This window comes from Martes martes (assembly GCF_963455335.1).
Source record: "Martes martes genome assembly, chromosome: 4".
In the NCBI taxonomy this organism is placed as follows: domain Eukaryota; kingdom Metazoa; phylum Chordata; class Mammalia; order Carnivora; family Mustelidae; genus Martes; species Martes martes.
This window is the reverse complement of record NC_137891.1, coordinates 186,979,872-187,101,767: the sequence shown is the minus strand read 5'-3', so window position 1 is coordinate 187,101,767 and position 121,896 is coordinate 186,979,872. Positions and strand designations below refer to the sequence as shown.

General features: G+C 59.7%; 6 protein-coding genes across 16 annotated transcripts in view; 3 read left to right on the top strand and 3 right to left on the bottom strand.

The window, feature by feature from the left end:
• Positions 1 to 4,990: 4,990 nt before the first annotated feature.
• On the top strand, positions 4,991 to 36,005 carry ESPN (espin; the record flags this gene model as incomplete). 3 transcript variants are annotated; one of them, XM_080801323.1, is made up of 15 exons in its annotated part: positions 4,991 to 5,284; positions 8,113 to 8,306; positions 17,523 to 17,709; positions 17,839 to 18,021; positions 18,180 to 18,311; positions 21,404 to 21,605; positions 22,639 to 22,910; positions 25,525 to 25,686; positions 25,777 to 25,999; positions 27,404 to 27,430; positions 28,554 to 28,699; positions 28,783 to 29,046; positions 33,523 to 33,602; positions 33,701 to 33,712; positions 35,198 to 36,005. In XM_080801323.1, 15 exons carry the CDS (start codon positions 4,991 to 4,993, stop codon positions 35,343 to 35,345), a joined length of 2,526 nt encoding a protein of 841 aa, XP_080657449.1. In that variant the 3' UTR covers positions 35,346 to 36,005. The 3 variants fall into 3 exon arrangements, with proteins under 3 accessions (XP_080657449.1, XP_080657450.1, XP_080657448.1); XM_080801324.1 differs by lacking the exon at positions 27,404 to 27,430; XM_080801322.1 differs by lacking the exon at positions 27,404 to 27,430 and having other exon boundaries at positions 25,525 to 25,999.
• Positions 36,006 to 36,283: 278 nt separating this feature from the next.
• On the bottom strand, positions 36,284 to 41,204 carry TNFRSF25 (TNF receptor superfamily member 25). Its single transcript, XM_080800667.1, has 10 exons — positions 40,671 to 41,204; positions 40,002 to 40,122; positions 39,687 to 39,821; positions 39,155 to 39,322; positions 38,988 to 39,066; positions 38,232 to 38,287; positions 38,027 to 38,134; positions 37,799 to 37,833; positions 37,120 to 37,300; positions 36,284 to 36,883 (listed from the first exon to the last, which is right to left on the bottom strand). The coding sequence occupies exons 1-10, from the start codon at positions 40,710 to 40,712 to the stop codon at positions 36,543 to 36,545; spliced, it is 1,266 nt and encodes a 421-aa protein (XP_080656793.1). The 5' UTR covers positions 40,713 to 41,204; the 3' UTR covers positions 36,284 to 36,542.
• A 261-nt stretch (positions 41,205 to 41,465) lies between these two features.
• On the bottom strand, positions 41,466 to 67,969 carry PLEKHG5 (pleckstrin homology and RhoGEF domain containing G5). 6 transcript variants are annotated; one of them, XM_080800665.1, is made up of 22 exons: positions 67,428 to 67,515; positions 66,491 to 66,567; positions 51,627 to 51,756; positions 50,605 to 50,707; positions 50,192 to 50,249; positions 49,736 to 49,827; positions 49,138 to 49,274; positions 48,717 to 48,862; positions 48,054 to 48,248; positions 47,788 to 47,976; positions 47,363 to 47,458; positions 46,632 to 46,682; positions 46,382 to 46,531; positions 45,927 to 46,037; positions 45,682 to 45,831; positions 45,450 to 45,587; positions 45,175 to 45,294; positions 43,957 to 44,089; positions 43,752 to 43,867; positions 43,454 to 43,653; positions 42,240 to 43,001; positions 41,466 to 41,973 (listed from the first exon to the last, which is right to left on the bottom strand). In XM_080800665.1, the coding sequence occupies exons 1-22, from the start codon at positions 67,429 to 67,431 to the stop codon at positions 41,964 to 41,966; spliced, it is 3,168 nt and encodes a 1,055-aa protein (XP_080656791.1). In that variant the 5' UTR covers positions 67,432 to 67,515; the 3' UTR covers positions 41,466 to 41,963. The 6 variants fall into 6 exon arrangements, with proteins under 6 accessions (XP_080656791.1, XP_080656788.1, XP_080656792.1 ...); XM_080800662.1 differs by lacking the exon at positions 67,428 to 67,515 and adding an exon at positions 67,916 to 67,969 and having other exon boundaries at positions 41,477 to 41,862; XM_080800666.1 differs by lacking the exon at positions 67,428 to 67,515 and adding an exon at positions 67,810 to 67,828 and having other exon boundaries at positions 41,477 to 41,862.
• A 20,782-nt stretch (positions 67,970 to 88,751) lies between these two features.
• NOL9 (nucleolar protein 9) lies at positions 88,752 to 110,828 on the bottom strand. 2 transcript variants are annotated; one of them, XM_080800148.1, is made up of 12 exons: positions 110,439 to 110,828; positions 109,348 to 109,567; positions 108,837 to 108,964; positions 105,525 to 105,660; positions 105,308 to 105,404; positions 104,656 to 104,753; positions 98,502 to 98,663; positions 98,004 to 98,301; positions 96,717 to 96,828; positions 93,963 to 94,140; positions 92,540 to 92,673; positions 88,752 to 91,937 (listed from the first exon to the last, which is right to left on the bottom strand). In XM_080800148.1, exons 1-12 carry the CDS (start codon positions 110,793 to 110,795, stop codon positions 91,788 to 91,790), a joined length of 2,070 nt encoding a protein of 689 aa, XP_080656274.1. In that variant the 5' UTR covers positions 110,796 to 110,828; the 3' UTR covers positions 88,752 to 91,787. The 2 variants fall into 2 exon arrangements, with proteins under 2 accessions (XP_080656274.1, XP_080656273.1); XM_080800147.1 differs by having other exon boundaries at positions 105,308 to 105,401; positions 110,439 to 110,811.
• Positions 110,829 to 112,315: 1,487 nt separating this feature from the next.
• Positions 112,316 to 121,396, top strand: TAS1R1 (taste 1 receptor member 1; the record flags this gene model as incomplete). Of its 2 annotated transcripts, XM_080802398.1 has the most annotated exons (6): positions 112,316 to 112,506; positions 114,732 to 115,038; positions 117,365 to 118,126; positions 118,552 to 118,764; positions 119,078 to 119,198; positions 120,182 to 121,396. In XM_080802398.1, 6 exons carry the CDS (start codon positions 112,316 to 112,318, stop codon positions 121,111 to 121,113), a joined length of 2,526 nt encoding a protein of 841 aa, XP_080658524.1. In that variant the 3' UTR covers positions 121,114 to 121,396. The 2 variants fall into 2 exon arrangements, with proteins under 2 accessions (XP_080658524.1, XP_080658525.1); XM_080802399.1 differs by lacking the exon at positions 117,365 to 118,126.
• Positions 121,397 to 121,599: 203 nt separating this feature from the next.
• Positions 121,600 to 121,896, top strand: part of ZBTB48 (zinc finger and BTB domain containing 48) — an 8,135-nt gene continuing 7,838 nt past the window's right edge. The window contains exon 1 of one of the 2 annotated variants that reach the window (XM_080800494.1): positions 121,600 to 121,662. The gene's annotated coding sequence lies outside the window, so the exon portion shown is untranslated. Of the gene's footprint in view, positions 121,749 to 121,896 lie in introns of both variants that reach the window. The other variant, XM_080800493.1, reaches the window with a different exon arrangement.

The window sequence follows — 121,896 nt, the reverse complement described above, 5'->3', positions numbered from 1 at the left end:
TGCGGTGCCGCCCCTGGCCTTCGCATCCCATCTGCAGCGGGGTGGCGGGCCGAGGCCGCCCCCCAGCACCTGCACGGGTGTGTGTGGGCGGTGGCGGGCCGAGGGCGCCCCGCAGCACCTGCACGGGTGTGTGTGGGCGCCATCAAAGCCTTGACTGCCCTGAGCTCGCTCAGCCTGCGGTCCCTCCTCGACCAGCGCCGCCCTTCGAGCTCACCTCCTCCTCTGAGCCCCGCCCTAGGCCGGGCCGGGGGACCAAGCAGCGGCCGAGCCGCCGAGGCCCGGGCCTCAGTGAGCTCCCACCTAGGTTTCTAGCCAAGGGAAGGGACTCCCCCGCGAGCTGCTTGCGGACTGAGGGGCCGAGCTGGAAGAGGACACGGGAGGGAAGAGTCGACTCGCTCGGGCCTAGCCCCTGGGAACTGGCTGGTCGCCGAACTGCCTGCCCTGGCTCTAGTCACTCGGGAGAACCTTCCAGCGGCTCACCGAGTTAGGAATCATTGGGTTCTCCCGTGCTCAGTTTTGGATGGGTAAACTGAGGCCCAGAGAAGACGAGGCAATCCAGGAGCCCTGGGCTCATTTCATTTCCGCGGGCTCCGGCCGCGGGTTCCTACCGCGGGACGGTCGGAGCGCACGTGACGAGCGGGGCGGAGCGTTCCCGGGCGCCGGTTCCTCGCTGCCCGCCTCCGCCCCAGCGGTCCGCCGGACCCGCCTCCGCGCCGCGTGGCCGTTGCTGTACCAAACTGGCTGGGCGTCCCCCGCGCATATGCTCGGGGCTGCCCTCCCCCAACCGGCTGGCGGGGCAACGGACAGCCCGGCGGCGGGCACTGGGGACTGCGGGGCCGACCCGTGGGCGGATGGTGGGCGGGACCCACCGAGACTGGCCGGGAGGAGGTACCCTGGCTCGCAGCCGACAGGCGCTGTCCAGGGTGCTGGACGGGTCCCCCTACTCGTGCCGCCCAAACCCTGCCTCCGAGCCACACACCCGCCGCTCGCTCCAAGTGCCCCTACCCCATGCCCCCCAGCAGGGCCTGAGACGACCAGCATGGCAATCAGGAAGGGGCCCGGAGCAGTCGAGGTGACTGGGAGCTCAGGCCATCCATCCCCGTCTGTGGCACTTAAAGGACAAACTGGCCACCATTTATGGAGCACGTACTGTATGTCATGCCCTTTTTAGCCCTCACCTCCATTATCCCCCCTAACAGCCCTAATTATGAGAGTAAAACATTCAACACATTTGGCCCAGCAACGCCTGGGAATGCCCGAGCCCCTGTCCCCGTTGGCATCAATGAGCCCAGAGTACCTATAGGCCAGCCTCCTCCAAGGCAATGAATTGCTCTTTAAGGGCTCAGAAAAGGGCTCTGTGGATTACTTAGCGGATCACTAATGCCTCACATGTTCCCCCTCAGCACACACACTGGCGGACTCAACTCTGTGCCCGCGAGACCACCCTACACCAATGTCTGCATCTTTGTTGAGAGACTGTGATGCGAGCCCCTGGGGGAATGGTCTGGGAGGAAGACTCCTCCTAGAACATCCCCCTCCGTGCCTATGGACCACTGGAGAGTGAGATTGGGGGAGCAAACTCCCTTTTCAGTGCCGGTTACTCCAAATTTGAAGTTTCTTCTCCATTTTCCCTTTGCTGTGAAGGGCTTTGACCAGATGGTCCCACCTTTCCCTGCCACCAAAGGATTCTGGAGGTTTTGTTGGTTACCTGGAGGAAGCAGTTCCTTATAACCAAGGAAACAGGTAAGGCAGCTGAGTGGGCAGAGTGTGGGGGTGCAGGCTTTAGGGAAGGGTACAGTGAGGACACACTCCACCCCTGGTCCCTGCCCTTGAGTGGCGGGGAGAGATCTGAATGGGGTGTGAATGGCCTGAGCCCAGGAGAAGGATGAGAGGAGGCCTCCTGTGGGGACGGAGCGGACACCCCGGGGACACCGTGGAGGTGCTCTAAGCATTTGTGTCTCCTCAGGCAATATACATTAAAAAATAGAAACAAACAAATCTCTTGGTGCCTCAGTTTCCCCAGCTGCAAAATGGGGATAATGGTTGTACGTCTCTCATCGTCTCACTGTGTAGATTCATATGTAGGCAAAGACAAAATTGTTGTGTCTCGCCGTGGCCATTTGTATCACTCATTCCGTCTGCTGCGTGAAGGGTGCGTCACAGAAACTGAGGCAGCCTGGGTGGGCAGGCTACAGATAACAACCCACGGAAATACACCTCCCTCTCATCTGTCCAAAGCAGAGCCTGCGGCTAAGAAGGCAGCCTCAGACCCTGTCCCGGACCCATAGCCTCAAATCCAAGCATTTGATCGGCTTTGCCATCTCTTCCAGGCTGGTTCTCCCCACAGAACTCTCCTAGAATCACAACTACATGCCAGGTCAGCGGCTCGCAGGGTGACCTTGCTTTTAACAGCATCTCCCAGAATGAGACCTTCCAGCGGCAGCGTGTCCCGCCACCTGTGACCGAGGACTGAGTCCTCTCTGGGGTCTGGCACTGGGGACCAGAGACAATCCTGAGACAACTGGGGAGGGAGGGCCTCTCTGAGTGGCTTGGCCCCTCTGCCTCCCCAGCTTCTGAGCAGAGGTTCTGACCTGGGCTTCTGTGCCTGAGGCTTTCTCCCTGCCCACCACTCTCCAGGGGGCTCCCTGCTTCTTCCAAGATCCTGCGGGTAGCACCAATTCACCAAACCGGTTGATTCCGTTTTGCTTGTTGAGCAAAGGAATGTCACGTACCTCCCTCCAGCTTTTGCAGAAAATGCACTTTGACTGTTGGGAATGTTTCCTGTTTCCCTGAAGCTTAGAGAAGTTTAGAGAAGGTGGGGATCTGGCAGGTGACATTCCAGAGTCTGTCATACACTGTCCCTTCCAGCTGCTGGGTAATAGGGACAGACTTGAACGGTCGCTGCTGGGACGAGGGAACAGTGGTCAAGCTGGTAATGGTAGAACTGAGCCCTGCACTGGAGGGAGCCAAAGACCTGTGAAGGCCAGGGCATCTCTGTTCTCATGCCTTGATGTTAAAACCCAGTCGAGGGGCACCTGGGTGGCTTAGAGGGTTAAGCCTTTACCTTCAGCTCAGGTCATGATCTCAGGGTCCTGGGATCAAGCCCTGTGTCGGGCTCTCTGCTCAGCAGGGAGCCTGCTCCCCGCGGCCCCTCCCCCCCCCGCCTCTCTGCCTGCCTCTCTGCCTACTTGTGATCTCTGTCTATCAAATAAATAAATAAAATCATTAAAAAAAACAGTTGAGTGTAAGATTGGCTCTTTGTGGCAATAAATACCTCTGTGTTTAGGTTCAAATATATATATATACATATGCAGGTGAAGCTTAGCCTAGTGTCTGGGAAGCAGTAGGGTTTCCATAAATGTGTTCTTGTTGGCCTGGGCTCTCTAGAGGCTTCCTGGCAGAACCTGGTGGACCCAGGGGCACCCAGAAGGCCTGGGTCTCAGCCTGAGTGTAGGCAGTGTTCTCAGAGGAGTCTGAGAGGACAGTCAGCAAGGACAGCTGCTCACAAGTAACCTATCCATGGTAGAAGAGTCTCGGGCGTCTCCTCTGGGTTTGATCCCACATCGGCAACCAGCTCTGGTTTACAGAGGCACCTTGGAGCCCTGGAGGTAATCGTACACAGTGCCACCAGGTGGCAGCCCCCTGAGGCCCACACTAGGACCCCCACTGTTCCTGGAACCCTAGGTGCTGGGTGAAACAGCCCATGGCCAGACCCTCCCAGGGCTCCAGTGGGGAGGTGGGAGAAGGGAGGAACAGGAAAAGAAGGACACGGGCTGTTGCAACTTCGTGAGACATGCTGACTGTGCGCCCACAGCTACGCAGCCCCCGCCTTCTGGCAGCTCTCCCTCCTGTCCGGGGACTGTGCCTCCCTCCAGCTCCCATGAAAGGCTTCCGGCTATGCAGGTAGGCTGGTTTGGCGACTGCCTGTTCTCCCGACCCTCTGCTCTCCTGGAACCTTCCTGAGCCCTCAGAGGACGGTCCTGGCCCTGCTCCCTGGATGACTGCTCTGGTGCATCTCCCCACTGCCCCCAGCCTTTGCATTCCTACTTTCCCTTCTCCCCATTTGCCAGCCCCAGGCCCTCCAGCTCACCGTTGACTCCCCCCACCCCAGACAGAGGCTCTGGGTGCTCTCTGAGCCCCACAGCCTCTGGATCCAGAGACCTGAACCTCAAGCATCCCAGGCATTCCTGCCTTTTCCTCCTCTTTCTCCTGCCTCCAGGAGGCTCTGAGGACAATTCCTGGGGCCTGAAGGAACCCCAGAAGGCTGAGGGCCCAGCACCTGTCGCCCCACTTTGGCACAGACCCAGAGCCCCTCAGGGACTTGCGTGGCCTGTTCCTGCCCCAGGGTCTTTGCCTTTGCAGTCTGGCCTGCCTGGAATGCCCCTTCCTACCTTTCAGAACCCAGCCCACCGCACCTCCTCAGATGGACCTTTCCCTGACCACCCACGTAGTCCCCACACTCCCTCTCCAACCCCATAGTCCCGTTCTGGTGACACTCTTCACTCTCTGAAACGGCAGTAATTGTTTGCTGGCTCGCGCCCCCAGGGGCTGGAACTGCACGTCGTGGGCACTGGGTTGATGAATTAATTCGCTCGGGGGATCCGCGTGCCAGCGCCTGGATCTCAGATTCGAACCGTGCGGCCTCCCGGGGCGGTCTCTATTTATACGTGAGCTAAAGCCGGAGCGGAGTCCCGGGCGGGCGCAGTGGCCGCCTGCAGCCCGGAGTCCGGCCCTCGGCGCGGCGGGGGCGGGGCTGAGGCGGCGCGAGGGGCGGGGCCCAGGCTTAAGCCCGGCGCCCGCGGGGGCCCCCAGGCCCAGAGCGCCGCGGAGGCGGAGCGGATCCGGCGCGGCGGTGCGGGCCACAGACCCGGCGGGCAGGCGCTCCGCCTCCCCGAGCCGCAGGGCCCCGACGGCTCTCCCGCTGCCCCAGGACAGGTGCATGGCGCCCGGGGGAACGCGCTGAGCGGGTCGCGGCGCCGCGGACGGCACCATGGCCCTGGAGCGGGCGCTGCAGGCGGCGCGGCAGGGCGACCTGGACGTGCTGAAGTCCCTGCACGCCGCCGGCCTGCTCAAGCCCTCGCTGCGGGACCCGCTGGACGCGCTGCCGGTGCACCACGCCGCCCGCGCGGGCAAGCTGCACTGTCTGCGCTTCCTGGTGGAGGAGGCCGCCCTGCCCGCCACGGCCCGCGCGCGCAACGGCGCCACGCCGGCCCACGACGCCGCCGCCACTGGCCACCTCGCCTGCCTGCAGTGGCTGCTCTCGCAGGGCGGCTGTGGAGTGCAGGTGGGTCTGCGCCCCTCGCTGGGCGCCCTGAGGCTTCCTCCCCAGGGGGGGGGCCTCCAGCCTAGAGCCCCCGTGGCTCAAGGGTGGGTGAGAGCGGGCACCTCCCTACTGAGCTTGCTTTTGAGCTCCTTCCGGAGGGCTTGGGATGGGGTGGGCTCCCCAGGTCGACGGTGACGGGGGAAGACGTCCTGGCCAAGCTTTGGCCACTGCCTAGAAGAGCACTGGGTAATGGGGAGCCAGAGGGAATTGGGCTTACCTGCGCCAGTATTTAAGCCGGGATGGGGGTAGGGGGGAGAAAAGCACAGATCCAGGGGAGTCCTGGAGAGTGGGCGGGGCGCAGAATCAGAAGCCCAGGTCTTCTGGGATCAGGTCTGGAAGAACCACCCCAGGCCCAGACCCAGGTGTCCCCGGGCCAGGACATGGGGCAGGGGTGATGGGCGTGGTAAATGGGGCCTCCCTGGAACCTTAGCTGACCCTGGGACATCAACACCTTCCTGCCTTCCAGCTGTGAGTTGCTTCTGCAGCCCAGCCTGAGTCCTCCTGCCCTGAAACCCCACCTGGTCTCACACAGTGTCCCCCAGGCTGATCTAAACCTGGTCCCTCCTGAGCTAGAGGCGGGGGCAGCTCAGGCCCTGATGTGTAGCTCTCCTGCTCGCTCCCTCGGCCAATAGAGCAGCCAACAGGCACTAGGCCTGGAATTCGGGAGTGCCCCGATCTCCCGGAGCTGCCAGTCTGTGGGGGCAATGGGCAGCCACCGCCGGTACCATCAGGTCTTGCCGGGCCTTGTGGTGGGGGGTGTCGGGGAGCTAGCTGCTTGGGCAAGGTGGCAAGGAGTGACCTCTGAGGGGAGTCCTGGATGATGAGAAGGACGTGGCCAGGTGTGCTGGTCAGAGCGTTCTAAGCACAAGGAACAAGAAGTGCAAAGCCCTGAGGCGCACACATTCTTGTCCTGTGGCAGGATCAGCACGGAAGAGGCAGGTGTGGCGTGGGGGGAGGGCAGAGAAGCCACCATAGGCTGGGGTTAGGAATTTGGATGATATCCTAGTTGCGGGGAAAAGCCACTGGAGGAAGGAACCAGAACTGGTTTCCCACTTGGGAAAGACCACTGGGCTAATTGGATGAAGGAGAGGAAACAGGGGTGACTCCGAGGTGGCTGGTTGTACGTTAAGGATGACCAGACCCTATTCCCCCACTGCGCCCTCAGGATGACAAGGTCCCCCTTCCGACGCTTCCTGGGAGATGGCCGGACCCCTTATCTCCTGGCCCGCTCTGTTATCAAGACTTCCTGGCACATGGTCCCTGCCCACTCATTCGGGAGGTGGCGTGCCTTCCTGTCCCGATGTCCAGCCTTGGCCGGAAGCCTCCCTAGCCCCTGCAGAGGAGGTGGGGGAACAAGTGGCCTTGTGCCCAGCTTATCAAGTCTCCCTCCCAGCAAGCTTGGGTGCTGGGGACGGAAGTGTGTGTGTGGGGAGGATGACCTCGATCCCCAGCCCCGCTCAGCCCAGAGATAAGCAGCTTTATGGTGTGGACCACAGCACGGGAGGGCCTGCATAGCTGTTGGAGCCTTGGGGACGGGCCAGAGCCCAAAGGCCCAAGTCCTCTCCGTATTGCCCCCTCCCCCTCCCCAGAGATCTGGGCTCGGGTGGGGGGGGGGACAGACTGGGCATCCCAGCACACAAAGGGGTCCCAGTGTGGTCCTCAGGTGCCTGTGCGCCGCTCACTCTGCCTCACCTTCTGGCTGCCCCCTTCCTAGCCCCACAGCCACCCCCGAAGCCTGAAAGATGACTTACTAGTCCTGGCCCCAGGCCCCTGCCCCTCTTTCCTCTCACCTGTTTTTCAAGAGCCTCTGAGATTCACTTCCTCCAGCCGCCTTGGCCACACCTGTCCCCGCAGGGCCTCTCTCTGTGGGGAGAGGGGCTTCCTTCCCCGATCCTAGGAAACCAAGCCCCCCCTCACGGCTGCCCCATCCGTGGGCCCCTGCCCACCTCTCTGCCCACCTCTCCATTATCCCACCTGCTTGGCGCTGGGAGTTCGTGCTGTTCCCGCACTGTTGCCCGCTCACCTACACCCGCCAACCTTTGAGTCCCGACTTGTGGGTTCTCTGGGATTCCCCTCCTTGCCCAGGTAACATAAGCGGCACCTGCCAGCCCCTCCTGCAACAGACACACACACCTGGAAGGTCATGGATGACATATTTGGTACTTCTGGGCCCAGACTATCAGCCAGCCCTCTCTGGGGTGCCTGGGGGGGGGTCTAGCCCAAACCCCTCCCAGGGGCCACCTCTAGCCCACACCTGACTGTCCAGACCCTGTGACCAGTACCCAGAAGCTTCCTCTTCCACAGAGCGAGAACACAGCCTGTTTCCTGGGCCAGGAGCAGGGAGTCTGCCACGTGCCTGGGCAGGGGCCTTTCCCCACACAGATGTTGGGTTATTGGAGGTCCATCAACCTGGAGGCCTCTTTTCATGTGACACCTGGGGAGGGGGAGAGGGAGAGGAAGGGGCCAAGGGTTAGATGCCGGGGGTGCCCCCCAAAGTCCTGAAGCTAGCCTGGGATGGCCAGAACCGCCCAGCCCCAGCCACCCTTGCTCTCTCCTTCGGGCGTTCCCTGAGCATCTGGGTGACCGTTGCTCCGGCGGGGAGCCCAGGAGTGCCGTGTCCTAAAAGCCTCCTATATGTGAGCTGTTCACAGTCATGGCCCGCAGGCCTCAGGAAGCCCAGCATAGGTGGCACAGGTGTGGTTCAAAGAGGGCCAGTTAGGGGCCCAAGGACAGAAGGGCCTCTGTGGCTGGGGGAAGGCAAGAAGGATTAACAGGTGCTTCTCCCACAGGACAAAGACAATTCTGGTGCCACAGTCCTGCACCTGGCTGCCCGCTTTGGCCACCCTGAGTTGGTGGACTGGTTGCTGCATCATGGCGGTGGGGATCCCACCGTGGCCACGGAAACAGGCGCCCTGCCTGTCCACTACGCTGCCGCCAAAGGAGACTTCCCCTCCCTGAGGCTTCTCGTCAGGCACCATCCCGAGTAAGGCCGCCCCTCCTCACCTGTCTTCTGGGTGGTACGGGCCGGGGGCCCTGCCCTCCTCCGGCATCCTGGGGGACTCGCTGCTTCTGGGCCGTCCCAGTGGCCGGAGGGCCAGGGCAGAGATGCTTCCCACCCAGGCTGAAGTTGTCCCCTTCCTGGAAGGCTGCCCACAGCCGCGTGCCCCAGAGCTTTGCAAGCAGACGCTCCCATGCAGAGCGCGCGGCTGCACCTGGGAGGCTGGCACGCGGGCCCAGGTCACCTGCTGCTCTCCGGGAAGCTTACCAGCCTGCAGCAGGTGGCTGTCTTGAGCTCTGGCCTGTGCCCATTCGCAGGACTGTTCGAAAGGGGGTGGGTGATTAAATGGCTGGTGGCTCAGTCGGTTAAGCGTCTGCCTTCAGCTCAGGTCATGATCCTGGAGTCCCGGGGTCGAGCCCCGCATCGGGCTCCCTGCTCGGTGGGGAGCCTGCTTCCCCCTCTGCCCCTCCCCCCCCCGCTCGTGTTCTTGCTCTCTCACGCTCTCGCGCTCTCTCAAATAAATAGATAAATAAAAATCTTTAAAATGGGGGTAGAAATGAAGATATGGGAGAATTTCCTAGAGGCCCTAGTCAGGAAGGAGGCGGAGGAGTGAAGGGAGAGGCTGCCTGTGCAGACCCCCACCGCACCTCCTAGCCCCACGGCCCCCTGACAGCGGCTTGTCATTTTCCGTGGCCCGTCAGCCCGCCCCCACTAGCAAGGGAGTGCGGCCCCCAAACCTCCCAGGGTCCTCAGCCTGAGTGGCAGTTCTGAGAAAGCCGCTGAGCAGTGGGCTGGGAGCTGCCCAGGGTGGGGTGGGAGCATGGAGGGGGTGCAGAGAATGGGGCTCCATGCAGAGCAGGGAAGTCCTGGGGGTTCCGGGGGGAGGGAAGGAGCCAGGTCTTAGGTGCACCTGAGAAGAAGCAGGGGTCCTGGGGGAGTGTCTGAGGGAGTGGGACAACAGTGGCCCAAGGGACCTGACAAATGGGGGCCCTGAGCGGTGACTTTCATCAGTCCAAGTGGGTGCCCAGGACATTATTAAGTGGTGACAGAAGACCGAGCCTCGGGAGGGGGGCAGCCCCAAGATGAAGGGTCAGCCCTCACCAGTGGCTCCACGCTGTGGGAGCCTGCAGGGCGCAAGCTCCCAGGGATTAAGCAGGAGGCCCGCCTGGCCCCATGGCCCTTGGGGTAGGTGGCAGCAGCTGGCAGCCTATGGGGCCCAGGTGCACCGGGGTGGCGTAGGGCAGCCCTGAGAGCCCCCGGGCCCGCCTGCAATCCCCTTGCTGAAGGGAGTTCCCTGGTTTGGTTAGTGGGAGCCCGCAGACCTGCGTCCCGGACCACAGGTTCTCCCAGCCACCCTGCCAGAGGCCACTTGGTCGTTCTTTGCTCTCGACGAGCTCAGGCTTGGGTCACGTCAAAGGCGGTGATTTAGAGTAGGAGGCCCCCCATGAGGCAGGCTCCCGACGTGGCACCAGCAACAGCACCCTGGCGGGCTCGGTCCCAGATTCCCAGCCAGGTAGTGGCCCCTGAGACAGGCCTGCAGCCCCCCTGTGGCGACTCCAATGCCCCTGCCCCACCCCCTCACTTCACACGGAGGACACTGAGGTCCTGAGAGGAGAGGAATGGACTGTGGTCCCCTTTCTGCACCCATAAGCCCCCCATCACACATAACGGGCCTCCAACAAGCCAGGCTAATGGCGATGCCAACTTAGCCCAAATCATGTAAACTGAGAGAGGACCCCCAGCCCGCCTCTGGAAGTGCTGATGGGGACTTGGGCCTGGAGGGGGAGGGGCAAAGCCCCAGGTTGCCCCTGAGCCCCTCCTGACCGAAAAGCCTGGGGCCTAGGATGCGCTAGAGCCCTCCACAGGCTGGGTTCCCAGCCTTAGTGCCCCTTCTCGGCTTCAGGGCCTTGGGAACCCTGACCCCACCCAGGCCGTGCCAGGTGCCGGCTGTGATTGGGCCCTGGTGCCAACCCTGAGGTCAGATGGCCTGGGCTGATGAGCCGTCAGCCCCTCAGAGGCCTCTATGAGTCTCACAGGCGTGGTCAGAAGACTTGGACCCGTTCCCGCTGCAGCGAGCGACCTGGCTGATCAGAAGGTGCTTTTCTGAGGTTGCCAGGCTGGGCTCGGGCAGGAGGGGGCAGATGGGAACTGGGGTGGGGCCTGCTGGGAGCTGGAGGCCAATGTCCCCGTAGCCTCCTGTCTCGGGGATGGAGACTCCTGCTCCCCGGGGCTGCACACGGAGAGGGCAGTGGCTCAGGCGGCCCCAGGCCACAGGGCTCAGTGCGGGGACCCAGGCATCCTGGCTGTGGAATGCCGTGGCTCCAAGCTTTCACTCTCGTGAGCCTCCCAGAGCTGCTGTGAACCGTGGTGAATTATTCACAAGGGCTCAGCTCCACCGACCGTGGTCGGGGAGGGAGGAAGGGCTCCCGGACCTACGGGTGAGAAACTCGATCCCTCCCCGGGAGGCTGTGGGCGAGGCAATGACAAGCTGCAGAGGGGCAGGAGGGCAGGACCACCCGCAGGGGTGGGCTGCCTCGGGCCAGGCTGCACCTTGGGGTGTGAGAAAAGGCTTGATTGCGGGAACACCCTGCGCCCACCGACCCCTCGTCCAGTCTATCCCAGTCCACCAGGCACTTCCTTCCCGAGGTGGGAGCGTCGCCACGGGGACCTCCGACGCCCTTGCCCCATGACGAGCCTCCCTGCAGAAGGGGGTCCCGAAGCAGGCTGCGTGGAGGCTGGTGGGAACCGGGCCGAGGCTGTTTCAGGCCCTGGGTCTCGGGAGATAGAGTCGGGGGGGCGGCCCTGCTGGCCAGTCGCACGAGTGGTTGGCGGAGGGGAGCCGGGTATCCAGGCCTCCAGTCAGGGCCGACAGAGAAAGGGCCAGGCGCAGGGAGCGTCGGAGTCCGGCTTGCTTGGCCACTACCATGTGCTTCCCTGGGCTCTGTGCTGCTGGAGGGAGCCCCAGGCTCAGCACAGACCCCTGGGCTGGGAGAATGGGCTGAGGAGCTCCAGGCTCTTCCTTTCTCTGGGGCCCCTGTGCTCTGCCGTTCAAAGCAAGCTGGAGAATCAGTCTGCCCAAAGGTTTGTACCAGCTGCACCTCTCTGCAAGGTCTTCTCTGCCTGAGGCCAGCCCCGCCCTTGGACAGAGATTAGAAAACGCCCTGGCCAGGGGTCAGGATGAACTCGGATGAGCCCCAACCTGCAGAGGGCTTACTGAGTGCCCAGCACCACGTGGCCATCCGTACCTTATAACCACCCCAGGCGGCAGCTCTGTACGCAGCCCAGGTTACAGACTGATTCATTCAGCTAGTGTTTATGGAGCATCCGCTCTGCCCCAGGCAATATTCTAAGGGCCGAGTATACATCAGTGAGCCAGACAGATATCCCTACGGTGCGGTGCTGACCAAGGGAGAAACAGCATCTCAGAGAGGCTCACTGAGCAGCTGAGGTCCCCCAGTCCCCTGTGTGGCCTTGATCAAACCGTACCTCCTCTCCAGCCCTGTCTCCCACTCCTGCTCCAGTCCCTAATCTCTCAAACCTCCCCTGGCCCTGGCCTTCATCCCATCCAGCTCTGCCCACCTTTAAGAATGCAGGTCAGACTGCTGGACTGCCCACAGGCTGCCTGCTCACCCATAGGAGAGGCCGTTTCCTTCTAAGGACCCAGGGGCCCTCCTGCCTCTGCCCTGCCCCCACGCCTCACCTTCACAGCTCTCACACCTGTGAGGCTCCCCCATTCCCCCATCGCCCCCCCACCCCGTTCTGCCTCCTTGCAGCTCCTCCCAAGGGCCGGAGCCCTCCAACCTCCCACAGGCTCTTGCTGCTGCCTAGAACTCCCCCGAGAGCCTTCAGGGACTCTCTCCTTCCCTCCAGGCTTTGGTGCCCGACCCCTTCTCAGCAAGTTCTGCCCAGAGCCTCCTTCAGACTCCCCCTGGCCCGGCAGCGCGCCCACCCTCCAGCTCCTCCTTGCCTTATCACCACCTGCCCTTGCGCTCCGTGCGCCCTGGGGTATCCTCATACGGTGTCTCCCCAACTAGTGAGGGCGGACGTCGTCAGCCGCCCAGTGCCTGACACGCCGTGAGTGTTGGTTGAGTGAATGAGGAGTCTGGGAGCCCTGGGACTTGCCTAGCCCCGCGTGCAGCTCACTGCGGGTGACCTCAGATGGAGCTCCCCACTGGGTCTCCCGGGCCCATCTGGCAAATGGACCAGCCGAGGCCAAGAGCGAGCAGACGGCACAGAGTTCCTAGCCTCACTGCCCATGTCACTCGTCCCCATAGTTTCTCACTCAACAACTAGCAACCGGGCGGGCCTCTGGTGCTTGGGAGGTAGTGAGCCCTCCCAGCTTCTTGGAGCCAGCTCTCGGGGAGGCTCCCAAGGCAAACAAGGGGACAGATGGAGAGCACGAGCGGTTGGTGTTCAGAGACGTTCTTGCTTATGTGCCCGTGTGTTGGTTCGCCAGCTGGTGCCCCAGTGGAACCGAGCTCTGGGACGGCAGGGGTCTGCTCCTTTCACGGCTCTGCCCCGTCCTGGCTTGTGGCAGCCCTGTGACATGTGTCCCTGGAACGAACCAGACAACTCCAGTGACAAGTGCCATAATGCAAAACGGGCTACCTTGGTAGAAACCAGTGAGGTTTTCTTTAAATTGAGGGAGTCAAGGAAGGCCTCCTAGGGCAGGAACGAGCTCATCTGAGACCTGGCTAAAAAGCGGGGCCAGTCCTGCAAAAATCTGGCCTGGCCGCATGGCAGGTAGAAGGACCCCCAGAGGCAGAGGCTGAGGTGGGATCAAGCTTGGGTTCACTGAGGACCAGAGGAAGGCCTGGAAGTCTGGGAGAGTTGCAGGGAACGGTAAGCTTGCAGGTGGGTTGCGTATAAAGGTGACTATTCTAGAACCTTCCTCAAGTAAGGACTGCTTTCTTCCCTGAGCCAGGCCTAATTTGGGATCTTTTCAAATAAGCCAGGAGGCGCGGTGAGAGGACAAGAGAGGTAGAGCCACCGCAGGACCCGTGACGTGACTCTTCCAGGTAGCCTTGCCCTACGACGACAAGACCTGATCCTTGAGACCTTCCTTCGAGCCGAAATTTTTGCCGAAGGGGAGGGCCGCTGGCAATGCTGCTCTTTGATCCGAGTCTGGTTCCGTGGGCTGGTAACTCTTAGCTCCTGGCAGCAAAGGACGGAGATCTCCAGCAAGCATTCCGGGTCTGTTTCAAATCATCACGCGGCGACTTGCTTACCCTTTGAAGTTCATTCATGTCACCTATTTCCCAGAGGGGAAGAAAAATATGATTCATGTGATTGTTGCTAGGGAGCTGAGACCGATAAAACGTCAAGAGTTGAGGGTCTCCAAAGATTCCTAGAGCTTGGGCTCAGGCTGCCCTCAGGGAAAGGGAGCGTGGTGTCCTTTACCAGAATGGAGTTGGCGGCTGGGGAGGGTTTGAGGGAGAAAGGCGAGAGATCCGCTCCAGGCACATAAAGTTGCAGAGGCCTGGGCAGTGCACACACGGACAGTGGGTGGACGTGGGGACAAGATGTAGACTCCAGGTCTAAGCCGGAGAGAGGAAGAGTGTCAGGTGCAGGTGACCTTTGACCCCAGAAAGTGGATGACCTCACCAGCAGGGAGAGTGTGTTCAGAAAGAAGATTCTGGGGCATCTCCTCCTTCGCAGGGCAGGTGCAGGCCAGGGCCCAGCAAAGAAGGCTTAGGAGACTTGGCCAAGAAGAGCGGAAGAGGCACCTGTTAGGGAGTGGCCAAGTCAGGTGGGAATGGGAAACCCCTGGCGTTGGTCATGGGGAGTGACGCTGAAGCCCCAGTGGCTGGGGGAGGTCAGGATGTGGCCGCAGCACCAGGAAGCAAGGAGCAGCCTTCCCTCCAGGGAAATGTGCGACCTTCCAGAACTTCCTCTTTTGTTCTCTTATAAGAGCCAAGGAGATGCTAGACAATTATGATGCCCGATTGCCATGTATGGAAACTGAGGCTCAGGAAGTTAAGAGCTCACTAGGGCCCTGCCCAGTGGGTGAAGAGCCAGGGTGGTGGGTGGTGGCCAGGGCCAAGGGCAGGGGCTGGGGTTGGAATGGTCACCCTTAGTGTCACTTGGGCTACTATTCGATGGGCTAGTGGGATGCTGAGGCCAGAAGGACCCCCGGGCCCTGCCTCTCTCCTCTGGGTGACGCTCCACAGCAGAAGCAATGTCTCACCTGACCTGTGGTTGGCTGGGTCTGGACACCCCAGGCCCGCAGTGCCCCCACCGAGGTACAGGGAGGAGGATCCCAAAATATAACAGTGGCTCCAGGCTCGTGCCAGGTGCTGAGGGCTCTCTAAGCACATCTCATGGATGCTTACTGCTCCTGCTCCGTGGGTGACTTTGAGACAGAGACAAGAGGCAGGACTGTGATGCAGCTGGGCGGGGCTCACGCCCCAGGTCCTTCTCTGCCTCTCTCTCCTGGAGGGAGTTGAGACTTCTGTGCACAGCACCTCCCCCGTCAGGTCCCTGAGCAGACTGGATGAGACAGCATGTCCGTCTGCACATCACAGGGCCTGGAACAGATCGATCGTCCCATGAACGGCACCTGCTGTCGCTGTCATCGATCATTGTGACTACTACTATAAATTTATCTCTCTCCCCATCTAAATTAATTGATTTTGTTCCATGTGCTCATCCATAGTTTTATAATTCCCCCCCCCAGTGAGCACTGGGGGGCCCCTGCCCTTCTTGCCTCCAGGCCAGAGTACAACAGGGTAACAAGGCATCTCACTCTTGCGCATCTGCATATCTGACTGCCCCACGGTGCTGGGGCCTCCTGGGCTGGGGACTGTGGCTCCAAGGATGCAGAGACGGAAATACTAGTAGGAACGGTATAAGCTGGAGCATTTGGGGAGCGCTTCCTCTGTCCCAGAGACTCCAGCTGAGGGTGGCAGCCACTGGCCCGGCAGGAGGTTGTGGCCATGACTGCCCCCTCCTGCTCAGGTCCTGCTCTGCGTCAGCTTCTCAGACCTTCTCAGACCTTCCCAGACTGACCGGACCCCTCTGGATCATGGACACCTACCAAGCAGGGGGTGCAAGGAGGGGCCGAGCTCCTGGCAGATCTGGTACCCCAAGTTTTGTACATTGCCTTAGGCTTCCCCAGAGAGATCGCAGTGCTGAGTGGTGGACCCCTCGGCCTCTGATCCCCAGACCCCAGCACTCCCTGTGTCTTGGTTACGGGGTGAATAATTCAGGCCGCTGAGTGTTGGTCATGAAACATTAAGCAGGCTGTTACTGTCACATCAGTATGTGAATGTGTGTGGAGGGGGGGACGATGGTACTGGGGCGTAGAGGCTGGTGGCTGCAAGCCAGAGTGTTCCTGGGAAGAGGCGTGTGGGCGAGTCTCTGTCGCCAGGTGCCGTGTCAGCTCGTGAGCACCACTGCCCCGACTCAGGTGGGGAAACGGAGGGCAGCCAGGCATGGTCCCTGTTCCACCCCAAGTACGTGAATTGTCACACTGGGCATCAGGCCCAGAAAAATGGCAGCTCTGTGCCTGGGGTGGTGGTGCCCGTGTCAGGAGTAAGGAGAGAGCAGGGAGGTGCCCAGTGAAGGCTGCAGGTGGCCTGAGGGGCGGGGTCAGGGAAGAGGGCAGGGAGGAGGGACTGAGGAGTGTGTGAGGGGACGGGACCAAGCCATGTCGGGAGTGGCAAGACGGTGGGCGAGTGGGCAGCTGGCAGAGGACTGGGTGGCCCCGTGCCCATGTTAATGGACAGCTGGGCTGGCACTTGGATGAAGGAGGGAGGACATGCATGGACATTAGTGGAGAGTGTGAGACTGATGTCACCAGTGGATAGATCGGGGGGCAGACGGATGGGACGACATTTAGTCAGGCGAAGAGGTGCGTTTCCCCGGGCACGGAGGGCTGGTCCTGCTTGCTGGGACTCAGCCCAGGCCCAGAGCTTCCCTGTGAGCGGAGGCTGCTGCTCCCGCGTCTGGGCCTAGATTGTGGCTCCACCTAGTGTCCAACTATGGTAACGGCGCCTTAGGCTGTCCACCCTATTACGAAGTCAGAAAACCGGGGGCCCCTTCAGTGGCCGGGGCAACTTCCCTGCTTCCCACAGCACTCCACCTCATGGGTTTGGTTCCCAGCTCCCCAGGTAGGACTCCTCCTCAGCAGGTGAGGAACAGGGATGAGGGACAGAGACAGCTGCAAGCTGGACCTTAGGAAAGCCCCAGGAGTGAAGACAGGGAACGGCCTTTCCTGTGTGCCTATTGTATGCACCGGGCCCTGCATCACAAACATACACTCAAGTGCCATTTACCAGTTGTGTTACCTTTAGGAGGTCACAGCCCCTGAGCCTCGATTGCCCACCTGCAAAAATGGAAAAGACAATAAGACCTAAGTTAGGGCATCCGATGAGAACCTGTCCATCAATATCACGGCACTGCAGGAGTGCTCCGTGAATGGTGGCCGCCTGTAGAGCTGTCAGATTGACAACAAGATATCCAATTGAATTTTAATTTGGATAAGCCACAAATAATATTTTAGTATAAGTATATTCCATGCCTTGTTTGGGATATACTTATACTAGAAAATGATTTCTTATTTCCCTGAGTTTCCGAATTAACTGGGCATCTTGTATTCTATCTGGCAACCCTACTACTCTGCCCCCTGGGAATTCAGTCACCTGGGGGAGGCAGAAGCCAAAATCGCTTAAGTTCAATCAAGTGTGACAGGCAGTCCTTGGAGTGAGCCCAGGGATATATGGGGCACAGAAGTAGGAAAGGCCTGCTCTGCCTGGGGAAATCAGGGCACGCCTCATGGAGGAGGAGATCTGGACTGAGTCTTAGGGAGAAGGAAGGAAGGGCATTCCAGATAGAGGGGGACCCAATCAAAGGCATACAGGTAAGACAGAAAGTTTGGGGATTCACAGTGACAATGGGTTAGTGTGGCTGAAAAGGTAAAGAGGCCAGATCTCCATATCCTTGTAGACCTGGGTGAAAAGGGGGCCTATTTACTGAGGACAGGGACTAGCTGGAGGGGGGTGACCGCGCCAAAGGGGACCCCCTGGAGGAGACTGGCATAGGACCAAGTGTCCAGAGGCAGTCAGGGACAGCGGGACCCGGTGACTAGACTTCAACACACTCTCCCAGCCCCCCAGAGCTCCCCCAAAGAGCTCCAGGGGCATCAGAAGGCTTTGGAGGGAGGTGGGCGCTGAGAGCCCACGGTGGGTGCTGTCTCCGCAGGGGAGTGACTGCCCAAACCAAGACCGGTGCCACGCCCCTGTACCTGGCGTGCCAGGAGGGCCACCTGGAGGTGACGCAGTACCTGGTGCAGGAGTGCGGCGCGGACCCGCACGCGAGGGCCCAGGACGGCATGACCCCGCTGCACGCCGCGGCGCAGATGGGCCACAGCCCGGTCATCGTGTGGCTGGTGAGCTCGCGGTCAGGGCGGGGCGGGGCCCGGGCAGGGGCGGGGTTTGCCTGCGCGGACGGGGGGCGGGGCCTGGCGGGGCCTGGCGCCCAGCCCCCGCCCCTCTTCCCCGCGCCCCCTCCCGCCCAGGTGAGCTGCACCGACGTGAGCCTGTCGGAGCGGGACAAGGACGGCGCCACGGCCATGCACTTCGCGGCGAGCCGCGGCCACGCCAAAGTGCTCAGCTGGCTCCTGCTGCACGGCGGCGAGATCTCCACCGACCTGTGGGGCGGGACCCCGCTGCACGACGCCGCGGAAAACGGGGAGCTGGAGGTGGGGGCGGGGAGCTGAAGGTGGGGGCGGGGCGGGGCGGGCGGGGCGGGGCGAGCGCCCTCTGCTGGCGCCGAGCCCTCAGCACAGCCCTGCCGCGGCGCGAGGGGTGGGGGGTCCCGGCGAGGGGGCGGGGGTCCTCAGTACAAGGCGCCTCGCAGTGCTGCCAGATCCTGGTAGTGAACGGCGCGGAGCTGGACGTCCGCGACCGCGACGGATATACGGCCGCCGAGCTCTCGGACTACAATGGCCACAGCCGTTGCACCCGCTACCTGCGCACCGTGGAGAACCTGGTATGACCCCGAGACCCTGGGCAACTCGTCCCCCTCCCCATCGCCGCCTCCCCCCAGGGGTAGGTGTTCTCACCCCTTTACCACGGAGGAAGCTGAGTTTCGGAGACATGAAGGTCACACAATGAGGAAGTGCCCTAGACCATCACCCTCTCTCGGCCCACAACCACTGACCATGGAGGAGTGAGGGGTGAAGGAGAAAGGGTCGGGGGGAGGAGGACCAGCATCATCCTGGTAAGGGGGATGGCGCCGAGAAAGCACGAGACACACCTACCGCTGGGAAGAGTCCAGTTCATTCACCTGCCCACAACCCACACTAGTAGCTCATTTAACTGTCCGCTGCCTCTGAGGTAGGTGGTGGTAATGCCCCCGTTTCATCCAAGGTCACACAGCTACGTTGTATGTGGCCTCGCTTCATGGCTACCTCATAACTGGAAACTTGTGTGACCTTTTTAAATTATTTTATCATGGCTGCACAGCGTGCAGTCGCCTCCTGGGACTTGAGCTCAGGTGTGGTTGGCTCCAAGTCCAGGGCCCTGCCTTTTCTGGTGTAATGCCCGCTTTGGGGCAGGAGGGAGGACAGAGGGCGGGTCTCACAGGGGTCTTCCAGAGAACCCGCTCCAGGGGGCAGCCTGGCCGGAAGAGGGGCTGGGAGATGGGAAGGGCAGGGGAGAAGGTGGGATGGTCTCTTGCCCACAGCACTGTGTCTGCCCTTTCTACAAGCACCGGGAGGGGGGCACCCTGGTTCTGGGTGCCTCGGAGCACAGCAAGGCCCAGGCGTCAGAGATGGCGGCTGGACCCGAGGAAGAATTTCCCCCCCAAAAGGCCACCCAGAGAGAGTAACGGTCCAGCAGATAACGAGTGCCCCGTCAGCAGGGTATACCAACACGGGTGGATGCTGTGAAGGGCATTTCTGCACCACAGGTCGTTCTTTCCCACTGAGAGAGCAGTCTGAGGGCGGGATGGGGGGGGGGCGGCACAACGCCCCAGCCCCTCCAGCCCCTCTTTTTTTTTTTTTAAGATTTTATTTATTTATTGGACAGACAGAGATGACAAGCAGGCAGAGAGGCAGGCAGAGGCAGAGGGAGAAGCAGGCTCCCCGCTGAGCAGAGAGCCCGATGCGGGGCTCGATCCCAGGACCCTGAGATCATGACCTGAGCTGAAGGCAGAGGCTTTAACCCACTGAGCCACCCAGGCGCCCCCCCCTCCAGCCCCTCTTTTTTTTTTTTTTTAAAGATTTTATTTATGTATTTGACAGACAGAAATCACAAGTAGGCAGAGAGGCAGGCAGAGAGAGAGAGAGATGGGAAGCAGGCTCCCTGCTGGGCAGAGAGCCCGATGCGGGGCCCGATCCCAGGACCCTGGGATCATGACCCGAGCTGAAGGCAGAGGCTTTAGCCCACTGAGCCACCCAGGCGCCCCCCCTCCAGCCCCTCTTAACAGCAGCTCCAGTGGCGACAAACACGACTGCCTGAATTCTGACTCTGGCAGGCACCCTGCCCAGTGCTTAATGGTCTGATCTCAGTCGCTGCCGGAAATTAATACTACTAGTTCACACTTACTGGCTACCATACCCTGGCACTTCACCAACTCTGAAAATCTTTGTTTATACCCTCACAAGGCAAAAAGTACTGTTATCGCCATTTACAGATAAAGAAGCTCAGGGGCGCCTGAGTGGCTCAGTCAGTGAAGCATCTGACTCTTGATTTCGGCTCAGGTCATGATCTCAGGGTCATGAGATCGAGTCCTTCGTGGGGCTCTGCACTGGGTGTGGAGCTTCTTGAAATTCTCCCTCTCCTTCTGCCCCTCCCCCCCATCCCACACCCCCACAGGCTCTCTCTCTTTAGGTACAGCAAGGATAAGTGACTTGCCCAAGGTCATGTAGCTAGTAAGTGGGAGAAGTGAAATTTGAAGCCGACATTCCAGGCCGCAGAGCCTGTGCCCCTAACCTCTGCTATCCATGGGGTCAGGGCTGGGTACCCCCAGTGCCCACTGCTGTCATTCACAGGGAGAGGCTTTTCAGCTGCCCACCCCCACCCCGTCCAGCCCAGCCCCTGTGCTTTCCCTTGGCTCCTGGAACCGCAGCAGGGCCTGCCCCGCCCCTCTGACCTGGGTGGGGGATGGGAGCCCTTGGTCCCCTCACCCAGACAGGCCCAGCTACAGCAGTGGAGGATCCAAACTGTGCAGGATGTTGGCCCAGAAAAGGCAAACACTCCCACAGAGCCCCTAATTACAGGGCCAATGAGCATGGCTGCCGAGCTGTTACCTGGTGCTAGGCTTGCCTCCCATTCCCCGGGGGCCTGTGACACTTCTCGGGCAGGGAGGGGGCCCCAGGCAGGGAGGAGCAGGCTTGGGCAGGAGGCAGCCAACGGAGCCAGCGAGCGGGCTTGCCGGCAGCAAGGCCAGCATGGGCAACGTAAGCAGGACCCCCACCCCAGCCCGCTCCCAGGCAGGGAGGGTCAAGCCTGTGGGTAGGGACACAGACAGTGGTGGGGACAGCAGGCTTCCAGCCTGAGCTTGGGCTGCCCACCAGACTCAGCTGGGCCCCCCCAGGTTCCCCCTTTCTCCAAGGGCTCCATCCGGGGATCTGGGCTGGGCTGGTGTTGGGATTTGCCCCAGTAGAACAAGGAGAGACAAGGGCTGCTGGCCGGGTAATGGGGAATTAGTCTTTCCTGCAAATTGTGGGGGCCCTGCATGCCTCCCCTGCCCCCGGCAGCTGTGGCACCTGAACCCCTTCCCACAGATACACTGGAGCCCAGTTCCTCTAATGAGGAAGGAGGAGGTGCCATGGCAGTCTTCCCCTTGGGGTCCAGACCAAGGCCCCCTCTTCTGACAGTCTCTCAACCCCCCTGAGCAAGGAATGGCTGCGGTGGGCGTTTCCCAGAAACCTGTGGTCCTGCTGCCAGGGGGCTGGGCTTGGGCCTGAATCTTCCCCTGGGAAGAACCCAAGAGACATTCTCAGAAAGGGGAGGAAGCCCAGAAAGGGAAGAGGCCGGGCCCAGGTCACACCGCCAGGACAAGCCCGAGTAGGACCCTGGCCTGGAGCGCACTGGTCTCCAGGTCAGGCTGTCCTCGCTGCCTCCCTTCCCGTTCAGAGTGTGGAGCACCGTGTCCTGTCCCGGGATCCGTCTGCTGAGCTGGAGGCCAAACAGCCCGACTCTGGCATGTCTTCACCCAATACCACCATGTCCGTCCAGCCGCTGAACCTTGACCTCAGCTCGCCCACCAGCACCCTCTCCAACTACGACTCCTGCTCCTCCAGCCACTCCAGCATCAAGGACCAGCGCCCCCCACGCCGTGAGTGGGCCTGGCTGGGATGAGGGAGGAGGGAGCAGAGACTGGGACTGGCCTCTGGGCGCTGAGGGCCGGCCTCAGGCCCACTCTGCCCCCCGCAGACGCTGGAGGCTGCCCAGGTCTCTGGGAGGGGGGCTGCTGGTTGTGGTGAGAGGCAGGGGACATCTGTGCTTGTGTGTGCCCATCACAAACACACCTGTATCTCCACACGGACTCTCCCCCAGACGAACCCCCATGCACCCAACAGATGCTTCGTTATCCTCACTCATACGCACAGTGTTCCCCAGACTTTACATACACCTGGTCACACTCAAGTGTGCACACTTGTACGTGTGTACGCACAATATACAGATGGGAACACACAAGCACACATAACGGCCCCGTGCAGATAGATGCACGTGCATACCTGTGCTACGGCCCAGACACACAGCCTCCATCTCTATACTCCAGACGTGCGCACCCATGCAGACACACACACAGACACACCCCATGTCCACAGACCGATGCAAACCCATTTGTACAACGAGGAAACACCTGCGTGGACTCACAGACATACACAGTTGCCCAGACTGACGCGACACGGACCACACCCTGAGCCTGGGTGGCCATCTGCCTGTGAGAGCTGCCCCAAGCCACCGGGTGGTCACCTGCAGATCTGGTGGGGTGCCTGGCAATCTGGGCCTGGCCATCCATGCTGCCGCCACCCCACCCTGCCGGGTCTGACCCCAGGAACTGCCCCTTCACCCTCCAGGTGGCTGTGCCCCACTGGCATGCTCTGGCATTGAAAGCCCTCTGAGGCCTCCCCTCCAAACTTGAGTGCATGGTCTCTTCCCAACACATGCATCGCCAGAGGAGGGGAGGGGAGGGGAGGGCAAGGTGGGCCGTGCCCTGCCCAGGCCCACAGTGGAGCCATACCGATCTGCATCCCTAAGCCCACCTCGCCCCTTGGTGAGTTGCTTCTGGGTGGAAGAGGGTCTCGGTCCTGGAGAACAGCCTCCCTGCAAACTCCCACACCCGGCCTTCCCTCCCTCCCCAGGGCTTCCCAGCTCAAGAGCTGCAGACATACAAAAGTACATAGACAAGCTGAGCCCGCAGCTGGGCCGGCCCCGGGGCAAGACGGAGAGAACCACACCACTGCCACCACCGCCCAGCTTCCCTCCGCCACCCCCGCCCCCGAACACCCAACTGCCCCCACCCCCACCAGGCTACCCAGCTCCCCAGCCCCCCGCGGGACCACAGGCTGCTGACATCTACCTGCAGACCAAGAGCAAACTCCGCCACGTGGAGACCGAGGCCCTCAAGAAGGAGGTAGTGAACCTTCCCCCACCTGCCTGCCTCCTAGCCCTGAGACTGGGTGGATAGGCCCCCCCCCCCCGAGACCAGGGGACCAGCTCTTGGGCACAGGGTCGGGGCGGGGGGCCCCTGGGCCAGTGTGGCCGATTCAAGAGTCAAAGCTCCTGGCCAGCCCCATGGGGCACTAGGGCTGGGTACTGGGGACAGCCAGATGAGTAAGACAGAGCCACTCCCCTCTCAGGAGCTGGGGCTGGGTGAAGGAAGGTATCCTCAGACGGTAGGGCCTCTCAGGGAGCTGGAGTGCAGAGTGCAGAGAACTGGCAGAGAATATGGACAGACTGCCTCCTCACAGCCCTACCCATGCCCATAGCCTCAGGCTCGGGTGGAGAATGGCTCCCGAGGGGGTGTCCCCCGGGGGGTGGGGGAGACGCACGCAGGTGGCATGGCTGTGAAGGGCCCCAGAGGCAGGGACAGAGAGCACTAGCAGGACTCCGCCCTCGCGGGGGGCTGAGGGAGGGGAAACTGCAGTCGGCTCCCCAGTTTGGGGCTTGGAGCTCCCAGGTTGGTGGAAAGGCCAGTCCTGGGATGGGGGCCATGGGGGCATGTCCAGTGCGGGCGCACTGAATGTGAGGTGTCCTGGATGTCAGGGCCTCTGGGGCCCTGGCTGAGGCTCTGGAACCAGAGGGCTGGTCAGGGTAGCTGAGAGTCCCGGGCTGGGAGCCCCATAGGGAGTGCTGGGGTCCTGGCTAGTTTGGGAGGTGGGGGACAACTGAGACTCCAGGTGGCTGAGTATGGGGTAGAGGTCCCTGAGGGTCCTGTGGGAGCCCTGACCTGCAGTTCTCGCTCAAGCCCAAGGCAAGCCATTCCAGAGGCAAGCTGAGGAACCAATTTGCCCACAGGTGACCCAGGTCACAAGGCCACTGGGTTGGGGAGGGGAAGGACAGCCTCCACAGAGACTCCACCCTGCCCTCACTGCCATCCTGGACTAAGCTCCCAGTTGGGTCCCCTTTCATCTCTATGAGGTGGAGAGAGCCCAGGAGAGGACTGCAGGGGCCTAAGGGCCAGCCGACTGTACCTGCTGGCGGCTTTGTGAGCCCTGCCCAAAGCCACAGGACAGTGGCCCAGCCTGCGCCCCCTCCACTCCCTTGAGCCACAGGATTTCGAGGTCCCGTGTTCCTACCCGGTGTGTGCGTGCGGGGCCGCAGGCGACTGGCAGCTCCACAAAGGGCCCTTTGTGTGCCCGCTGCGCCTCGCCCCCCGCCTCCGCCCCCTGGGCCTGGCCGTTGCCTGACCGCATCCAGAGCGGGGTCGTGGCATCCGCGCCTTGGGGCTGCAGGGGGCGCCGAGGGGGGCAGACTGGCCCAGAAAACAAATCCTGTGGTATCGGGTTTCCTGCAACAAGAGCCGGTTTGGGTGGGGCGTGGAGGTCCGGGGCCACCAAGGGGACGCATGGGCGGGGGCGTGGAACAGGGGACACCCCCCACACGGTGACTCGGCCTTTGGCCCTGCCGGCTCATGTCCTTCTCCCTGGGCTGGGCTTAGTGGGGGGCCAGCTGCGACGGGGCGGGCCACCGCGCGGTCATCCGAGCCCGCCTTGCCGCCCCTGAAACCCGAGGCTTAGGCGCGGGTGTCGGTGTCGCTTACGCGGATGTCGATGGTTTCCAGATGCGGGAGGGGAAGAGCGGGGGCGTGACCCGGAACCCAGGGGTACCAAACGTGGGGGGCTCCGCTGCTCGTGGTCAGGCCTGCATTCTGTCCACGGGGTTTGGAAGGGACTGGTTGGGAGAGGAGGAGGGAGGCTGGGGTGCCCAGCGCCTCGCGGAGGGAGAAAGGCACAGGGGGCGGGGCCACATCTGGCTCGCGGGACGGGTAAGGAGCAGGGACGGGTTGCTGCGAGGCAGCTGGAGCCCCCGTGGCGTCCCCTATTTCTGGGAGTGGGTAGGCCCGGGATTGGCGGGCCCTGGGTGATGTCAGGCCGGCGGCGCTCATAGGCGCTCTTGGGCGCGGGCGGGCAAGGGCTGGGCTGTAACCTGAGAGGAGGGATCAGGTAGCGCAGGTGTCGGGTCCATGCCGCCCCCGCCGCCAGGTGCACAGCGGGGGCCACCGGCACAGGCGCAGGTAGGAGCAGCCCCGGGGCCGGGCGGCTGAGAGCCCTGGGCAAGCAGGAGCCTAACGGGACAAGGGATCTGAGGCGGGCTCCCTCGCTGGGGTCCCCGAAAGAGCGTCCGGCAGAGCCGTGGGGACGCGCGGGACGGTCGGGTGGCCGGGAGTCGGGTGAGGCTGAGGCCTTAGCGCGGGCTAAACCGCGAGCTGCCCCTTCTCCGGCTCCCCCTGGCGACTGGGCTGGGTCAACCCGCCCCTGGTCCCGCCCCTTCTAGCCTCCGTGGGGGCCCTGGGGGCCCTTGGCCCGCGCCCAGAACCCCTCCCCCTAGGCCCGACCGAGCCTGCCCTTCCCCGGGACCCTCGCCCCATCTCCGCTCGGAGAACAGGCGGGTGTGGGAAGCCGGCTGGCTGCACCCTTGGACGGCCGCTGGCCGGGAGCCCCGGGAATGGGAAGAGCTGGGGGGGCGGGGCGTGGGAGGCCGCGGACCCCGGAGCCTGAAGCCCCCGCGCCGCTGTCTTCCCGCAGCTGGGCTCCCGCGACGGCCGCGACGGGCTGAGGAGGCAGGACTCCGGCCGCAAGCCCCGCGCCTTCAGCAAGCAGCCCAGCACGGGGGACTACTACCGGCAGCTGGGCCGCTGTCCCGGGGAGCCGCCGGCCGCGGGCCCGGGCATGGCGCACAGCGAGGAGGTGCGTGCCTGCCAGCCCGCGCCCGCCGGCCGCCCGGGCCCCGGCCCGGCCTCCCGCTCCTCACTCGCGGGCCCCTCCGCTCCCCCGCAGGCGGCGCTGCTCCCCGGGAGCCACGTGCACAACGGCTGCGCCGCGGACCCCAAGGCGCCCCGGGAGCTGCCCCCGCCGCCGCCGCCGCCACCGCCACCTCCGCCGCCGCCGCCGCCGCCGCCCCTGCCGGAGGCCCTGAGCTCGCCGCCGCCGGCTCCGCCTCTGCCCTTCGAGGGCGCTGGCCCTGGCTGCGGGCAGCGTCGCTCCTCCTCGTCCACTGGCAGTGAGTAGGGGCGGGTTGAGGGGTGGGGGCGGCGCTAGCCCTGAAAAGGAGGGAAGCCTAGACGCCGCTGCCGTCCGGTCCCGGCTGCCACCGTCCGGTCGGCGGCCACTGCCCGAGCGCTCACTCCCGTTCTGCTTGTTCTGCCTGCGGCAGCCCCTGGCCCAAGGAGGTCCCTGAGGGAAGGCTCTGAGCGACCTTAGTGTGAGCCCAGCCAAGTCCCCTTCCCTCTCTGGGCCCACGTCCCATCCAGCAGCGAAGGCCTCCAGCTCTGGTGGCTGGTGTTTCCAAGGAGCAGGTGTTCATGGGAAACTCCGAGAAGAGCTAGTTTCCAGGAGGCCGGGCTGCCGGCCACGCTCCTTCCTGCCCCACGTCTATCCACGTCTCTCTTCTGCTCGCCTCTGTCTTGTTCTTCCGAGCTAGCTACGGCGGCGCTCTCCCCAGATGCTTCAGGGACACTTCCCAGTCAGACACCCCCAGAGGCCGCAAGCCCGCTAGGACCTGCTCTGGGGACAAGGCCAGTGACCCATCACGCCCTGCCCTTTCCCTCCTGATGACCACTCCCCCACTCCACCCGGCAGCCCCGCATCCTTTGTAAGGTCTAGGCTGGTGACCAGGATTCCTGAGCTTCTCTTCTGTAAGGAGGGCCAGACTCCTGCCTGCCAAGGCTCCTGTAAGGCCTAGGAGGTGGTGCCCGGGGTGGGGGGGGCGCATGCTCCCACCCGAGCCTGAGGGGAGGGGGTTTGCCCAGCCACTCACTGCAGGGACCATGTTTAGTGACACCAACCAAAGTTTCATCTCCCTAACGAAAAGTGCAAGGGTATGACAGGGTCCAGAGTAGGACAAACCTGGGCTCCCTAGGGCACCTGTGGAGCCTCAGCCCCTGCAGCCCAGAGCCCATGGTAACATGGTCACCCCCACCAGAGCCTCCAGAATGGCCCCCCAGCTCTGGGGTGAGCTTGTTCCATCTGGAGCAAGGCTGAAGCTAGGAACAGAAGCAAAATGGACACTGGGCTTCTCCAGACACCGCTTCTCAGCAGAACCTGGGCTGGGTGCCCTATCCCAACCCAATGCCAGGATTGAGGCCCTTGCTAGGGGGGCCAGGGCCAGTGGCAGCCCTACCCAATCCCCAGGGACCAGTAAGAGCCGGAACTGGGTGGACCACCCTTGTGGAGCCCCAGAGCAGCCTGAGCCAAGTCAGATGAGCTGGAAAATTCCTTCTGTCCTTTCCCCCCTCCTCTGTGCATCTCTCTTCCCTGTTCCTGCCCTCCCCTCTCTTGCTGTCCTGTCCCCCCCTGTTCTCCCCCCCCCCCCGCTGTCCTAGCCTCACCCGGCCCCTTCCCCCTCCCTCTCCTAACTTCACTGTCACTTCTCTCCTCTCCTCTCTCTTCTCCTCTCGGTCCCTAGAAGTGAGAATCCTGAGGCTCAGGAAGAGTGAGTAGCTGTGTTGCATGTGTGGCTCCTGGCTGAGGTGTGGGGTGGGGAACGAGGCATGCTCAGGGAAATCAAGGCCGAATGACAGGGCAGGGCCAGGGGCCAGCAGGCCAGGGGTCCTCCGCACTACAACCACTCTCCTACCTGCACCACACCCGCGTGCACACCTACGAATTCTGCCCGGGGCTTTCAGTTTTGCCTAAATAAATGGGCCTGTTGCCGGCGCCCGCCTGACACCTTTTCCCTTTACTCCTGCTACTCAGTCAGGGATCCCCAGCCCCGGGGGAACCTAAGAGTCCCCTGTTGGCTTGTTTTGTTGCCCTCACCCAGCCCTCACCCCTCCTGGGTCTCTAAAGACAGCCCTTCCCAAACCCCAGTCACCTCCGCTAGCCCTGTCAGAAAATGCAAACTCCGTGCACTGGATATTTGCATGTTTTTCACCTGGCTCTTCTTCCTGGGTGTTTTCACCCCATATCCTTAGTAACGGCTCCGCTTTACTAGGTGCCCCTGAGCTGAGCAGCGCTTTGCCATAAGTGCGCTACGGGCTTGCAACCAGGGTGTCTGTGCATGTGTCTGTCTGTGGGTATGGGGGGTGGGGAGGGGACCGGTTGGGTTCTGGCATTCAGAGTTCCGAGTCTATATGGCCGTGGAGGCCCCGGGCGATTCAGTCCAAGGGTCACTGAGCTTCGCTGATTCAGAGAGGGCTGGAGGGAGACTCCACCCCGGCAGGGCCGAGCCAGGGAACCCAGGACAAAGGTCGGGTGGCTTGGCCCCCAGGTAGTGTCTTGGAGCTGGTCAGTCAGTGTCCTGGGCGGAGACATTCGCTGGAGTCCCCGGGGCAGTCCAAGAGCCAGCATGTACTCCCGGGGGCCTCCGGGCGGGGCCCCCATGCCCTGTGAGTAGGGCCGGGAGGATGGTGGGGCCCTCTGAGCTGGGAGCAGGGAACCCCCTCCCTGGGGGTCTGCGGGAGCCTCCCAGGGGCCCAGGACCTGGAGAGCTGCCATCTGGGGGCCCGGCCCTTCCTGATTAGGGAAGAGGGCAGCAGAGGGGGAGATGGGGGGCATTGGGGATGCAAGCCCTGGCCTCAGCCCCAGCCAGCACCTCCTCTCCTGCCTTCGCGTAGGCACCAAGTCTTTCAACATGATGTCCCCGACGGGTGACAACTCCGAGCTACTGGCTGAGATCAAGGCGGGCAAGAGTCTGAAGCCAACGCCGCAGAGCAAGGGACTGACCACGGTGTTCTCGGGCAGCGGGCAGCCGATCTCCCAGGTAGACGGCCCGCCTGGCCCTCCCACCCCGGCTCCCCTCGTCCCTGCCCGCCAGGCCCTCAGTGTCACCGCTTCTCCCTGCAGTCCGACTCGCCGCTGCCTCCGGCGTCGCCGGCGCCTTCTCGGGCCCGCAGCCCCACCCCGCCCGCCGCGGGGCCCCAGCCTCTGCTCAACGGCAGCGTGGCGCCGGCACCGCCCGCCACCCCAGCGCCCGGCGTGCAGCTCGATGTGGAGGCGCTCATCCCCACGCACGACGAGCAGGGCCGGCCCATCCCGGAGTGGAAGCGGCAGGTGATGGTGCGGAAACTGCAGCTGAAGATGCAGGAGGAGGAGGAGCAGCGGCGGAAGGTGGGCGGGCGGGGCTGCCCCTGGGCCTCGGCCCATCCCCCACATCACCCCGCGGCAGGCCGGTCCCTTCCACCCCAGGCGGCTCCCACTACCTTTGGGGGAAAAGCAGGGTTGGACGACCTCCCTGACCTGGGGCTGTTTCCAGTCTCCACCCCTACCCACATCTCCAGCAGCCCTTCTAGTGAGATGGCAAAGTTCACCAAATTCTAACGTGCTTCAGGCTGCCTGGGATCACGTAAAAACGCTGATTCTGGCTCAGGAACTCTGGGTGGGGCTGAGCTTCTGTGCTTCTGGGAAGCTCCTGGGGGAGGCTGAGCACCCTGATCCTGGGACCACACTCGGAGCAGCCCGCAGGGACTTTGGTTGCCGTCAGCCTGGCCTGGGCCCTTTCCCTGCACTGCCACTTTCTGGGCACCGGTACTGAGCCTCATCTAGCCCAAGATATTTTCTTCTCTGTCAGATGATTGATCATTACTGGCTGGTAGGGTGATTTGCCATCGACCCGCTCAACACACGTTTCCTGGATGCTGTGTATATGACACACACTGTGGTAGCCTCTAGGGGTTCACGATGAACATATCAGGGCCTTTTTGAGGCGGCTTCGAGGGCAGCAGGGGTGGCAGGGGGTCAACCAGCAAGCAAACACAGCACCTTAATAGGGCCATAAGCGCCCCCAAGAATAAGAAACAAGGTCATGTGAGAGCCTGAGTGAGCAGGGAGGCCAGTCGCTGGGCTGTTACAGTGGCACTGTGATGGGGCGTGCAGAGGACTGAGACGGCCCTAAACCGACCATCCTATTTGGGCTGGAGGCAGGGTTAGGGAAGAAGGAAGTGATGTCCATGGTGGACTTGGGAGATGAGCAAGCAGTTGACTGGGAACAGAGGGGGGCCAAGAGCAAGCAGGCTCTGAGCCTGTCCTAGGAGAGGGCTGGAACTGGAGAGGCTGGTGGGGATCAGATCACCAAGGCCTGGCCTTGAAGAAAATGGACTTTCTCCTCCAGCAGTCGGGAACCTGGGAGAGGATTCACGTGGGGAAGTGGCCTCATCCTATTTGTCTGTGGGGAAGGGATTGTAGTGAGCCAGGATGAACCGGGAGGACAGCCCCCCCCCCGCCCCCAGGGCTGGAGAAGCCCTCACTCAAGTGAGGAATGAACGAAACTGTTGGAAGCTCCTGGCGCGCCTAACCCCATAAATTTATTGTTATTCCTGGTGCGGGGACTAGGAGCTGAAGCCGCAGCCTGGCCGCGGGCTCAGCAAACACACGCGCGGCGCGCACAGGGAGGGCTTGGGCTGCAGGGGGCGCTGAGAAGGGGTCCTCGGTCTGGGTGAGGCCTCGCCGGGACGCAGACCTGAGACGGGGTGGGGGAGGGCCGCCTGGCGTCGCGGCTTCAACGCCTTTTGCATGTTCCTTCGGTGGTGTAATGAGCAACCCAGCCGAGTGTGGAGACGCCGTCTGCGTGCCCTGTCTCTGCAGCAGCGCCCAGCGACCCCGCCAGCGACCAAAGAGGACACTGCCCGCGCCCGGAGTAGCGGCCTGGGCCGAAGCCTCGACCCAGTGTAGTCACCTGCCTGGCGGCCGGCCGGGCTCGGCCCATCCCCGCCAGCACAGCCCCGCGGAGCCATTACACCACCCGGGACATGCAAACGGCGCCCCCGGCGGCCGCTGCGGGAACGGGGCCAGAGGGAGACGCGCCTCCCTCCCCTCTCTTGTCTTCCCCGCCTTAGCTGACCGCCGCCAGCTCGTGCTGCTACCCCCGCGAGGGCTGGAGGTACTCCAGCGCGCACAACGCCATCCTCGGGCCCTTCGGCGAGCTCATGACCGAAGCCGACATCCTCCGCATCGAGCAGCAAATCGAGAACCTGCAGGTGCTGCACAAGGCGCAGAAGCTGGAGGCGCGCCTGGAGCAGCTGGAGCTGGAGCTGGAGCAGCTGCTGCCCATCTCGGCCGCCCTTTCGGCGCCGCGCTTCACCGTCGACCCGCGCCGCATGCACGGCCGCGCCGCCAGCCTGCCCGCCTGGTGCAGCAAGATCTCCACGCTGCTCAAGAGCATGGCCACGCTGCTGGCCGCGCTGGGCGGCCGGCCCGCGCACCTGGCCGAGCTGCTGGCCGCCGACACGGGCCAGCCGCTGGCCCCGCTGCCCGACGCGCCCTGGCGGCCGGGCCCGCTCTGCCTGGGCCGCTCGCACTCGCTGAGCTGGTGCCGCGAGGCCGTGGCGCGCGAGATCCTGGAGTGCGGCGTCTCGGTGCAGCACCTCCGCGCCGTCTACGAGCTGCGCGCCCAGGGCTCGGCGCCCGCGCGCGACTCGCGCCGCAAGCCCTCGCTCCCCGCCGGCGCCTCCGGCCGAGAGCCCATCCTCGAGGAGGACTACGTGGCGGCCGGCGCCGGGGAGCCGGGCGCCTCCGCCGCCAACGGCTTGCCGGCCGCGGGGGACTCCCTGGGCGCCCTGGGCCCGCCCGACGCTCCCGGCCACCAGGCGGCGCTACCCGAGCCCGAGCCCAAGCCCGAGCCGCCCGCGCGCCGGCCGCCGCTGCCCCCCGAGCTGCGCGGCGTCCAGGACTACATAGATATGCGCAAGGAGCGCATCGTCTACCTCTTCCTGGAGCACTGGCGCAAGTGGACCTTCCGCGGCCCCCGGCGCCACGCCCAGGCGCGCCTACGCAGACTGCTGCCCCGCGTGGTGGCCGCCGGCGCGCGCCCGGCCCCGGACGCCGCCGACGCCCCCCAGCCACCGGCCGCCGACGGCCCCGACGGACGGCTGCTGCGCCTGCTCAAGCAGCGGCAGGTGGTGGGCAAGCTGCTGGGCCACTGGCGGAGCCTGCTGCGGCAGGTGCCCGCCCGCCCGCCGGGCTCGGGCCTGGCGCACGGCCTGTACTGGCCCGAGCACTTCCTGCCGCCCCTCGACGGCGGCGCGCCCCGGCGCTACGACAGCCTCACGCTCGACCTCTTCATGCTCGGCTACTTCCAGCTGCTCGAGATGGGCCTGAGCCGTGAGGAGCGCAAGTTCCGCCACCTGCTGTGCTACGAGATGTTTGACCGGCTGGGCAGCCACCCGTGGGAGCTCATCCGCCTCTTCCACCGCGTGGTGCTCGAGGAGGTGGAGGCCGGCCGGCGCAGCTGGAGCGACGGCTTTGAGGACCTCAGGCGCCGGTTCTTTGGAGACAGCCCGGAGGCCGAGCCAGCCCGGGAAGATGAGGAGGCCGAGAAGGAGCAAGAGGAGGAGAAAAGAGAAGAGGAGGAGGAGAGGGAGCCGGCAGAAAAGATCAATTCGGCTCAGACAGTGGACTGGCCAGAGGGGCAGCCCGAAGCCCCAGCTCCTGCGCCGCAGCCCCCCACCCCACCCCCGCCGGCTGCGCCGCCCCCGACATGGGACCCTCCTAGTGCCGAAGCCCCCGCCGAAGATCCCCTGGAGCTGGTGTCTGAGATGGGCGAGTTCAGCAACGAGGACATCTGCCGCTACATCGATCGCAGCTTCTCCTTCTGGAAAGAGAAGGAGGCAGAGCTCTTTGACATCTGAGCAGAATTTGGAATTTCCCCTCAAGCACCTTAACCAGGGCCTGGGTGCCTGTGTGATGCCCTCTGGAGGCCAAAAGCCAGCAGGAAGAACCCAGAAGCCAGCATGGTGGCCTTGGAGAACCCAGAGTGCCCAGGAGGACCAGGCTGCTGCAGCCTTTGAAACCCCGGCATGGCCAGATGTGGGGCCGTGGCCAGAACGGGCAGGGCGGGGCACAGGGCAAACCCGGTGTTCACCTCTGGCCCCACAGTCTTGCCTGGCTCTGTGTTGGAGCCAGGTGGAAGAAGCCGCCCCCCGAGGGACCGTGGGTCCCCTTGGGGCAGTGGGGCTCTCCTCTCTCTGGTTTTTCACTGAATTCACAGCTACTTCTTTGAGGTCATGGAGCGACGTGTGTAGTGTTCCGTGTGACATGTTCTCCTGTGTAAACACCCAAGTAATAAAACTCTTTGCTGTGAGCCGCCTGTGTTGGATGCCCACCCCTGCTCCTGCCAGGTCACTGCAACCACACAGTTGTAGAGTAGTGTCTGCTAACTTGGGAATAGGACACATATGGGGCAGAAGGTTCTTCACGATGGAGGCCAGCCTGAGCCTCTCTGAGCTGGCTGGATCTGTGGGGGCCCAACTCGGGGTCTGCCCAGAGAGTCTGGGTCAGGGTCCTGGGGCCATCTGTCAGCCTGCCCCAGTGGGGAGGAAGCTCATTCTCTGCTCCTCTCCCACACCTTAGCTCTGACCTCTCTGGTGCCACCTCTAGGATACGGGACCTGAGTTACAAGGAGGCAGAGCCTGGGAGGTTCCCTTTAAGGGGACTGTGGCCAGGCACCTTCATCTATGTGCCCTGTAGGAGGACATCTCTAGCCCACTGTCCCTGACTGGTGCACGTGCCCCCCGGGTTGGGGGTGCACCCCCCTCTGACCTCCTACCTCCTCACCCATGCTGGTCCTAAAGCTCTGTGCTTGTGTTTCAGGAGGAAGAGGAGGAGGCCCGGCTGGCCGGCATGCCTGCCTGGAGGCGAGACCTTCTGCGGAAGAAGCTAGAAGAAGAGAGGTGAGCTGGGGAACTGGAAGCATCAGGGCTTAGTAGGATGTCTTGATCGCGTCCCTGACATGGTGGCACCAAATGATGCTGTCTCTTTTTCCTTCTAGGGAGCAGAAGCGGTGAGTGTGGGACTGGGCCCAGCCTGCCACCCCTCCCCAGTCTGGGCACCGTGCTTTTGCCCCTTCGTCCAGCCTCATCTTGAGCACACCCCCTTTTCACTCTGGTCTGTAGCGCAACCTCTCTGCTCCCAGTGATGCCACCAGACTCCTCTCCCCCAGTAACTGAGCCCCTGCCCCAAAGTCTACATCTTATGCCCTACCGGCCTAGTTCCCAATTACCCAGGCTCTGTCTTCCATTAACTGGGCCTTCAGTTAACCCAACCTCACTGCCAATAATCTTGATCTCTGTCCCTCAAAACATAGTTTCCGCCCTGGTAATCTAGCCCAGTGCTGATGGAAGTATAATGCGAGCCACTCTGTAATGTTAAAATCTCTAGTAGCCACCTTGAAAAAATAAAAAGATATAGGTGGCTTAACATATATATTTTATTTAACCCCACATATAAAAATATTATTTCAATATGTACTCAGTGTAAAAGTTATTAATGAGATCTTTTACACTTTTTTTTTTAAGATTTTACTTATTTATTTGACAGAGATCACAAGTAGGCAGAGAGGCAGGTAGAGAGAGAGGAAGGGAAGCAGGCTCCCTGCTGAGCAGAGAGCCCAACGTGGGGCTCCATCCCAGGACCCTGGGATCATGACCTGAGCCGAAGACAGAGGCTTTAACCCACTGAGCCACCCAGGCGCCCCTCACTTTTTTTTTTTTTTTTTTTGTAAGAACATAGTCTTCGAGATGCCATGTGCATCTCGACACAATGTGTCTCATTCTGACATTTCATACGCTCAATGGCCACATCTATTTAGTGGCTGTCTTGTGAACAGTGTGCATCTAGCCCTTATTTTTTTTTTTTTAAGATTTTATTTATTTGACAGAGAGAGATACGTGAGAGAGGAAATACAAGTAGGGGGAGTGGAAGAAGGAGAAGCAGGCTTCCTGCTGAGCAGGGAGCCAGATGTGGGGCTCTATCCCAGGACCCTGGGATCATGACCTCGGCCAAACGCAGATGCTTAATGACTGAGCCACCCAGGTGCCCCTAGCCCCTGTTTTATAATAACTGTCCCTAATTACCCACCACTGCCTCTCAGTAATGTGGTCCTGCTGTCCAGCGGCCCAACCCCAGTACCCCAGAACTCACTCCCCCTTAACCTCTGCCACACCCCTGACCCAGCACCACTGTTGCCAGTAATACCCCAGCCAGCAATAAGTCAGCCACAGCCTCTCACTCACCCCCCAGCTCGTGTGTGTGCCCTGGTGACTCTAGTCTGCCCTCAACCAAGCCCCCCTGTACCCACCAACCCTGCCCTGTGCCTCCTGACCCAATCCCCGCCCCCTAGCCCTTCTGCCCCTGGAACTCATTGCCCTGGCCACCAACAACTAGGCCCTGTGTCCTCAGCAACTCAGCCCCCACCCTCCGGGAGCCCCTCACGGTGCCTGGCCCACCCTCACCCTTGCCCGCCCTTCTGCCCCCACACCACGCCTAGGAAAGAAGAGGAGCGACAGAAGCAGGAGAGGATGCAGCGAGAGAAAGAGCAGTCGGAGAAGCTGCGGACGCTGGGCTACGACGAGACCAAGCTGGCGCCCTGGCAGCGACAGATCATCCTGAAGAAGGGGGACATCAATAAGTACTAGATGCCGCCCTCCTGCTCGCAGCCGCGTGAGCTCGAGGGGCCCCAGCCTCCGCCCCGGCCTGCCCGGCCCGGGGCGGAAGGGCTGGGAGCCGCGCTGCCTTCCCCCTCCCGCGCTGGAACCCCTCCCTGACCCCCCTCCGGCCTCCGCACCCCCAGCCCGGGGCGACGCTGGAGCGCGCCCGCCGCCGCAGCCGCCCAGAAAAAGTGCCCAAGCAAGCTGCTGACGCAAAAGATGCTGCTTATTTGCATGCCTATTTACATATATTTGCATGCGCGTGGAAGGTCGCGCAGAGATCTCCCCGGCCCCGTGGGTGGCGACTTTGTTTCCCCGCGGGGCGCGCGCGACCGGCCGCAGCCCCCTCCCCCGCACCCCGGAACCCGCGTGGCTGGCGCATCCTGGGCGGAGGCAGGCCCCGCGCTCGGGGAAGGGGTTTTCCTCCGGTCCTGACCCAGATCCGCGCCCTGCCCGCCCGGGCCGCATTTCCCATCCGCGAGAGGGCTTCCTCTCAGTCACTTGTTTACCAGAAGCGGTGACAGCAACCTGCCCGTCGGGACGGAGCTGCCGCTCCGGGGCCCGTCCTCTGCCCGCCCGCCCCCGCCGTGAAGTCTGCGCTCCCGGACCCTCCCGCGGCGCGGGTGGAGAGTGGGGGGCGGGGGCCCCCCGCACTCGTGTCCCCCCCCCGCTGCCTGCCGTCCCGCTCCCCCATTAAAGCTCTCTCAGCCGCCGGGGCTGACGTTCACTCTCTCGCGCCGTCGCCGCGACTTCCTCTGCCTTTCGGGGTAACTGGGGCACGGCCGAGGGGGCGGGGTGCGGCCTGCGAGCCGAAGGCCGCACCGGCCTCCTACGTGGGTCCCCGACCCCGGGGTGACGAGACTTCCGGCTCCCTTCCGACGCCCCCAGGAAGCCAGGCCCGGGCCACGTAACGCCCCAGCCCCGCGGAAACGCCACGCAGTAGATGTGTTCACAGATTTAATAGCGAGGCCTCCCGCGCTCGGGCGCAGACGGTGCGAGCCGCCGCCGTGCGTCTCAGCCGCGGGCGGGAGCCGGGCGCGCGGCGGGGAGGGCGGCCGGCGCAAGGCGAGGCCGGGCTCAATAAGTGACATAAGATGTCTACACGCATAAGTAACCGTACTTAGGGCTCTGCCAGGGCCGCCGAGCTCCGGGGCGGCGGGGTTGGGGGGGGGGGCACGCCCTGGGTCACGGGCAGCGCTGCAGGCGGCTGCGTAGGTCCTCGGCGCAGCCGTCCAGCCCCATGCGCTCCAGCGCCGCGTAGACGGCGCCCAAGCCCGCGGGCTGCTGCTGGCGCCAGCGCTTGAGCATCTCGTACTGCTGGTCGCGGAAGCGGCCGACCTCCACCTCCACGGCCTCGATCTCCGCCTCCCGCAGCCCCAGGGTGCGCACGAACTCCTTCCAGCGCCGCGCGGGCACCGCGTCCATCACGTCGTAGAGCTGCGGGCCGGGCTGGAGCGTGGCGGCCGCCGAGCCTGCAGGGGGCGCTGGCGAGGGCGTGGGCGGCGGCGGCAGCGGCGGCGGTGGGTCTGGGGGCGGGGCGGAGAGGGCCGGTGGAGAGAGCGAACCCGGCCCGGAGCGCGCGGGGGCCGGGGGTAGAGCAGGGATGGCGGCAGGGGAGGGCGCGGGCGGGAACCCCGGTTAGGGCGGGCCAGGGACGGCCACCTGATCAGCTCGGGATGGGAAGGGGGCAGGTGGTGCCTCAGGAACGGAGTCCGCGTCTTGGAGGATGGGGTCTAGGCCTCAGGCCAGCGAGGTCCCTTACCAGGAGCTCCGCCGTGCAGCGGGTCCCAGGACCATGCCACCTGCGGGCAGGGCGCCTCCTGGGTCTGGGGGGAGCCAGGGCTCCAGCCGTTGCCAACCAGCTGGACGGTGTGGACCTTCTCACTACTGCCGAGTGGCACTAGGAGGGCGTGGCTGCTGTCCCTGGGTGAGAGGTGGGTGGCCTGGAAGCCAAGAGAAGCCCCAGGTCAACCCAACTTGCCTAAGTTAAGGCCCCTTGTCTGGGGTTCCTGGCCTGGAGTGGCCAGTCCCTGGCTCCTTCAGCAAACATTCCCCAAGGCTGCCTCCCCCCGTTGGCCATAACCTTGCGCTGTGGCCCAGAACGACTATTTCCTCTGCCTGGAATACCCTGCCCTTGCTGGCCTGCTTTTGTTCCCCCAGCCAGGTCTGAGGCCGGGCCTGAGGCCGGGCCTGCGGCACTCATCCCACAGAACCCGTCTGGACCCCAGCCCTTTGAGAGCCACTTAGGGACAGGTGCTATGCTGTTCTCAGTCGCTCAGAACTCGGTGAACTCACAGGCATTCATTAGGTCTACTCTGTGCCAGGCCCCGTGCCACACCCTGGGGATCACGGGTTATCATAAGGCCCAACCTCTCAGCTCCAGAACGCTGCAGCCTGGGTGCCGGCTCATCCTCTTCCCAGAATATTACTTCTGTGCTTACCTGTACGGGAGTCAGGGCCTCCGTCCCAGTTTCATCTGCCGAGGGACAAAGAGCATCTCATCAGCAACCAGGTGAGACTTCTAGACCCGGGTGCTGGTCCACGTCCTCTTGTGTTCCCCTGTACCACCCCTGCCCCAGCTCTCTGCATCAGGGCTGAGCGGGCTCGGGGCTACCCATGCTGACCACGTGCCCCTAGAAACGTGTGCACACCCGCGCCCCTGTACTTACTGGCAACACCGGGCTTGCAAGGCTGGCAGCGGTGGTAGGTGTAGGTCAGCACAGCACCAAGCAGGAGTGGGACCACCAGGCCAGCCAGGAGCACCTGGACCCAGAACACTGAGAGAAGAGCTGGTGAGCGGTGGGGTCTCGGCCTCCCCCAGTCTCCCCCGGGCCTGTCCCAGCAGTCCTGCTCTAATCCCCAGCACCCACGTACTCTGCCTCCAGCCACAAACAGTCACACAGGGCTCAGGGCAGCTCCCGAGGGTGCTCCTGCAAGGAGAGGGGAGGGGGTGGGAGGTGAGGGAGAACACACCCAAGAGAGGCTACCCGTCTTCTCCAACCCGGAGGCCCTTTCCTCCCTAGGCCTCTTCCCTGGGAGCCACACTACCAGGAATGTTCCCAAAGTAGTGTCCCCAGGAATAGCAGTGACAACCACTGCTTAAGAAGCTTCTTGTAGACTAGATTGAGGGTCACGAGAATGTCAGCCCCGTGAGGACCGGATTTGCCTCCTTTGTTCCCTGTTGTGTCCCCAGCACCTAGAGCATCTCTGGAAGATGGCAGGTGCTTAATACACCCGGGGCTGAGGAGACGCTCGGACAAAGTGCTTTACCCCTTACTCTCAGCCCTGGGGAGAACCTTCACCTGGGGAAGCCATGGATCAGAGAGGCGAAGTAACTTGCCCAAGATCTCCCAGAGGACAAGCGGCAGATCTTGAATCTCAGCCCAAGTTTTGAAAGCGTATCAACGTGGCTCTCTCTATAAACTGACAAAGCCTATACTTCTTTAATGTGCAGCTGGAAAGACCACAGGAAAGGCTGACGAAGGGTGAAGATACGCCCCCTGTTTATCCGTCCTAAGGGGAATGCAGATTTCCCTCTAGCATCCAAGGACCAAGCTCCCTCCCCTTCCCTGAGATCCACACTCTGCTCCCAGTCTCCCTTTCCCTGCCCCGGGGCAGCCAGGAAGTTACGTGGGGCAGGGTGCGCAGCTGTTGCCATATTCATAGAAGCCAGGCAGGCAGGTCCCGCAGTCCGAATCTCTGGCAGAACCTGCAGTCCAGGAGATGTCTTGTGGGTCAGGAAGGGAGAGAGGGAGTTGGGGGGGGTGGGGGAGGTAGCCCAGAATGGGGGTACTCACACGGCACCCGTGTGTGGCGGTGCAGGGCCCTGCAGTCTGAGCACGGGTGGCAGCGGAAGGGCGAGCCGACCTTGCAGGGCTTGACCAAGCACTCTGGGAACCAGCCTGGCTCACAGCCACAGTGGGTGTCCGCCACTGTTGAGCAGTTCGTCACGGCCACCTGGGACACTGGCCAGAGTGTTCAGGACATGGGGGAAATGGAGGCCATCAGGGCCAGAGCCTCCCCCCCTCCCGGGGACTGGGGGCAGATCCCCTGGAAAATGGAGATGGGGACAGACCAGAGACAGCGCCACCCTAAAAGGGAGAGAAGCATGGAGATCGCCACAGATCACAGGCTGAGGCATATGCAGGGAGAGGAGGAGCATCAGGGAGAAAGGGGGCAAAGGCATCTCAGGGCAGGATCAGGGCGGAGGCCTGGCATGGGTGGACACAGGCCTGCACACCCAGAGGTGAAGCCCAAGCCTGCCCCTCCTTCAGAAATACCTGGCCATGGACTGCTCAAGAGCCCCCCACTGAGCACTAGGCCCCTCACCCTCCTCATCACAGGCCTGGCAGCGGGTACAGCGGGTCTCATGGTGGTTCTCCCTGGCCAGGAAGGTGCCCCGGGGGCACGGAAGGCAGGTGGCCGTTCCGCAAGGCTTTGGGCAGGGGGCCTTTAGGTAGTGCCCTGTGGAAATCAAACCTGGGTCAGACATTCACCAGGGGTTCCCACGTTCCCCGCTCTTCCTTGCTCTCTCTGGCTCCCTACTTCCCCACCTCCCCTGTCTCCTTGACCCTGCCTGACCCCCATCCCCCTTTGTTTGCCCTCACTTTCCCCCACAGCCCTCGCACCCCTTCAACGGCTCACCTGCTGGACAGCCCTTGCAACAGAACAGACCGTTCCTCTTCTGGACATTGTAGGCACAGTCACACGGAGGACCGGGAGTGCTGTGCTGGCCCCGGGCGCCCGGCGGCACAAGGAGTAGGACCTGGAGGATGGGCGCTGCTGGCTCCAGCAGGGCTCGCCACACCGGGCCCCTCCCTGCTCCGTCTGGTCTACTTCGGGGGGGCACCCCTGCTTGCCCTCAGAGCAGCCCACTTCTCGGGTTCTTGAGTAGAAGAGGTGCCCCTGGCTATGGGGTAAGCAAGCTTCCGTCCCACCCGTCGAGGACCAGACTTGGGGGAAGCAGAGCAGACGTCCCCAGCCAGCTCCCCTGGCACGTACTGCCTCCGCGAGGGCGCTGGCATAGGCGGGCAGCCCCATCCCCCTGATGCTCTCTGTAAGGTGGGGGACCCAGATCTTTCCCCACCTGGAGCCCCTAGACCCCTCTGGCCCCTGGGCGCCGGTTTCCTCTGAGCGGAAGGGCCCCGCCCGGCTGAGCCTCTAACTAGCTGAGTCTCTAAGTAAGTTGAAAGGTGGGGGGTGGGGCTGCCACACTTCCCAAGGAAGTTGGGCCCCTTCATTCACAGCGCGGGGACCGGGCCTGAGGTCAGGCTCCAGGCTGTCCACCCCCCTCTGCCATGCTCCCCCACTCACCGCAGCCACCGCTGCCATGTAGCCCGCCAGCCGCAACTCCATGGCTCTTGGCGCCTTGCTGGGCCCTCCGACAGCAGGCGACAGGCGTGCGCCAGCCCGGGGGCTTCCCCGCTCTGCCCGCTCTGCCTGCCTGCTCTGCCCCAAGCCGCCCAGAGAAGCCCGCCTCGGGGGTGGGGGTCAGGGCGGGGCCCCCAGCCCACGCAGCCTGCCCCTGGGCACCTGCGCTCACCTGAGGCAGTCCAGGGGCAGGAAGGTGTACACAGGTCAGGGCTGCATCGTGGTCCCCAAGCCTGGGTTCTAGCCTCAACCCCGACACTACCACTTCCAGGTGCAGTGACTTCCCTCCTTTGGCCTTACCCCTCCCTCAGCCACAAGGGGCTGGGCCAGAACTACACAGGACTGAGATCCACCCCACCCCGATCCTGCTGGGCTGTGGGTACAGGGACCCCACCCCTGGAGGGGGGATTCTAGGGGGCATTCTTCGTGAAGCCTGAGACACATCGCCCACCCTGGCATAAACTTATGAGGACCCCCAGGGTGGGGCCCTCCAGGGCACCTCCTGGGAGGGAGCACTTCATGGGGGCTCTAGGGTGGACCTCGTGGCTGAGGCGGGGGTGGGGCTGATTTTGGGGTGCTGCTGTGTTAATTCACTAGTGCTCATTCACGGTCTCCTCCAGTGGTGCCCTACCACACGTGGAGGGGGACAGGAGTGACAGGTACCTGCGCCAGGGCTCCAGCGCACCTGAGTCAGGAAAGGGGTGGGTTCCAAAAGCAAAGGACTCCTTCCAGTAGTATATACAAGTCTTTATAAAAGAATCAAAAGCTCAATAAATATGCAAACTTACACAGAGCCGAACCCAAGCCTGGGGTGGCCTGTGGGACTGGGAGGGAAGAAGGCCAGACCAGGGGAACAAACATCCCAGTTGGGGCCAGATGAGGCTGGAGGGGGAAGGGCCACCCTGGAGCCCAGCCCAGAAGCCTGGGGCGGGTGATCCAGGAGCAGCGAGCAAGGGACTCTGTGGGGTTGGGGAGGACCGGGGCGGGGGGGGGGGTGGACTGGTTAGTGAAGGTGGCCTTGTTGGGGGTCCTGAGGAAGTACTGCAGTCTGGGCCTGGAGCTCAGCTGAATGCTCCTCCGCTTCCATCCAGTCTGGCAAAGTGCAAGTCGGGGGTCCAGCCCGGCACTCTGGCTCCTGCGGGAACAGGCAGCAGCCAGAGCTGGGAGCGGGATGCCCCAGGAGGCACGCTGTCTGCCGTTGCTCGGTCAGGGGCTCCCTTGGGGGCCTCCCTCTGCTCAGACCTCCCTGCAAGAGAGGGGAAGGGAGAGACAGTCCTTCCCTGGCTGATGCCACTCGGAGGGGCTCTGGCCACCCTCTCTGCCCCACCGGAATTCTGAGGCCCTTTCCCCACCGCCCGCTGTAGACACCGTCGTGTAGGCTCTGGAGCCCCCGTCCCCATCCGCTCATGCCACCTGCTCCCAGCTTTAAGAGTGCCCCTACCCATTCCTGAGGCTCAGTACCCCCCACTGCCGGCACACCGGGCCACCGGCCTTCGACCCCAGGCCACTCACGAGGCAGTGAGCGTAGAGTTAAGCAGCAGGGTGGTCCTGATTCGGTACAGCTGGGCGAGCGTCAGCTTCCGGTGCTGGGCAGAGATCCCTGGGGGGGGCTCGGGCTGGACCCTGGGCAGTTCTTTGCTCCTCCTGGCGGGTCTTTCGGGCTCCCCCACCAGGCAGCTGGTTCTGCCCTCCAGCTCTGATGGCTCAGAGCCACGGCCAGGGTTTTGTGGCCCCCGGCGAGCCCAGCTGGACCCAGCTTCCCGAGGGAAACCCTGAGTCCTTGTGCCAGGGACTGTGACGGCCAAGCAGAGTTCTGACAGACTGCGGCTGGGCGCGGGGGTCGCTCCACACGTGGTGGCCCCTGATAGCAGCTGGAGGAGGCTGGCCTCAGATTTGGACTTGAGCAGGTGGGGCAGACGGGGCAGCAGCTGAACGGGTGTGCGGCGCCGGAGGCGGGGTGAGGGTGGGGGTGAGGGGGCTTGTGGCAATTCTGGGGGCCGGGGCACTGGCTCCCCCGCAGGGGCGGGGGCCGCAAAGTCTTGCAGGGAGGTTGGAGAGAGGGTGCCGTAGGCGGAGTCCATGGAGCAGGAGCGGCCATCCACGGGGCCCAGGGGCAGCAGCTCGCTGGTGGGCGTGACAGAGGAGGCCGTGGTGCTCAGGGAGGTCTCGTCTGACTGGGAGCTGAAGGGGCCGCCCTCGAACTCCGGAGAGGATGGCGTCTCCCCAGGCTCCACCACAACCATGGCCAGGGTCTCGGTGGAGCCATCGGAAGCACTGCAGAGCCGGGAGGAGACGCTCAGGCCAGCTGCCCGGGTGGCCTGCCACATCCCCTGCTTGGGCACCCACAGAGCTACAGCCTCTGGCCTCCCCGGAGCTGGCGGCTCAGCGGTGGCAAGCGTGTGGCCCACCAGCCCGACCTCCCAACTCCTGCGCCCATAACGCAGACCCCAGGAATGGCACCTGGCACCACCACAACACTCCTTCCGGCCGGACACAGTTCGAGAACCCTTGACTCAGCTCTCCACCCGGCTAACACCAGACCATCAGAGTTGGCGCTCCAGCTAAAAACCCTTTGCCAAGCCCACCTGGACTCAGGTGGGTGGCACAGCCCTCTACCCTACACTAAACCATTCGCAGGAAAGGGCAGCAGCTGGGCCCTGTGCAGGGTCAGGTGCCTTGGGGCCGGTCTGCTCTGGCTGGCAGGGGTGGTGGTGGTGGGGGCATACCAGTGCTGCGAGTTGAGACTGTTGCTGCTTTTGCGCAGGATGGTGGGGGAGCTGGCAGCAGAGGTGCTACTCTCCCCGCCATCCTCCTCTTCCTCTTCCTCGTCCTCTTCCTCCTCCTGCTCATCCTCCTCCTCCTCCAGGCTCTGCAGGTGCTGCTGGCTGCCTGGGTGCTCCTGGGCACGCAGCTGCTGCAGCTGGTTCTGCCGGTGGGGGAGGGGGTTGTGAACAGCCCCCACCCCACCCCCCGGCTGGGACGCCCTGCCGGCCCCCACCCAAGAGCCCACCACCCGGTTCCCACCTGGGCATTGTAAATGGCGTCCACCCAGCCACGGCACAAAGCCTGGCCGCTGGCCTGGAACGTGTAGGCGCCCACGGCACTGTGGAACTCGTTCAGATAGATGAGCAGAAAGGAGCCTGGTGAGGAGGGGCTCCCGTCAGCATCAGCTAGGACCAGAGCCCCTGCCCGCCACAGTTACTGGCCTGCAACAGGCCAGGCTCCTCACCAGGGTCTCGCAGCTCTCGGCACACAATCTTGTCCACCAGCAGTGGTGGTCGGATGACCTTGGTCCTCTCAGCCTTCTTCACTGCCTTGGTCACCAAGAGTAGATCCGTAAAGAGGAAGCAGTACACATCCATCTGCGGGGGTGGGGGGCAGCAAGGGGAACGGGCGAGGCCGGGATCAGGGCCAGGGTCCTGGGACCACAGCCTGTCTGCTGTGACACCCTTTCCTGGGCTGGGCCCTGCACAAGCCCTTCCTTACTGCACTTTGGTGATGTCGCTGGGGGCACTCAGATTTTGTCAAACACCTTCCCTGCTCCCTGCCTCCCATGAACCTGAGAATAAAATTAAAATGAAGAGAGGGGCGCCTGGGTGGCTCAGTCAGTTAAGCGTCTGCCTTCGGCTCGGGTCACGATGTCGGGGTCCCGGGACCAGCCCCACGTCAGGCTCTCTGCTCAGTGGGGAGCCTGCTTTTCCCTCTGCCCCTCCCCCTGCTCACGCTCTCTCTTTCTCTCAAATAAATAAATAAAGTCTTTTAAAAAATTAAAATGAAGGGCAAGATGGTATCCCTTCATGGAGCTACGTACGTATCATTTATTTCAGCAAAAAGTTCACATTAAAGAGCAAAAGGGAATTTATGATCTGTGATTTTAAAAACCACAATTTGGGGGTTCCTGGGTGGCTCAGCTGGTTGAGCATCCAACTCTTGGTTTCAGCTGAGGTCATGATCTCAGGGTCCTGAGATCAAGCCCCCCATCGGGCTCCGCTCTCAGTGGGGAGTCTGTTTCTCGCCCTCTCCCTCTCTCCCCACTTGCATGCACTCTCTTTCTCTCAAATAAACAAATAAATCTTTAAGACCACAATTTGCAGGCTCTGGGTTATGTACCTGGGATTAATAGCTCAGAAGCCAGGCTCTGGGCTGTTTGTGACCTGCTCTTGGAATGCACCCCCCCAACCAAGAACCCTTATGGCACCAGCAGGTGGGCAGGCCCAGCGCCCCACCGGCTGTGCCCATGCTGCCACATCTGTAAAGAATAAACTGCAGGCAGATCAGGAGCCCTCAAGTGACCACAAAGTCATTCCTTCTTGAACTGCCGCCCCAACGGACACGGCAGCTAAGAACCATTAACTAGGGCCCAGAAGGTTCCCAGGAAAGGGTGGTCCAGACCCACAGAGCAGGAGGTGGGGAAGGGGCCCTGGGGGTGGATGGACCCTGGAGTCACCTTGCTGTCCTTCCCCTCCTTCATCCTCAGGCTCCCCTCCAGCAGCAGCTGTCGCGTCTCCTCAGGGGAGGCGCCAGGGATGGGTGCTGTCAGGTCTAGGTACAGAAACTCCTTCAGGAGCTGGTGATGGGCGGGAAGGCGGGAGAGGGGAGGTGTAGACAGGTCAGGGTCTGACGCCCGCTCTCGCCCAGGCATCCTCAAGCGAGATTCCCAGCACAGCCCCGGGCTGCCAGTCTGGCCCTCCCTCCGTTCCAGCAGGGCCAGGGGTCCCCCACCTTGTCCACCTCGTCGTTGCTGCCCTCCACCACCTCGTAGGCGTCGATGCGGCTCACCACGGCCGCCAGCCGCTGTCGCTCCTGCCGCTGCCGCATGCACGCGTTCACGTGGTGGATGAAGCGCTCGGCGGAGTCGATCTGCGCAGCGGGGAGGGCGACGGCGGGGTCAGGCCGGGGGGTCTGGGGAGGGCCCCGAGCGGCAGAGGGGGACCCCGCCCGCCACCCCGGTTACCATGGTGACGACGGCCTCCTTGGCGCGCGGCTCGTCCGTCCTCCTCAGCACCGACTTGAGCAGCAGCGGGTACTTGGTGAGCCGCTGGTGGGGCTTGGCCAGCATGTCGCTCAGCTTCAGCCGCTGGCACTGCGGGTGCTTCTCGGCCCACTGCGGCGCGGGCGGGGCTCAGGTAAGCTCCGCCCCCGGGCTCCAGGCCCCGCCCCGGACCCGCCCCCCCGTCCCGAGGCCCCGCCCGCGCTCACCGTGACGTAGGCCCGGAAGAGGTCGTTGTCTCGCAGCAGGCCGCGCATGTACTCCATGCAGCCCTCCTCCTCCAGGCAGTACCGGACGTAGGGCTTGAACACGGAGCCGAACTGGCCCGGGGCGGAACAGGCCCGGTCACCGCGCGCTCTCGCGGCCGGGCCCTGCGCCAGCCCCTCTTAAGGGACTTTCGTGGCCACCCCAAGGTGTGGCAAGTGTTATCACCCCAGTGTCCAAACGAACTTCCGCGGAAGTGACCGCCCTCCCCAGGGAGGGAGGGCAGGTGGCCTGGTGGGGTTCAGACCCGGCGACCGACTCGGCATTCTTTGCCCCCGAGCACTAGGGGTCCTCTAGGGCCACTGGTGGTGGGGGGGGGAGGGGCTGGGGTGGTGGCCAGACGGGATTGGCGCCCCGGCCCTGACGCAGTGCCCCCGCCGGGGTCCGGCCCGGCCCGTACCATCTTGAAGCCTCTGAGGAAGTCCCCCGGCTGCAGCAGCGCCCGCGTGCGCCGCGCCTTCTCCAGCACCGGCGCCATCACGCTGGCCCACAGGCCGCGGTGCAGCCGCGCGATCTCGGGGATGTTGCTGAACAGGCGCTCGGCCTCCACCTGCGCGGGGCGGGAGGTGCGCTCGGCCCCGCCCCGCCGACAAGCCCCGCCCTCAGCCCCGCCCCTCCCATCGGCACCCGGGCGCCAGGCCTCGCCTCACCTCGCACAGCAGCCCCGACTCTTGGAGGTTCAGGAGGCAGCAGAGGAACAGCTGTGGGGGCAGGGAGCGAGGCAGCTGGGGGGCGTCCCGGTCCCGACGCCCCACCCAGACTCAGACTCCCCTCTACCCCTTCCCCCTCCCAGGAAACCCTGAAGCAGCCTGGGACAGAGCCGGTTCACCCCATCAGAAAAGGCCCAGCCTCCGCAGCCCAGCTGGGGGTCCGTCTGCCCCGCCCCCACCCGCAGGGACATCTCTGGGAGACGCCTTGCAGTCACACCTGGAGCTCTTTCCTCCCTCTCTGCCCTGGCTCAGCCTCCGAGTTTCAACGAGGGCGTTTTCCATGAACCCCAAGCTCAGGATAGGTGCGCTCCCCTGGCTGAAGTACACACACACACACACACTCTCTCTCTCTCTCTCTCTCTCTCTCTCCCCGCCTCCGCGTCCAGGGGTCCAGGGCGCGGCTGCTGGACAGCTCGTACACAGCAAGTGCTCAGGAATAATCACTGAGTCAATGAGCCCGGTGTCCACCCGGCCGATGCCGCACACTTGCCCAGTCCCCCGCAGGTGCCTGGCCTGTGGGACTCACCTCCTCCTCCCTCCTCCCTTCTCCCTCTCCTTCCCCTGCTCCTTCTGCAAAGCCCCAAACTCTGCTCAAGGGCCCCCAGCGGGAGGCTACGGGGCGGGGGCCGGGGGGCAGGCTGGCTCTGGGCCAGGTGTGCTCCCACACTCACGTTGGTGATCACCCTCAGTTTCTTAATGTAGGAGGCCTCCGTGTGCAGGAGCTCCCACACCGCCTCCTGCTGGTGGCACTGCCTCCGCGTCAGCTTCTGCAGGAAGGGCAGCAGGTCGGCCAAGAGGTCCAGGGTGTGCCCGGATGACCAGGGAGGGGGCACGCAACCTTGCAGGCCACGTCCTTTTCCCGGCGGGTACATGGAGGTCCCCCGAGTTCGGGGCCCTCCTCTCCCATTGAGACAGCCAAGTGGCGCTGCACTTCCTTGCCTCAGTTTCCCCACGGTGAGTTAATGATGACAGGAGCCTGGCAGGGCTATCCCACAGAAAGTCCTGTCACTGGGTCCTTGGAAAGGCCCCATGAAGTGGGGGGAAATGTCCCCCTTGCCCGGACGGGGAGGGAGAGAAGGGCCGCGGTGGTACCAACCTCATGCCCGTCAATGAGCTCCCGCCAGCTGTCCTCTAGCTGCAGGCAGGCGTCGTCCTCCTCTTCCTCCTCATCCCCCTCCTCCTCCCACGAGTCGTGGTCGAAGCGCAGCCTCCGGGCCAGCCGGGGCAGCCCGAAGAGGCCGTAGGCGTGCAGTTTGCCCTCCAGCTGCTCCATCCTGTCCACCTCCTGGAAGGACACCCATGGTTGGGGTCAGGGGACAGGGCCAGCCAGCTGCCCCGCCCGGGGCCCCTGGGACCACGTACCCGGCCAAAGGTGCTGGCGCTGGGGCCCGAGCTGAAGAAGCCGCTGAAGCGACTGGCAGCCCGGTTCTTCCAGCTGTCACCGCCGCCACTGCCGCCACTGGGCAGAGAGCAGCTGGAAGACGCGGGGGCCTCCTGGCCAGGGATGCTCGTCTCCCCCAGGAACTCCGACATGTTCTTTCGGCGGCGCCCAGGGGCCTGGCCAGGGAGGGGGATCAAGGCCAGGCCCACCCCGGCTCCCGCAGTCCCACCCCACAGCGGGTTCCCTAGACCTCCGGCAAGCTTGAGATGTGGGAGGGTTTCTGCACGCCGCCCACCCTGGGAGGCCACCTCTTCTGAGATCCGTACCTGCTCTGGGGCTGGACGAGCCAGGCACAAATGCGCCTGGGCCACCACCCCCCGGCCCCAAGCACACACAGTCACATGCATATTTCATGCACTTATAAGCACAGCCCCAAACGGATCCACAACACAGACCCACACACACCGACACTTCTGGGACACCAGCAGACACTCAAAGACAAGACCCATTATCTTGGGGTCCCCTGTCCTCAGAGCCAGCCTTATTTTCCAGAGGGAGAAATTAAAGGCCAAGAGAGGGGTGAGGGGCCCAGGTGACCTCCCCCGAAGCCGCTCCCCACCCCCAGTCCCGACACAGTGCCTCACCAGGATGTCCAGGCTCTCCCGGCGGCTCTGGGGGTCCGCACGCTCCAAGGAGGGGGTCCCGGCCCTGGCTGGCCGCAGGATTGGCAGACTCAGGGACTTGGAGTCTTTCACTCCCTGCTCAACCTTCCCCTCGTCCCCTGGCTTGGCTGGGGCAGCATTGGGGGGAAGGAGAGATCCTCAGCTCCAGTGGTGAAGGGGACCACAGACCTCTCTCTCCTGAGGATCCAAACCAAGACCTGGCTGCCCTCGCCTGGGGCCCCGCCCCACCAGCACCTATAGCCAGGGCCCGGCAGAGACACCTGTATGGTAATGAGCCTGCTCAGGGCCGTGGCCAGTGGGAATCTGAGCCTGGGAAGAAGCAGCCATCTCCGGGGGCCCCAGCCTGGGCCCAGCCACCCTGCCTGCCAGGTTCACCGCTCACCTTTGACCCGCAAGTAGTGTCCCCCGAACCGGTAGGCCTCAAAGGTGAGGGACAGGGGTGTGTTGGACTGGTCCAGGTAGATATCCACTTTACCCAGGGCTACGCCCTTCCTTTCAAACACCGGCAGCAGCACCTCCCTGCCCCAGGACGGGAGGGGTACGGGTTAGGGGGCAGGCAGAAGAACCCCCTACCCTGGGCACAGCTCCAGCTCCACCCCACCTTACTGATGATGAAGGGAGACACCCACAGGATCATACAGAGGCACCAAGACATACAGGTGTGTGCGCGCACACACACACACACACACACACCTGCCAACAGAGGGTCACGCACTCCTACACGGGTCTCCACACAAGCCAGCATGCCCACGCCCTCACACTTGCAGGTCCGCACACCAGGGCAGATGCTGTCACGTGCCGGGCCATATCCAGGAACTGGGCCACGCACACATGGTTGGGACACACGGGGGGCTCTGCCCAGGGGTGGGACACCTGCTCACTCACAGGCCACCACACACACACACACCGTTATACCTTCGAGAAGCCATACCTACCCTCCCCCGCCCCACTCCCTCTGCCTTGGCCCCACCAAGCCCTACCCCAGCGACTTCTTCTTCATGGCTGGAACGATCTCTGTCTCAATGTCCACATTCAGGTCAAATTTCAGGGTGAAGCACTCCTTGCTTGGGTCCTGAAAGGGCACGGGTCTCTTCACTTCTGTGCCCCTTGTCTCTGAACCTTCTCCCAGGGTCCAGGATGGAAACCCCAGCATGGGAGTGAATGCAGGGATCTCCCCAGCCTGCCTTGGTCCCAGGGAGGTCCCCTGTATCCCTCTGGCCCAAGGGAGGAGTTCCCGTAGCATCTGGTACCTGGCTAAGGTGGGCAGTACTGGGCTGCAGGGCACAGTGGTGGGGGAGGGGGACCCACTCACTCCAGACCCCATCCCTGGTCCTAGAGGTCAGAGAAGACAAGCCCAGCCTTGGGGATGGAAAGGGACGGGCCCAGGAAGGGCAGGGGCTGGCAGGAGCCCCCTTGACAGCCTGGGGACTCCTTACATCTGTGTGTCTCCTTCTTGCCTTCTTGGAGAGTTTCAGACCTGTGCTCTTCCGGTCCCTGCAGGACAGAGGGCAGAGGTCAGAGGGCATGGCTAGGCCCTCACCAGGGTGGGATGTGAATGGGCCCTGGCTGGCTGGCCGCCCCTTGCTCACCCCAGGGGTGACAGATAACTCAGGTGTGCTCCAGCAGCCCAAGGCCCACAGGGTCTGTGCGCCCTCTGGTGGCCAAACGCAGGAGCCACACCCAGTGGTACCTAGTCCAGCCGAGTCCTAGCCCCAGAGCTGGAGGCTGGCCCCAGGCTGGGCAGCCTCCGCCAGGAATCGGGGCATCCACGGTGGCAGGGTCTCCAGTCAGGCCTTCGGAAGCCTCTGGTCTTGGATCTCAGATCAGAGTGTCTGTTTTGTCCACCTACCCTTTGCCATCCACAGAGCTTTCCTCTTCCTCCTCCAAGTCCACTGCAGGGCTGGTGCGCGGGGGGCATGACCGGGTAGACACATTCCGGGCCAGGACAGAGCCTTTGGAGTAAAGTGAGAGGAAAGGTCATGCCTCCTCCCTCTCTGGCCCCCTTCTCATCCTGCTGCCAACCCTGGGCTCCCCCTTCCCCGGAGGAGCGAGCGCCCTGCAGGTCTGTGAGGACAGGAAGGGGCTCCGTCCTTGCTTCGTCTCTCTCCATCGCTAGACTCAAAAAGACACAAGGACCCTGGGATGACACCCCAGGCGATGCCCCGCCTTCAGTACAAGCCCACCTGTGGCCTCAGTTTACCCTTCTATAAAATAAGGATGAGGAAGTCCTGCCTCTGGGATCGTTGCAGGAAGGGACCGACATCTACGGCGGCTCTTCCCTCGGGCCTCCTCTCCCCACCACCGTGATGACACCCAAGGTCCTGGGGGCTTGGCAGAGGCAGAGAGTCCTTTCATCCCTCCGACCTGCTCTAAAGGGAGGCAGGTCTGGCATTTCTGGCCAGACAGCCGGTTGCCAGCGGGGCCCGGGCCAGGTCCCTGTGCAGCAGGAGGGGTTTCTTGTTCCCGCGACCTGCCCGCCCCACCCTTCACCCCTCTGCTTGCTGGCAGCCTGGCTGAGGGATCTGCCCGGCAGTCCCCGGCCCTAAGGACAAGAAGAAAGGGGACTCTTCCATGACGGCCCGGGGGCAAGCTGGAGGAGCAGCTCCTGGAGACGCAGACCCACAACCTGGTAGAGACAGGCCTGCTCTTGAGATGGGGCACTGTCCCCTGACTTCTTCTCTTATTAAAACACCGGGAGCACAAAAGGGGAGGTAACATTCTTGGGTTTCACTGTTTCCGGTCACAGCTCCGGTCCTTGTGACGGCTCTGTTGCTGCTCTGACAGTTACCAAGACGCCGTGCCCCTAGACAGGGAGTTTGCTGCTGCTCCGGGAACTCGAGGGGACGGGCTGGGGCCCCGCCCCACGCTCACCTTGGGGGGGCAGGTCAAAGCGGACGTGCCCATCATAATGCATGACGCTGTGGAACTTGCTGTCACAGGCCTCACAGAGGTTGAGGGGTCCCCGGCGGTGCAGCTGCTGGCACTCAGCGTGGTGGCATACCTTTTGGGGAAGGAGGGATGGTGGCAGGGAGGGCCCCCGGCGGGCACAGTGGCAGCGGGCACCGCGGCGGCCCAGATCACTGCAGGCCACAGGCCCAGGCTCCTGGTCGCTCCCAAGGCTGCTCGTTTCTCAGCCATCCATTCCCCACGGGCGGCCTCATGCTCCTTAATTCACTCTGTGGACAGTCCCCCAGCCCCACTATGTGTCCATTCTGAGGGATCCGCCGAGAAAAGCAGATCCCTGCCCTCGAAGAACAAAGTGTGGAGGGGTCACTTCCAGGGAGGAACCACGAGGCAGTTGCAACCAGGGCCTCTTCCCGGGGTGCAGGAAGGAAGGGCACCGCAAAACGCTCAGGGGTGACATCTGGTTCGGCCAGCTCTGTGTCAGAACCGGCAAAGCCCTTTCTGTCCGCCCCCCACCACCAGCCCCTCTGCCCTAAGTTCTGTGACGTGTCTGGTCCCTGCATGCAACCTCGCATGGGGTGAAGGGGGTGATGCCAGAGTCCGGGAAAGGCACTGGCATCTGGTGCTAAGGCAGTGCCCACCCCCCCAACCCGGGTATTTACCGTATTTACTCTATCACCCTATGTTCTCCCCCATCCCTGGGGATGACCGCCATACCTCGTCCTCTGCCCTCTGGCTCCCACAGCTCACCTCCAGCCCACTCTGCTTCCCACTTTCCTTGTTCCCCACCAGGTCCACCCACCTGCCCCGCACTGGGGGGGCTTCGCCCTGCTCCAATCCAGCCCGCCTGCCAGTGAGAGCAGCCCAGCTGCCAGGGTGCGGAGCTGCTCAGCACCCTCCCTCCCCTACAGCATCAGGCTCCCTGACCTTTGGCTCACAGGCCCTGTTCTCCACCTCCAGCTTCTCGCACCCCCTTTCAGTGAGACCCCATGAAACAGGTCTCCATCCTGACCACTTCCTCGTTTTCCCTGCCAGTACTCATTAACGTGTCTTCCCTGGCTTTCCATTTTTAAGTATTTCAGATCTACAGAAAATTGTAAGAACGGTACAGTGACCTCCACACACCCCTCTAGCTTCCCCAGTCGTGAACATTTGTCGCACTGTGCTTCCCTCTCATTTCCCCCTCCCCAGGTGTGGAAGAGCACGGCCATTCTCCTACAAAACCCCAATACAACTGTCACGGTTGGGAAACTGATCACGGCTATATGACCTGTCCATAGTCTAAGCTTGCATCCGCCCATCTGTCTGGACCACGGCCTTTACGGATTTGTTTTCCCACACAGGAGCCTGTTCAAGATTCACACACACTCTCAGTTGTCTCTGTTTATTCCCTTAAGGACGAGTTTTCCACATGTTTCTGTTGTTTTCTTTCAGGACATCGACACTTTTGAAGCATTCAAACCAGTGGTCTGGCAGAAGGCCCCTCCACCGGGATCCTTCCGGAGGACCTTGGGCGGTTTCAGGCCGAGCATCTGGGCAGGGACATGAGAGAGTGGACAGCACCCCCCTCCATGCGGCCGGCTGCCGGGTCACCTGGGGACCCCCTGTACTGTGTAAAGGTCCTTTTTCTCTTTGGGATGAATAAGGAGCCTGTAGGGGGATACTCCGAGATACCCGGAGCCCCAGCAACCGCACACTCCAGGGTTCTCACACCCACTGGTGATGTCTGCCTAAACCGAATAGGACTACAATGGTTGCAAAGATTTTTCTACCTTAGAAAGTCTCCTCTTCTCTCTCAGACCCTCTCCCCTCGTTTCCCCTTCCATCCCCCCAGCGCCCTCCTCCTGGGCCCCCAGCCACTGCCGTGTTTCTAAGTCCACCCATGGGACCCAGCCCTTGGCACAGGTGCTCTCTCTCACACCATCTAGTCCTCCGTGGTCCCCCAAGCCTCATGCTCTGCTATCCCCCCGCAGCTCTCAGCCCCCCTTGTCCACTTCCCGCTCATCTCCCCGCCCATGGCCCACCCACCCACCCCCCAAGTCACATGACTCCGCTGTCTACAGGCTGGTGCCTCCCAGAGGTCAACTTTCAGGGACGTCCTCACCCAGGACACCAGACCGTTGGTGGCTTCCCCCTTGGATCCTAAGGAGTATGTCAGATTGCAAACGTCCACACGTGAGCTCCTCAACTGTCCCATGCGGCTCCCTGAACTAGAGTCGACGGCAGTGCCTTGCTGCTTTTGGGGGCGGGGGGCATGGGGCTGAACAGCAGCCCCCCAGAAAGACAGGTCAAGTCCTCATGCCCAGGACTTCAGAGGATGGCTTTATTTGGAAATAGGGTCCCTGCAGATGCCAGTAGTGAAGACGAGGTCATGCTGGGCTCTAACAGTCCTCCGGGCAGGGTCCTACCAGATGAGGAGGGACAGAGACAAGGATACAGGCAGATGACGCCGCCGCCACAACACTGTGTGGGTCTCTGTGCGTGTGAGGATGAACTCCTGCCCACCCGGTGCGCGCTCCGTGTTATGGCAGCCCCCGGGGAAAAGGATCCATTAGGCCAAAATCCTTGGGGTCTGATCTCTGTCACACCTCAGCCTGGGCGAGAATGCTGGCGGCCCTCCCTTCACTATGGGTAGCTTCAAGCCACCCACGCCCACTGGCCCACTGCTGCCCCCTGGCCTCCGTCAGGGTCACCTCTCACCCCACCCACAACGATGACCTCATAACTGGCCTCCCTGTTTCCACCCTTGCCCTCAATCATTTGCTTGCCACGAGCAGCCCGAGTGGCCCCTGCACAAAACACTCGGCGGCTTCCCGTCTCCCTGCAGGAAAAGCCAGAGTCCTGTGCGGTGACCGTGGGGGGCCTCGTGCCCTGTCCTGCCATCCAGGCTCCCTCCGCGCCACCCCCCCCCCCCATGCCCCTGTGCTTCGGAAGCCCTGCATCTCCTGCTCCCTCGGCTTGGAATGCTCTTCCCCGGACCTTTACTCTAAAATCACTGTCCCTTCACACTCCCTGTCTGCCAGGGAGCAGCCTGCCTGTTTCTCTCTGCTCCCTCCACACCTCGCCAGCCCCGAGGACAGTGATGTTAGTCTGTCCCACTCACTGCCCTATCTCCAGTCCTCGCTGCTCAGAGAATACTTGCTTAATACAGTAAGTAGGGCGATGGAGGGTCACTGGAGGGCTCTGGGCTGGGGAGAACCCGATCAGACATTTCCAAGGTGACAGGGTGAGGACAGATGGCCTCGAGACAGCAGAGGAAGGAGTCAAAGGGAGAAAGAAGAAGATGGCTGAAAAGTCTGATCTAGACTTAGAACCTGATCACTGTGTGCCTGGGGGCTGTGCTAAGGGTCCCTCACCCCAGGAGGTAGAAGCTGTGACCGCCCCTATCTTACAGAAGAGGAAAGTGAGACTTGGGGGGTTTTCAAGTAACTTGCTTAGGGTCACCAGCCAGTGGAGCCGGACCCGAAGCCAGTGCCACGCAGCTCCAGCTCCTAGATCTCGAGCACGTTAATGTGTAGCTGAGAAGGGAGAGGGGAGCAGGGGAGGCTGGCCCCGGGACAGCCTGGGGAGAGGGGGCAGTGGCTATAGAGACAAGAGAGAAGCAATCATAGTTTGAGGCTCACTGTTTGGCTCCTGTGTCCCCCCAGTCATCCATCAGACAAACAAAAACAAAAACAAAAACAAAACCCCAAAACCATGGGCACAGAAATGACAGCAAGCAGGGGGCAGACTGGGCCCTGGGCAGGTGGCTGTGGACACGATGGCCCAGATTCCCGATGGCAGCCTGAGTGCCAGGTGCCCCCCACGGCCACACCCTCCTCAAATGGTCTTCAAGTGTGTCCCTGGGGCTTTGGGCGGGCTGAGTTGTGCCCTTCAGCCAGAGCCGCTGTTTCTATCCTCACTTTATCTACTCCGAAATAGCATGAAAACTGCTATCCTCAGCCACAGCTCTGCCTGCCCACACCGTGGTGTCCCTGGGGCGCTGCGGACTGAGTGAGCATTGGCTGTGCGGCTTCTGGATGCCCCCCCCCCCCCAGGCTGCAAGCTTCTCCTCTTGACAATGAATCCAGGGAAAGCGCCCACCCCACTTAAGCCCCTTCTGCGCAGGAGCCCCACAGTCTGTGGGCTAGGCAGCCGTCCCCCACCCTTGCAGGCCGCCTGGCAGCCAGCCTGGCACAGGTACCCCCCACTTCCAGGCCTCTTGTGATTTCCCTGACAGCTTCATTTTGCTGGTACCAGGCTTGGAACAGAGCGGTAGGGCTACTGACCTTTGGGTCACCCAGGCCCCCGTCGCACAGTGGGGGGTGACATGGCAGGACATGCTAGGTTGGAAGGGTCCCGCAGAGGGCCTCTGGGACCCTTCCAGCCCAAGTCCCTGGTTCCCTGCCACAAGCCTATCTTTAAACCAATCTAATACACAGACAACCGATTTTTACACGAGGATTCACTCCTGACAGCAGATTCAGCATTCAACAACTATTTATTGAGCACCTACTGTGTGCCCACCCTGTGAAGGTACTTGTCTCCCTTGAGACACTCGGGAACGCTCATTTCCTGCCACTCTGGAGGGCTCTGGGGAGTCTCACCACAGCTCCTATTACTACTAACATAATATTGTTACCATGGCTACTCCTGATGGTGGTGATGATGGGAGCCTGTGCCCGGCCTGTGGCCGACGGCCTCTGCTCCCAGGCTCCCAGCAGCCCCCGCACTCAGGGACAGCGGGACATGTGAGGGGCAGGCCCCGGCTCTGAACCAGGTAGGTGTTTATTCACTTAACAGGTCTGTTGACAATGAACTTCCAGGAACCCCCACCCCCACCCCAAGAATCACAGCCTAACTGGGAGCTCCGGCTGGGCTGGGCACAGCCCTCTTGCTCCGAGGCTCGTCCCCCACCCCTTCTCATCCCTCCGTCCCCAGACAGCAGGGTCTCCACAGCTCTCCTCAGGAACCAGGGTCTAAAGCAGGGCAGTCCCTTCCCAAAGCCAAACTCTTGGACCTTCTCTCAGACCAAGGTGCCTACTCTCCGCCTTGGCTGCCCTCTGAGGGCAGCAGCACCCCTGCCCGTGGGGGAGGGGCAGCAGGGTGGGTGGGGGGAGTTCCAGGGCTCAACCCAGAGAGCCCCCCCGGATGGAAAGGCCAGATCACCCAGGACCTCCAAGGGCAGCGGATGGACCCCAACTTTACAAATAACAGAGGGGCCCTTTAGGGAGCCTGGTCAAGGCTGCCCCCCAATGGGGATGGGGTCAGAATTCTGACCAGAAGTCAGAATTCCCCCACACACTAGGGCTGGGGCCAGAGGCGGGAGCACGGGGCTGTGGGCAGGGCCGGGACAGAGGAAGGGAAGGGGGGGAGGGGGGGCCCAGCGCAGGGCCTGGGACCCGCAGGTGTGTCCGGAGGCAGCCCCAGACACAAAAGGCTCAGGGCTGGCCGGCCCCCGCCGCCGCCCGGCCCCCTCGGTCGCGGGGTGGGGAAGCATCCCGCGCGGCGGGCAGTCGCGCGCCCCCTCGCCCCGCGCCCCCCGCGCCCCGTACCTGGCCTTCACCGTCGCGGGCGCGACCCCCCGCCCGGCAGGGCAGCCCGGGGCCCGGCCTGGAGGCCGCGCGGCGCCCGGAGACGCCGGGGCCCGTCCCCATGGCGGCCGGAGGAAGCCGCGGTCTGCGCCGCCCGCCGGACAAAGCGCGGGGCTCCGCTTCCTGCCATTGTGCGGCCGCGCCCGCCCCCGGCCGAGCGCGCCGGGACCCCGGGGCCCCCGCCTGCCTGGTCCCCGCCCGCCTGCGCCACGCCGGGGCGGCTCCGCGGCGCCCCCAGCCCCGCCCCCGGGGCGCCCCCAGCAACACCCCGCCGTCCCCCGCTTCCACTGCGGAGCCCAGACCCCAGCCCAGCCCTGCGGGCGCCGGGCCGTGCCCTGCCCTCCTCCCCACCCCCAAGGCCAACGTCTGGGGCGCAAAGACCCCTCCCTGCAGTCCCGGAGACCCCGCCTCTGAGCCTCAGGTCCCGGACCCCCTCACTCCCTCTCCCAAGGGAGCTCCCCGAACACTGCGGCAGAAGGGGGGCAGGACTGGGGCACAGTCCCACCCGTGACCTCGGACCCCACTCTGTGACCTGTCCCAGGGGCGCCTGTCTCTGCTCTGACCTCCAACTGCGCGGACCGCCCCTCCGGCGCTCGCCCTCCTGAGGGCCACCCTAGCGCCCGCCCGCAGTCCTGAGTCCTGAGCCTGCGACACCCTGCTCCCGCTGCCCTGCGGTGGCGCCTTGGAACGGAGGGCGCCGGGCCACCGGGGACGACAGGATGAGGCAGTGGGCGATAGGCAGGCATGTTGGTGGAAAGGGCGGAGGGGGTAGTCCTTTGGGAGCCCCCAGGAGTTGGGTGAGAAGGAGCGTCAGGAAAACCCCAAAGCCCAACTCGGCTTTCCCCCAGATTGGGAATCTTAGCAGCTCCAGGCTGGGTCCCTACCGCCTGCCCCACCCCCTGGGGAGGGCGCACTCATGGAAGCCTGAGAGGGGAGGATTAGGGAATGGGTGTCCCCGCTGTAGGGTGGGGTAAGGTGAGGGTGGGGTCCCCACTGTAGTTTGTCAAAGAGTTTTTCCACTCATTCCCAAGAGGTGGGGGCAGACGCTACTATCCCCATTCACTGCTGGGGGGCAAAGGGACATAAAAGGCCACAGGCAGGGCTGAAACCCAGACTTCTGACCCCATCTCAGTAAGTATGGGGCTGGGGGGGGTGATGTCATCAGCCCCCCACCCCCACCCATCCCCTAGACAGCTCCTTCTCCTTCTGGTGTAGTGGGGAACCAAGGGGGTCTCTGAAGACAGCTCGGAAGAGGCAGCAAGCATTTCACTCCAGCCCGCCGGTTTCAAGGGCCACCTCCACTCCCAAAGCCCAAGCCGTCCCTGTCCACACCACAGGCAAATCTTCTGAACACTAAAACCTGATCATGTCACTCCCCACTGAAAACTCTCCAATGGCTTAGAATAAAATCCCACCATGCCCGGCTCCCACCTCCCCTCCTGCGAGGTCCCTCGAGGTGGTCTCCTAGGGGGCCTTGTCTTCACCGCTGCGACTCACCAAGCTCAGCGCCTGTACCTTGGCCTTCTCTGACCCCCGATCTTGTAACGGCTGGCAGCAGACCCCCACTTCAATGCCACCTTGTCAATGAGGGCTTCACCTCCTCTCAGAATAAGTAGCCCCTTGCATCCCTCATTCTCCGTCCTCTTAAGAATTATTTCCTCCTAAGCATCCCAAACTACCTGAACTTGCTTTATTTACTTCTTTGTTCGCTTCTCGATTATCACTCCTCCATGCTAGAATGTCCTCTCCAAGGTCAGGGGCCTTGGCTGTCTGGGCCACACTCATCGTCCACACCAAGAACAGGTCTGGCCCATGGCAGGTGCGCAGTGAGACTAATGAGAACAGACGGAGGAAGACAGAAGAAGGGTCTTCATGCCAGAGTGGGCCATGGGGGCAGGGAAGGTCTCAGCCTGGATGTCCCTTCCTGCTGCTGATGGTCAACAAAGCCGTCCCAACCGTCTGACCACAGGTTCTCTTCCACCTCCTAGCATCTGTGACCTTGGGCCTGTCGGCATGGCCAGCACAGTTACTACCACAGATCTCTGTCCTCACGGCCCCACAGCACTGACAGCTGAGTGCCAGACCTGTGCCAGGGGTTTTGGGCACCAGAGGTCACCCGAGTGACCAGGCCCTGGCCTTCCCCAAGTCATGCTGCTGCTGAAGCACCCTCCAGGCAAGGCAGAGGGCAGCTCCTTTGAGGACCAGGGCCCTAGAGCCCCAGGACTAAGAGTTCAGGGTCAAGGACTGTAGAGCAAAGGGAAGAAAAGAGACCCCAGCCCCTGCACCGGGGGAGGGGGAAGCCCTCAGCCATCTCCTGGGCCCCCACCTCCTCTGTGGGAGGGAGCTGAAATAGCCCATGCGAGGGACAAAGAGGTCCCAGCCCCTGGCTCCCTGGGGAGGGGGCCCCTCTTCAGCCCAGCCCCAGCTCCAGGCTCATGAGTCAGGGCTGGCTTGTTGAAACTGATACCCAGAAACCAGATGCTGGGCTGATGAATAATGGAGTCTCCGAGGCAGGAGCCCCCTTTCATTCCCCCCAGCACCATCTCCCCAACCCCAGCAAAGCAGAGGATGGTGGGCAGTCGAGCCCCACAACAGGTTGGGGATCCGGCCTGGTCTTTGGTGGGACAGAGGAATTCCTAGCCCAGGAACGACCATAGGTCTGGGTCCAGCTCATGCTCTGCTCATAGCTGACCAGCCTGGATGGAGCATCTTGGCTAGAGGGACAGGACTGCCCAGAAGCTCCTGATCCCGGGCTAAGCTTCCCTGGGAGCCGACTGGTCCCCAAGGCCCCATGTGGCACCTTGGAAATCCAGGGGCGGAGGCTGCAGGTTTGAGCAGGCTGGCCAGGGTGGGGCTAGCTCTGCCAGGAGGCTCTCCTAGCTCCAAACAGCCCACCTAGCCCCTCCTTTCCCCCCAGGCTTGGGCCTCACTCCCTTGGATTCTGGGGCCCACCTGGAGGCAGAGCCTCCTTTAAGGCCCTGCCCTGTGCTGAGCAGATGGTAGGGGTGTAGAGAACCTCTCTGCGGGCCAGGCTAACCATACAGGCCCCAGAAGTCAGCAAGGCCCTTACCCGCCCCATTATCCCAGGGAGCGGTCCAGCTGGGACCCAGTGCTAAGGAGAGAGGTAGAGGCTGTGGTCAGTGGACTTCACCTCCTGCCCAGTCCCTGCACAAATGTGCCACATCCTGGAGTCCAAGATCCTAGGACTGAAGCCAGCGCCTTCTCCTGACACCTCTCTCTCTAGTGAACTAGAAGGCTCCTTGGGAGGGGCTGAGGGAGGAGACGCAGGCCTGGGCTGCAGAAGACCTGCTTCTGGGCTCCACCTACCCCCGCCCTCATCCACCTGTGCAAAGAGGGCATTGGGCAGTTCTCTAGAATATTCTACCGAGGGATGGCCCTTGGGCCCTAATGTGTGCCTGGACCCTGGCCAAGGGACAGAGAATAGTAAAATCCTCCTGGAGCCCCGCAAACCTGGGGAAGGTTCCTTCGGAATTTGTAGGACCCAGGGCCCCCTCGCCTCCATTTCCACGTCTTTGATCAAGGCCAGCAGGGGCCTCTCCAGGTTCTTGGGTCCTCTGCGTCTCCCCTCCCCCAAGCGGGTCCTGGCCGGCCCAGGCCGCCTGAGGCTCAGGCTCGCGCGCCCCCTGCCGGCCTCGAGATGACTTTCCGCCTGGGACCAACTCCCCGACGCCCAGCGCCCGCAGGGTCGCCGAAGCCTCCCAGCACCCCGCGCCAAGGCCCCTCCGGAATCTTCTCGCCCTGCCAACAATCCTCACACCGGGGCTGGGGCCCCATAAGCTCCTCACGGCCACAGCGCCGAGCCAAACCCACCCTAGAGTCCCAGGGGCGGGGGCGGGAGCTGGAGCCCATTCCACCCTCAAGTAAATGGAGGCAGAGCCACTGGAGCCCATCGATACCCCGCCGCAGCCCTAGGACTGCGTGGGACCCTCCACTCCCGGTTCTGCCCACTAATTCGGGGGCAGTCTTGGTGCCCAGACCCACAGCCGTCCCGATCCCAGCCCCGTCTCGTCCCCAGCTTCCCCGCGAGACTCACCTTAGGGACATGGGTCTCCGCCCCTGTGGCTGGGGCTCTGGCCAAGGCTGCCAAGGCCTGGGTGCGGGGAGGGGATGGGGGAGCCCGCGCGGAGCCGGGGGCACCGGAGCCGCGGGGCGGGCTCAGTCGGCGCAGCGCCGGCGCGGGGCGCGGGACGTAGGGGAATTACGGTAGGCCGGCGCGGGCGCTACCACCTGGGCGGGCCGGGACGTACCATCCGAGCGCCCGGCGGGCGAGGGGGGGCGCTGGGAGCCGGGGGAGGGCGGGCGCCGGAGCCCGGGGGGGGGCGGCGGCAGGAAGCGCGGCGGGCGCTTGGGGGTCATCTCGGGGTCGGGGGGTAGGGACTGTCACTGGCCCCGAGGGCGCTGGCCCTCTCCAGACGTGCGGAAAGTTCGAAGTCCCCAGGCCTTAATGACCCTGGGCGTGAAGACAGGAGCTCGCGGGTCTCCGGCGACGGCCCGCGGCAGGAAGCGGCCTCCGCCGGCGAGAGGAGCCCCTGGGGGGTCCGGCGGAGGGACCCGCGGGCCGAGGCCGGCCCCGGAATGGCCCCCAGCCAGGCTCTCTACGGCTGGATTCTGGACCGTGCCCTCCACGGCGCCGGAGCCCCGGGCCCGCCTATCTCGGCGCCCCTCTTTCCCCCTGGCCCAGGCCGGGCAGGGCTCCGCCGTTCGGTGCTCCCCGGTGCTCCCCGGTTCTCGTTCTCCCGGCCGCCCAAGTTCAGAGTAACTCTGCCCTCTGCACAGGGGGTGCGGGGAGTGCACGGGATACAAGCGGCTCGCTGGAGGAGTCAGGCAGCCGGCCCCAAGCACACCTCCCGCCTTCGCCTTCCCCAATTATCACCACGTTGTGAGGTGGGTGCGGCGGGCATGGCCCCTAGGGCCTGGGGCTGATCTGGGGCTGATCTGGGGCTCAGGCCCACCTGCATTTTCCCAAATCTAGATGCCCCTTGCCAGGCCGGGGCCTGGGGGCAGCGGGTTCTCCCTCCTGGCAGGCGCTGCCCTCTTTGGCGGTGCTGACCTCCCTGGGGCTGGGTCCACTCCAGGACAGCTCATCTTGGCTATAGCCCATGTGGGGGTTCCTCTGTCCTTGCCTCCGGGGCCAGGCACCCCATGCCCTCACCTGTTCCCCCCGGGAATTACTTCGCCAAAGCCCAGGAGTTCCTCCTTGCTTCTCTGGTCCGGCCACTCCCCCCAGCTGCAGACTGGACTGCCACCTGTCTACAGCTGACCAGCGTCTGGAAGTCACCCCCAGAAATCCCCAGACTCTGGCCACTCTCAAGGACACCGTGGCCTGCCACCTCTCACCCCCAAAGCCTTGCCTGGGAGAATAGGTGACTCCCTCGCCCATTATTCACCACATCCTGCCCATTCTTTCCCCACAAGGATCCCAGATCCGCCCCTTCCTCTGCCCTGTGTCCACTGGTCTTCATTCGGCCACCCCTCCCTAGCACCCCTCCTCCTGACTCATCCCTGCCACCTCACAGCCTACTGTGAAACTGGAGGGGAACTCCACTCTCTGCTTGAATATCTCTAGGAACGGGGTGCTCACCAACACCAAATCTGAGTGAGAATTTTAAATTTACCTTAAAAAAAAGGAATGGGGTGATCACAGCCTGTACACTGGGGTGCGCTCCCCCTCCTGCCAGGACCTTTGGAGCTGGGCAGGAAAATTCACCTCCCTTTCCTCCTGACAGATCCTTAGAAACAGGGAGGCTCTGGGGACAGACAGATCTGGTGTGAGTCCCGGCCTGACCGTGGCAAGTCATTGAACTCCCTTCTTCTCGGTGTCCTGTCAGGAAGGTGGAGACGGGGAGATGGGGTGGTCCCTACTGCACAGGGTGGGTGTGAGGACAAGAAGAGTTTCCTGCGGGGACGCAGGAATGAAGGGCGACTGCTAGAATCATTACCTTTTATGATGATACCCTGAGGGTCCCATCTCCAGGATAAATCAATTCCCTCCAGTGTCATGTGCCAGTGTCCCTTGGGCCTGTGTCAGCCCTCCTCCATGTCCCCTGGTGGCCTGCGGTGCCCTGCAGAGACTGTGACCAGAGCACCTGCCTCAAGGGGGCCCCTCCAGTAGCTGGGGAGTCAAGACACCATCTGTCCTGTGATCTCTCTGCAGGGGGGCTGGGTACCCACTGTGTCATCGCCTGGCCCTCCCCAAGAAGGGGGAAATAATACTTCCTTCATCTCCCTCCTTCCCGAGACTCCAAGCTCCACCTGCCCTGGGAATAGAACAGATGCGCCGTAAACCTTTGCCATGCGGGGTGGGGCCAGCTGGGGTCTGGGATGGAAGCCGGGGAGCCCTCAGGTCTCAGGAAGGGGAGGAGGGCACACCCCCAGCTGAGGGGTTTCTCTTCCCCTCCGTGGTACGTGAAGGGCCAGCGTTCTCCTGAACACCTCCATCATACCACACTCCACGCTAAGCACTGCACATCTGAGCCCCATGTTCATCCTTCCCCCAACCCGAGAAGCCTCAGCTTGCAATGAAGAAACTGAGGTCAGAGACGCGTCGTGATTTGCCCAGGGCTGCACAGCTGGGAAGGAGTGGGCTTTGGCCCCAGAGTTCACAGGGGTGGGCTACTCTCCACACCTTCACCCTGAGGAGGGGCAGGGATATAACTTCTCTCCTGCGGTCTCGGAAGCCCTGACCTTTGGGTGCTCCCTGTCCGGTTCTGCCTCCGCCTGCCATGCCCTGGCCCGGCTCCCTCCTCAGAACCCCAGCATGCCTCCCTGTTCACTCACCTTCCTACCCCCCAACGCCTCCTCATTCCTAGGGACACCAGCAGCCTCCTCCGGGAGCCTGTCTCCCAGAACAAACTCCAGGGGTGGGGGGGAACCCCAGCACCCATGAGAGTCTAACCCAAAGCCTGGGGACCAGTTGGGCAAACCCACGTCCTGACTTCTCCCTTCCTCCCAGCGGAGCTAGGATGTCGGCTCCAGAAGGCCCTGGGCCTAGAACGGGGCCTGGCACAGCAGATGCGTTCGGTGAGTGCACAAATGACGTCATCTCCTTTAAAAAGCTAGTCATATCCTGCTAGCCTTCCGAGCCTCGGCTGGGGAGGAGCGAGAACGAGGCTCTGGATTCCCCTCCAGACCCAGCTCTGCTCATCAGGCTGTGCCAGGTGGGCGAGGTCTCTCCTCTCTGGGCCCATTTTCTTCGCGTTGCATGAGAATCAGGCTTTCCTCCTGAGGTCTCTGTGGGCTCAGGGAGACAAGCATGAGGGCCTAACGCCGCACCTGGTGCACAAGCCTGATTGCTCAGTGGTGGTGACTCCCACCATCAAGGACAGTCTTTGCTCCTCTTCCTCACCAGAGCAGGATGTCAATCGCCTTCTCTCTTCTCACTCTCTGCTCCAGCCAACTTGACCCCTTACAAGACAAGCCTCCTGCCCCGCATATCCTGCCCTCTCCTGTGTCTGCGGCGGCCCCCCCTTCCTGGGCCAGTCCTGTCTGCTGCTCGGCCTCTATTTTCTCCTCCACTGGGGGCCAACTTCTCCAAGATGTCTGCCCTCACTGGCCCCCCCAACCTCTGATCACTCAGGCGTCCCTGTCCCCAAAGTGAGTCTGCGCCATTGGTCCTAACAGGGGTCCCCCTGGGGACAGGACTTGGGACTCTCCCCCTGCAGGCTGGGTGACCCTCTGGCCAATGTCAGCCACGCTGAGTTCCGGGCAGGCCAGGGCTGGGCTGGAGCTAGGACCTAGAGGCCATGGAAGGCCCACACTCGCTGAGACCTGGTCGCCACTCAGAGGCCTCCCCTCTGGAGGGGAACCTCCCACCCTTGCCCCTGTCTGTAGCGGCTCGGGCGCCTGGCCCAGGAGCAGCTGCCTGCAGGAAGGGCCCCTGGTAGGATGTACTCTGGGGGCTGCTGAGGCCGGTGTGTTGCCAGGAGCCCCCATCTGGGAGAGAGGCAACCAGCCAACACCAGAGCCCCAGTGCCAGGCATCAGCCGAGCCGGCACGTTGTGTCTGACATCACAGCCACCCCCTTGCCTGGTGACCACGGCAACTGAAAGCCTCCCCCTCCTGTCCCCGCCCCCAGAACAGTCCTCCATGTTCCTTCTAACCTGGTCTTCCTGTACAGAATGTATGAGCATGTGTCTGGGCGGAGGGGGGTGGTAGGGGGAGCTGGGCGGTGGGAGGGTGGCATTTTTAATTTCCTGCAGCTGGCAGAGCTGAGCTACAGGGCGGTTCGGAACACAGGCTCTGCCATGACACAGATCTGGGCTCTGGGTTCCAATCCCAGCTCCACCACATCGCAGCCATGTGTCCTTGGGTGAGCCACTAGCTCCCTGAGCCTCAGTTTCTTCATCTGTAAAGAATAATGACAGGACGCACCTCCGAAGGCCAGAAGGAGGAGACAGGGGGCCCTCAGCTCCCAGGCCCGACCCAGTAAGCGCTGGAGGTTTTCATCGTCGTCACTCAAATGCATGCTGGAAGAGGCGGCACTTGGGTTCAAGCCCTGGCTTGGTCTCTCATGAGCTGTGGGGCCTCAGCCAAGTCACAGGACCTCTCTGAACCTTGGTCTCTTCTTCTGGAAACCAGGGCACCCAGGCCTTCCCAGCAGAGCTGCCACCAGCAGCACATGGGGACAGAGAGCACGGGGCACCGAGCCTGGCGCGTTGTGGGTAGAATCGCCCGGCAATATTTATCATCCTCCCTCTCGTTCTGCCCTGCTCCCGGCTCCCAAGTCCTGGCCCTTCAGGACCAGTTGTCCCTTCTTCCCTTTGTCATTCCACAGCACAGTCGCTCTCACCCACTACCCTAAGTGTCCCCAATCCATGCCCAGGCCTGACGAGTGGCCCAGTGCTGCAGGAAGGGTGCCGACTGAACACTGGACCAAAACCTCCGGCTGGCGGGGGGGGGGAGGCTTCCCTTCCTGGGTCTCAGCTTCCTCATCCGTGACATGGGGCCACAGCTCCCATCACCTCAGCATGGCTGCAAGGACTACAGTGCAGGAAAGGGCTCTGGGGCACCCGTGCTCCCCCGGCTAGCAGAAGGCCCCTCCATTTTGCTGTTTCTGAGTCAAGGGCAGGCCCTCTGCCTCCTAAACCAGGGCCCTACCCACTCTTGAACCCAGATGACACCGTGGCTGGGCCAGCTGCACCCTTGCCAGGGCCCTGTGGGTATCCAGGCCTGGAGAGAGAGAGGGTCAGAGCACTGTCCCCTCTGCTCCTGGCAACCCAGGCCCTCCAGCCTCCCTACCTTGGCTGCGCGCCCCTTGTCCATGCAGTCTGGGTTCTGACAGCGCAGTCCTTTCTCTTCCGCCAGGCTCTGGTCGTCTGCAGAAGAGAGAAGCAGTGGTTATCAGTCGGGTGGGGCCCAGGGAAGCTGTGCCCCAGGCCGGGGGGCACCCAGGCGGCCCTGGGGCCCCCGGTGGCCTCCAGACTAGAGGATGGGTGGAGCGGTCTCCTCAATCCTCCCTTCAAAGGAGGTCAGTGTCCCTTTCTCTTTTAAATGCCAACTTATCTGCACGGGAATCTGTTTGCAGAGTCCTTTTCTTGTTGCAGTTCCCCAGGGAAATTATCCAGATTCCACGGGGAGAAAACGTCTTTGGAAATAAGCGGCTCCCTCCCTCTGTCCCACTAGTGGGGGGCGGGGGTAGCTCAGTGACCTTGCGGGGCTCCAGACTTCCTGGGGGATCCCCGTTGGGCTGCCAGTCCGCGATCCCTTCTCACCCCTGCCCTCCACATCTCGGCCTCTGTGGATGGACTCCTCCTCAAGGGGCCGAGGTGTCCCCTTTCCCCACGGTCCATCTTTGACCCGGAATTTGGCCCCCTCCTAGCTGCCTCTCTTCCCAGGGGCTGGGGCGCAGCAGCGGAGGGGGGCAGGGAAGGGGCAGAGAGGCTGCCCGCCCCAGCCAGCCTGCAGGGCTAGGGGAAGGGGTGCTGCTGAAGCGGGCCCCAACATGGGGGCAGAGTTTGGACCCCCACCGCCCCGATTTCGACACCGGCGTCCACCTCCCACCTTGAGCGGGCCTTCCCCAGAGCGGGGTAAGGAGCGCGCCCTGGCTCCCCACGGCTCCCCGCGCCCGCCCCGCCGGCCCGCGGCGCCCCCCGCCCGAGCCCCTCCTCGAGCCGGCGCGGAGGCAGCCCGACCGGCAGGCCTGCTCCGCGGGGCCGGCCGGGGGCCCCGCACTCACCCATGGAGGAAGCGCCGAGCGGCCGGGGAGGCGGGCGGGGCGGGGGGCGCCGCGGGCCGGCCGGCGGGGCGGGCGACGGCGGCGGGGGGCGGGCGCCAGTCGGGTGCCGGGGGACAGGCCGGAGCGCCGCCGCCGCGGGACCCTCGGCGGCCGGAGGCGGGGCGGGGCAGGTGGGCGGCGGGAGGAGCCCGCCGGGAGGCCCCGCCTGCGGGGGGGCTGGACTCCGCGGCCCGGCCCGCCCCCCGCGCGCCGCGCCCCCGCCCGCGCCCCGCGCCCCGCCCCCCGCACCCCGGACCCGCAGACTCGCCCTGCGCGCCCCGCGGCGCGGAGCCCGCACCCTGCCTCGCGGGGCGACCCCCGGCCCCCTCAGCCTCCCACACACCTCGAATGGAAACAGCCCGGGTGGTCGGGAGACGTTCTCCATCTCTGGGCACGGGGGGATAAAGGCGTTTCGGCAACTTTGCTCTCGCCCCCGGTCCGAGAGGTACCTTGTAAGTGGAAATGGTGCCTCCCTGTAGGTCGGAGCGCAGGTCAGGACTGCTGTGTGGCCCCTCGTCTTCCTCCCCCAGCAGAGGACCCCCGTTTGGAAATGCTGTCGTGGTTGGGGCTGCATAGATGGGAGTGGGCTTGGTAGCCGCGGTGGTTTGGTTGGTTCGCATTTTTAAAACTTTAGGGAAGTATAAGTATGTACAGAAAAGTGCAGCTGTCAGGAGTGCATAACTCAGTAAATTTTCACCAAACATATTTTCACCAGCTCCCGGATCAAGAAGCAGAGCATCGCCAGGCCCCCTGCAGAAGCCCCCTCCTGGGGGCTGCCAGCCACTCCCACGAGCGGGAGAGACTTGCTGACCTCTAACCGCATCGATTAGTTATGCCTGGTCTTGTAGTTTATGTAAATGGCGTCACACGATAATTGGACAGCATTTTAATGGTTACAAAACACTTTGCACTGCAGAAATGGAGCCTGGGGAGGCGGCCAGGGCTCCCCCAAGGGACTGAGAGCGCTCCCAAGCCGGCCCAGACCCCATCCCATAGGCAGGTTACTGCCAGGAGGCCCTGGGTAGACCCCTCTCCAAAGGTTCCCTGGCCCTTCCCCAGGGCGTGCTCCTTCCACCACCGCCCACCGCCCCCCCCCCCGCAGGTGGCAGGTCTGCATGCAGAGGGGAGGGGGCTCTCCTTGAAGAGCATCTGCCCTGGGGGCTTAAATGATGCCAAGCCTGTGGGGCTCAGGGAAGCAATGGCCCAGGGGGCGTCTGTCTCCTCCTGGTGTGGACCTGGGGCTTCTGAGGAGGGCCGCCTGCCTGCCTCAGGGTGCTCAGGCCAGTCCTGCCCCTCTCAGTTCACAGAAGCACACGGTCCTGTTTCCCTGTCGGGAGCTCTGGGGCCTCAGCAGTCCGAGGGGCCAGGAAGGCCTGTCCCTGGGGTCGGGGGCCCCAGAGCCCTGCCCAGTCTGCCTGAACCCCCACAGCACCTCCTTTGTCATCTGGGTTTCCATGTGGACCTGGACCCCTCACCCGCATTGGGGGTGCATTTCCCTTGTGCTCTGCAGGGGGCTTCTCGAACTCAGCCAGACAAGGTCTGCTGCCAGTTCCAGGTCCTTGGGCTCTCCCGACTCTGGGCATGGGGTCAGGTTCTAACACCCTTTGCCTCTAGACTTCTGGGTTCTTGCTCTAAATTCTGGGGGCTCCGGGCTATTTCCTCCACCGCAGGTTCTGGAACCGCCTTCCCAGCTGCCTGTATCCCGCCACGAGAGCTCCAGGCCGCAGCCTCTGCTGGGCCCCCGGAGTTCTTTGTCCTGCTTCTTCCGGCAGCTGGGGTTCTACCTGGCTGAGCTCTCTGGCCTCTGACCCCCCCAGTTTCAGCTCCCTGGAGATGCTCGATCTGCTTTCTAGACCCCCTCTCTGGTCTGCTTGGCCCTCACTCACCGGGGTGTAGCTTTCTCTGCGCTAAAGCTGTAACTTTCTGGGGCCCGTGGGTGTAGTTCTTTCTCCTAGAGACTCCAAACACAGGAAAATAGTGAGGATCCCCTGAGAGGGAATTCTGGGGGCTGGGGAGGGCTCAGGCTTGAGTACGGGTCCTCCCTGCCACAGGCTGTCATGAGCTCTTCTCCAGGCAAGCCCCCCTCATTTACAGCCTGTGGGAAGGGTGGGCCTGGTGTTGGGGAATGGTGTACCAGGTAACATGGTACCCTGGGCAAAGCTGATCGAGCCAGAGGTGGCCACCTGGCCCAGCCCATTCACTGAGATTTACTCTCTGGAGGATTTGAATTGAGACAGGCAACACCTGTGGGGCCCTGTGGTCCTGGAAAGTCAGTCTGAGCTCACAGAGCCCACAGAGCCCCGTGACTGTTGAAGACCAAGAATGAGGGGACACCAGAGCAGAGAGGGAGGGGAGAAAGTGGTTCTGTGACTGTGGGTCAGCTCCTGGGGGCCCGTCTCCACTGCCTGCCCTTGGCTTCCCCCAGGGTCCCTGCTCTCTGGTACCCATCCGACTTGAGCCATCCCGAGTGAGTGTCTGCCCGCAAATCCCGAGGCAAACTTCAGGCAGACCGGGAGCCCTGAACTTGTCCTCCATGCCCAGGATGCCAGAGGCTGCCTCCCTGTGGTCTGAGACAGGCCCACTGCCCTCCTAGCTCCTCCAGCTCCCCCCATCGTGGAAAGCCAGGGCCCCCGGGGCCGGCAGACAAGCCGACCGCCGGCGCCCCCCACCCCCACCCCGCTCCCGTCTTAGTCATGGGATGCTGCTCTTGCTTCTCTCCCAACACGATCTCTGCCACAACTGGCCGACAGGCGCCTGGGCAGAAGCCGGCCGGCACACATGTTTTGTTTGGCCCAGCACAGCGCTTCAAAAGAATTTGAACCGGTTGCCAACTTTGAAAAGTCAGATTTCACATAAAAATCCAGATTTCTGGCTTCCACGGACAAACCAGAGCAGCCTGGCAGCTCCGGACCCGTATTCCGGATGGCTCCAGTTCCCAAGCTGTGTGTGCCCTCGGCGGGCTCGCACCGCCGCCCCCACCCCACAGTCCCCACCAAGGCCTGTCACCTCACCGGGAGGGAGCTGAGCTTCTACCCCAGCCCAGCCCTCCCTGGGCCTGTTCCTCTGCCCCTTGCCACATCCTCACGCCACATTCTCCTAACATCCTACCCACTCTCCAAGGCCCCCCTGCCTCCACATACCCAAATTCCAGAGGACTCTCTCCCTCCTTGATGCTACTGTCCTGGGATGGGAACCCACGGTCCTGTGCTCCCCCTCGACGGCTTAGGGAACCGCAGCTGGTACGCAGCTCTGGCCCGGTCAGGACTCTCGGCTTCCCAGACCCGGTCCAGCCCCCTGCAGTGTGATCTAACCCCAGATGGCAGCCACTGCCCCGGGGCTCCCGGGCACCTACAGTGAGGCTAGTCCAAACCCAGGTGTGCAGTGCGTGTGAGATACGCGGACCCCAAACGCTTTGGGGGGGGGGAAAGAGCTGAAAACCTCCTTGATGGTTTTCCCTGTAGATGACAGGGGGGTGGGGATGTTTGGAATGCATTGCGTTAAAGGCAAAGGTTATTCAAATTCATTTTGTTTGCTGGTTTTTAATCTTTGTTTTGTTTTTTAAGGTGGCTCCTAGGAACCATTAAGGACGAAAGTTTTACTGGATAGCTCTGTTCTAAACGACGGAGAGGGAGGGGTCTTCGTTTGCCAGGTGTACAGACGAGGCTCAGAGGACTGGGGGACTTGCCTGAGGTGACACAGGTGTGTGAGTGACAGCGTCAAGTCTGTGCTCCTAGCCTTTGGGCAACACTGCCTCGGGGTGCCCCCAGGGCACCTGACACACAGACTTCATCCCCCCCTTGTCAGGGAAGTGCCCCCCTTCTCTGCCGCCCCCCCCGCCCCGCCCTCCGCTGACACAGGGTACAAGAAACTGAAAAACTTTGTTTTTACTCCTCAGGAACCCCTCACTGCGAGCTCCCTTCAGTGAACACTTCTGCCCTAAGGAGGCAGAGCCTCTCCTGCCCACCACCCCCCAAACCCAGGCCCGGCCACGCAAAGGCTGCCCCTCCCAGGAAGCAGCTGTGGCCTTAAATGCCCGCTCCCACGCAGACCCAGCCCTCCCAGGAGCCTGTCCTTGCCTGGGCAACTGCCACCAGCTGCGTAGGGCCCCCCTCACCAGAGTAGCCCACGGAAGGGCTCTGGCCCAAACCTGGCCTGGAGCCAGAGGGCGTGGCCGGGACAAATGACTGCTGGCCCCAGGAGCCACTTGCCCCTCCCTTCCCTGGACACTGGTCGGAGCTCCACAGGTGGCCTGGGAAAGAAACGTGGTCCCCTTCCCAAAGCCCCATGAAACATCTTGGGGTGTGGTGGCCAAGTGGGGACCCAGCTGGAACAGGGAGCATGGACCGTGGCCTCGGATGCTGGCCCTGCCTGAGGCCCAGAACCATTCCTGGCATCCTCTCCCGGGGCCTGGAAACCCCAACTACCACCCTGCCCGGCCCACACTCCTCAGGCTCTGTCCGAAGGGGTGGGAGGCACATTCAGAATTCCTTTCTGGGGCCAGAGAAACTATCTGGACAGAACATGCAGGCCTGGAGCCAGCCGGCCACTTCCTCTGGCTGGGGCTGCTACGGGCACCTGCCTGTTTGCCCACCACGTGCTTCCTCCCAAGGCTCCTCGGAGGACCCGAGAGTGACTGCGGAGAAACAGGAGTGGGGCTGCCCAAGCGGGTTCGAGACGCCCACCCAGGACAGGCCCTCTCCGTATGCGAGGCCTGCCCCCATCACAGGGCCGTCAGACTCTCCACCCACCCTGATGGGCCCGGGCCAGGGGACAGAGCCCACACAGACAGCTGCGTGCCCGCTCACCCACCCAGCGCGTCTCAGCTCACTCCGATGTCTGCTCACGCGCCGCCAACCACCCACTGTGTACCGGGGCCTCACTCCCAGCCAGGATGCAGAGCCCCTGGGGATGCTGCGGGCAGGCCTTGTATGGGGGTGGGAGGGGTGTATCTGGGCACCCCCACTCCCGACCCTACTTCCAGCGTCACGGGGACGCCAAGAATCATCCCTGCCTCAAAGGGGAGGCCTGAAGATGCCTTTCTAAAGCCTGGGCGCCCGGCAAGTCCCCTCTACACGTTCGCTGTGGGGCCTCCGAGCTGGAAGAGGATGGTCAGAGCGGCGGGCAGCTGCGTCCCAGAGGCAGGGGGCACCGGGGAAGGCAGGGGGGTGGGCGGGCTCCACAGACTGTGCCCCAGAGCCACGCGGGCCAGTAAGGGCATCCCAGGCAGAGGTCCCCAGCAGCAGCCAAGCTTGGGCTCCTCGGGATGACCAAGACTGAGAACAAAGAGGAGCGGGGGACACGGTCCCTATGGGGCCTCCCTGGCTTGCGGCTGGGACAGTCGAAATGACCTCAGGCAAATTTCTGGCCCTATGGGGACCTCTGCCACCTTCCCTGCCTCAGAGGTACAGGTGAAGCCGCATCAGCAGCCGGGACACTCACAGCCTCTCCCCTCGGACACCATCCCCCCAGCCCACCTTCTGGTTCCAGAACAGGGCCTGGCTGAAGGAAGAGGGGAACTGCCCCACCAGCCGGCCAGCCACCAGACCCTGCCAGCCCTGTGCCATCGTCCCTCCACCCCTGCTCCACACCCTTGCCCAGCAGCCAAGGCCCCTCCTTACGCCATCCTGCCGGCTCAGCCAGCTCCACACACCCGAAGGTGCCTGGTGCTCCTGGGGTCCAGGTGGGCACTGTGCCTGCCCCTCCCCTCTAAGCAGCCACATCCCCCCGTCCACTTTGTCTGGTGGGATTGGAAGCAGGAGGGGCGCTGATGGCACCTGGGACATCTGTCGCTGACGCCCGCCCAGCACTCCCCTTGCCCGCTGGTGCAGGAATGGGTCCGAGAAGACCCACACCGGGCTGGGAAGCTGCGCTCAGGAGAGGGGCCGCTCCTCTGGGCCCATGGCCTGGGGAGGCCAGCGCCTGGGGCCCAAGATGAGGCAAAGAGCAGAGCAGAGGCCCAGCTTTTGCAGGCCACACCGGACAGTCTGGGGTCGCCAGCTGGAGGCTGCACGTTCTGCTGGGCCTCCGATTAGCTGAGCTCTGATAACATGACGACAATGACGACAGCAGGCAACAGTGCCCCTGATCTGGGCCACACAGCATTGGGAGTACTTACTCCACGTGGGTCACCCCTCCGTCACCCCACGGCGCTCCTGACATCATCACCTCATTTATAGGGTTCTCTTCATCTCTGACGTCTGGGAAAGGGCCGCGCAGGCACCTGGACTCAGCGCCCGCCACCACCCGGACTCAGCGCCCGCCACCACCTGTCCTGCCTCTTGAGACGCTCCGTCTTCTCTGTGCTGCTTTTCCTCATCCGTGTGGGGTGACAGGAGACATGACCCATGCCCTGGGGCCCTGGATGCAAACATTCCAGAAGGTTTCATCCCACTACCTGGCCTTGACCTTGGAGGCGGAGGACAGACGGAGAGCCCAGGCTCGACGGCCAGCCCTGTCCCTGCTATCCTCTGCTCCTGCTGCCCTGCTCCAAGCCCAGGCATGGGGCCCACACTGCCGGGCCAGCCCTTGCCTCTCCTCTGGTCCCCAGGGTCCCCGGGCCCCTGTCCTCCACCAACAGCGGTTCTCAGAGGGGCTCCGGCCTGCACAGCACCACTGAGGACAGGACCAGCGGTAACACACGCAGGGTGAGGGGGTGACCAGTGGCCCAGGTGTCGGAGCTTCGCAAAAGCCCTCCTGGGGAAGTGGGCCCGCACCTACCCCCGAGGTCTTCGATGATGTCCAGGCTGGAGCTCCAGGAGAAGCGCTCCACGGCCCCCAGCTCCAGCTCGGCCAGGGCGCCGGGCAGGGCCTCCAGCTGGTAGGCGCCACGCTTCCTCCAGTAGAGAAACATGCTGAGGCCCGAGGGGGCCTCCCCGCCAGGCCCGCGCCTTCAGAGCCTGGGCGGCCCCGGGGACCCGGGTCCCCGAGGCCTGGACGCAGCGGGTACAAGGGCTGTGGAGGGGCTGCAGGGACCCCAGGGCTGGCCTCAGGCCGGCAGGCACGGCCCTCCCCTGGGAGGGGAGCATTCTGGGAGCATCTGGGGGCCTTGGAGCTGACCAATGGCCGGGGCCCCGGCCCCACACAAAGCGCCTTTCTTCCCCTCCTACAGACATTTTACAAATTTCAACTTCCCGGCCCCCTCGGAGCCCCCACCAAGGGGATGGGCAGGCCGTCTGGGGACGGCTGAGGCCCGGAAAAGAGTGCAATTGTTCCGCGGTCTCTTTGCTAAGATAAATTTCCAGAGGAGAAAAATGTGCTGCCCCGGGAGCAGTTCCAGCCCCCCACCCCTGAACTCTGACCCCAGCCCCCAGCCCTAGCCGGGCCCTGGAGGATGTCTCAGTGAGGAGTGGAAGCACCCGTGGGGGGTGCCATCGGAGGGCTCCCGGAGCTGTTCCAGTCTGGATCCCCTCCCCAGGAAGCTCGAGGCATGTCCCAGCTCCACCAAGCAAAGGCCTGGAGGCGGTGTCCAGGGCTGAGAGGGCGGGAGCTGCTGGCCAGGCCAAGCCAGGAGCGAGGCCCAAAATCTGCCCTCGGGGATCTCTCCAAAGGCCTCTCCCCTCCCCGGCCTGGCCACAGTTCACCAGGCTACCCGCCCACCCCTGTTGCCCTCCTGGGACTGGGTGTCTATCCCCCACACTAAGAACAGCACCGTGCACGGAACCGGGGTCAGGCCAAACCCATGGAAAGAGGCTTCCCTGTCCGCACGAAGCTGTACCGCCCCTGCACAGGTGGGCTCAAGGGTGGGTGGGCCAAGGAGGTGGGAAGGGCGGGGAGGCAGGGGGGCGTTAGGGGACACAGAGCCGCACACAAGGAGAACCTCGAGCAGGATAAAAACCCAGCTACACAGCAGACGAACGTCCCTGGCCCATTCATTTGGAGCCCTGTAAAACCCGCACATTTTCACCTGGGTAGAAAAGGGAAATGGAAACCTGTGGTCGCCCTCCCGGGGAGAGACCTCTGCCTTCACTCCAGGAAAACTGGGCCTGCCTGGTCATTTCGGTTCTCCCCACAGAGGTGGGATTAAAAGTCCACGGCCCAGAGGAGGAGACTGGGAATCCGCTAACAGAACTTGGATTTGAACCCACCTAGGAGAGAAGGTCAGGTGGTCAGAGAGCAGCGTCTCGGAAATCCCGACCCGACCGGAGGGGGGCGGCCACCGTGCGGGGCCTCCTAGGCAGGAGCAGCCGAGCCAGGCCTCCCCCGTCTGAGCCTGCCATGGCTCCCCAGGCTGTCCGGGCTGCCAAGGAGGTGGCCTGCGCGGGGCAGGGGAGGGGGGTGCCGAGCTGGGGCACAGCTGGCGGGCTCCCCACCCCAACCAGACGGCTGGCAACAGAGAGGCACAAGTCCCAGGCAGGGGGAGCTGGCGGCAGAGGCTCTGCTTTTGGGGGGGGGTCCCTCCAGGGGTATGTCTGGTGAGAGGGTGGTGGGGTGGCCGTCCAAGCGGTCTGCACACCCCCAGCTGAGGGTTGAGGTGCCAAGAGGCGGCTCCAGTAATTCAAACCAGATGCTTGCCTGCCTGCCCACCCCTCTCCCCGCCGGCAGGGAGCCAGTGACAGACAAATCGGGCCCGTTGGTCGTCGACCACCGGCACCCACAAGGCCCGGGTGCACACGAGGTGGGGGGCACCCCAGCTTGGGCTGACGAGCAAGCGGCTTGCATCAGGTGTCAGATCAGGCTCAGGGGCATGAAATGGTCTGTCCCCGGCCGCCACCACAGTGGAGGCCCGGGCTGCAGAGGGAGCTGATCCCAGAGCCCCCGGAGCCCCCAGAGCCTTCTGCGCTCATGCCTGGCAGGGGCTGCACTTGGTTACGGATTCAGAAGCAGCCCTGACTGTCAGGGGGTCGGATCTCTTCTTACCCTCAGCTCTCGGTGAACTCAAGGAGTCCCCACTCCCCGCACACCTCCCCTGCGCAGGCCCCACCAGGGGGCTGCTTGGGTCGGTCCCCTATGCTGCAGAGAGGTTGGGCCTCACTCTCCCGCTGTTCAGGACACATTCAGCCTCATCCTCCAGGTTTCCTCTGTCCCCAGATGTGTCCCCTGCTTCCCACCTCCCTGCCGTGGCTTCTGCCACCTGAGCCCTGCTGCAGGGTGCCCTCTCCGGCGCCCTCGGGGGAGTCGCGCACACTCCTCCTGTCCAGGCCAGAGGACCCCACCCCTAGCCTTGCCTTCATCCTCCTAGAGCAGGGGTGCGTGAGGGAGCCCCAGGCTGGGGAGAGGGCCCCCAGAGTGCTCCCGGCGCTGCACCAGCCCCCACCTCTGAGAGGCAGCCGGTGTCCACGGCAGAAGTGGACACACCCGGGCCTTTGACTCAGTCTGGGGGAAACTTGGACAAGAGCCCACTGCTTCTAAACGTGGGGGGGTTCACTGTCGCTTCCGAGACAGCTGGGACACATGCCGCTGTGTCCCTGCCCCGGGCAGGCGGGGAGTGATGACAGCCGCCTTCACTGTGGGCTCGATGGCGTGCTGAGCACTGTTCCTACACCACTGCCTTGAGCCCTCACGGCAGCCCCATGAGGCCGGTGCCACTGTCCCCACCACAGGGGTGGAGAAGCTGAGGCTAGGGGCCTGTAACTTGCCCAGGGCCCCGTGGAGCTGGAAGGGGGCGGGTGGGTGGATGGTGAAGCTGACGGCTGTCCTTTCACCTGCGGGCTGCCCGGCCGGGCCCTCCGCCCCATGGTGACGGCACGTTTCAGAGAGGCAGCCAAGGCCTGGGGGGAGGCAGGGCAGTCCCCCGCTGGAAGCCTGTCCTCCCGAAGTTTGGGCCCTTGTCTCCTGCCTCAGCCTGCTGGAACCTCATGACCTCTGGGCGGGACAACCTGAGGACAGCCCAGAGACCAAGGGCCCCTGCTCTTCTCTCACAATGTCCCTTTGGGGCTGAGAGCCCCAGCCCCAGGCAGGGAGAACCCAGAGGTTTGCCCCTTGTCCCCACCACTGTGACCTCCCACTGGCCAGGGGCGGGCGCCAGGACAGGCAGAGGGATGGGGCGCTGGTCCCAAGGCTGCTCTACCCAGTGCCTGGCCATGGCCTTGAGTGTGGGGAAGGGCTGAGCCCTCTGCAAACCACAGCTGTTTCCTTGAGAGCAGAAGTGCCGAGTGAGGATCCGAGCGGGACCCCGAGAGGCGGCTGAGGAAGGGGATGAAAGAGGAAGGGGAGCAGGTGGCTTGAGCCAGGTGTCAGCCCCCACTGGCCACCTCCCAGAAAGCCATGGCCAAGAGAGACCTTGGCCCTGGGGTCACCTTCTCTGCCTGAGCTAGAGGAACTGGGGGGGGTCCCTGGGCCCTCTAGATGCCCCCTGCCCCTCAGCTACCCTCGCTGACCCCTTTCCTACTGTGCCAGGCCCTGCCGCTCCCTGAGGGCAGCTCCCTGAGCGGGGAGGACTTGTTCAAGGTCCTGCCTCCTGGACTTGTTCAAGGTCCTGTCTTGCTAGCCAGGTGGCCCCAGGGACAACACTTCCTGAGATTCCACACCTGTGAAATGGGTTAAGGAACGAGGCCCCCACCGTGTTGTCTCCATGAGATGTTGCCCACGTAGGGCTGAGCAAGGATTCTGGCACAGAGCCCCACGGGAATGAAAGCCTGGGGGGGTTTCCTGCCTTCTGCCGATGGGCCCTGCCTCTCCCCCTCCCCAGGCAAGGTCCGTTATGATGCTCTGTGGCCCCTTAAGCCCCCCAGGAGCAGGAAACCACATCTCTTCCTCCTCCTCTGGCCTGTGCGGAGGCCTGTCTGGACCCCGAGGGCAGGCCAGGAGTGCCAGCTGTGTGGGTTGGTGGAGGAGGCCGGGAACAGAGCCGGAGCTGCGGGGCCGGACGCGGAGCCAGCCCCGCAGCGGTCGTGAGAAGCAGCCTCGTGGGCTGTGTCGTATGTAAGTGCTCTCAGGTTGGGCTACAGAGGCTGTTAGGAACGAGTCCGGCCAGGAGGCCAGAGGCCCATTATATAACCAGGGTGGGGGGCACTAGCCACCTCCCAGCCCCCCAGCTTTCTGTCTCTGCCCCATCAGCCAGGCCTGAGACAAGATGCATCCCACCAACCACGCACTCCCCGACACCAGGCCTCCAGCTCCGAGTAAAGAGAAGACTGTCCCTCCCTGCTGGGGGCCCGGGCCGTGGACCCTCCAGGACCATTGCCTGGTGGCGGGGGTGGAGGGGTGGCAGCCACAGGGTGGAATGGAAACCAGCCAGCTCCGGGCAGGGAGGCAGTACCCTCGGTCGGGCAGGTCCGCGCCTGCAGGAGGGGTGAGACAGCGGGGCCTGGCCTGGGTAGCACAGACCCTCCCCTGCAGAGTGAGCCCTTCTGAGCCCGACCACGGGCGCCTGAAGCCCCAGGCGTAGGCGGGCCCGCGTACGTGGGAGGCGCTGGCGGAAAGCTGGACCACAGCCACCTGGCCAGCCGCCAGCCTGGCCCGTGAGCCTTGACCAGGCCCCGGGCCGGGGCCCTCTTCCCCAACGCCTCGACACAGCCCGCAGTTCAGCGGGACGCTGTCCGCCGGCGCCTGGACGGCAGCACAAGAGAGGCCGTGCGGGCCCAGGAGGGCCCAGGAGACGGTTGGCAGAGCCGGGCACAGAGGCGGGCAGGACCTGCCTCGGGTTTTGGCTCATCCTCAGCGCCCCTGCCAAGCCGCCGCCCCAGCGCAAGGATGTGAGGGCGCGTGAGCCGAGACCAGGGCGGGGCGGGGAGGCTGTGGCCGCGGAGGGAGGCTGCGCCCCTGCCAGGGCCAGGGAGGCTGGTGCGGCTCTCGCTCAGGTGTTCGCCCACAGACCCCTCCGAGGCAGAGGCTCCTGGTCGGCTGCAGACCCTCCCCCTCCTCTTTCTGGGGCTCCAGGCTGGGCTTGCGGGAGGGACACTGACGACGGGCGAGGGCCCGCGCCCTCGGCTCTGGACAAGGGCCCGCGAGCGGAATCCCCGGTCTCGGCCCAGTGATCCTGCCGTGCTGTCACCGTCACCCCCACTCTACAGAGAGAGACGCTGAGGCTCGGCAGGGGGCCTGACCGGCCCAGGTCAGCCGGGAGGTAGATGGGACGTGTCACCCGTTGCCCCACCCCGCTCCGTGCCACTCACGGCTCCCTCCGTGGCAGACGTTCAAGTTCCACATGTGGCCGGCGTCCAGTTAACGGCCCCTCCCGCCCTTGTGGCTCTGTGCCCCGAGCCACCACCGGGACCCGTCTGAGGTGACTGGAGTCCTGAGGCTCTTCCTTCCCCAGATGCGTCCCTGCCTCGGGACTCTGGGAGGACTTCAGGGCCTGGACAGGCCTCCCTGTCCTTTGAGCCCACTGGCCCAGGCCTCAAAGGAGGCGGGTCCCTCCCTTGGCTCCCAAGTGTCGGGGAGACGGACGACAAGCTCCTCAGACCCAGGCGGCTCCCCAGAGGCGATGGGGTGGGAGGTCTGGTCACTGTCCAGCATCGGGCCCAACTGCCGTCCCCCACTTGTCCGCCCACTGCAGCCTGGGGACAAGCACAGCCTGGAGTGGGCTGGCCAGGGACCGGTCGGCCACGCTGTTTAAGCTTGGCGCCTCGAGTGCTCTGGCCTGGCTCGGGCTACCGCTGCACCCTGGGGGTCCCCGGCTCACCATGGCTCCCCAGCGTCGGCCTCCAGGTCCCAGCCCCCGCAGCTACGTCCCGAGGGCAAGTTGCATCGCCTCGCTGGGCCTCAGTCCCCTCAGCCACGTGGAGGGGAATTCCCGGCACTGTCTCAGGAGGTCGCTGTGGGCATCAGGTGAGTTAATCCGGGAGAGTGACCTTCACACTCAGGCACTGCTCCTGGTAGGGTCTCCGTGGACAGTGGCTTCCTGTCACAGCGAGAACACTGCTCCCACCCCCCGCGGGGCAAGGCCCCCCTCCCGGACTTGGCCACTCAGACCCCCCGACGCTGGTTCCCCGCTGAGTCGACAGTGCTGTTCCCCAGCTGCTGGGCCGCCTTCTGGTCCTGCTTTGGGGGCACGTGACCGCACTGGTACAGGGGAGTCTGGGCTCCATCTAGACTGGGAGCCCCTGGAAGCAACCACGGGCTTCATTCTCGCCCACACGCAGGGCCCAGGCCCGGCCTGGCCCAGAGCAGGTGCAGGCACTTGGATCAGTTCACAGTCCACCATCCCTTGCCGGGGCTGACTCAGGAATGCCTCAAAGCTTGGCCCATCAGGGCTCCAGCTCATCCTCAAAGGTCAAGGTGGCAGGGCTCCCTGGCCTCCAATGAGGACCCCAGCTCAGTGGATGGCCTGCAGGCTTGGGACACCCAGCCTGGGGTCAGATCTGGCCACCCCCGGGAGAAGCGGAGACCCTGCTGGACCCGGGAGCTCTGGCAGCCGGGGTGCCAGGGAGGGATCTCCCAGCCTGGGGAGGGGGCAGAGGAGGAATTGGGTGCCTGAATTAGCCAGGCCGTCTGTGGCCCCGGCAGTATGGCCACATTCCAGTCTCACTGCCGGCTGCTGGCCACCGCAGACTTCTAAACCTGGCCAGACAGACTGAGAGGCTGGGCTTTCTCAAGGGCCAAGTCTGTCCAAGGAACAAAGGCTTCTGGGCCAGGTTCCCAACCACAGAAAAGACCCAGCCAGACTTGCAGGAGAGCTGGGATTTCAAAATATCCATTGTTGAAACCCCGATCCCAATGGTTAGAAACTATCATTACTGCCCCCTTGGAATCCTCAGCAGAGACCCGGGCTGCCTTGGACAGGCCTTGTCTCCTATTCGGCCCATGGAGGCCAAGGATGTCTCCTCTCCCCAAGCCCAGGATGCCGGGCCAGCCTACAAGCCCGGCCTACAGAGGCGATTTCTGGGCCGGGCAGCTGCTGGTGCTTAGGCTGTCTTGGCTTTGTAGCAGATGCTGGAGCTCGAGAGCCTTCCATATGGGCCTGGAGATGTTCTGCCTGGGTTCTGTTCATGCGTATCTCAAGAAATGTAAAGAAATGTAAAGCAGGTAACGGAGAAAGGGGGAGAGAGCGCGCACGTATGCACATGAGCCTTATTTGACATTCTCCCTCTCTGAGGAAGGTGACTTTGAGCCGAGATCGGCACGATAGGAGCAAGCTGGATGCGCAGACATTGGAGAAGGGCGTCTCAGGCTGAGAAAACAGCAACCCAAGGGCCCTACGGGCAGGACGTATCTTGGGTTCGAGCAAAAGTGGTTCAAGCAGGCTCCAGTCTGCTCCAGACTGAGAGGATTCCCAGCACTTTCCACGTTAAACCAGGATGAGTGGGTCTCGCTAGCAAGGGAGACTCGTGGCCTAGCAAGACCCGTGGCCAGAGCCGGGTAAGCAAGAGGGAAGAGACTGAGTCAGAGAGGTGATGGGGATTAGGTCCCATGAGGACCTACGAGGACTTAGTCTTTTATTCTGAGTGAGACAGAAGCCACGGGAGCGGTGGTTGTTGTTAGGATTATTGATTTATTTATCTTAGAGGGAGATAGAGAGTGTGAGCAGGGGGAGGCACGGAGGGAGAGAGAGAGAGAGAGAGAATCCCAAGCAGACTCCGTGCCAAGTCCCACTCGGGACTCAGTCTCACAAGCCTGAGATCATGACTTGAGCCCAAATCAAGAGTCAGACGCTCAACCAACTGAGCCACGCAGACTCCCCGTGGGAATTGTTTTTTTTAACAGAGGACGGACATGATCTGACTTAGTGGTTGTGGGTGGCGTGGGAGGCGCTCAGGACGGGTGGGGATCCTAGGTCGTTCGGGGGACTTGCCGACACCGTTGTGCCTGAGCTGGTCACAGAAAGCTTCTGTGTGACTTCCTTATGAGTCAGACAAACTTGAGTTTCTTGTCCTTTAAAAACACACCGAAGCTTTGGATATAACGACAGCTACAAAGAGACAACGTGCTAAATGATTCGAACATTTATTTACATCGTTCACTGGGGCTTCTGTTTCCTACAAGAGTGGATTAGATCAATCAGATCTTCTCACTTAAAACAATCAAAAAAGCTGGATGAAAAAAAAAAGTTTAGGGGCACCTGGGTGGCTCAGATGGTTGAGTGTCTGCCTCTATCTTAGATCATGACCTCAGGGCCCCGGGATCAAGCCCAGTGTCGGCCTCTCTGCTCAGTCAGGAGTCTGCTTCTCCCTCTTCCTCTGCCTCTCTCCCCACTCCTGCTCTTTCTCTGTCAAATAAATAAATAAAATATTTTTTTAAAAATGTAATATTAGGGGCGCCTGGGTGGCTCAGTGGGTTAAGCCTCTGCCTTCGGCTCAGGTCATGATCCCAGGGTCCTGGGATCGAGCCCCACATCGGGCTCTCTGCTCATGGGAGAGCTTGCTTCCTCCTCTCTCTGCCTGCCTCTCTGCCGACTTGTGATCTCTCCCTCTGTGTCAAATAAAAAATAAAAAAATCTAAAAAAATAAAAAAAAATGTAATATTAAAAACATCAAACCAGCTAAAACCCAGAAGAAGAGGTCTAAGGAAGTAAACTCAGATGGTCGTGCCCTCAGGTCACTTATGGACTCTGAGAACAGAGCTGGGGAACTGACCTTCACTTGTAAATGGCCTTATGAGGCTAGGGGAACAAAGTTCCAGATATGGGGAACCTTCAACTTGAATTTCGATTAAGGTCATCCCAGACTGGCAGGGTCGGCAGGCATACAGCCAAAGCACATGAAAATCCTCCATCAGCCTGGGCCTCAAATTTTTCCTACAAATAATTTTAATTTTTTAAAAATTTTTATTTATTTATTTGACAGAGAGAGAGATCACAAGTAGGCCTAGAGGCAGGCAGAGAGAGAGGAGGAAGCAGGCTCCCTGCTGAGCAGAGAGCCCGATGCGGGGCTCGATCCCAGGACCCTGAGATCATGACCTGAGCCGAAGGCAGAGGCTTTAACCCACGGAGCCACCCAGGTGTCCCCCTACAAATAATTTTAAAAGTACAATGTCTAAGACACAGTCAAAGATAGCTAGGCACATAAGGAAAAAAGGCCCTATGATTGAAAACCAACAGAACCCCACAAAAACTTGAAATACTGGGGTTCTCAGTAGGCCGAAACACCCCACCATCCGATCTCCACAAGAACTCTGGGTGGTGAACACTACTGGTACCTCCGCTTTCAAGACCACGAAATGGAAGTGCACAGGCTGGGGACTTGCCTAAACTCACCCAGCTAGGGAGCAGGAGGGCCGGAACTCAGCACAGGCCAGTTGCCTCCCCTCTGTGCTACTGAAAGAAAACTCACAGAGGCCCCTGGGTGGCCCAGTCAGTGGAACGTGTAACTCATGGTTTCAGGGTCATGAGTTCGAGCCCCACTTTGGGTGTAGAGATCACTTAAATATTAAATCTTTTAAAAAGAAAATAAGAAAGGGGGGAGCGCCTGGGTGGCTCAGTCGGTTAAGTGTCTGCCCTTGGCTCAGGTCATGATCCAAGGTTCTGGGATCAAGTTCCTCATCGGGCTCCCTGCTGAGCAGGGAGCCTGCTTCTCCCTCTGGCCCTCCCTCCCACCTTGTGCTCTCCCAAATGAATAAAATCTTTTTTATTTTTTATTTTTATTTTTAAAGATTTTATTTATTTATTTGACAGACAGAGATCACAAGTAGGCAGAGAGGCAGGCAGAGAGAGAGGGAGAAGCAGGCTCCCCACTGAACAGAGAGCCTGACGCGGGGCTCAATCCCAGGACCCTGGGATCATGACCTGAGCTGAAGGCAGAGGCTTTAACCCACTGAGCCACCCAGGTGTCCCAATAAGATCTTTTTTAAAAATTTACTTTGTTCTTTTCAATGGCTTCATGATATGTATGGCTATACCTTAATATTTATTTATTTATTTGGAAGAGCAAATGAGTGAGAGAGGGAGAACAAGCAGGGGGATGGACAGAGGGAGAACCAGACTCCCTGCTGAGCAGGGAGCCAGACACAGACCCTGAGATCACGACCTGAGCCAAAATCCAGAGTCAGACGCTCAACTGACTGAGCAACCCGGGTGCCCGAAAGAGGTAGATGTTTACATCTCGGTATCTTTTTAAAGTTTATTTATGTATTTATTTATTTTTAGTAATCTTGGCAGCCAAGGTGGGGCTCGAACTCACAACCCCGGGATCAACAGTCACGTGCTCCACCAACTGAGCCAGCCAGGGGCCCCGCATCAACATTTTTTAAATGTCCAAAATAGAGTATTAATTGGAAAAAAGCAATGGCAAAACTGCATATTTTCTACCATTTCAAGACTTTTTCCATACAGACATGTGCAGGGATGTGGGTGCGTGTGTGTGTGTGTGTGTGTGTGTGTGTGTACTCCTAGAAAAATCTGAAACGCAGCTGGAACCAGCTGAAAACTGGAGGACTTGTCTCTTCAGTCTGAACATTTTAAAGTGAAGATGTTATTATCGTACAGGCAGAACAGAGCACACACGTGCCCGCGTGGGTAGGTGTCTGTCCATCTTATCTCTAGGCCGGTTTTAAGGCCGATATTGCAGGAGGCATCCTGATTCATCGACCTATTTGCCGTGGCTCTCTCCTCCTCAAACTTTCTGAATCCAATCACCAAATTGCTATCAGAGAGGATTTTCCTAAAATGCAATTCAGGAGCACCTTGGTGACTCAATTGGTTAAGTGTCTGCTTTCGGTTCAGGTCATGATCTCGGGGTCCTGGGATAGAGCCCGGCATCTGGCTCTCTGCTCAGCAGGGAGCCTGTTTCCCCCTCTCTCTCTGCCTGCCTCTAGGCCTACTTATGATCTCTGTCTGTCAAATAAATAAGTAAAATCTTTAAAAAAATTTTTTTAAAAATAAAATGCAAGTCAGATGGTTCTGTCTACCTTGCTAAGGATGCTTAAACTCTCAAGGCCCCGGGGATGAAAGGCGAGTTCTGTGAGATGCTCTGGTAGCCTCTCCTTGGACTGCCCTTGTACCAGCTCCTCGCCCCTCCCCCCTTCCACTGCACCTGCCACCCCAGCCATCCTGGGTCAGCCCGCGTGTACCCGCTGCGTGTACCCCCCGCCACGCCACCCCAGTCCCAACTCTGCTGTCCTGTCTTCCAGAACCGGCTTTTCCACCCCTACTCCCCATTCCTCCCCCGCCCCCACTTTCGACCCCACTGACTTCAGTTTATCCTTTAGCTGATGTCACTTCTTCGGAAAATCCCTGAGATTGGTGTTAGGAGAGGGAGATCTCGTACGGACGATCTCTCTGCTCCACGATCTCCGAATTTTAACACACGATCTACTTGTCAATTTCCTGTCTACGTGTTCTTATCACTCAATAATCAGCAAGATTCTAGAAAGATGCGCCTTTATCCTGCTCGCCATCATCTCCCCAGCCCCTGGCACGCGGTCTGACGACTCATAAGCATTCAATAAAACTAATTTAGCTAACCACGAGATTCAATCTTATCAAACTCTAAAACTTGGAAGTAATCAAAAGGATAACTAGTTGTCTTTCTAATATCAAAGGAGAAGAGAGAAAAAAATTAAAGGGCTTAAAGGCCCAATTAAGTATACACTGAAGAAGTGTATACTTCTTCAGGGGGTCATTCTCGGCCATCCGCCTGGAAATCATCTCCCCTTCATAAGGAAGCAGTGATGGACCTTGAGTTAACTGGACATCAGTCCCCAGGGCGTGGATATTCGTATGACAGACTTGCTCACGTGGATGGCACACGTTCATCTCTTCCCCGGCTGCTCCCAGCAGAGACCAGCCGTGATAGGTAAGTTCTGCTGGGAGGAGCCACAGGAAGGAAACGTTGGCTGTGCAGACGGCTTCCCAGGAGGGGCTCACCCCGACGTCAAGGGCCTATGTGGGTATTAGGAGGAATTCTCCACGACTGCCTGCTTCCTACAGGTCTTGGGCCGGCCCAGGGTGTGGCAGGGGTGAAGCCAGAATGGGTGTTCTTGAGTACACAGAGGTCAGCGGCCAATGAGTGTCCAGGCCGGCGCTCCGACTCCGGAGTGCTGGAATGCTATCGGATTCCACGCACACATTCCTGACCCCCCACGGCCAAAACGTGTCGTGACATGTATTAAAAGAGAGCTTGAAACTCTTGATGGTGTAGGAGGAATTTGCTCCAAAGACAAGGCCGGGAACCTATTCCAGGCCATCCTAGCGATGGGGACACAACTGTAATGCACCAAATGTGACCGTTTGAATGGTCTCGGGGCAGCTTTCCCATCCACCTTCCCGCTCCCGGGGAGGAAGCTGGGTAGCTGCCCGTCACCGCTGACCCTCCCGGCGCCCTCCTGCCGCAGCTGGTCACCTCCCCCACTAGAGCGATTCGTGGGATCACGGCGCGCTTCCTTCTTTTCAGAAATTGGATGGTGGAGACGGAAAGCCTCCCACTTCTGCCTTCTCAGAAGACAGGACGTTATCTGCACCTGCACCATAAATCAGAGCGGACGGCTGAGACTGGCTGGGCTGGGCAACCCTGCCTTCCATGGCCTCAGTTCATTAACTTACCAATTAACAAGGACAAACGTGCCCGGCTGGGAGAGCTTCTTTCCGGGCTCAGACTAATTCTGCAAGTGTGGGACTTGGTGGCCTTTTTTTTTTTTTTTTTTAAAGATTTTATTCATTTATTTGACAGAGAATACAAGCAGGCAGAAGGAGAGGGAGAAGCAGGCCCCTCACAGAGCAGGAAGCCCAATGTGGGGCTCGAGCTCAGGACCCCGGGACCACGACCCGAGCCGAAGGCAGACGTCCAACGGACTGAGCCACCCAGGCGCCCCCTTGGTGGCCCTTGTGAGACCTACAAAGCCTCTCTATTCCCGCTCTGGGCTGTCAACCCTCCTTTTTGGACAAAGAGGCACAAAACACTCACTGGCTCCTGGACAGAGGCTGAGCCAGCCGGGAGGCGGAGGCCCATGTTGTGTCGGGACTGAGTTCACGCGTGCCCTCGGGCATGGTGGCGCCTTGCCTGGCCCTCAAGCCGCATGCTAGACCCACAGCTCTGCGCCTCTGCCCAGCTACAGACCCAGCAGCAGAGGGCTTCTCCCATACCCAGCTCCAGGCTGAATTTCTCCTGCTGAGCTGTCGGCACAGAAAACCAGGGAGCTCTCAGCCTGGCCAACTTGCTTCGCCTCCAACACAGGCCCCCTGGGCGCTATTTTAACCTGTAGACTTTGTGGCTACGGTTCACACTGTTTCCTTGCGGGTGGTTTCTGCCCCGTGGAGTTTCCATTCCCAAGTACCCATTTGCTCACTGGAACAGACTTTGCATGGTGCTGGCTGCCGTGGTGGGGGCCCTCCTCCTTCCCTGGAGGCCAAGTCCCCGAAGACCCTTGTCTCTGCATTCCCGACGGCCAGCAGCATCTCCCCGTGGCTGGCCTCCTCACAAGGGGGAAGGTCAGAAAGTTTGGTGGCTTCTCCCTGCCCAACAGACATTCACAGCCCAGACCTTCCAAGCCACAGTCCGCTGAGCACCATAGTGGCAGCATCAGTGCCCATCACCATGGCAACCCCAGGCTTCCCAGCCAGGCCGGACTCATTGTCGGCCCCACGGCTCAGCTGTTTGCCGACTCCCAAGACTTTGCTTACTCAGCTCCCGGGATTCCCAGATGGACCTGCCGCACCCTCCCCCGCCTCCAAGTGGGTTTTTTGGACTGCCCGCCCGGCACCCCCTCTGCCCCTCTCTTCCCCTGGCAAAGCCTTGGAAATCATTCCACTTAGCGAAGCCTTTCTGAAGAGGCCCCTAGCGGCACAGGCGGCCCCAGATTTATTTCAGCCTCCGTCCCGGCTCGGCTGGTCGGGCCAGCGCCTGCTGCCTCCGCCAGCCCTGCGCGGGGAGAGCGAGGATGGGGCTGCTGAGCCCGCACTTGCTGAGCCAGCGACGGGCACAGGCCCCGGGCTGGCTCTCCTCTTTTAATTCCAACTTCTCCAGCAGCTAAACTCTTCTAACACACGCTCAAAGATGGTACAGAAAAGACAGTGCTTTTCCTTTCAACTTACAGCCTGGGCCCCCCCCCAAAAAACTCCCACTGCACCCAACAGTGAAAAGGAGGGGCACCGGGGCAGCTTGGTCACTTGAGCGTGTGGCTCTTGGTTTCGGCTCAGGTCGTGATCTTGGAGCCATGGGATCGAGCCCTGTGTCACGCTGTGCGCTCAGCGGGGGAATCTGCCTGGGGATCTTCTCTCCCTCTGCCTCTCCCCCTCTCAAACTCACACTTTCTCCCTCTTCCTCTCAAAATAAATAAATAAATCTTTAAAAATGTATACTGAAATGGAAACGAGCAGAGGCATCTGCTAGGTGTCTCGTCCTCTCCACTCTGGCACCCAGATTCCCCTGCCATTGCTTTATTTTCCCCAAAGTTTTTGCTGTAATTTCTCCCAAGTGTTTTAAATAATTTCCTGGAATAAAATGATCTGTATCTGTAACAAAATACACAATTAAATGCATGTTCTCAAAAATATTTAATGATACAGAAGTTCACAAGTTAAATGTGAAAAGAGCTGGATTAAAAAACCACACATATGGCAGGACACCAATTTTATAAGACACACACACACCACTTAGAAAAACACCAGACAAGACAGCATCACGGCAGGGACCCGGGTTACCTACATGGCGGTGACTGAAAGTCATTTCCTACGCGTGCGAACGGTTCGTCCAACTTTAAAAGCAGCTACATGGGGGCTTCTGAAGAGCTGCCAGGAACGGGGCTAACGGGAGACCGGAACCGGCCCGCCGGGGCGCCCTGACAGCAGCTCACCGGGCTGGGAAATGCCGTGGAGCGAACCCTGCCTGCGGGCAGGACGGGTGAGACGGCTGGGGATTTCAACATTTAGTTTCTTTGTTGTCCCAACGTGACCGAGGAATACAATCTCGGTCCCTGCCTTCTCAGAGTTTACAATTTAGCCAAAGACGGGGTTCTGTCCCGCCACATACAGACGGTCCTCGCGCACCCACCACGCAGGCAGCCCGAGGAACAGCCACCAGCGTTCCGAAGACGTCAGCAGGCTGAGGTCGAGTATCCCCCGCGAAGTCCCAGGGCCGGCCCGCGGGCCCTCGGGGCTCTGACCCAGAGCTCTACTACCAAAGCCTGCTGCCTGGACCACTGTATTGCCACGTCCAAACCTGGGGGATAAAACTCCCAACTAGACAATGAAAAGAAAAACACAACACCCTCCGGCACAAGCACAGGAACCTGGGCCTGCATGAGTGGGTGCTCCCGCCTCGGGCTCAAATCCCCCCGTGCAGCAGGGAAGCAGCCGCTGGTCCCAGGGATCCCAGCCCAGGCCGCCCCCCGCCCCGCCCCGCAGGCCTCCTCCAGACTGACTTCGCAAACACTCACGGCACCTGCAGGGCCAGCTCGACTGTCCTCCTGCCCTCTCTCCATCCCAGGCCACGGTCTAGAAGGGCCACCACTTCAGCACGAACTGACCTTTGTTTACAAACTAAAACCCCAGAATCCAAGAGTCGTGTCATCTACTTTCCCATCTACCTTTCCGAGGAGGGATCCCTTCTGAAGAACCGCCTTTGAAGAACCACAAAAGCAGCAACCAGGGCTTTCGAGTTCTAAGTCATGTTATTTTTTTCTTCAAATAAGCATGTGCTACTTTGAAAATCACACACACACACACACACACAACTGAGTTTTTGTTAAGAACAACTCAAGTGTGGAACTTACCACCATATTCTGAAACAAAGGACGGTAGAAACGACAAGAAGCCCCAGCTGCTGACATCGACAATCACAGGCACAGACATCCAGGGTGGACCTCACAGCTGCGGGTCTGACCAGCCCCCCCCACCCCCAAGCTGGCCATGGAGCCAAGTCTCCAGAGCGGCAGGCTCCGGGCCGCCAGACCAGCAGCTGGCAGCTCCCTCTAGCGGCAAGGCCCGCCTCCTCCCCAGGCACAACCCTCGAGGGCGGCAGGAAATCCGGCCAAAGGCAAGCCTGCCTGGACCAGATTGCCCAGGGCACCACCTACGTTTCTCCTGAGACCTGCGGCGGGAACCTAGAGTATCACTGTGAAGACTCAAGGAACTAGGGAAGGAGGGTGGCAGATTGTCTGTCAAAATTTTGGCAAGACCAAGACAGAAAACAGGCACAAGGTCAATTTAAATATAAACAAGACGCAATGAAGTTAGACCTTAAACAGTCTCTAGGGAGTTGAAACCAACCCCGGGGGGTAGCAGAGCTCCAGGGAGAAGGTGGAAGCGTGGGTCTCTGAGACCCCAAGGGGTCGCCTGCAGAATCAGGACAATAACCAACCGTTTAAAGGAACACGGATGTTAAAACCCATATCCGAGGAACCAGCCTTCCACATGGCCCACAGGAAGCTGAATCCACGAGTGTGAAAAGCTACCTCGGTATGACTCTCACAGATTAAAATGCACAAATGATGTGACCCCGCCTGATGTTCTTGTTTCCCGAAATCACTCTGACCCTGGAGGGTCAAGAATTGTGACAACCAGAGAGAAGATGAAGAACGGGTTTCCTCTATTTCCCTCAAAGCCATCCGGGAAAACAGCATCACCCCCAGCCTCCTGTCGCCGCCCCCCTCACCCCCTCACCCCCCCAGAGAAAGTGCTAAGTGGCACCAGGTCGTCCGCAGGTGCAAGTTGCGTCTGGTCCAGACGTCAAAGGCAAGAGGGGGCGTTCCAGGCGCTGCTCTGATGGTCCTCCTTCCAAACAGCCCGGTGCCAGGGCGGCCTACGCACATCCTCAGTCTAAGACGAGACGTCAGTTACGACAGAGCTGGTTCTAAAGAGACCCTAGGAAAGGTGTCCTGGATTTGAGAGCAATTTTTTCAGCATAAAGTCATCAGATGAGGAAAAAAAACAAAAGATGAATGACTCTTGAGTCCAATCGTTTTATCTATGAAACCCTGATTACACTGAACAGACCAAACAAAACCTTTGAACACTGGACCACAGGAATGAACGAGGGTGTGGACGGCATCAGATGAGCAGGGGACGAGCGTGACCCCCCAATGGTGACCGTCCACAGGCAGACCCTGCCACTGGGACCCCCTGCCTGTCGGCCATCGCCGGGCAAGGACCAGGGGAGCCCCCGCATCCTGTTATGCTCGTGACCCCACTGGCCAGCCTTCCTTCCTCTTTGGTAGGTTTTGTGGCCCCCGTTTCCCTATTTTTATTCAGATTCCAACAACCAGGTCTTTGAAGGGCTTTGTGAGGAACCGACTGTGCTCTGTTTTAATGGTGTGCAAACTTCTCCCTGCTGCCTTGACCCTTTAGAAAATAAAACAGACAGTAAGTACGAAGAAGCATACAGAACACTAGGGCAAAACTCGAGGTCACGCAGCTTTCAAAAGAGTTAAACTGACTCCAGATCCAGCTGCACAGGGGACGCAGTCTGCGACAGAAGCGCGCCGTTCCCTGCCACCGCCGTCAGTCTGGCGTCAGGCTGGAGACAAGGTCCGCTATGCCGGGAAAAGCACCTTCCCTTACTGATGACGTCAGCATCAGTTTATTTTTCGGTAGAGTTTGGGTTTTGGGTGTACTTTCTCTTCACGCGTCTCCTCGGTTTCTCTCGCTCCAATCTTCTCAGATGCTCCAGGAAGTTTACAATTATAATCGGTGGTGACGTAAGGTATCGTCCCCTCCAGCCCGCGCTGAAACAGAAACACAGAGAACGCGTGGAAACACCCCACCCCGCGCGCCAGAGTCTGTGGCGCTGCCTCTCTTCCCCCGAAAACACTGCGGAAAGGGAGAGTCCGAGTGAGGTCCCTGCACCCCCACGACCTCCGGTTCCCCCTCCCGCAGGGGTCCACGCGACCCAACGGGCCCAGGTACAAAGGCGACTGCCGCCGTTCGGTCAATTCCGCTGCACAGACACGTCGACCAGCAGGAGAGAAGGGGGCGCGCGTGCGTTTCTCTCAAACGAGTCAAGACAAGCAGCGGAGGGGAGAATACCCACTGCCTCCCCGGGCCGCCACATGGACGTCCTCGGCCAGCATGACCTTCCCGTGACCTTCTCACAGGTGCACGCACAGACCGTCGTCGGGAAGGAGTCCTGGGGAGACCACCTCTGTTCTCCCCTCCCGTTACCTACTTCTGGGATAACGGCCCTGCCATGGGGCTCTGGGCCTCTGAGGCCACGTGGACCCTCCACTGGCCTCGTTCAGCCTCGCCAACAAAGCGTGAGTTCCCACACGATAACCTGTTGCCGTGAGCTCTGGCTACCTCCAGGGCGGTCCCTGGGAGCGGCTCTCACCTGGCTCTTGAAGACACACTGTGGAATGGAAATGGCCCCGACCAGCAGACAGTTGACATTTCTTAGCTCCTCCGGGGGCACAGGAGTGAGGATGTGGTAAAGTCTCTTCTCCATGTCGATCCCTCTACAAATTCCTTGAAGACACAAAACACACACAAATAATCCTTTCTGGAAGATATTATACCTCCCTCCCACTGAGAATTGTAGAATGGCTTTTAAAATAAGAATTTCAATTTCTACTGTGTTTCACTTTGAAAATATGAAGTTCTACGGGATGGGGGTACATGGCCACTTAGTCGGGAGCGGTCGAGTCCTCTCGGAGCCCTTCCTTGTTCAGCCGCGAGCAACCCAAGTGCCCTTTTGCCGAAGTCCCAGACCGTCTCAAGTAAGGCACACCCAGGCCAGGAAGAAAAGCCACCGTGGGGAACACGCCAACGACTCAACCTCTCCCTGTCATCAATTCCTTCTTCATGGTCTGTACCAGGTGACACAGTTTCTGTGGAAACACTTTTCACAAGTCGTGTTGTCTAACTCGGACACGTGTATTCGATTATGTAAGGGTTTTGCTCATTTTTGGCTACATAGGTCCAGCACCCTTCCAGAAACGTACCCTGACATTTATTGACCTCAGTGAGCCAGGGGGACAAGCACGTGAGGCAGGCTTGGCAAAGGAGGAAGGGCCCAAAGCGCTACCAGGCCAACATTCCCGGGCCGGAGCGACGGGAAGCACCAGGATGTGACATACTCACATCTGTCACCCGACGGTGCCAAGCCCAGCAGAGCAGTGGCAGCTCCGACCGGCAGAGTAAGAAGAGATGAGACGGAGGCATCGGACAGATTCTGGACACAAGCTCCCACCCCTGCCAGTGGCCTGGGTGTGTTGAATGAAGGCAAGGGGGTGCCATGGCGGACCCAGAGGTCTGGCGTAAACACCAGACTGAATCTTCCAAGGACTCCTCCCAGGCCTGGGAACAGGAGACGGTGCAGCGTGGGAGGGGATTTGGGGAGAAAAACAGGACCTCAGTCTTAGACCTCAGTCTCAGACGCCAGTGAGACACCCAAGCGGAGAAGTGAGTGGGGCCTTGAGCTCGGACACACAGCTGTGCCACAGAGATCCTGTGGAAAGTCGGCCTAAATAAAGACAGATCTAGGGCCCTAGCAGGGGGACGGATGGCCTAGGGAAAACATGTCAAGTGACAAGAAGGCCGTGACCAGGCCCTTAGAAATCCCAGATTTAGAGCTAGCAGGAGCAGCAGAGAAAATGCTGCCTCCTCCTGCCCGCCGGCCCCCAGGCCCACTGTCTAGAAGCCAGAGACACTCTGACCGCTCTAGCCGAGACAGCTCCAAGGTCAACACCAGCCATATACAGTTGGAGAAGGGGATCGATTCAGTAGGCATATAGACATGTTTTACTTTGACTCACCAAACCCCAAACAATCACAGATTGGAGTCTGGGCGAGTAGGATGGGCCCATGTGCGTATCCTCTGACATCATCCAGGATCTTGCAAAGACCAACCCAGCTGGCATTCACAGCGTATAATATATGGGTAGGAGCGACATCAGCGTGAATAATCCGGAGCGCAACCGCATTGAAAGGGACCTGGAAAATAAATTCGCACCTCCCTCTATTAATTCCACTGGAAAAGCTCCTTCTGGTTTTTACAAGTTGACTAGGCAGCTATCTAACGTCACACTGGCCAAACTGCCCACCAAAAGGCATCTAAACAGAACAGAAATGCTAACGAACCCTGGTCAGTGTTCCCCTACTTTAATATACAGAACCTAGGAAATTCATACGAAGTTCCTGGCCAGCCAACACTCGCTAGAAATCCAAACTGATGCCTGGAACTTCCTTATCTAAAGAGACACATTAAGACACAAACCTGAGGATACCCTAAATGCGTTAAAGTCAAGGGGGACCGTGAAAACCCCAGTCGCTGAGAGGTCTCCTAATGTCAGAAAGCAAACCTCCGTTCGGTGAGAAAAAGCCTCCATCATTTCACTGTGTAACATATGGAAATAAGAAAAACGGATCGAACTCCAGAAGCACAAGTGGAGGCCTGAACAGCACAGAGACTAGAGGCACTGACTCCCCACCCCACGCAGTCAAAGTCAACAAATAACTTCTGACCATCCCCCCAAAAAAGCTTAACCACAAGGACGGCTAAGGTTAAACTGAACCTCCTGGTGATCGGAAGCCTTCCCGATGACATAAACACACACTTTGTGCGTTGTACCACATACTGTACTCTCACGATAAAGTGGGCTGGAGAAAAGAAAATGTCATTAAGAAAATCACAAGGAAGAAGACATTTACAACATGGACTGACTGTATTTATCAAAAAAAACCCCACATGAAGGTGGGCCTGTGCAATTCAAACCGGTGCTGTTTAACGGTCAACTGTAACGACCTTTAACGTGTAGCTCTCTGGGTAATTCCCAATTTGTAAAGTACAGAAATATTTGGTTATATTGCTTAGATTCCAAAACCAAATTTGAAATAGTAACAGGCAGATACAGTTACTGGTGTATAAGCTTCAAGGTCTGCTGTAGAGCATCTCGGAGTAAACGACCCCACTGACCAAAACCCCATTCCACCAACTGCCTGAGAGTCTCCAGGGGAGACGATCTCACCACCAGGCCTGGGAGACACGTCCTCGTGGGCCAGGCCCACTGCTCCTGCCTCAGGAGGGCCCCCAGAGGGTGACCTCAGGCCAGCATCTCCGAGGCTGTAATCAGGGAATGAAAGAGCTCCTCCCTCCGCGGGTGGCCAGGAATCCACCAGCTGCTCCTTGTCAAGTGCTCAGCGGAACGCCGGCACACAGGGAGCGCCCAGTATAGACAGCGGAGGGTGAACACTCTGGGCTCTAGAGCCCGGCTGCCTGGGCTCCAGTCCCAGACCCCACTTTTACTAGCCACCTCAGGCAAGCTGACTCAGGATCCCTGACCTCAGTTCGTGCATCTGTAAAATGGGGAAATAACAAAGCCATTGTGAGTAAAGAAGTTACCACGGGCTTAGAGCAGAGCACAGCCGATGGTAAGCATTTAGGAAATGCTACCTAGTGCTGTTCTAATCTTTTGACATCTGGAACTCCAATATCACGGTCGTTTTTTTTTTTTTAATGACTTTATTTATTTGAAAGTGAGAGAGCACAAGCAGGGGGAGTGGCAGAGGGAGAGGGAGCGGAAGAAGCAGGCTCCCCACTGAGCTGGGAGCCCAATGCGGGGCTCAATCCCAGGATTACGGGATCCTCACCTGAGGCGAAGGCAGACGCTTAACCGACTAGAATCCACTTAACCCTAGAATCCACTTTTCACAATAATATGAAATGCTTTCATGACTGGTCTCTGGGGGGCTCCTGGGTGACTCAGTAGGTTAGGCCTCTGCCTTCAGCTCGGGTCATGATCTCGGTGTCCTGGGATCAAGCCCTACATTGGGCTCCCTGCTCAGCGGGGAGCCTGCTTCCCACACTCTCTCTTTGCCTGCCTCTCTGGCTACTTGTGATCTGTCAAAATAAATAAATAAAATCTAAAAAAAAAAAAAAAAAAAAAAAAAAAAAAAAAAAGACTGGTTTCTGGGGGGGCTCCTGGGGGTGCAGTTGGTTAAGTGTCTTTATCTTTAGATTAAGATAAAGATTCTTTATCTCAGCTCAGGTCATGATCTCAGGGCCCTGAGTTTGAACACAGCATTGGATTTCCACATTGGGTATGGAGACGACATTTCAAAAAAATAACAATAAAATAAAGGAAACTTAAAAAAGAGGAAGAGAGAGGTCTCCAGATGCCGGGAATCACTGCGAACACTGACTGAAGCCACACAGCCGTCCTGCGAGGTCTGGCACGGCCTCCGTGCTCCGGCTGAGACACAGACTCACAGTCAGCTCCACAGCAGGAGCCCCGGAGCTGGACCGCCCGGTGCCACCTCCGGAGTCAGCCAGACGCTCTAGAGCGGCAGAGAAGCACAGTTGTGCCCAACACAGGGCAGCCGCTGAGAGCACGGACTCTCGAGTGAGGTCACTGCACCCCCGTCTGTAAACCGAGGCCGTCACAGAACCCACACCACGGGGGGGGGGGGGGCGCGAGCAAAGCGTCACCCCACGGCTAGAGAACGCGCGCCGGCAGCCGCACGAGGGCCCGGTGCATCCACAGAGAATTCCTCGTCCAAGTTCGGGTTACCTGATAGGGCGTCAGGCCGTGTAAGGGACACAGCGGTTTTGGCACGGGAGGCTGCAGCTGGCCAAGGTAACCGAGTACCGCCAAATCCCGAAGAACCTTGTTGTGGGACTCTCTGCGAAGCAAATCGGGATGAAGCAGAGCTTTAACCTCAGGACAGAGTCCGTCAGTCACTACACGGGTTACGCGCCGAGAGACCACACAGTCCCGCCGTAACACCTGCAGACCCTGTCCACAGCCCCACCGGAGAACAGGAGGTGTAAAGACTCTCCTTCAAACGCTCCTGGAAACCAGAGCCGCAGGCCCCCTCCGGGTCTTCCTCAGTTTACAAGGCGGTTCCACCCTCAGAAACCAGCCATCTGGGTGGCTCAGTGGGTAAGCACCTGCCTTCAGCTCAGGTCACAAACTCAGGGCCCTGGGATCAAGCCCCACGAGCCCCGCATCAGGCTGTCTGCTCAGCGGGGAGCCTGCTTCCCTCTCCCATCTCTCTGCCCGCCTCTCTGCCTACCTGTGGTCACTGTCAAATACACAAATAAAATCTTAAAAAAAAAAAGAAAATGCCTTTAAGACACCTCGCCTACCGAACGTCACAACTCAGCCTCACCTACTTTATTTATTTTTTAAATATTTATTTCTTTGACACAGAGAGAGACAGGGAGAGAGGGAACACAAGCAAGGGGCGTGGCAGAGGGAGAAGAAGCAGGCTTCCCGCCCAGCCGGGAGCCCAATGCGGGGCTCGATCCCAGGACCCTGGGATCGTGACCTGAGCCAAAGACAGAGGCTTCATGACTTAGCCACACAGGCACCCAGCCTCACCTACTTTAAACGAGCTCAGGACACTCACATGAGCCTCCGCTGGGCAGAATCACCGAACACAGAGCCTATGTTGTGTGGGTGCAGAATGGCGTCTGTCCCCGCGGCTCACCCTCCGGGCTGACCCGGAGCCGTGGACCACTGCCACCGCCCAGCCTCAGGACAGAGCGCCGTACAGCATCGTGCTTGCCCAGGAAAAGACCAAAATCCAAAGTACAGTTTCTACCAAATGTGTACTGCTTTAACACCAACATAAAGTGGGAAAATTGAAAAGTCACGCCCCCTCAAACTGGAGGCTGCCGGTGTCTCCGTTGGGACAGTAACAGCTCAGAAAAGAACAGATTCTCCTTCATGAACACAGGGCTGTGAGACAGACTCAAAAACTCGTGGAGGACTCATTCCTTCCAAGGAACCGAGGGCAGGAGGCCTCGTTCCACTGCAGAGAGCTACATTCTCCAGCCATGACGGTTTAATTACCTGTTTCTTGGAGTTTTCCTAAACGCAAAGTCCGACTGGACACACATCAGTTTATGTCCAGTGAACACAACTGGACTCTCCTTCTCTTCGTCGGCGAACTCCAAACTCTCCGTGAACTCCGCCAGCTGGAAGCCTCTGTTGCGGACTCTGGACTTGCTCTTGGTGTACAGGCCGTCCATGTCGTCCACGTAGTCAGGGGTCAGGTTCGGCATGTATTTGCTCCGGCCAGAGCTGAACTGCACGACGTGGCTGGGAGACAGCAGCCGGATGAGATCGATGAGAAGCAGAAGCCCTTTGTCTGTGAGGAAGAGGACACAAGCAGCTGGCGCGCTAATCAAACAGCGACACGCTGCCATGAGAAGATGGCACAGCTGTCCTGAGACAAAGGAAGGACCACGAGGAAGAGTCTCCTAAAACTGGGCCCCGGCGCTACTGCCTGAAGCCAGAGCCCTTCGCGCTGCCCGTCCTCTCCGGCCACACGCGCCTCCGCGGGCTTACCTGACACCCAGCCCATTGTGTTGACGATGAGAGGGGACTCCCTCTTGTAGGAACTGAACACATACTTTATTATCTCAATATAATTCTCATAGTTGTTTTTACAAGACGGCTTCCCATAATACACCATTTTCTGTGGTGTCCTCTGGTGGGTGAAAGGTGGTCCTAGGAAGATGAAGTTAAGAGTTTGAATCTGTGACTATTTAAAAAAAGGTGAGGTGGGGGGCGCCTGGGTGACTCAGTTGGTGAAGTGTCTGCCTTCAGCTCAGGTCATGGTCCCAGGGTCCTGGGATCGAGCCCCACATCAGGCTTCCTGCTCAGTGGGGAGCCTGCTTCTCCCTCTGCCCCTCCTCCCTGCTTGTGTTCCTACTCTCTCTAATAAATAAATAAAATCGTTTATAAATGAATGAATGTGAGGGTTTTGCTTCGGCCATCAGCAGCGACCAAGATCCTTAGGAAATCAAAGACCATCCTATCAGACATCCTACTACTAGCAGCAGCTGGATCCCATTTTCAGAAATCTAAGCTTTGGGGCGCCTGGGTGACTCAGTTGGTGAAGTGTCTGCCTTCAGCTCAGGTCAGGGTCCCAGGGTCCTGGGATCGAGGCCCGCATCCCTGCTCAGCAGGGAGCCTGCTTCTCCCTCTCCCACTCCCCCTGCAGTATTCCCTCTCTTGCTGTGTCTCTCTCTGTCAAATAAATAAAATCTTAAGTAAATAAATAAATAAATAAAAAGAAATCTAAGCTTTCCAGGAGCCTGGGTGGCTCAGTCGGTTGAGTGTCCGCCTTCCGCTCAGGTCACTATCTCAGGGTCCTGGGATTGAGGCCTCCACTGGGATACCCTGCTCAGTGGGCAGTCTGCTTCTCCCTCTCCCTCACTTCCCTGCTCATGCTCTCTCTTAAATAAATAAATAACCCCCCTCCCCATAATCTAAGCTTCCAACTTCACACAAAGACATGCTCATTTTCATATACAGTTAATCCACATTCTGTCCCAAGACGGCCATCCACTCAACAAACATTTACTGAGCTAACACCCTGAGCATTGTTCTAGATACTTAGCATACACCCACGAACAAAACACCACCCAGCCCTGCAGCGGGGACATTCTAGAAAGGACAAATAAGAACAAGGGCAGTAACTTGCAGGAACCTAGCACTTTCTACGTCCCATGCACTTCACACGTCGTCTCCAATGCTCATAAAATCCCTATGACCTAAGCAGTATTACTATCTCCATTTTCAGAGGAGGACACAGATTAACCTGACCAAGGTCACACCCAAAGAGCTCTCAGCTGGACTTGAACTCTCGCCGGCGGGCTCCAGAGCAGATGCTTCTAATCACAGCCCCGGTCTGTCAGGCCTGAACTAACTCCCCTCTCTGGCTGGGTCAGGAGCGCACTCAGCCCGTGGTGACCAAGAGCACACGGCAACAGTGGGCAGGGTGAGGGCCTTGGTCACTGTGGCTGGTGCCAGGCCACCTGGGACAGGGCTGGCGAGGCTCTCAAGGGTACGGCTGGGGATTTGGGGCAGCCCACAGCTGAGGAAGGGGCCTGCACAGCAGAGGGACTGAACAAATACAAAAGGACTGAGTAAATATGGAAATACACGGGCAATAATCACAGCCATGGTTCTTCTCATCAGAATGAGACTTACAGACACGGAAGGAGGCGGCTAACCAGAATAAGCCCAGACCGTCAGACTGGAATTGGAACGACCGCAGTAAACTCACGGCTCTTCATACACTGGGAACATACGTACAGAGACACACAGACGTAGTATACGTACACATACATATGCGTGTGCCCATACACACACACGTATGTGCACGTGCGGGGCTAAGCATGCATGTATTTCCTAGTTCTGTGCACCGAGGAGATCCACAAGCAGCGATACCCCAGAAGAAACGACACACCTAGTTACAGAGTGGAAAACGCTGGCCAACGCTTACTTGAACAAATGATCAGAGCGCAGCTCTGGTGACAGGGCAACTGGCAGCTTGTTGATAAGATGCACTGAGAACACAGCAGCACATCTCAATCAAGCCACAGGGACACTCGACAAATGCACTCCTCCCTGACAAGCCATCAAGGTCATAAAGGTAAGAAAAGCTGGAGGGGATGCTCCGGACTGGAGAAGCCAAAGGCCCGCAAACACACACGGGGCCGGGCAGGTGGCTGGAGGGCAGAAGAGGGACAGCACCACGGCCGAATCGCTACCCTGACCTGGTGGCCACGTCACGACTACACAGCAGAGAGTCCTTGTCTGGGGAAACACCTGCTGAACCAGTAAAGGGGTGAGAAAGGAGAAGAAAAGTGCAGGGACCAGGGAAGACGCGAAAGAAAAGAAGGATCGACGAAACCAGCGGGAAAGCAAAGTCCAAACAAGCAGTTTTGATAAAACTGTAAGAACAGGGGCGCCTGGGTGGCTCAGTGGGTTAAAGCTCTGCCTTCGGCTCGGGTCATGATCTCGGGGTCCTGGGATCGAGCCCCACACTGGGCTCCTTGCTCAGTGGGAGCCTGCTTCCCCCTCTCTCTCTGCCTGCCTCTCTGCCTACTTGTGATCTCTGTCTGTCAAATAAATTTAAAAAATCTTAAAAAAAACAACTATAAAAACAGTATGAATGCCCTACTTATTTTTGTCAAAAAGTCGGTTAGATCCACAACACATCCAGCAACCTGATCTATCATTTGCCTTTTTTGAAAGTCAACAAACAAAAAACTCACACATATCTCGACAGACCAGAAAAAGCACCTGACCAGTCCGGCACTTTCACGATACAAACACTCTGCACACGAGACACGTAAGGCGGCTTCTTTAGCCTGATGACGGGACAACAAACACCCGCACCTGACAGCATCCGTCTGGGGAGAACATTCCCTCTAAGGGGAGGAACAAGAAAGAGACGTTTTCTTCTACGCAGCACTGTCCTGGAGGTCCCGGCCAGAGAGCGCCAGGAAACAAGAAAGAGAAATCAAAGGCATCCGGACTGGAAAGGAAGAGTGAAACTATTTCTAGTCACAGGTGATGATCTATCCAGAAAACCCAAAAATATCCACAAGAAACCTACGAGAGCTAACACAGGGATTCAGCAAAGTTGCAGGGTACACAGTCAACACACAAAAACCATGTGTGTTTCTACACACCAACAGTGAACAATCTGAAAGAGAAATCAGGAAAGCCATTCCGTTGCGGTAGTAGCTAGAAGAATCCAACCCTTAGGAACGAATCTAACCAAGTGGAAGACTAACACACTGAAAACAACAAAGTATTTGCTGAAAGAGGGCGCCTGGGGGCTCAGTCGGTGAAACATCTGCCTTCAGCTCAGGTCATGATCCCAGAGTCCTGTTTGGGGCCCACATTGGGCTCCCTGCTCAGTGGGGAGCCTGCTTCTCCCTCTCCCTCTGCCTCCTTCTCTCTCTGTCTCTGATGAATAAATACAATCTTTTAAAAAAAAAATGGCTGGAAAAATTTAAAAAGACCTAAGAAACTGGAAAGACATCCTGTATTCACGTACGGGAAGATTTATCATTAATTGAGATGTCAATGTCACCCAAGGAGAGCTACAGATTCGATCAACGCAATCCCTAACCAAAGTTCAACAGCCTTTTTCATAGAAATGGAAAAAGTGATCTTCAGATTCATACGGGATTGCAAGGGGACCAAATGGCCAAAACAATCTTGATAAAAAATGAAGCTCCTCCATTAGCAGGGAACTGGCATAAAGACAGATATATAGGCCAGTGGAATAAAAGAGAGGGTCCAGAAATAGGCCCTCATATGCATGATCAAATGCTTTCCCACAAGGGTGCCAAGACCATGCCATGGGGGAAAGGACAGTCTTCAACAAATGATAATTGGAAAACTGGATATCCACATGCAAAAAAAATGACGTTGGATGCTTTCCCTATATCATATACAAAAATTAATTCAGAATGAACCAAAGACTTATTAAATATAAGAGCTAAAACTTACCAAACTCCAAGAACATCAAAAAAATCTTAATGATATTGGACTTAGCAACACTGCCGATATGACATCAAGAGAATGTCAACAAAAGAAAAAAGAAATCGGGTTTCATAAAAATTAAGAACTTTTGTGTATCGAAGGACACCGTCAAGAAAACGGAAAGAAGGGGAAAAAAAAAAGAAAGAAAGAAGACCTAGGGGATGGGAAAAAACATTTGCACACTGTTTATCTGATAAGAGATCAACATCCAGAACACACACAAAGAATGCCTACACTCAATAACAAGGCAATTCAGAAATGGGTGAAGGACTTCACAGACATTTCTCCAAAGATCTATAAAAGGCCAACAAGCACGGGAACAGAGGCTCAGCACCATCAGCCGTCAGGGAAATGCAAATCAAAGCCACAGTGGGTTACTGGTGCACACCTGACAGGACGGCTGTTACCCAGATGACGAGACGTGGAGAAGCGAGAGCCCCGCACACCCACGGCTGCAAAATGCAGCCGCTGTGACTAACAGGCTGGCGGTTTCTCAAAAGATTAGACACGGCCTTACCGCACCACCCAGCAATTCCCCTCCTGGCGTCTCGCTGAAAGAACTAGAAGCAGGGACCTGCACAGGTAATCGTAAGCGGATGTTCACAGCAGCACGACTCCCTGTAGCCACCCAGTGACAACAGTCCCACTGTCCATCAACAGCTGAGCACGTCAACAAAGCGTGATACATGTACACAATGGAATGATACTCGCCCACAAGGAAATAAATTTTTATTATCTGCTACGATATGGACTATCTCAAAACCCTGATGCTTGGAGGGTGCTGGGGATGAGGGAAATTAGGGGATGGGGATGGAGGACGGCATTGTGGGGGACACATGGAAGTGCTGAGTCACCGTACTGTACCCCTGAAACTAACATGACACTGTGTTAACTAACTGGACTGAGATAAAAACATAAAAAAATAAGCAAAAAGAAAAAAATGCTTAGTTAAAAAAAAAAACAGACACAAGGCCAAACAGTCTGTTTCCACTTACATGCGTGGAGTGGGCAAATTCACAGGGACAGAGTAGAACAGAGGAGAGCAGGAGGGGCAAGTGTTCTCCAACGGGGACAGCGTTTCAGTTCAGGATGACGGAGAAGTTTCAGATACAGACAGGGGTGAAGGGTATGTGACACCGTGAGTGCACTTAACGTCACTGAGCTGTACGCGGGGCAACAGTTCAAACGGTAAGTATCATGTTGTGCATATTTTACCATTTAAAAAAAAAAGCAATATGGGACTTTGGTTTGGAGCCTGAACCAGAAAAAGAACGTTATTAGTAGGATAACTCATGAATTTTGAATAAAGCTAATAGTATCGTGTTAATGTAATTTCTTGGTTTACAATATCATATGGGCTTACATATGACGGGCATACCACAGGAAGATGTGTTTCTGGTTTATACAAAACTCAGTGGCTATCAGCTCCATGTACCCAAACAGAACCCTAGAAAAGTATCAAGTATTTTTTTTTTTAGAGGCTAGAAATGTTATGGGAAGACCATGAGTTTGGTAAGGGAAATGTTCACTTTTCTACGTTCTTTTCTAGTTTTTATTTACTAATTTTTTTTTCAAGATTTTGTATTTATTTGAGAGAGAGAGCGCATGTGAGCATAAGCAGGAGGGGGAGGCAGAGAAAGAGGAAGGAGCAGGCTCCCTGCCGAGCAAGGAGTCCTCTACACGGCTTAATCCCAGGACCCTGGGATCACAACCTGAGCTGAAGGCAGATTCTTAACCAACTGAGCCACCCAGGCGCCCCTGTTTTTAATTTTTTTAAAGTAGGATCCATGCCCAACATGAGGCTTGAACTCACACCCCCAAGACCAACAGCTGCATGCTCTACCAACTGAGCCAGCCAGACATCCCTTAAATTTTTTGTTTTTTTAAGATCATTATACTTGAGGTTTTTTTTTTTTCCTAAATATTTTATTTATTTATTTGACAGACATAGATCACAAGTAGGCAGAGAGGCAGACAGAGAGAGAGGGGGGATCAGGCTCCCTGCTGAGCAGAGAGCCCAACACAGGGCTCCATCCCAGGACTCTGGGATCATGACCTGAGCCGAAGGTCTTTAACCCACTGAGCCACCCAGGTGCCCCAATATACTTGAGTTTTATAAAACCAAAACACGAAAGAGATGTGTAATACATACCTAAAACTGGTTCCGTAATATTAAGTAAAGAAATGCAACCTGGAGGTGTAAATTCTGTCTGTCCCAGGTCACATTCCAAATAGTCAACGCAGGAAATACTGAAAATTTGAAAGAAATAAAGAAAATCTCAACTAGCTTTCCCCTGTCACAAGAATAAATCAGATCTTACAGACCCTATGCAATACGCAGGCACAACCCACCCCATGCAGCCTATTAGGTAGAATGCTCCAAAGACGGCAATCAACATAAAAACAAATATAAAAAGAAAATGTGATGCAGGCATGGTCACAGTACCCATTCACAATATGGATACAACTTTGTCTTTCCTAAAACCCGATTTTCAAAACACAACAGAATGGCTTCTTACTCTGAACCTCTGGGTATGGACAAACACAGATTCTGAGACCAGGTGACTCTTCTCGCAAAGACACTGGTAAGTGACATGATCAATTCACCCTGAGAGGCGATGTGCCTCAGTCCGAAACACAGTCTAACAGGGAGTGCCGTCCCCCCCTGAGCGCCTTCACACAGACTTGGGAGATAATCCCCACCGTGAAGTCAAGATGGATTCCCATCTAGTTTCTTAAATCAAAAACCCTATTTCATGACCCAAATCTAATAAAAATCTTAACAAAAATAAAAACACTCTTACCTGTTTAACAACTGGTTAATGAGGTATCTATTAAATGTTGACTTTCCAACGTCTTGAGATCCACAAACCAGAATGACAGGGCAGCCGTCTACTTCTTCTGGAGGCAAAACAAACATTGACGCCTCAAATTAGCCACCTTCTTTAGGGCTCGACAGGTAACTCGTGATTCTCTGAGGCCCTGAGGGCTGAATGCTCCCTTTATCACCAGGTCACTCACCACAGGACACGGTGACCAACTCCTCCATGGCCGACAGGGCACTCTCTGTCAAACGAAGGCCGTTTTTCTTCTTCTCTCTTCTAATGCCAACAGACCTCAGGGCTAAATGTTCAGAGTTAATCTGGAAGGTTGGACTCTGAAATGAACAATTTTAAGTTTTAAGGAAACATGAACACAAGCGCATGTTTCTTCCTCCAGTTCTACATTAGTAAGCCTCAAACAGTCGTCGAGCCAGGAAAGGTAGACCTGAGGCCCCCTCTTGCCCCCCCCCCCACCAGCCATCCCTTCAGGGAGTCTCGGCAGCTACTCCTCCAGTCGTCTCCGTGCCTGTCCTCCCGGCTCACACGCGCTTCCAAGCTGCCGTCACCTCTGCAGGAGACCCCGCAGGGAAGGAAAAGGTGCCCAAGTGTAAGAAGCGGCTGCCGCAGGGCCGATCCAACAGAGACCACACACGCTGAACAGGCTGGTGCTTTAGAACAAAATCAAGACCGTCTCCAAAGACATAAGGTAAAAAGACAAGGAACACGTGCAGACCGGGCTGGAAGAAGGCTGAAGACAGGCCCACGACGCCCACGAGCGCTCCAGCAGAAGCACGAGGAAGCCACCGACCAACCCACGGAGCGGAGGAGCAGGCCCTCGCCGCAGCCGGAGGGGCTCGGAGGGAACAAGGCCTCCACGGTGAAGAGCTCAAGGAAGGGACCCACTCACGACCATATCCTCGTGCAATTCACCAACCGCAGGGTAAAGACATAAAAGGAACGAGAATCAGTTCCTATCAGCAACTCTGGACTCTAGGAAACAGAGGAGCAAGGCCTTCGAGGTTTTGAGGGAAAAACTCTGTGCTGTGCTCAACTCTCAATCACGGAGGGCAAAATAAGGGCATCTTGTAAAATGACATCATATAAAGGTCACCGCCTTGTATGAAAAAATAACATATTAACACATAGTGGGGGGGGGGTTACCCAAGCAGGAGCATTAGGAATATAAACAGTGGTGGTGAAGTCCCAGAAAAAAAAACTAAGCCGAAAATGAATGAAAACAGAGGATCAAGGTGTTTGGAACCTTCACTGGCAAGAGGCAAAGGCCTGGTGACACGGGGTTCCCATTTCCTCCTCCACGGCCCTCACCCGGCTACTGGGTCTACGCTAGATGAAACGGACACCATCACAAGAGTCCACTCACGCCCCCACGCTCACTGCGTGCCTTCTCCGCTCACTTCCAACCCGACACCTGCCCACTAGCTCTGCTCCCACTCAGTGATGGCCCTGACCCGTTTCCTGGAGCGGGACGAGACAATCAAAAAGAGAACTTGTGCGTGCACCAGCTACTCCGGGTGAACTGCCGGAGCTCTCCAGGCCGGTCCCTCCCACAGACACCAGAGCCAGAGGCCCTCCCTCAGCGGCCTCACTTCCGCCGTCACCTCCCTCCGCTGCGTCCTCAGCATCCTCCCTGCTCTGACCATTCCCACCTGCTGTGTTCAAATGTGCCGGGTTTTACATCCATTTTAGCAAAAAACCAAAACTCTGGCCACACTTCTCCAATGACTGTGTCATTTCTTCCCTTCCCTTTATAGCTAAACTCTGCAGAAGCAAAATCCCTTACTATTAAACCCGAGAGTTCCTCCCTCCCTAGGCTCTTGACCCTGATGTGGTGAGGCCATCCCCCTCAGCAGCCTACTGCCCCTGCGCTTGTCCGCAAGAGGCTCCGACCTCCCAGCTCCGTCCTCAGGCCCCAACTACCACCAGCAGCAAGTGACACAACCGTTCATTTCCAGCTCCTCTGAAGACTTCCTGATCACAGTTGCCTGGTTTTTCTCCAACATCAGTGACCCCTCTTCTCAGTCTCTCTGCTCCCTCATCTAGACCTCTTCTTGGGAGTGCCAAAGGGCTGTGACTTTGAACCCCCTTGTCTCTCTGTATCATCTTCCTTGGTGTTATTATCCTACCTCTCAGCCTTTGGGCCACTCTGCAGAAAGTTCCTAACTCCAGACTCACATGTGCAACTGCCCACGGGACAACTCCAATGGAATGTCTAACAGGCATGTCAAGGTGAAGATCTCAATCTGCCCCTCCCACTTGCCCCCATTTCAGTAACCCCCTGCACCGAAAAGCATGTATTCCTCGGTTCTTCCCCATCTCGCATCCAGTCAGCCTCATAATCCTGCAGATTAGGTTCAATGTATGGCCCATAGGAGACAATTAAAGCCACGGAAATTGACTAAGAAATTAGTAACATGAAATAAATCAATCAGAGAAACACAATTATCATATGATCTCACTGATTATGTGGAATTTGAGAAACAAGGCAGAAGATGATGGGGGAGGAGAAGAAAAAATGAAATGGGACGAAACCAGAGAAGGAGATAAACCATAAGAGACTCTCAATCTCAGGAAACAAACAGAGAGATGCTGGAATGGGGGGGGAGGTGGCTGGGTGATAGACAATGGGGGAGGGTATGTGCTATGGTGAGCACTGTGAATTGTGAACTAACGACTCACAGACCTGTACCCCTGAAACAAATACAGTTTATGTTAATAAAAAATATAAACATTAAAAAAATTTTTAAAAATGAAATTAGTGACATGGTCAGCAAAAACTTGGAGATGAAAATAGAGATGGAAGAAATTATTAAGTACACTGAAGTACATTCATAGAGGAAATTTACACTATCTCAAGTTAATAAATCAAGATAAAAAGATAACCATTTTTAGGGGCACCTGGGTGGCTCAGTTGGTTAGGCGTCTGCCTCAGGCTCAGGTCATGATCCCAGGGGCCTGGGATCAAGCCCCACATCGGCCTCCCTGCTCGTTGGGAAGCCTGCTTCTCCCTCTCCCATTGCTTGTGTTCCCTCTCTCACTGTGTCTCTGTCAAATGAATAGTATCTTAAAAAAAAAAAAAAAAAAGATAACCATTTTAAAATTTCCAACTGGCAGGGCACCGAGCTGCAGTCAGTCGAGCATGCAACCCTTGATCTTCGGGTCATGAGTTCAAGCCCCACGCTGAGGGGTAGAGTGTACTTAAAGTTCAAAACAAAAAACACCTTGGGAAAAACACAAATAAATAACGTAAAAATTCCAAAAAGCATTTAAACACCTACAATATGAAAAGATGGCTTCCATGGGGGAATAAAACTAACACGGAAGGGGAGACAATGTTTTTCATGATATGCCTTTCTACACTATTTTATTGTACTCACATATGACACTGTGTACAACCTACAACACTGATCTTCCAAGGGCGCATCACCACAGTCAGCTGACATGACTTTCCCGGTGAAAATAATTAGCAAAACTGAATGAAAACTGGTCCTACCTCTTGTACGAAAACGTAAGATAAACCTGGATGGCTGACTAAGAAGTTCACAGTGGAGGTTTTCAGTTGTTCTAGCATCACAATGGAACACAGAGGAGAAAAATTCTTCATCAACCAACATCTGTCATCTGTAAAGAGAAAAGTAAACTACCTTAGAAATAGTAACTCCATTAAATTCTACACTGTTTTAGGACCACCTTCTCCTCGGCTGAACTGTCAACTTTTTGAGAGCAGGAATTATGTTCGAAAGCTTTCTTCAGGAAACCACACTGCATACAAGGAACACACCTGGATGGAGAAGTCAATCCAGGTTTGCTTTTGCTACACAGTAGCTAGTTGTGTGGCCTGGGGCCATTTTTCTGGTTCTGTAAAATGGTGAAAACAAGTTTCACTCAAGTTTCACTTCCAGTAGAGACATAAGACTGCGCGATGTCTTGGCAATAGGAAGGATCTAAAAATAGCAGCCTTATCGTAATATACCCTCAGGAAATTACCCAGTTTTTTTCCTTACCCCGATTAAGATGAGATCTGAGCAAAGCTCGGGCTTCCCTTTTCATCTCCTTCTTGCTTTTCTCAGGCATGGAATAATGAACGGCATTGATAGTCAAGCGCGAGTGCGTGTAGGCGGAGAAGACCTCTTGGGCAGGCTGGCCTTGGCTGATGGTAAAGCCAAACACCTGCACCTGGCCATAGAGGCAAGTCACACGACAGATCCCGCTAAAAGTAAAACCCTAGCAAAGAAGGACAAAGAAAGGAAACTGTGACGTGACAAATTCTGTTGCTGGAGACTGAAATTTTCTGAACTTTTTTTTTTTTCTTTTTAACTAAACTCTATGCCCAAGACGGGACTGGAAGTGACAACTTGAGATCAAAAGTAACATGCTCCACCCACTGAGCCAGCCAGGCACCCCTCTTTTTTTTTTTTTTTTTTTTTTTAGTTTTCTAAAACTCTTAATTGCTATTCACATACCCAAGGGGAGGGGATTTCCAAGTAACTAGGTGACCATCGGGTACTCAATATCTCTAACCTAATTTCACATCCCAGGGACAGCTAGAGAGATAGCTGGTGTATCCGGACACACGAACGAGGGGGTCCCAATGAACTGGGGCTGCCGTTCTCACGGATCCCTACCTCCACCAAGGCCCACTGCCAGCCACTTTCCTCCCGCACTGGAGGAAGACCTCCGAGAGCAGCGTCCAAGTGAGGAGCACAGGACCTGCCATCAGGCTACGCGTGTTTGAATACCAGCTCTGCCTCTCCTGCGCACCTCTTACCGAGCTACCTAAGCTGTATCTCAGTTTCGTCGTCCGTAAACTTCCGGAAATAACGGTAACGACTGCACAGGAGCCAGGAGCAGTAAAAGGGTTCGCAAGCCTGAACACGTACAACACAGAGCCTGGCATTTTCTAAGCACCCGGTAAATGGGACCTACTAGTATTATTTACCACTACCCGCTTCAGCTCTGAAAACCTAGAATCCCACAGCAGGGTCGGTCCTGGTTCCCCGGCTCAGCACCACCGCCAGGAGGGATGCGCTCGACCTGCGCCGGAGAACCTGCACAGCGGGTGGGGTCTTCTGCCAGCCCCTCCGGCGCGACCCACCTGTTCGAGCGGCAGCAGCAGCAGTGCGCGGCCCGGGCCGGCGGGCCGCACCGGCGGTATGGGGAGGCTCGCGGGGCCGCTCGGGGCGGGGACTGCGGCCGGAGCCCGGCTGGGGGCCGCGCTCTTGGGCCTCCGGGTCGCCGCGCTCGACACCAGGCAGCCGCTCTCCCGCCAGTCCGCGCCGGCTGCCTGGGCCTGCAGCAGCCGCCGCCGCAGGCGCCTCCGGCCGCACCAGCGCAGGGTCCCGAGCCGGCGGCGGGGCCGGCGGCTGAGAACGAGCTGTGTCCGAGTCTTGCGTGCACGCAGCCACGTGGAGCGGAAAGAACCCCGCTTCAAGATCAACTGCGAGTCCGCCATGCTGGCCTCCGGCGCCTGCCGCGCGAGAATCTCGCGAGACCCAGTCGCTCCGCCCCGCGGCCCGTCGAGAGGCTGAAAGAAGTGGCCTGGGAGCCGCGAGCGCCCTCTACCGGGGGTCCCGGCAGCGCACCTGGGCCTCCGCGGGCCCCTCCGAGGCTCCCGCGGGCCTGGGGATTCGGCGGCCTCAGCCTTGGCCACACCCCTCCGGGCCGTCCCTCCGCGGGCACCATTTACATTATGCAAAAGCCCCACCCCGGCCAGATACCCCGCTTTGAGTCCTGGGCCACCACTCCGGAAATCCACTTGGAATTTTTTTTCTTGCAGAAAAAGAACCAGTTTAAGCAAAACCGTTCTATTTGCATACTGTGTTTGCATGCATTTGTCTTCGGGCTGAACGGAGCCACAGTGGATAACAAGGCAAACCCACCACGATTCACTCAAAATTTCAGAGTCAGAAAACTGAGGCTGGGAGGAGGTCAGCTCAAAGCTATGTCTCATTTAGTAAACTGAGGCCTGGGTAAAAGATTCTAAGATCCACAGCGCTCAGGGCTCCTGGTTGGCTCAGATGGTTCAGCGTCTGCCTTAGGCTCGGGTCATGATCCCAGGGGCCTGGAATCGAGCCCCGCATCGGGCCCTCTGCTCAATGCAGAGCCTGCTTCTCCCTCTCCCTCTGCCATTCCCTCTGCTTGTGCTCTCTGGTTCTCTCTCTGTCAAATAAATTAAATCTTTTTTTAAAAATAAATAGAATAGGGGCGCCTGGGTGGTTCAGTGGGTTAGAGCCCCTGCCTTCAGCTCAGGTCATGATCTCAGGGTCCTGGGATCGAGCCCCACATCGGGCTCTCTGCTCAGCGGGGAGCCTGCTTCCCCCTCTCTCTCTGCCTGCCTCTTTGTCTACTTGTGATCTCTGTCTGTCAAATAAATAAATAAAATCTTTTAAATAAATAAATAAATAAATAAATAAATAAATAAATAAAATACAATCCACAGAAGCCTCCACATTCTGTCCCCCAGAGAAGCTTTGTCCCTGCCTCCTGTCTCTGACCACCATCCCCGCCGAATGCCAGGGCTCCCTTTCTCTGTTTCTTTGAGTAGGATCAGTGCCCAGGGTGGAGCCCAGCATGGGGCTTTAACCCAAGACCCTGGGCTCAAGACCTGAGCCAAGATCGAGAGTCAGCTGCTGAACCCAGGCAGCCAGCCCGGTGCCCCCGGGGCTCCCTTTCTGAGCCAGCCGAAACCACAGGCACCAGAGCAAGGACAGGAGCCACAAGCATGCCGAGGAAGGGTCAGTGGCTGCCGCCTGGTTTGCATCCGCGCCTTCCCCCTGCCCAGTTCCTGAGCACGACCACAGGCCCAGAAGGCCAAGGCAAGCAGCCAGGTTCCTACAACTGGGTTTCAGCCCCACCCCTGACACAGGCATGAAATTGGGAAGCATCTGGGCGGCTGCTGTCTATTCTATTTAAAGGGCAACGTGGCCAGAGAGCTCTGCTCGGCCATGCCAGGCACAGGAGCGTCTGGCCGGCATGTCACTCCCGGCAGCTCACCTGGTCAGCCTGCAGCTCTCGCTCTCCTGCTGCTGGGCCCTCAGCTGCCACAACACAGAACTGTCTCCTGACTTCAGCCTCGCCGGGGATTACCTCCTTGCAGGTCTGTTCCCTGTGCACTCTCACTGTCCGGGGGTGAGACGCAGGCCCACGGTGACTGTCTGTGACAGGTGAGTGGGGGGTCCTGTGCCTAAAAGTCTCTCTGCCGGGCCTCCTTGGTGAAGACTGTGCCCTTTCTGCCCTGGGGCTGCCTCCTGAACCACCTCCAGTCGCTCGCCATCCTGCAGCTGCCACCTTCAAGCCGTGGCTAGACCTGCCCTGGCACCAGTTCTCCTTCTTCCTCCTCCTCCTCCCCCTCCTCCTCCTTCTTCAACTTCCTTCTTCTTTTTTTAACATTTTATTTATTTGACAGAGAGGGAGCAAGCACAAGTAGGGGGAGGGGCAGAGGGAGAAGCACACTCCCCACTGACCAGGGAGCCCAATGTGGGACTCAGTCCCAGGACTGTGGGTCACGACCTGAGCCAAACGCAGATGCCCAACGAACTGAGCCACCCAGGAGCCCCTTCCCTGGCACTTCTGCTCAGGTTCTGCTTTGTAATATGTCATTTTGTCCTGGCTATTAAAGTGCTTTTTTTGTAATCCCCTTCCAGTTGTTTCTAGGCTTTGTGACATAAGGAGGTGACAAGGATTAAGCAAGCATGGGGGTGCCTGGGTGGCTCAGTTAAGTGTTTGCCTTTGGCTCAGGTCATGATCCCAGGGTCCTGGGATCAAGTCCCTCATCAGGCTCCCTGCTTGGCAGGAAGCCTGCTTCTCCCTCTCCCACTCCCCCTGCTTGTGTTCCCTCTCTCACTGTCTGTCAAATAAATAATATTTTTTTTTAAAAAAGAGGATTGGGGCGCCTGGGTGGCTCAGTGGGTTAAGCCTCTGCCTTCAGCTCAGGTCATGATCTCAGGGTCCTGGGATCGAGCCCCACATTGGGCTCTCTGCTCAGCAGGGAGCCTGCTTTCCCCTCTCTCTCTGCCTGTGTCTCTGCCTACTTGTGATCTGTCAAATTAAAAAAAAAAATCTTAAAAAAGAAGAGGATTAAGCAATTATGACTTTTCCTGGCTTCCATGCCCTCCCTGCTCCTCTCCAGGTTCAAACTCCTGAGTCTCCCAATGACAAGCCTGGTTTCCCATGAGGAGGAAGGGAAAGCAGTAGATGCCTTAGGAGTTTAGGAAACATATCTTAGATCGGTGCCTTGCCTTCCTGAAGTTGAGAGGCGGTAGAGAAAAACATCTGCTTTTCTCCTAAAGAAGATAAGCTGTTTGCCATCTGTGCAAGTCGAAGATTTGGAATGCTCAATGACGGACTGGGACTCAGTGGCAGGATGCCTCAAACACGAAGCACATCTGAGATTCACACAGGAGGACGGTTCTGGAAAGCCTAGTGCAGGAAGACTGGCCCCCAGAGCTACAGATAGGAGCCAGGGAAGAGAAGATTTGGGGAAGAGGAGACACGTGGACACCCACTTCTGAGGGCGTCACGGTGGGAGGCACTGGGTTTCCTCTGAGGGACTCAAGGACAGAAGTGACAGAAATGACGCAAGACCCTTCCAGCAGGCACAGAGGGTGGGAGGGGGAATGTGCCTGCGCGCTCTTCAAGCAGACCTGAACCATGTCCCCGTAGGGACGCAGCCGGTAGTTCCCAAGAGGCAGTGAGGAACACGGGCCCTCACCACCTTCATGAGTGTCCTGGTGAGGAGCACTCGTTAAACAAGGTTAAACAGGTGTGTGGTTAACTTTTTGTGTCAGCCTGATGAGGGTACGGTGCCCAGTTGTTCGGCCAAACAGCTGGCTAGACGCTGCCGTGAAGGTTAACATTCAACTCAACACGGTGAGTAAAGCAGATGGTTTTCCGTCGTGTGGGTGGGCCTCACCCAATCAGCTGAAGACCTTACGAGAAAAGATTGAGGTCCCCTAATAAGGAAGGAAATCGGCCTTCACACTCCAGGCTGCAGCATCAGCCACTGAGGGCATTTCCGGCCTGCCTGCACACGTCAGACTTGTTGGCCCCACAACCACGGGAGCCAATTCCTTAAAACCACCTTCCTTCCTCTCTGTACATCCAGTTGGCTCTGTTTCTCTGGAGAACCCCAGCAGCAGCAGGTGTCTCGGATACCGGCCTTCCAGCGCTAATATGCTTATCCGGGGGGGCATGGTTTGCGGTTTCTCCAACTGGTACCCCCCACCCAAAGGCCTGTTAACACAACTGTGCGTGTGTGTGGCGCAGGGCCCACACTGAGGTCACGGTTACGGGCACTGGACGGATGACCTCCGAGTTTCCTTCCTACCCACCAAAGAGGGTTGCAGCAGGGTCGTGCTCGTCTGGGCTCTCAGCCTGGCTCTCTCCACAGACCCAACAGCTTCAGCGGCCATGGCTACCACCTCTTCCAGGCCATGCGCTTTGGCGTCGAGGAGATCAACAACTCCACGACCCTGTTGCCTAACGTCACCTTGGGCTACCAGCTGTACGACGTGTGCTCCGAGTCGGCCAACGTGTATGCCGCACTAAACGTGCTCTCCGTGCCGGGGACGCATCACGTAGAGGTCCAGGCAGACCCTGCCCACTACTCCCCTGCCGCGCTGGCAGTGATTGGGCCTGACACCACCAGCCACGCTGCCACCACCGCAGCCCTGCTGAGCCCCTTTCTGGTGCCCCTGGTAAGCTGGGGGCCCCGGCAGTGTGTCCACCTCCCCTTCTGGCAAGTCCAGTCGCGGCTGGGGGTGGGGGGCTGGAACTGCTGGGCCCCAAGGCCACTCTGGCCCCCTGGATCTTCTGGGTGGTCGCCACTCAGGAGTCACATTGCAGGGGGTTCTGCCCCGTCACAGTCCTAACGCCAGCATTTCTTCTTCCCCAAGTGCTGCCTCCAGACCTTCTTGCCTCAATGATCCTGAGAAAACCCATTCTCCTTTGAAACCACTGCCCTTCACTCTCCTCCCACCATTGTCTTCTTTACGAAGAACGGAACAGCCTTTGTCTCCTGCCCCACAGACGTCTCCACTTCTCCCGTGCCCTCCTCCTTCCTTCCTGCCTTCCTCTCCTTGTCCAGGCTCAGGCTTAGGCTCAGAGAGGTGTGGTCCACCACTCAGAGGGCTGTCCCCCTGGGCCTTGCCCCCTCCTCTGCTTGTCAGCCTTTCCTCCTCTGCCGGAGCCTGTAAGCCGGCCTCCCCATCTTCTAGGCACCTCCCTCCCAGCACCGTCCTCCCTCTGCCTCTTTCCATGGAAACTTACCTGCAGGGCCTTCTAGGCTTGTTTGCTTCTCCCTCTTGCCATTTGCTTCTCAACCTCCTGCCCTGGCCGCTGTCCCACCACTCCGGCTCTTGTTGTGATCTGGAGGGCTTTCTAGGTCTCCAAACCCAACAAATGCTTTTCAGTCCCTTTTTACCTGACAGGACAATTCTGTGACATTCTTGACCGGTCCTTTGGTGACATTCTTTCCTCAGCATTTATGACCTACCCTCTCTTACTTATGACCCCTCCTCCTCCTTTTCAGTCTCCTTTAGAGAATCTCTCCCATCTCTTCGGAAAAACTGGATGATTACCAGAGTACAGGATGCTCCCTTTCCCCAGCAGGCATTGGGAGTAAAAAAATTTCCTCTACTGTTCAAGATTCTTCTGGCTGATCTAAACGTTAAATTGACATGAGACAGATTAACAGGAGAAAGTCAAAATTACGTATGTAAGGGAATCCACATAAACATCAGAGGTTCAAAGACAGGTAAAATGAGGCTTATACGCTATTCTGAACTAAGGAGAAGCTGGTAGGGGTCTGGGACTTCAAAGGAGAGGAACACAATTCATAGGAAGAGAAAAGAGAGTAAATGTTTAGTAAACAAATGTTTGCCAGGCCTTCCAGAAACAAAGGGACATAGAGAGGAATTTTATAACAAATTGGACTTTGCTAAGATTCCCCCCTTCCCACCACACCTAGTTCCTATTATATTGTAGTTCTCCCTGGTGACAGTTTCCTAACCTGGAGATCTAAATTCTTTCAGGCAGTTAGGGGAAAGGTCAACATTTCCTCCTGAGTCTTTTGTGCCTTAATTATTTCGAACTGGAAATTAGCCCACGTGCCAAGGTGGCATATCTTGGGGTAATTCATCCAGAACCCCTACACAGGCCATGAGCCCCACGGCTCCATTTCCCATTCTCTAACTTCTGTCCTGTGTTCTAAGCTCCGAGCCTCCTTCCTGGAAGCTCATCCGGGGTCTCCACGGCATGGACCCAGCAGGCCCCAAACTGAGCTTACCTCCCTAGAAAACTGGAGCTTCTTTCTTCCTGCATCCCCCCACTCCTGCCCACCTGCTTCTCTACTCAAGCCAGGAAATGGGCAGGCCTACCTACATTCCTCTGCCCCCCCCCCACCCCCACAGTTAGCCCAGCACCATGGCCTCTGCATTTACCTTCCGAATGCTGCTCAGCCCATCCCCCTTCTACCTCACCACTGCCACAGCCCTAACTCAGCCCACCAACTTCTGTCATCTAGACGATTCCATCAGCCTTGTAAGGATTGTAAGGGTTCTCCTGACTCTGGTCTTGAGTCTTTTCTAACATGTTCCTCATTGAAATCGGAGATACACTCCTAAAGCACAAGTTGGAGCACATCACTTCTCTGGCTAAACATTTAGGGGCTCCCCGTGGCCTTTAGATAAAAACCAAGTCTCTGAGCCTGACAATTAAGGCCTTCCGCCCTGACCAGACAGACCAACTTTCGTGCTCCTTCTTCCAGACAGGTCATCTGCCTCTGACCTCCTGGGTCATTTCACTCCCTCTGTGCAGCTTCTGTTCCCTTCCCCTTGGGTTTCTGCCTCTTCTCCGGATGTACCTTGTCAGCCTCCTATGTCCAGCAGAGCTCTCCTTGAGGGCCAGGGCAGGAACCAGGTGTCCCTCCTCCCCAGGTCCCAGTACCCAGCAAAGGGCCAGCAGTGGGGGGGAGGGCTGAGTTGAGACTGATGCCACTGAACTTGCTGAACGGAACCCCCACAGGTCAGCTACGAGGCCAGCAGTGGGATGCTCGGAGTGAAGCGGTATTACCCCTCGTTCCTGCGCACCATCCCCAGTGATGAGCACCAGGTGGAGGTCCTGGTGCTGCTGCTGCAGAGGTTTGGGTGGGTCTGGATCTCGCTGGTGGGCAGCGACGGCGACTACGGGCAGCTGGGGGTGCGGGCACTGGAGGAGCTGGCCCCCCAGCAGGGCATCTGCATTGCCTTCAAGGACATCATACCGTTCTCTGCCTACCCGGGGAGTGAGAGGATGCAGGCCATGATGCTTCACCTGGCCCGAGCGAGGACCACCGTGGTGGTCGTCTTCTCCAGCAGGCAGCTGGCCAGGGTGTTCTTCGAGTCCGTGGTGCTGGCCAACCTCACCGCCAAGGTGTGGATCGCCTCAGAGGACTGGGCCATCTCCAGACACATCAGCAGCGTGCCCGGGATCTGGGGCATTGGCACGGTGCTGGGTGTGGCCATCCGGCAGAGGCTTGTCCCTGGCCTGAAGGAGTTTGAAGAGGCCTATGTCCGGGCAGCTAAGGGGGCCCACGGGCCTTGCTCCGAGGGCTCCTGGTGTAGCAGCAACCAACTGTGCAGAGAGTGCCGGGATTTCACGGCACAGCAGATGCCCACGCTCGGAGCGTTCTCCATGAGCTCTGCCTACAACGTCTACCGGGCTGTCTACGCAGTGGCCCATGGCCTCCACCAGCTCCTGGACTGTGCCTCTGGAGCCTGTTCCAGGGACAAAGTCTATCCCTGGCAGGTAAGGTAGCCCAGCCACTGGCACCCTGAAACAGGGTGATTACCTGAGGCAAGCAGAGTGATCGCTCTCTGGCATAACTAAGTACCGGGGTAGGGGACAAAGGCCACCGATCAGAGGACTCATGTCCTCTCTTAGGCTTCACTTCTCTGAACCTCAGCCCCTCCCACTCACCATGCTTCAGATCCAGGACTAAAAATCACTGTAAAGGGGGTCCTTTGTTAGAAGCTTCCTCTCAGGAGGCTGGTTGGGAGGGTTGGGGGGCTTCCTTGGAGGGGAAGGAGGGCTCTGAATTTCCAGATGGGCGGAAACCACCTCAATAGAAGCACAAGGCCCCAGCACTTGCTTCCTGAGCCTCTAGGTCTGGGCGACTGAGGAGGAACGGTCTTTGCCATCTAGGGCAGCTCTCTGATCCCTGTTTATTTCAGCTTCTGGAACAGATCCGCAAAGTGAATTTCCTTCTACACGAGGATAATGTGATATTTAATGACAACGGGGATCCTCTCAGCAGCTATGACATAATTGCCTGGGACTGGAGTGGCTCCAAGTGGACCTTCAGGGTCATTGGCTCCTCCACGGGGCCTCCAGTTCAGCTGGACATAAATAAAACCAAAATCCGGTGGCACGGAAAGGACAACCAGGTAAGAGATATGGTCCCGCATCAGGGGACTGCCTTATGGGCAGCCTGGAGCCTGGGGATGCTCTGGACACAGCTTACAAAGAGCAGGAGGGGGATCCCAGGTACTAGGCCAACAAGGCTCTATCCAGCCCTGCCAGGGCAGTCCCCCAGACAATACCCAGATGGTTGGCTGCTGCTGGTTTACAAAACCAGGGGCTCTGCCCTGGGAGTGAGCAGTGAAAACAGATGCACAGAGATCATTGCCCATTCTACATGTGAGCATCCCTTCACCTGAGCCACTCTGTATGGTTAAAAACACCTGTGGCTTCTTGCAGGTGCCTAAGTCCGTGTGCTCCAGCGACTGTCTTGAAGGGCACCAGCGAGTCATTGTGGGTTTCTACCACTGCTGTTTTGAGTGTGTGCCTTGTGAGGCCGGGACCTTCCTCAACAAGAGTGGTGAGTGCCCAAGACAGTGGGCGGTGACTGGGCACTCCTAGGGTCTGTAGAGCAGATGAGGGGATCCCCCTTGGGTCATACATGTGCAAAACCAGGGCCTTGCTCACTTCGCTGCCAATTAGGTACGGGATGGAGAACACCTGCCACCAAACTGAATTCCGAGGAAGCAGAAAGAAACAAGCAGTTGAAGTCCTCAAACCCACTATGTCTTTTACTAGAGAGCTCCCAGCCCAATTCCTACAGGAGCAATTTTATCCTAAATTCAACGTCTTTATGCAAACAGATGTAGCTATGTTCCCTTGGGCCCTTCCATGCTACCTGTGCAAAGTCCCTTCCATTGCCCATGCTGAAGACAGCCAGCACCTTGAACAGCTTGGCCTGAATGCAGACACTGTTGTATCTGCAGCTGAAGAAGTAACATATTCCACCCAGCGATGGAAGGTCAAGATCAGCGAGCAAGTTGGGGTAGCGAAGGGCTCAGCCCAGAGCTGGATCCCAAGAGCCACATTCTTTCCTTTCACATCTCTGTGGGCATGGAAATGCGTCTCTTCTGTTCTCAGAGTCAGAGAAACCACAGAGTGGCAGCACAGGAAGGTGGATTTGGTTAAAGGAAGTGCTGGGGAGAGATGAAAGTGCCCTTCCTCCAGGGCTGACTGCTCCTATGGGATTATAGCCTCACTGGCATGTGGGCAGAGTTCCCCAGAGTGAGGTTCTCCCTAAGGACCTCTTGGTTTGCAAGGCCAGGGGATCATGAACTAGATAGAACCTACCCAAGCGTCTCCAGAATCTGTAATTCATACAGGCATCTTGAGGAAACACTTGGCGTGGGGACCACACTCAGGGCCACCCCCATCTCACTGTGCCCAGTAGCGCCCAGCTCCTGTGGGACAGCCCTCCCAGCACCCTGCAGGTCTATGTGGCCTCCCTTCCTCACTCCTGTTCTGCTCATCTAGCTCTCAGGAGCCTTCTGGCTTTCCTTCCAGACCTCCACAGCTGCCAGCCTTGTGGGAAAGAAGAATGGGCACCTGAGGGAAGTGAAACCTGCTTCCCACGCACCGTGGTGTTCTTGACTTGGCATGAACCTGTCTCTTGGGTGCTGCTGGCAGCTAATACGCTGCTCCTGGTGCTGGTGGCTGGGACTGCTGGCCTGTTTGCCTGGCATTTAGAGACCCCCGTGGTGAGGTCAGCTGGGGGCAGGCTGTGCTTCTTCATGCTGGGCTCCCTGGCAGGGGGCAGCTGTGGGCTCTATGGCTTTTTTGGGGAGCCCACCCTGCCCACATGCTTGCTGCGCCAAGGCCTCTTTGCCCTCGGTTTTGCCATCTTCCTGTCCTGCCTGACAATCCGCTCCTTCCAACTGGTCTTTATCTTCAAGTTTTCCGCCAAGGTACCCACCTTCTACCACGCCTGGGTCCAAAACCGTGGTCCCAGCCTATTTGTGGTCACCAGTTCAGTGGCCCAGCTGCTCATCTGTCTGACTTGGCTTGCGGTGTGGACCCCGCGGCCCACCAGGGAGTACCAGCGCTTCCCTCAGCTGGTAGTGCTCGACTGCACAGAGGCCAATTCAGTGGGCTTCATGTTGGCTTTCGCCTACAATGGCCTCCTGTCCGTCAGCGCCTTTGCCTGCAGCTACCTGGGCAAGGACCTGCCAGAGAACTACAATGAGGCCAAATGCGTCACCTTCAGCCTGCTCCTCAACTTCGTGGCCTGGATCGGCTTCTTCACCACGGCCAGCGTCTACCAGGGCAAGTATCTGCCCGCGGTCCACGTGCTGGCGGCGCTGAGCAGCCTGAGCAGCGGCTTCGGCGGTTATTTCCTCCCCAAGTGCTACGTGATCCTGCGCCGCCCAGATCTCAACAGCGCCGAGCACTTCCAGGCCTCCATCCAGGACTACACGCGGCGCCGCGGCTCCACCTGACCGCGGAGGCGGGCAGGGCCAGCCCAGGGAGGGGGGTGAGGGGCCGGCCTGACACCTCCTGCGGGTCGCGGGTCGAGGGAGGCGCGCGCGCCCTGCGCTCTCCGGGAGGCCCCTGGACCCGCAAAGTGTGCGCTCACGGAGTCCAGCCCAGGCTCCGGGCTGCCAATAAAGCGGTGAAATGTGCGTCCCGGCTGCGCTTGCTGTCTGGGGCGAGGGTGGGGCGCCACCTCCCCCCAGGCCGAGGCCGCCGCGGGGCCCAACCGCAGCCGGAACCCCTGGACCGGGCCCCAGCCGGGCAAAGAGCCCGCGCCCAGCTGGGCGTTGCCAAGCAACTCCGGGAGGCGAGCCCGACGCCGAGAGCACTGGGCCCGGCCCCCTCGCCCCACCCCATTGGCCGTTCTCTGCCTGGCCACGCCCCGAGGGCGGTGCCAAAGCCCTGCGCCTCCGGGTCTTTCGCTCCGTCCGGCGCGCCCTGACGTCACGTCCTGCGGCGGCGGCGGCGGCGGCGGCGACGGCGACGGCGGCGTCTCCGTACGGTCGGCCGGGCACGTAAGGTCCGGGCAGTTTGGTCAGGGGTGCTGTGGAGACGACGAGGTCCGGGGTCGGTGGAGCCGACGCGGGGAGCACGGGAAGGGGTGAGGAGGTCGGGGGGAACGGGGCGAGGGAGGGAAGAGCCGCGGGCCGCCGTGGCCGCCTTCCGCCCGGCCTCCCGGGACGTGTGGGCGCGCCGTGGGTTCTGCTCACCTGTCCGCCCCCGCAGCCCTCCCCTGCCACTGGTCCTCT

Coding starts and splice junctions, on each gene's coding strand:
- TNFRSF25 (XM_080800667.1), bottom strand. CDS start 40,712: ATGGAGTTGCGGCTGGCGGGCTACATGGCAGCGGTGGCTGCG. Junction 39,822..40,001: donor TTGCAAGGGCTGTCCAGCAG/GTGAGCCGTTGA, acceptor TGATTTCCACAG/GGCACTACCTAAAGGCCCCC. Junction 37,834..38,026: donor TTGCAAGCCCGGTGTTGCCA/GTAAGTACAGGG, acceptor GTCCCTCGGCAG/ATGAAACTGGGACGGAGGCC.
- PLEKHG5 (XM_080800661.1), bottom strand. Junction 51,757..66,490: donor ACAAGGGGCGCGCAGCCAAG/GTAGGGAGGCTG, acceptor CTTCCCCAAAAG/GTATGCCACCACGCTGAGTG. Junction 43,002..43,453: donor AGTCTCAACTCGCAGCACTG/GTATGCCCCCAC, acceptor CCGGCTCTGCAG/TGCTTCCGATGGCTCCACCG.
- NOL9 (XM_080800148.1), bottom strand. CDS start 110,795: ATGGCGGACTCGCAGTTGATCTTGAAGCGGGGTTCTTTCCGCTCCACG. Junction 104,754..105,307: donor ATTAACCAGTTGTTAAACAG/GTAAGAGTGTTT, acceptor TCAAATTTTCAG/TATTTCCTGCGTTGACTATT. Junction 94,141..96,716: donor ACGGCCTGACGCCCTATCAG/GTAACCCGAACT, acceptor TTTATTTTCCAG/GTCCCTTTCAATGCGGTTGC.